General features: G+C 31.2%; 20 protein-coding genes across 26 annotated transcripts in view; 10 read left to right on the forward strand and 10 right to left on the reverse strand.

Annotated features, from left to right (window-relative positions):
• Positions 1–921, reverse strand: part of LOC127253586 (uncharacterized) — a 2,702-nt gene extending 1,781 nt beyond the window's left edge. The window contains exon 1 of the mRNA XM_051278240.1: positions 804–921. Coding sequence (XP_051134197.1) covers positions 804–861 — 58 coding nt within the window. The 5' untranslated portion in view covers positions 862–921. The remainder of the gene's footprint in view (positions 1–803) is intronic.
• A 4,076-nt stretch (positions 922–4,997) lies between these two features.
• LOC127253640 (cell division cycle protein 48 homolog) lies at positions 4,998–10,029 on the reverse strand. Of its 2 annotated transcripts, XM_051278307.1 has the most exons (9): positions 9,863–10,027; positions 9,573–9,738; positions 8,544–8,772; positions 7,690–8,456; positions 7,379–7,600; positions 7,199–7,270; positions 6,816–7,097; positions 6,282–6,641; positions 4,998–5,502 (listed from the first exon to the last, which is right to left on the reverse strand). In XM_051278307.1, exons 1-9 carry the CDS (start codon positions 9,889–9,891, stop codon positions 5,206–5,208), a joined length of 2,424 nt encoding a protein of 807 aa, XP_051134264.1. In that variant the 5' UTR covers positions 9,892–10,027; the 3' UTR covers positions 4,998–5,205. The 2 variants fall into 2 exon arrangements, with proteins under 2 accessions (XP_051134264.1, XP_051134263.1); XM_051278306.1 differs by having other exon boundaries at positions 7,690–8,772; positions 9,863–10,029.
• A 2,967-nt stretch (positions 10,030–12,996) lies between these two features.
• Positions 12,997–19,683, forward strand: LOC127253497 (ABC transporter G family member 3). Of its 2 annotated transcripts, none has more exons than XM_051278120.1 (12): positions 12,997–13,151; positions 13,629–14,151; positions 14,252–14,331; positions 14,613–14,899; positions 15,399–15,570; positions 15,781–15,894; positions 16,630–16,758; positions 16,895–17,086; positions 17,208–17,294; positions 18,115–18,387; positions 18,515–18,622; positions 19,211–19,683. In XM_051278120.1, exons 2-12 carry the CDS (start codon positions 13,677–13,679, stop codon positions 19,517–19,519), a joined length of 2,226 nt encoding a protein of 741 aa, XP_051134077.1. In that variant the 5' UTR covers positions 12,997–13,151; positions 13,629–13,676; the 3' UTR covers positions 19,520–19,683. The 2 variants fall into 2 exon arrangements, with proteins under 2 accessions (XP_051134077.1, XP_051134079.1); XM_051278122.1 differs by lacking the exon at positions 12,997–13,151 and adding an exon at positions 13,229–13,247.
• A 244-nt stretch (positions 19,684–19,927) lies between these two features.
• Positions 19,928–23,872, reverse strand: LOC127253498 (ABC transporter F family member 1). The gene is made up of 6 exons (XM_051278123.1): positions 23,735–23,872; positions 23,424–23,648; positions 22,549–22,622; positions 22,258–22,468; positions 21,944–22,178; positions 19,928–21,679 (listed from the first exon to the last, which is right to left on the reverse strand). The coding sequence occupies exons 2-6, from the start codon at positions 23,646–23,648 to the stop codon at positions 20,622–20,624; spliced, it is 1,803 nt and encodes a 600-aa protein (XP_051134080.1). The 5' UTR covers positions 23,735–23,872; the 3' UTR covers positions 19,928–20,621.
• A 2,873-nt stretch (positions 23,873–26,745) lies between these two features.
• LOC127253499 (uncharacterized) lies at positions 26,746–28,274 on the reverse strand. The gene is made up of 3 exons (XM_051278124.1): positions 28,165–28,274; positions 27,663–27,786; positions 26,746–27,517 (listed from the first exon to the last, which is right to left on the reverse strand). The coding sequence occupies exons 1-3, from the start codon at positions 28,224–28,226 to the stop codon at positions 27,323–27,325; spliced, it is 381 nt and encodes a 126-aa protein (XP_051134081.1). The 5' UTR covers positions 28,227–28,274; the 3' UTR covers positions 26,746–27,322.
• Positions 28,233–31,156, forward strand: LOC127253537 (UDP-glycosyltransferase 74E2-like). The gene is made up of 3 exons (XM_051278180.1): positions 28,233–28,779; positions 29,505–30,170; positions 31,085–31,156. Exons 1-3 carry the CDS (start codon positions 28,477–28,479, stop codon positions 31,154–31,156), a joined length of 1,041 nt encoding a protein of 346 aa, XP_051134137.1. The 5' UTR covers positions 28,233–28,476.
• LOC127253882 (protein BOLA4, chloroplastic/mitochondrial) lies at positions 31,127–34,793 on the forward strand. The gene is made up of 3 exons (XM_051278679.1): positions 31,127–31,486; positions 33,441–33,508; positions 34,383–34,793. Exons 1-3 carry the CDS (start codon positions 31,211–31,213, stop codon positions 34,531–34,533), a joined length of 495 nt encoding a protein of 164 aa, XP_051134636.1. The 5' UTR covers positions 31,127–31,210; the 3' UTR covers positions 34,534–34,793.
• Positions 34,794–35,637: 844 nt separating this feature from the next.
• LOC127253818 (probable CoA ligase CCL7) lies at positions 35,638–41,651 on the reverse strand. Its single transcript, XM_051278592.1, has 6 exons — positions 40,512–41,651; positions 37,191–37,380; positions 36,952–37,097; positions 36,539–36,606; positions 36,095–36,197; positions 35,638–35,995 (listed from the first exon to the last, which is right to left on the reverse strand). Exons 1-6 carry the CDS (start codon positions 41,523–41,525, stop codon positions 35,882–35,884), a joined length of 1,635 nt encoding a protein of 544 aa, XP_051134549.1. The 5' UTR covers positions 41,526–41,651; the 3' UTR covers positions 35,638–35,881.
• Positions 41,652–46,799: 5,148 nt separating this feature from the next.
• LOC127253649 (lactoylglutathione lyase) lies at positions 46,800–50,604 on the forward strand. Of its 2 annotated transcripts, none has more exons than XM_051278328.1 (9): positions 46,800–46,951; positions 47,304–47,432; positions 47,788–47,849; positions 48,607–48,667; positions 48,765–48,844; positions 48,936–49,006; positions 49,890–49,979; positions 50,151–50,276; positions 50,416–50,604. In XM_051278328.1, exons 2-8 carry the CDS (start codon positions 47,346–47,348, stop codon positions 50,252–50,254), a joined length of 555 nt encoding a protein of 184 aa, XP_051134285.1. In that variant the 5' UTR covers positions 46,800–46,951; positions 47,304–47,345; the 3' UTR covers positions 50,255–50,276; positions 50,416–50,604. The 2 variants fall into 2 exon arrangements, with proteins under 2 accessions (XP_051134285.1, XP_051134284.1); XM_051278327.1 differs by lacking the exon at positions 46,800–46,951 and adding an exon at positions 46,958–47,141.
• A 900-nt stretch (positions 50,605–51,504) lies between these two features.
• On the reverse strand, positions 51,505–56,409 carry LOC127253648 (serine carboxypeptidase-like). Its single transcript, XM_051278326.1, has 8 exons — positions 56,041–56,409; positions 55,196–55,364; positions 54,958–55,077; positions 54,710–54,853; positions 53,834–53,984; positions 53,212–53,300; positions 52,847–53,105; positions 51,505–52,029 (listed from the first exon to the last, which is right to left on the reverse strand). Exons 1-8 carry the CDS (start codon positions 56,352–56,354, stop codon positions 51,767–51,769), a joined length of 1,509 nt encoding a protein of 502 aa, XP_051134283.1. The 5' UTR covers positions 56,355–56,409; the 3' UTR covers positions 51,505–51,766.
• Positions 56,410–62,695: 6,286 nt separating this feature from the next.
• LOC127253883 (vacuolar protein sorting-associated protein 24 homolog 1) lies at positions 62,696–67,081 on the reverse strand. Its single transcript, XM_051278680.1, has 6 exons — positions 66,671–67,081; positions 66,494–66,570; positions 66,071–66,173; positions 65,099–65,220; positions 63,057–63,245; positions 62,696–62,962 (listed from the first exon to the last, which is right to left on the reverse strand). Exons 1-6 carry the CDS (start codon positions 66,780–66,782, stop codon positions 62,897–62,899), a joined length of 669 nt encoding a protein of 222 aa, XP_051134637.1. The 5' UTR covers positions 66,783–67,081; the 3' UTR covers positions 62,696–62,896.
• Positions 67,082–69,291: 2,210 nt separating this feature from the next.
• On the forward strand, positions 69,292–75,920 carry LOC127253772 (uncharacterized). Of its 3 annotated transcripts, XR_007839337.1 has the most exons (14): positions 69,292–69,462; positions 70,304–70,478; positions 70,558–70,620; positions 70,715–70,820; positions 71,015–71,119; positions 71,193–71,269; positions 71,364–71,493; positions 71,794–71,866; positions 72,197–72,388; positions 73,207–73,327; positions 73,861–74,085; positions 74,191–74,246; positions 74,393–74,480; positions 75,902–75,920. XR_007839337.1 is itself a non-coding variant. In XM_051278539.1 (13 exons), the coding sequence occupies exons 1-12, from the start codon at positions 69,386–69,388 to the stop codon at positions 74,236–74,238; spliced, it is 1,377 nt and encodes a 458-aa protein (XP_051134496.1). In that variant the 5' UTR covers positions 69,292–69,385; the 3' UTR covers positions 74,239–74,246; positions 74,393–74,701. The 3 variants fall into 3 exon arrangements, 2 of the variants coding, with proteins under 2 accessions (XP_051134496.1, XP_051134495.1); XM_051278539.1 differs by lacking the exon at positions 75,902–75,920 and having other exon boundaries at positions 71,809–71,866; positions 74,393–74,701; XM_051278538.1 differs by lacking the exon at positions 75,902–75,920 and having other exon boundaries at positions 74,393–74,700.
• On the reverse strand, positions 75,030–80,976 carry LOC127253773 (serine carboxypeptidase-like 51). The gene is made up of 13 exons (XM_051278540.1): positions 80,598–80,976; positions 80,412–80,506; positions 80,064–80,171; positions 78,625–78,865; positions 77,889–77,932; positions 77,738–77,805; positions 77,532–77,637; positions 77,230–77,429; positions 77,081–77,150; positions 76,385–76,435; positions 76,209–76,261; positions 75,972–76,104; positions 75,030–75,249 (listed from the first exon to the last, which is right to left on the reverse strand). The coding sequence occupies exons 1-13, from the start codon at positions 80,731–80,733 to the stop codon at positions 75,175–75,177; spliced, it is 1,380 nt and encodes a 459-aa protein (XP_051134497.1). The 5' UTR covers positions 80,734–80,976; the 3' UTR covers positions 75,030–75,174.
• Positions 80,977–83,923: 2,947 nt separating this feature from the next.
• On the forward strand, positions 83,924–84,583 carry LOC127253538 (NDR1/HIN1-like protein 26). The gene has a single exon (XM_051278181.1). It carries the CDS (start codon positions 83,924–83,926, stop codon positions 84,581–84,583), a length of 660 nt encoding a protein of 219 aa, XP_051134138.1.
• Positions 84,584–87,462: 2,879 nt separating this feature from the next.
• On the forward strand, positions 87,463–92,682 carry LOC127253759 (pheophorbide a oxygenase, chloroplastic). The gene is made up of 7 exons (XM_051278515.1): positions 87,463–87,963; positions 88,941–89,176; positions 89,775–89,901; positions 90,027–90,163; positions 90,886–91,045; positions 91,133–91,411; positions 92,267–92,682. Exons 1-7 carry the CDS (start codon positions 87,529–87,531, stop codon positions 92,525–92,527), a joined length of 1,635 nt encoding a protein of 544 aa, XP_051134472.1. The 5' UTR covers positions 87,463–87,528; the 3' UTR covers positions 92,528–92,682.
• Positions 92,683–93,735: 1,053 nt separating this feature from the next.
• On the forward strand, positions 93,736–95,164 carry LOC127253657 (cyclin-dependent kinases regulatory subunit 1). The gene is made up of 4 exons (XM_051278344.1): positions 93,736–93,865; positions 93,953–94,070; positions 94,169–94,229; positions 94,811–95,164. Exons 2-4 carry the CDS (start codon positions 94,018–94,020, stop codon positions 94,967–94,969), a joined length of 273 nt encoding a protein of 90 aa, XP_051134301.1. The 5' UTR covers positions 93,736–93,865; positions 93,953–94,017; the 3' UTR covers positions 94,970–95,164.
• A 3,067-nt stretch (positions 95,165–98,231) lies between these two features.
• Positions 98,232–100,744, forward strand: LOC127253656 (uncharacterized). Of its 2 annotated transcripts, none has more exons than XM_051278342.1 (3): positions 98,232–98,380; positions 100,169–100,274; positions 100,375–100,744. In XM_051278342.1, exons 1-3 carry the CDS (start codon positions 98,284–98,286, stop codon positions 100,505–100,507), a joined length of 336 nt encoding a protein of 111 aa, XP_051134299.1. In that variant the 5' UTR covers positions 98,232–98,283; the 3' UTR covers positions 100,508–100,744. The 2 variants fall into 2 exon arrangements, with proteins under 2 accessions (XP_051134299.1, XP_051134300.1); XM_051278343.1 differs by having other exon boundaries at positions 98,259–98,385.
• A 2,069-nt stretch (positions 100,745–102,813) lies between these two features.
• Positions 102,814–104,446, forward strand: LOC127253654 (zinc finger protein ZAT5). The gene has a single exon (XM_051278339.1). It carries the CDS (start codon positions 103,540–103,542, stop codon positions 104,251–104,253), a length of 714 nt encoding a protein of 237 aa, XP_051134296.1. The 5' UTR covers positions 102,814–103,539; the 3' UTR covers positions 104,254–104,446.
• A 564-nt stretch (positions 104,447–105,010) lies between these two features.
• On the reverse strand, positions 105,011–108,175 carry LOC127253655 (nudix hydrolase 26, chloroplastic-like). The gene is made up of 6 exons (XM_051278341.1): positions 107,912–108,175; positions 107,760–107,810; positions 106,201–106,293; positions 105,709–105,803; positions 105,482–105,596; positions 105,011–105,381 (listed from the first exon to the last, which is right to left on the reverse strand). The coding sequence occupies exons 1-6, from the start codon at positions 108,095–108,097 to the stop codon at positions 105,316–105,318; spliced, it is 606 nt and encodes a 201-aa protein (XP_051134298.1). The 5' UTR covers positions 108,098–108,175; the 3' UTR covers positions 105,011–105,315.
• A 1,374-nt stretch (positions 108,176–109,549) lies between these two features.
• Positions 109,550–114,580, reverse strand: LOC127253500 (cinnamoyl-CoA reductase 1-like). The gene is made up of 6 exons (XM_051278125.1): positions 114,387–114,580; positions 114,122–114,297; positions 113,838–114,023; positions 112,343–112,511; positions 111,531–111,714; positions 109,550–109,941 (listed from the first exon to the last, which is right to left on the reverse strand). The coding sequence occupies exons 1-6, from the start codon at positions 114,505–114,507 to the stop codon at positions 109,797–109,799; spliced, it is 981 nt and encodes a 326-aa protein (XP_051134082.1). The 5' UTR covers positions 114,508–114,580; the 3' UTR covers positions 109,550–109,796.
• Between the last annotated feature and the right edge of the window lie 4,008 nt (positions 114,581–118,588).

Below are 118,588 nucleotides of genomic sequence, written 5' to 3' on the forward strand. Positions count from 1 at the left end.
TATTTTGGTCTTTAGAGTTTATACATACCTGATTTTTTGTTTCAAAGTAGTTTTTGATTGAATATATAAAATTCCAATCATTGATTGACAATTATTCTTTGTTTTAGCTATCTCTATCCATAGATAGACAACAAACTTCATTTACCTTGTAATTGTTCTCATGACTAGAAGTATAAGGAAACATGTTCAAATAGCACCTAGAAACAATCAAAACTGATACCAAAAGCAAACCAGAAGCAACAAATTATACCATCCACATTAATGAGAACTGAATCCCTCACTCTTCCCATCTGCAACTAATAATTCTCACAACTATGAACATCAACTAATAAAAAATAAATTGCAGACTAAAATATAAACAAGCCATTGAAGAAATCCCTAAAATTTATTGCAGCTCACAGCCTACACTGCCCAACTCCACACAGCTGCCAATGCAAACAAATAATTCGTAATAAAGAAAACAGTTTCCAGTGAAAGAGAGAAGAATTAACTCACTGTCAATGGCGAATTTCAGTTAAAAGCTTCGTAGCGAAGCTAACCAAACAATAACTGGAAAATTGAATTCAATAACTACAAAAACGATGCATAAAGCAGAGCCAGAAGCCTTCAACAGCAATTATTTATTCACATTAATTGCCTAAATTAAAATCGCCCATCAAATTACTTCAATTCCAACCCTACATCGTTTCCCCAACCACCGAAACGATCCGACTCGCAGTAAACACAGCACGGGTAAATATTTATTTATGCAGAAATCTATAAAAAGTAGTAATGGCGGTAGAGAATGAACATCAACTACTTACAGTTACAGCGATGCGAGGAAGGCAGCAGAGGAATTGAAAGGTGCAAAGTTAGCGCCATTTCATGGACGGAGGTATCGATGAATTCTGTGAGCGCATTGATGGATGATTTCTATCCTCTAGAAGATGTGGGATTGATATTTATACTTTATAGTGACGTACGGTATATTGATATTTTTCAAACTGTGTGATTGTTTGCATGTTTAATTGTAAAATTTTTTAACTGATTTTATTGTTGGAACTTATTAGAAATTTAACAGTGTTGTAATAATTGAGATAAAAATAAAGCAATTAAATTTAACTTTATTCTGCCGTTGGATTCGGATAGGCAAATTAACGGATCATTTGTGTTATTCAAGCCGATGGCATAATAAAACAAAACAGTTAGGATTTCTGTGGGCCAGCATTTACTAAATACATTTTTAGCCCAAAAATAAATAGACCAAATAGTTACATTTAATTTTTAATCCAATATTAATATAAAGAAATTGTTTGATAAATTTATTTTTGTTATAAGTATAAAAATTGGTTTGATATTTTTTTAAAAGAATTAATATATAATAACAATTTATTAAAATCCTTCAAACTAAAATACAAGATCTTTAATGTGAATAAATTATATTCTCTTCGTCCCATCTAAAGTTATATTTATCTTTTACATTATTTTACTTAATATTAAAAATATTATTATTTTTGTATGATTTTTTTTTACAAATATCTCTCTATTAGTATTATAAGACACTAATAGAAGTACTTTTGCAAATTTTTTCATATTTTGATATAATAATTAATATTCAAATATCAATACGCAAAAGTAAGACTTTCGGAGCCGGACGAAGGTAGTATAATATCCTTTTTTATTATAAATATATAAAATAAATATTTATTTTTATTTATTAAGTAAAATTTCTGTTTAAATTTAAATATACACATAAATCATTCTTCGTAAATATGCCGTCTAATTATAAGTGTTATATAGTCTCGCAAGGTATGATTTTTTGATAAGTAGATTGACTCATGAACGTGAGGTTATGAATTCAAACTCCGACGCCTTCCGATTTTGTTTGCTTCACATGATTCGTTCATATAGCAGTTACGGATTTCCACGTTAAAAATATATATAGGTATATATAAGTATTATAAAAAATAAAATTAATGAAATATCTTCAATAAAAAAAATTCTTCATTTTAAGATTCTTAGATCCTAGCTTTTCTTTTTATTAATTGAACATTTTGTTTAGACTAGAGATTGTGAGAGTTTTGAAAATAGTAAAGGAAAAAAAATAGTATTATTTAATGATATTTTATTAGAATAAAATATATTTAATATAATAATTTTTTTTAAAAGTTGAATAGTGTCAAAGTTTTCAAAATTAGTATGTTTGTTTGGAGACTTTCCCAAATTTTCATTATTAATCTAATTTTTTTCAGTTAAAATATTAAATCAAACACTTATATTTTATTTTTTATATTATATTAAAAATTAATTTTATAATCAAAACATCACGTCACATTTCAACCTTGGGGTGTGTTTGTTTGGGGGATTGAATTAGATTTCTACTATTCATTTCATTTTTTTCTCCCAAAAACATCAAATCAAACACCTATTTTTTATTTTTTATATTATACTAAAAATCAATTTTACATTCAAAACATCACATCAACAACTATTTATATCACATCATACAACTATTCAAATTCAAAATTTTTACTATTCAAATCCCAACTCAAAATCCAAATCCCACGTAAACACAATTCACCCTAACCACAAGTAATTATTTGGGATATATATATATATTTATATATCAATATCATAAAAAAAATTTAACACAATTCACCCTAACCACAAGTAATTATTTGGGATATATATATATATATATATTTATATATATCAATATCATAAAAAAAATTTAATTAACTTGCTCCATAAATCCAATTAAAATATACACATGCAAATAATTAATATATATATATATATATATATTAAATTGGAGTTTGGTTGAGTAGCTACAACCATAGAATTAAAACAGTGTGGCTGAAATGAACAGCTACAAATTAAATTTAAATTAAATGCAAACTTTTATTTTATGGAGATCCAAAAAATTAATATATCTCTTTTAATTTTGACAGATACTCACGAGCTTCTTCACCCTCTCACCAAAATCAACCTCTTCACTTTATTACACCATACATACATATGCATATATTTATTTATTTATTTATTTCACATATATATATATATATATGTTAGGCATAAAAAGCCCTCAAAACAAAATAATATCAAGAAAAAAACAATTAAGACATCCTAAAAAACATGAAGAAATCTTTCTTCTTCTTCATCTTCTTGATGATATTTTTGAGTTCTCTTCAAGAATGTGCTATGGGGAGACACTATCCGATTTTGCCGAGCGCGCCGTCGACGGCATTGCCAAACATTGCGTCGTCTACGCGAGGCGACTACGTGACCATGAGGCCGTATAATTATTACAAGCAAAGATCGGTGTTCCATCGCGGGAGGGAAGTCAAGAATTGCATGCCTAAAGGATTGCCGCGCTCGTCGGCCCCTAGCCGGTTCGTCAATTACCATGCGCTCGGCTCGTCGAGGTGCTCTTCCGATCGTCGCCGCTCGCCGAACCCGAATTGATCATGGATCTAAGCTAAAAAAAAAAAAAAAAAAAAAAAAAAAAAAAAAAAAAAAAAAAAAAAAAAAATTATGGGGTTCTTGTACTTGGGCTTTCATGCAATTTTGGATGAAGATATAATATATATATATGTATGTGTATGTATGTATGAGATTATATGGTTTTTGTATTGTTCTTGTTTTTTGACCTTAGAAAAATGAAAAAGGTTGTTTGCTCATCAACCTTATTGAAGGGTTTTTTTGAGTTCAATAATTGTGAATCAAAGTTCATTTTGATTAAAAGAGTTTGAAGATAAGAATGACAATTTTTGGGTCTCTCGCTTGCGAATATATAACTTAACGATGCATTTCCTTAATTGATTGAGTTTTTAAATGAAACAATCATTTTGCGTATCCGACAGTAATGAGTCCGGTATGGATGAATTTAAGATTTTATCTGAATATATATTATTAGACATACTTTGAATTTTATATTGATCGGATCAAATCAGCATAGTGCTTATTTGATTCAATCGATATATATATATATAATAGCCAGCACAAACGTAACAGTATATGATAATACAATAGTCAACACAAAAATTTCTACATATAAATATACCTATAAATATTTTGTACTCGAAATATCTTTAAAGTTTTAATAAGAGTTCTTTTTGTTTTTTTAATTATTTTGTTTTAGGCTTCCAAAATGATATTCATTCGCACATTGTAATTCCATGATATTCAATGAACAAATTGTGGGAGTTATCATGTATTGCTCAAAATAATGTATAAAATCTTTATATTTAAAGTATGAATTTTGTGTAACCTTTTTGTGAACATAAAAAGTGTATAATGCCATCAAATTTTATATAAATGGTTTTATGTATTTATTTCAAAATATAGTACCCATGACATTGTTAAAATGAATTATGTAGTAGAGATGTGTGAAATTGATATAAATAAACATTTAATTTCTTACAAATAAATAATATTTTGCACAAAAAATAAATCATTAAAAGATCGAGTAATTTGTGTTTAAAGAACGCACCATGTATAGATGTTAAACGAACCGAGCCGTTCGTGAACACAGTTTGGTTCGGCTCGATTAGAACTCGCGAACGAGCCCGAATTCGCAAGTCCGAAACTTATTTGCAAACGTTCGTTAAAATAATAATATTATGTATCATCAAGATTTTTGAAGGTTTGCTTATAAATAGGTAAATTTAAAAATAAAAATAAAAAAAATAAATAAATAAAATTAAATTCAAAACACGTGCATTCTGCTTTTTATCTTAAAGTAGAATTCAATTCCACAAAAATGACAACGCAAACACTACCCATATTTTTGCATACTGAATTTCTTCTAATTCAAAATCACCACCAACAAGAGCAAATTAAAATCCTCACGTGACATGCACATGGTTAAGTAAAACACCATAACTCACTCATACGTTGCGCTCACAAACCATCCTTCCTGCAATGCATTCCTGACCTATTCGACAACGACGACACCCCGTGGTCGCCGCAGATCCATCGAAACCTCGCAAACATTAATAGACGAACAGAAAGAAAAAAAAAAAAAAAAAAACATTTGTTAAAACAGTGCTAGAAATACGATAAAAAGTATCAGTACGACAGGGCACCTGTCATAATACGGTGAAAGTTAAGTTGAGCCAAACCAACGACAAATTCTGCAAGTCAAAAGTATCGAAAGTTCTCGTAAAAGTTAGGGGGGTGGGGTGGGGTGGGGTGGGGAGGGTAGAACAAAGGAGTCTTCATCGTTTAACTGTATAAGTCGTCATCATCTGCTCCACCAGCCGGGGCAGCAAATGGGTCGGACCCAGATGCTCCTCCAGCTGACGTTGATTCCGGGAAACGGAATTCAGTTCCGAATCCGCGGGACTGCTGAAGAGTCTGAGCAAATGCCTGGTACTTGCGTATATCTGCATCGCTCACGCTTCTACGGGCGTATTTCATGGACTCCTCGAAATGTGCAGGTTTGATTTCTGCAACTTCATCATCAAGGTCTTCTTCCATGGAGTCAGGATTCTGCTCTCTTCTTTTTTCTCTTTCTATGTCCTGAAAACGAAGCACTTTGGTTATATCAGGCATCCGGTGATGTGAGAATATTAGGTTGAATAAAACAAAGTATACTATGGAATGATTGCATTCTAATTTCGATAATATCATCGATCCACATCGCCTATGGTTTCAGTATTATACACACATTTAAAATTTAATCGAATTAATATGAACATATGTATACAAGCACATACTAGCATTCAAAACATAACACCAAACACTAAAATCAGCAGTATATTCCGAAATATAAAGTCATTCGATGACCTAAATTACCAATCATACTGTCTGCCCAAATGATTTCTATCCAAGAAAATTCGTAGTTTTAACATGTCCCAAAAGCTACACCTACACTAGATCGCATCATTAAAAAAATCTATGGAATAAATATATATATTTCTAACAAAACAATCCAATTTGACCACCACAAAACCAAATATGCAAACATATATACATATAATCGAAAACAACAGAATCAACAATGAGCACCAAATTCTTACATTGTAGCAGAGAAGGCACACTATTTTACACACTTAAAAATTGTATCTATGTATATAGATTAGAAAAAAAGATAAAAACGGCGCATGCTACCAATACAATGCTCAAAAACACATAAAAGCTTTGACCAAGAATGTCAAAACCAGATAAAAGAAAAAGCACAAAGCAAAGAAAATCTAACCCTATATGGATCTTGACTTGTATATTGTTTTCATGGGAAGCGCAATGTATTGGGCAATATGGATATGATGCGATCAAAGGTACAAAGAACGAGATCATACCTTTTCAATGTTCTCTCGTATGGCGTATTTGCAAGCCCTCTGGCATATCTCTGTGATATCAGCTCCACTAAATCCTTGAGTATACTTAGCAAGAGCTCGGAGATCAACATCTTTGGATAGTGGTGATTTACGCATACAAGCTTTGAAGATCTGATGGCGTGAATCCTCATCTGGCAGAGGAATATAGATTAACTGATCAAGACGACCGGGACGTAAAAGTGCAGGATCGATTATATCAGGTCTGTTAGTAGCCCCAATTATAAAAACAGTCTTCTTGGCATTCATGCCATCCATTTCAGTGAGAAGCTGATTGAGAACTCGGTCGGCAGCACCACCAGCATCTCCTACACTGCTGCCTCTCTGCAACAATGAAAAGATGCATTAATCTAAGCTATCATTGTATTCAAGTGAATGTAAAAATGGCACAAGCTATCCAGCACGACATACGATTGTCGTATTGGTTCTTATTCCAATATAAACATGATAATAGGTACATTCTAGAATGTTATTTATTGTGTATATAAAGAGAATAACCTGTGTAGCAATGGAATCAAGCTCATCGAAGAAGAGGACGCACGGAGCAGATTGTCTAGCCTTGTCGAATATTTCACGGACATTAGCTTCGCTCTCTCCAAACCACATGGTGAGCAATTCAGGTCCTTTAACACTGATGAAATTGGCTTGGCACTCATTTGCAATTGCCTTCGCCAGTAGAGTTTTGCCACATCCAGGAGGACCATAGAACAGAACACCCTTTGAAGGTGACATACCAAATTTCTCGAACTTCTCTGGATGCTCCACTGGATATTGAACAGTCTACAAGAAACCAAGCAGTTAGCATCGATACTTTGATATACATATATATATATATGTATAGTAAATCAAGCATGTAGATTTGATCCTCTCAATCATATTACCTCCTGAAGTTCCCTCTTGACATTTTCAAGTCCGCCAATATCCTCCCAGGAGACATTGGGCACTTCAACAACCTGTTTATGAATTTTAAAAATAAAGGGAACGTAAATTCTTCTGCAGGTATAAAGATCATCGTAAAAGAATGCCTTATGCAGGATTTTTCAGGCTAGAGATTCACTTACAGTTTCTCGTAGCGCGGAGGGATTGCTTGTTCCAAGAGCAGTGTGGAAGTGCTCGTTTGTAACAGCCATTGAGTTCAGTATCTCTGCATCAATCGTATCATCTTCCAAGTCAATCACATCCATTTTCTCTCTGATACACTGCAGTGCAGCTTCAGTACAGAGAGCAGCAAGGTCAGCACCAACATAACCATGGGTGTCTTTCGCTATTCTCTCTAAATCAACCTGCAATACAACAGAATTGCCTCAGGAAACTTAATTTAGTAAAAGAACACAAACAGGATGAGCACTATAATAAGGATAAATAGCCATACATCATCAGAAAGTTTCATGTTCTTGGTATGAATCCGAAGAACTTCAAGGCGTCCAACTTCATCAGGAACACCAATATCTATTTCCCTGTCAAACCTACCAAACCTTCTAAGGGCTGGATCAATGCTGTTCGGGCGATTAGTTGCCCCCATAACAATGACATGCGAACGAGACTTCAACCCATCCATGAGAGTTAATAGCTGAGAAACAATCCTCCTTTCAACTTCACCATGTGTCTTCTCTCTCTTTGGTGCAATTGAATCAATTTCATCAATAAAAATAATAGATGGAGCATTCTTCTCAGCCTCTTCAAATGCCTTTCTTAAGTTGCTTTCACTCTCTCCAGCCAATTTGGACATAATTTCTGGCCCATTTATCAAAAAGAAGAAAGCACCAGTTTCATTAGCGACTGCTCTGGCAATCAAGGTCTTTCCAGAACCAGGAGGTCCATAAAGTAAGATTCCTTTCGGTGGTTTCACACCAATAGATTTGAAAAGCTGAGGATGCCTCAGAGGCAATTCCACCAACTCACGGATCTGTGCCATCTGCTTCCTAACACCACCGACATCATCATAGCCAACCTCATCCAGCTTATCTTCATCCTCTCTCCTCACAGGCTCTCCTTCACAAAAGATCTCTGTATCAGGAGCAACAACACAATACTCCCCTGGATCAGTCTCGACCACTTTAAATTCCACGCTCCTCATCCCACCTCTCACAAGAAAATGGTTTCCTTTCCTCACGGGACGATATGCTTCCATAAAGTAAGCTGCAGAAAAATAATCGATGAGTATAAGACAGGCAAATAGTTTAAGTGTTATACCGTTTGAACAATAAACATCCATTAAGGCCATACGTTTCAGGTATGCATCAAAAAGATCTCCAGTAAGGCCTTCAATAGTATCGTCCAAGGGCAATATGTGGACACGCTTTCCATATTTGACATCAGGACACTGGTGCACAGATACAACATCTCCAAGCCGAACCCTCAAGTTTGACCTGACAACCTTATTCATCCTAATCTTTGGCTCTTCACAGGCCTCATCAGCAAGGGCAATGCAAACAGTATCCTTTCGTTTCTTCCCCTGAAAACACCACAAACAGTACACACAAATCTTAGGCGATTTGTTAACATAGTGAGTTCCGTCTAGCTTCATTTTTCACTTCTGAATACAAATCACAAACTTCACCAAATGTCCTAAACACACTACAATATTCCCTCAATGAAGAAAAACCAAGCTTAACAACTTGTATTAACATTTATAGAATAGTAAACAATGTGCCGAAGGATTACACTGATAAATTGTAATAAGCTATTCCTAAGTGGAAACAATGATACAGGAGCCATTCCAGCTGCACCCAATTCCGAAGTAATACATCTTTATATCAATACCAAAATATCAATGAACCTTGTCCTAAAATAATGAAACAGCTTTAATAACATCAGTCAGAAGCAAAACTTCGCTACTGGGTCAGCATAGACTTAGACATCCTGACAAGTTCCCAAAAGAAAAAACCCTTTGAAAGATCCTAAGATAAGAAACTGTCTCCGGTAATGCATACTATATTGCAATGAAATATTCTATTGAAGTCTACAAATTTCAAGATAGATCATTGGAGAAAACTTAATGCGCTAAGAATCTCAAGTGAATCTATATTGCAAAAACCAGATTTAGTCAGCACAAAGCAATGGTTATTTCAAATTTTGTCTATAATACCCAATCAGAATCTTTAAAAGAAACTATGCCTCAACCATCAACTCAGAGATTCACCATCTATGATCACAAATCAACAGAACAGAGCAAAAACGTGTAAACCCTCCCCCTGTTTAGCCCGAAAAGAATAGAACACAAAATCACAACGCGGATCTCTAAAAGAATCCAACCTTTATCAAAATAGTGTCTCCACGGAAGAGCTGGAGCTTCTCCATAGTGTCGGGGTGAAGGGAGACGACCGAGCTGTCATCGTTGACTGCCTCATCGACGACGAGGCGATTCGCTGCCTTCTTCCTCTCCAAAATAGCCGTCGAGTAGTCCTTCTTCCCGCCCTTCCTGTTATAACACAAGAAGACCGTCCAATTTCCATAGATCAATCACTTCATCGAAAATTAGGGCAGGAAAGAATGCGATACGTATGAGCAAATGAAAAAAAGTGAAATTGGGATAGGTTACTTACGAATCAGACGATTCAGCTTGGTTAGTCATGGAGATTCAGGGACGGAGGGTTCCTGCGATTGCGCGACGATGAGGGAAGGATTTGCAGAAGATAAAAGTGGTTAGGTTGGGTATGAGTATGAGAGGTTTCTTCAGCTGCACCCTACTGCTTTTCTGCCTTGCTCTTGGATTTATATTTGGTTTACCAATTTGGATTAAACTTTGCTATAATACGCACTCGGATTTTATTTTTTTATTTGGATTTCTTAAGGTATGTATTTTTTTTATTATTATTTTTTTTTTTTTTTGGGTGGGGCGGGGGATTTGCGAGGATTTAAACTATTCATTAAAAAAAAAAAAAAAAATTCTAAAAATATTAAATTAAATAATTATTTTTTATTTTTTATATTATACTAAAAATTAATTTTATATTTAAAATATTATATCAATATTTATATCATATTATTTTAATTTAAAATTTTTATTATTTAAATTTTAACTCAAAATTTAATTAAAAAATTTTGTGTGAGGAATTTTGCAAAAAATTTACTGTTCATCCAAAAATTTCTCTCCAAAAATATCAAATCAAATACCTACTTTTAATTTTATATATTATTTTAAAAATTAATTTTTCATTCAAAACATCAAATCAACACCTATTTATATCACATCATAAAACTATTTTAATTCAAAATTTTTACTATTTAAATCCCAACTCAAAATTCAAAGTTACAAACAAACGCACCATTAATAAATTTTGCTATGATACGCATTCGGATTTTTTTTTTTTTTTTTTTAATTCGGATTTATTAATAAGCGTTTAATTACGGTTCCGTGGAAAAAGTAATTTATTTAAATAATAGTATGATATAATATGATTATTTAAAATTTTAAAAACACTTGTTTAAATATTTTAAAATTATAGTAGGATATAAGATTTATTCTGATTTTATATAAATATTCTTAAAAGAATATAATATACACTTCCTGTCCTCATTTTTTATTTTTAGTAAATTTTATATTTAATAAATATAAATTAATTTAATTAAATTTTTAATATTTATACTAACGGTGTGTTTGTTTGAAGGTTTGGATTTTAAGTTAGGATTTGAATAGTAAAAATTTTGAATTTGAATAGTTGTATGATGTGATATAAATAGGTATGGATGTGATGTTTTGAATGTAAAATTGATTTTTACAGTAATATCAAAAATAAAAATTAGGTGTTTAATTTAATATTTTTTGAAAAAAAATTGGATAAATAATGTAATTTTTTTTTCAAAATCCTTCAAACAAACCCATCCTTAGTAACCACCCAAGACTCATTTGTTTCTATGACCTAACAAATATTTTTATTTATATATTTTTTTTTATTTATAACATTATTTTAACATCTTAGACATATATTAACTTTTTTGAAAAATATAGTATTAATTTTTTTAAAGAAAAAAAAAACAAAAACAAACCCTTTTTCATAACTTAAATCAATCACAAAACCTTTTTTTTTTTTTTTTTGTTTCCATATGTAAGGTGTGTTTGTTTGCGGATTGGATTTTAAATACTCTTTTCATTTCATTTTTTTTCTCAAAAAATATCAAATCAAATATCTATTTTTTATTTTTTATATTATACTAAAAATTAATTTTACATTGAAAATATCACGTCAACGTCTATTTATATTACATCATACAACTATTCAAATTTAAAATTTTTACTTTTCAAATCTCAACTCAAAATTCAAATTCCTAACAAATACACCTATAAAATACTTATTTGTTTCAAGACAATGTACCATTTTTATTATTTTTGTTTATATCTCTATCAAAACTATTTATTTTTTATTTTAATAAAAGAAATATATTTGGACAAAAGTATCTTTAATTTTTAATTAAATATAAATTTGTTATTACACACAATTAGTTTGTATATAAAATTAAATGGCACAAATGTAAAAAAACCTCTTAGGATGTGTTTGTCTGTAGATTTTAGTTTTTGGGTTTGGATCTCTGAATAGTAAAAATTTGAATTTCAACAGTTGTTTGATAATTCTTCTGTCTCACATACCATGTCTACATTGCCGTTTGTGTCCGTCCCACATTCCATGTCACTTTCTTTTTTGGAAAATGATTACCCACTTTAATATATTTTAAACTTTTTAATTTATTTTTTTAAATTTTAATTAAAATTGTCTTAATCTTAATTTATAATTATTTATATTATAGGATAATTAATTTTACTAATACATTTTTAATTATCTACTAATTATACTCCTCCTAAAATACCCGTCTACAGTGTAGCAGAAACGGTACATGGGACGGAGGGAGTATAATATAAATAAAAATTTGATATGATGTTTCGAATGTAAAATAAATTTGTAATATAATATAAAAAATGAAAAATAAGTGTTTGATGTGGTATTTTTTTAAAAAAATCTCAAATAATAAAAACATTTAATAAAACTCACAAAAAAATACTGACATTAGACTTCGTTCTTTTAATAAAAAATTTCAACACATTTTCTGAAAAAAAATTAATATATTAAATATATTCTTTATTTTTATATTATCTATACAAATTTTCATTCATATATAAAAAAAAAAAAATTAAAATACAAAGCAAAAGACATCCTTATACACTTTCATTTAAAAAAAAAAAAAATACATTCTAATGAAAATGAAGGAATACTTTTTTATATTACAATTTTATTCATATCACATAAAAATAATTTTTATATATCAAAATATTAAACAAATAAATTCATATAGCATAAAAATAATTTTTATACACTATTCATTTTATTTTTTTTCCCAAAAATATCAAATTAAACACTTATTTTTTATTTTATATATTATACTAAAAAATAATTTTACATTCAAAATATCACATCAATATTTATTTATATCACATCATACATACAACTGTCTAAATTCACATTTTTACTGTTCAAATCTTAACTCAAAATCCAAATCCCCAAATAATCATTGAATTATTAAAAAATTAAAAATAAAAACACAACCTTAGCTTTACCGCGTATTATTCCAGAAAATCAGTCCCATTTTTTAATAATGAAAAACAAAAAGCTAATGACTATTCCAAACCCCAAAAACCTCTCTCTCACTAATTTAAGTGTAACTTTCACACTTGTCTGTTTCTTAAGCTTTTTTTACTCTACTGTGTTTTTCACTCCCATTCATGGCTGGCTCTGTTACCTCAATCTGATCTCACTCCAGCGCACGCACTGCTCACTCCCTCTTCATCTGCTGCAGAAAAAGTTCCCCAGATCCAATTCCATTTCCTCATCTCCATTCCAGGTATTCCAGATGTGCTGCTGCTGTTAATTTCTGTTCTTGTACCCTACGTCGTCGTTTCGAGTTTCAATTCGCGAGGTTGGGGGTATGGGTGAGGAGGTTCGCTGATGTTCTTGTGCTAAATGCTGCTAATTGTTTAGTTTGGACTGGAAGAACTGTTTTGGAATTAGTTTTTTCTGAAATGGAAACTTCTGAAGAAGTCCCTGTTGCTCGAATCCTTGAAGATGTTTCCTTTGTGTTTTTATGCTCTAGTTTGTGGTTTTTCATAAATAGTTGACAATGGTGGGTGTTGTATGCTGTTTTAATGCTTAGTTCTTCGAACATCGTTCAATTTGTTCTTCGAAATGGTTGGAATGTCTGTTTTTGAATGCACGAATTAACTCTACTTGAATTTCTCAAATGTTAAGAGATTGGTTTTCTTCAAGATTCGACAAGTTCTAAGTGCTCTGAAAATGTGTTGTTCTCTCTCCATTTCTGCAGATTGTGTATGATGCTTAAGGAATTTTAGAAGCATTTGGGATAGAAAACATGGAAGAAATACAATCACAATCAGATCATTATAGGTCATCCTCTTCGTCAGCAAGCAGCCCGGCAAGTAGGGTGCCTTCAAGCAATTTTTTCTACTTAAGAAAACCAGGAGCTTTAAGGCAACCTATTTCTTTCGAGGACTCGCCTGATTGGGATGATACAGATGTTGAAGTAAGGGTAGAGGAAGGGCGAGCTGACTCCATTAATACTGCTACCACCCCCGTTTCTCCGTCTCTTTCGAAGCTGAACAGTGGCTCTTTGCCTTCGCCTCCAATGCCAGAGGGTGGAACTGTTGCTAGAAAGATTGCGGGGGCTTCGATTGTGTGGAAGGATTTAACAATCACGATAAAGGGCAAAAGGAAGTACTCTGACAAGGTTGTCAAGAGTTCCAATGGCTATGCTTTGCCTGGAACAATGACAGTAATAATGGGTCCTTCTAAGTCCGGGAAATCGACACTCTTGAGAGCTCTTGCAGGTTTCTCTCCTTTGATCTTTTGAACTCTTAAATTATTATTGTGATAACTTGTGAATTTATCCCTGCGGCTGAATTTTTTGTTCTCGTTTCTCTAATTCAGGAAGGTTGCCTGATTCAGCTAGAATATATGGCGAGGTGTTTGTTAATGGTGTAAAATTAAGTATGCCATATGGAACATATGTAAGTTCTTGACAAGCTAATTTCTCAGACATTAATTCTGCCCTTTTGGTTTTCATATGGTTTTGGCAATTTATCATCCTAATATGCTAGTTTTAATATCATTAAGATAATTGTAGTTAATAGCTTAATGTAAGTAATGTGGTGTGGATAATTAATCAATCAAAGATTGAAATTCCAACGTGCAGTACGTCGCAGTTTGTAATTTTCTGTATCATCTGTGAGGAGTCGTTATATTTCTGTTTGATATACGATGTGTGTAATATTTGGTGCTCTTGTATTAGGGATATGTTGACCGAGAAACCACAATTATCGGATCCTTGACCGTGCGCGAGTACCTTTACTACTCAGCATTGCTTCAGCTGCCGGGGTTCATTTCTAAGAAGAGGAGTGCCGTAGAGGATGCCATTATTGCCATGTCATTGGGGGATTATGCTAATAAGCTTATAGGTGGCCACTGTTACATGAAGGGTCTTTCTAGTGGTGAGAGAAGACGAGTCGCCATTGCTAGGGAGCTCGTAATGAGACCCCATGTCCTATTTATTGACGAACCACTTTATCACCTAGACAGGTTCTTTCCAAAATTTATTGGTGAAGCTATTGTACTATCTTTGAATTTGTGGATATATATATACACACACACACACATATGAGCCAACAAAAGAACAAGTAATTTCTAAAAATCCTTTGTTAGGAACATTATATAATCCAGTAGGTTAGGAAAAAATTACCAATGACTTCAACTTTTATTTACGGTGCCTCGGTAAAAGCTTTAGGTAGTCCTTACCTCTAAGCAAGAGTCATGAATTTGGGCATAAGATGTTGTAGTAAATGAGCATTGTGTCTTTTGACACCATAAACGAACAGTAATACTTCTTTATTTCCCTTGTGCTGCAATGTGATGAATTAGTTGTATTTCATATGTTAATTGAATCGATGTAGTTGATTTTTATCTCAACATAAATTTGGGTAATAAGAAAATACAATTGATCAAACGTCTCACTCTGTTCCTTGTGGAATGCTGATTTATTTACTAATCTTGAATACCAACTCATCTGTTTCTGTCTCAGTGTTGCTGCGCTCCTGATGATGGTTACCCTTAAGAAGCTTGCAAGTACAGGATGCACTCTGATCTTCACCATTTACCAGAGCAGCACAGAAGTGTTTGGCCTTTTCGATAGAATTTGTCTTCTTTCGAATGGGAACACTTTGTTCTTTGGGGAAACACTTGCATGTTTGCAGGTAATATGTAGTTATGCATATGGATAAGAATTGTCTAAACTTGATTTACTTTTACTAGACTTTACATTTTCTTTTATCATGGGGGAGCATGTAGTCTTGTCAAATGTCTATCGAAGTTAGCGAATTCTTGAATGCTAGAAAAAGATATTGATCTTCTATTCAATTTTAAAATTGGGAAATGACTTTTTTTATTATTCATTTTTTATGCAGCATTTTTCAAATGCAGGATTTCCATGTCCGATCATGCAAAGCCCTTCCGATCACTTCTTGAGAGCAATAAATACAGATTTTGACCGGATCATTGCCATGTGTAAAAACTGGCAGGTATTTCTCTTATATTACTACTGTTCTTCCAATCCAATAGTAGACAAATATACCTTTTCTGTAAAATATTACTTTCCATTATGTGTGGGGCAACTTTTTGCTGATGTTTGAACTTGCTTGCGACTAAATTCTTCTTAATCATAGAAATCTAGCATCATCTTACTCCTTAACATGTAATCTATTACGATTTTTATGAAGATTGTATGTTACAGCCACACACATGATCTATTACTATATATATATATATATACATACCATATTTGGTTGGATAATAATCAATTATTTCAATTTATTGTGCTGGCAATGTCCGATTTAGTAAACATGTCATGTAATTTTACGAAAATATGCGAAATTAGTCTAAGTACTGCACCTTTAGGACTTATTGTATAATGGGATTGTAACCACTTGGTAATAATCTATGAGATTGTTTTTCACATCTATTATAGGGTAGCTTCATAAATTAGTAATGTAATATCGAGCTTAGTTTCGATCCATCAGTGAGCTTAGTATAGTAAACTAAACATGTAATTAGGATTTAGGGGGAATAAAATACTTTATCCACCCTAATCACTCATAACAAACATGACCTCAGTGGCTTCATTTTATTAGAAAACTAATCCTACAATGTTAGAATTTAAAGTACTTGTCACATATATTGACTTTCATGAAAAAAAATAATCTTGTTTTTCCAAAAACACATGTTTACACCTCTCAATTACTTCTACATTATAACAGGATGACAATGGAGAGCTTTCATCTGTTAATATGGACACAGCAGTGGCGATACGTACCCTAGAAGCCACGTATAAATCATCTCCGGATGCAGCTGCTGTTGAGACTATGATTTCAAAGCTTACCGAGAAGGTATTAATTAAAAATTTATTCTTCAATGCTGTCATTTTTCCCGGTCTCATAGTTAAAAAGTTCATTTTAAGATTGTTTGCTTGGGAGTAAATAATTTTGGCTATCTCTTGATTACACTGCTTAATTACGGCTGCAGGAAGGTCTACCCCTCAAAAGCAAAGGCAAGGCAAACTGTGCTGCCAAAATTGCAGTTCTGACTTGGCGCTCGTTGCTGATCATGTCCAGGGAGTGGAAATACTATTGGCTCCGGCTGACCATTTACATGTTCTTAGCCGTATGCATCGGTACAGTATTCTCTGGTTTGGGGCATTCTTTATCATCAATTGTGGTAAGTTAATGTAGCAAGTAGTCTCAATTCTTACCTACACCATCCACCTATCAGTACATTTGTTTCCTTTTTCGATCACTTCTCATTTTGTAATATATTGTGATTTTTTTCTCAACTTCAGACAAGAGTCGGAGCCATATTTGTATTTATATCGTTCACTTCCCTTTTAAGCATAGCCGTCGTCCCATCACACCTGAAAGAAATTAAGGTAACAAATTGTTTGGTTTTAGTTTGAAATTGAGATTTTGATTTGAGTTTTGGTTTAAATAGTATTTTTTATGGAATATTATGTGAGATGAAACAATTTGTTTTTATTAGGAACCATCCTAGCTAAATAGTTATGATTTGGATTTGAAATACAAACTAAACACACCCTAAATTTCCTCCCAAATTTCTTATTACATATAATGAATTAAGTTACTATGAATGTATTTGCGTAGTGCTTATAGTTTTAGGTGTCTTTACAGTGAGGTGCGAAGAACCGCAAAAGTATTATAGAAAATGATGTTTTGTGTGTTTTTGTTGATTTTTATCGTTACATTTATATACTACATCATCTGTCTCTAAGGGTTATATTTACATTTTGCGTCATTGTACTTAATATTAAAAATATCATTATATTTGTATAATTTTTTGTGCAAATATCATTATATTAGTATTATAAGACACTATAAGTATTTTTGTCTCTTTTCTTTGATTTGTACTACGTTTTTATATACTTCATCCGTCATGTAAATGTGTGCTCATATGACCGGACACGGATTTTAGTAAAAGTGAGTAATAATGGTTACTTTTTCCTTTTATAGTAAAAAAAAATACAAAAATATAATAATTTTTTACTTAAAAAAGAAACGAGAATATTTTTCAATGTCAACCCAAAAAAGGAAGTGAACATATATTTGAATGACGGAGGGAGTAATAATTAATATTCAAATGTGACCTTTAAAACAAGATGGAGGTAGTATTATATTTTTGAGAAATCATATATCGTTATTAAATGAGCATATTATGTTATTTTTTCTGTATAGATATATGCCTGTGAAGAAGCAAATCAGCATTCGGGGACCTTTGTATTTTTATTCGGGCAGCTCTTCGCCAGTATACTGTTCTTGTTTCTCCTGTCCATCTCGTCAAGTTTGGTGTTCTATTTCCTCGTCGGGCTGCACAATGAATTCAACTTGTTGGTATACTTCGAGCTGAATTTCTTCCTGTGCCTTCTAGTTAACGAGGGACTCGTTCTGCTCGTTGCTTCCATCTGCCAAAATGTCTTCTGGAGCATCATTGTACTGGTGAATGTACATGTAAGCCGGCATAGAGTTATATAATTCGATTTTTACATGCTATTCTTGGGAGTTTTGCTTGTTTTTTCTGCTTTCCTCGACATAATTGTTTGTATCTTGATCGACTAATGTTTGTTTCGCGGTTCAGATGGCAATGATGCTTTCGGCCGGCTACTTTAGGATTCGTAGTGACTTGCCTAAACCCGTGTGGATGTATCCGGTCTCCTACATTACATTCCATGTTTACTCTATTCAGGTAACTGATTCTATATACATACATATATATATATTCTATTTGCATATGCAGAAGTGTGTATATATATAATTTGCTTGTTTGAAAGTGCATTTAACTGAGGCATGATTCTGAGTGTGTTTGGATGTTGGTTTGAGAGTTTGAAATTGAAATAGTTATTAAATAAATATAAACTTAACTTTTTATGTTACGTAAATAATGAAAATTAAATATGTACTCTGATGTTTTTTTAGGGAGGGAATAATTAATGAAATAGTGGAGATTTTAAAGAAACTACAACATAAATATTGTTGTTTTGAATGTAAAATTACTATATATTGAGGAAATTTGCTATATATTGTTAAGAAGGGATCCGGACATCCAATCTAAAACCAATTGGTGATAGGTGGAGTGGCCCTTCATCCTTATATACTAGGGGAGATCCCACACATTTAGCAATGTACGATAATATTCAACATATATAACCGAACACTACATTCGAATCATTCTTGTAGCGATCAACAGTGTGAAAAGCATCAAGTGGTTATGGTTTTATTTCATTCCTCTATATATGATGATGTGTTTGTTGTATTTGTTTTGGGATGGATACAGGGAGTGTTGGAGAACGAGTATATAGGGAGCTCGTTTGCAGTGGGACAGGTGAGATCGCTAACGGGATACCAGGCGCTGCGCAACATCTACGACATATCGGCTGATGGCAACTCCAAGTGGGAGAATTTGCTAATATTGTTGCTCATGGCAGTCGGGTACCGGGTGCTTGTGTTTATTATACTCCAGTCATGTTGTAGTAAGAGTAGGAGTAGAAGTAGGGCAGCCCTGTCTCTTTGCTGCTCGACCGGGAGCCATCGCCGTCGCCGTCATCATCATCATCATCATCGAAGTGAGAGCAACTCAAGGTGATCAAGTTAAGAAGAGGGGAAGACAAAATGTAACTCGATGCTATTTATTTATTTTGTTCTAATTCTATCTTATATTATTAGATTTGTTGCTTTGTTTTGCGCATTCAAAGTTTCCAACCTATCTATTTATCCATCCATATATGCCAATTCAATTTTCTTGTGTTTACATTAAGTTATATGTTTTTTTTTTTTTTTTTTTTGAATTTATATCAATTTCATTTATAGCAAATAATTTTATTATTTTTATTTTAATTATTAATAATTAATTTATCACTATATTTTTTTTTTTTTTTAACTTATACTATCACTTGCATCCTAAAATAAGAACCTCATCATGGAAGTAACAAACAATTAAAGTCTATGAATTGATTCTTTCGCTTAATGATCATAATTGCATAACATAATGACATAGCAATAATTATTTTATTTTATTTTTAGAAATTGTTTTCATAGAGAGGTTTATAAAAAAAGCAAAATAAAATACCAAAGATTACACAACATGCATGCATGCATGCCAACTTCATATCCAACAATACAACCCACCCTCTTCCTCACTTATTCAAATCAAATAAACTATAACATAACATACTACTTATAACATTACTTACTAATGCTCTAACAAACAAAAATATAAAACGGCACAACATCAAAATAATACTCATGTTCATATAATCAAAAATATAATCATATATATATATATATAATCATAAAAGTAGACTCGAGAGACTAGATATAATAGTAATGTAATAGTAATAGTGATAATAATAATAATAGCAAGTAGTAATAAGATGGATCTCTCGCAAAATCGTATAAAACTATGGTCTAGTCTGGTCAGGTCTCACCGTTCTTCTTCTATCATCTATTTTCACCATAACAGCACAAAAATGCACACATCTATGTATATATAAGTAATGCAATGCAAATGAACTGTAATGAAATGTAAGTCTTACAGTTTCTTTCCCGCCGGAATCCACCCTCCCGAGCACGCGTCGAAAAAAATCCATCCGGGAAGGACCAGACAAAGAAACGAGACCACGACCACAACCACGACAACATTGCGTACATCCCCGACTCCAAAACCCAGTCCAATTTCAATCAATCAATCAATCGGACAAACCGGCCTTATCCTTCAAGTGCTGCTTAAAGTCCATAATATCGCCCTCCCAGCGCGACACCGTCTGATTCTCGCACACCCATATCTCGTGCGCCACCTGGTTTATAAGCCGGAAGTCGTGGCTAACCAGCACCAACCCCCCGTCCCACTCGTTCAACGCCTCCGCCAGCGAGTCGATCGTCTCGATATCCAAATGGTTAGTCGGCTCGTCCAGCAGCAGCATGTGCGGCTGCCTCCACGCCAGCCACGCGAAGATCACGCGGCTCCTCTGCCCGTCCGACAGGTTCCTCATCGGCATCACCTGCGCTTTCCCACTCAGCCCGAATTTCCCAACCGCCGCCCGCATCTTCTCCTCCTCGTTCCCTGGGTACTCCCTCATCATGTACTGCAACGCCGACATGTCGAGCTCGAGCTTCTCAGCCAAATGCTGATGGAACTGCGCAATCCTTAAATGGTTGTGTCGACGGACCATGCCGTCAAGGGGAACCAAATCGCCCGTCATCAGCTTCAAAAGGGTACTTTTCCCAGCACCGTTGGGACCCACCAAGGCGACCCTCGAGTCGAGGTCGACGCCGAAATCGAGGTCCTTGTAGAGGATGTGGTCAGGGGTGTAGCCGAATGAGACTTCGACGAACTGGAGAACAGGAGGCGGGAGCTTTCCGACGTCCTGAAATCGGAAAACGAGAATCTTGTCCTTGACGACCTTTTCAGTTAGCCCGCCTCGCTCCATCTTCGCTAAAGTTTTTTCCTTGCTCTGGGCTTGACGAGCGAGTTTAGCGGATCCATGGCCGAATCGGGCGATGTATTCCTTCATTGAGGCTATCTGCTCCTGCTCCCACTTGTATTGCTTCATTTGGTTTTCTTCGAGCTCGGAACGGGTTTGGACGTATTGGTCGTAGTTACCGGTATAGAGCTTTAGCTTCTTGTTTTGCATATGGATAATGTTGGTGCAGACTCCGTTTAGAAAGTCCTGGGAGTGTGACACCACCACGAGAATTCGATCGAACCTCTTCAACGTCTCTTCCAACCAAACACATGCCTCCAAGTCTACAAAAGGAATTTACAAAGAAGAGTTAAGAATAGCCGAGAGTCGAATAGAAAATATATATATATTAAAAACAGGTAATTCCCACGATCAAATCAAACAACTATTTTTATCTTTTAATACTAAAAGTTAATTTTACATTTAAAATATCACATCAATACCTATTTATATCAATCATACAACTATTCAAATTCAAATTTTTTATTATTCAAATCCCAAATCAAACAAACACACCCTTAAAGTAATCGAATGGGTGAAAATTTTACCAAGATGATTTGTTGGTTCATCGAGCAACAATATGGTTGGATTCATGAAAAGGGCTCTTGCTAAAGCAATCCTCATCCTCCATCCACCAGAAAAGTCTCTGGTTTTCTTGGCTTGCATATTCTTGTCAAATCCGAGCCCGAATAAAATTTCGGCGGCCCGTTTCTCAGCAGTTGCAGCATCCATTGCTTCCAAACGCTCATAAAGGCGTTCTAGTTGTTCACCACCACCATCATCCTATAATAGAAAACAGCAATTTGTTAGAATACAACGATGGTTAAGCTTGGAGGAAGTCTTTAGTAAATCATCGACATGCCTGTGCAGCCAATAGTTCCGCCTCCTTTTCCAATTTAAGCCTCTCTTCATCACAGTTAATGACAGCCTCGAGAGAAGACATGTCAGAAGCTTCGATTTCCCTTGTAAGGTGGTAGATATCCATGTGATCTGGTATTGGAAGCTCTCGGCAACCTATGGAAGCAAGAAGAGTGGACTTTCCACAGCCATTTAGCCCAAGCAAACCATAACGCCTGCAAAAATAAGACAATTCATTGTAATTCATACATATTTAGCATGTAAATAATTGTTGATCAATGGAGCTTCCACATACCTTCCATAATTGAGTTCCAGTTCAGTGTCCACTATCAGTTCGTGGCCATGGAAAGTTAGCGAAAGAGACTCTATCTGTGTAAACAAAAGGGAATGATTTATCAATTCATTACTTATTGTTGTCCATTAAAAAATGAAAAATAAAAACATCGAGCTTGTTATAACAGTTCCACAGAAAAAAAAAAAATGCATACAAAACAACTAATTTAAGATTCGATTTCATATTACTCAATTAACACAGGGGTATGATTTATCAATTTATTATTTATTGTAATCCATACAGCAAAATAAAATTGTCGATCTTGTTATAACGGTTTCACACAAGAAAAATTGTATGCAAAGAAGCAAAAACAACTAATTTAAGAATCGATTTCATATTTACTCAATTAACACTCATGTCCAATCTACTTAAGCACAAACTTAATTGGATTTAAATCAGTTGCAACTAGTAATCGAATCCAATGCCTTAGAACACTAAATTAACCTAATGAGTGATGCAACACATACTGAGGAGCATATGTTTAATAAAAGTAATTTTTCTACAATAATAGGAATTAAAAACAACTAATGTAAAAATAATTGCATACTGTTACTCAATTAACACTTAACTCTGATCTATTTCAGCACTGAATTTCTATGGTTCGTTAAAAGACCTAGAGGCTCAACAATTTCGTCAAAATAATTGGATTTAAATAAGTTACGCCTATACATGATACACAATGCATAGGGCAATCGAATCCAATGCCTTAGAACCACAAATTTGTAAAATCTCCTTAAACTAAAGAGTGATGCAACGAATACTGAGGAGCGTATGTTTAATAAAAGTACTTTTTCTACAATAATAGGAATCCATAAACAACAGATCGTAGCCCTCACCCGAATATCTCTGGACAAAGGATGCGAGCAGAGAACTCCGGTGCAGGTCCGATCGGACAATTGGATATCAGCGACCTTATTAGCCAAACCATCGGCTTTGCTACCGTTTTCCGCAGCAGCAGCGGCCTTCGACGAGGCGGCAGCCGCCGCAGCCTTTCCGCCTCGCTTGGCGGCAGCTGCAGCCTTCTTCTGAGCCGCCTTCTTCTTACTCGCATCGGAAACCATCTATCGAATCCGCAACAAACACGTGACGATGCAAATAAATCGAATGAAACACAGCACGAAATCGATAAATCGCAAAGCAATAATACCTTGAGTACGAAGGCGGATCTAGGGTTTGGGTTCTGCCGCTTTGCCTTTTTCCTCTGAAGCGCGGTCGTCTCGTGCAGCAGCGATTTGGTCTCCTAGAGACGTCCGATTGTGAGGGTTTGGGGAAGGGCCAAAGGGCTCTATTTATAGACGCGTGGGAGGGACGCGTGGCGAGGAATCAAGGGCGTTGGATGAAAATGGACGGTCAGGATGGATGGATGGATTTGAAAGAAAAGACGTATATCGGCAGCACTTTATGGCCTGGGAAGACCAGGTGTAAGTAAAATATGGGCTTTCGGTCCAGTAATACAAATAATTGTTTTTTTTTTTTATTAATTATTTGAACTAAATATTAGGTAGAACTGCTAAAAAATTATTTATTAATTTATTAATATATATTTCACAAACATATTCTAATAATAATATTTTATATTATTTTATGTTATTTTTTAATTAATAATTTTGATCTATTTTTTTTATTAAATTAGCTTAATTTTAATTATTAATAATTAATTTTGTTTAAATTTTAACAAGTATAATTTTAATATTTAATTCATGAACTTTTATTTAATTAATTACTAAGGTTGCGTTAGATATATAAAATGGATTGCAGATCAATGGTAGTAGAAAATATAATGACAGAGAAAAAAAATTCAATAGAGATTTAGATAATATAAAAATTAAATAATAGTAAAAAAATAAAAATAAAAAAACATAAATTAAATAGTAAAAAATAAATATAAAAAATTAAAATATATAAATATATAAACATCGTTCTTTTAATTTTATTTCTCTCCATTTCGAATGGGAATTGTTTCGAATCAATGTAGTTAAAGAAGCCTATAGATTCGTCAAATTTAAAGGTGTTTGGTTGTGCTACTATTTGCTTATATTCTAACCGATAAATTAGAATATATGAAAGAGAAATATATTTTTCTTGGTTATCTCGAATGTGTTAAGGCTATATTTTAAAATAGATGTAAGTAAACTTGAAATGTCTTATTAGGGGATGTGTTATATGTTTCAAATTCTAAAATCCTTAGTATTCAAAATAAACTGGAATTTGATGGTTTTTCATTAAAAAATTGATGAAAAATAAATGATTTTGAAAATTCATAATTCAAACTATTTTTAATTAACATAAAATAGTTTTTCAATCTGAAAATATAGATTTCAGTTCTAATTCTATTGTATTTAATAATCAATATGCTGATTTCCGACAAGAATTTGTGTGTGATTATTTAAGTGATCATTTGAATAAAAGTATTTGAAGACTTGAAAGAACTATTAAACAGCCTATTAAATTTAATGCTTTTTTAGTGTTTTTGATAATTCTTTATTATTTTTATTATCAATTCTTTAATAATTTTTTTCAATATTTCTTCTTCTATTCTAAATTAGTATTATAATACTTTTTATTTTTTTAAAAAATATTAATATTATATTAGTAAATAATAAAAAATATGAGCAAATTTTTATTTTTTTTTTGTTAAAATAGCAAAAAATCTATGTGGTTTTCGGAATTCGCTGAAAATTTCTCGTAGTTTTAAAATTCCAAAAATCTACATATGATTTCCAAAATATTGCACTCTCCCCAATTTCTAAATTTAACTAACGGACGTTAAATTTTATCAGATTTAACCATTATACCCTTATTTATATATGTTTTAACTTAGTTCTCTCTCTTATCTTCTCTTCTTTTCTTTCTTTTCTCTTCTCCCCAACAACACCAGATTCTTCAATCTTCTTTCTTCCCCAAATTTTTCTTCACACACACAGACTTGTTCCAAATTTTTTTTTCTTCTTCCCCAATTATTTTTCACACTACCGCAGTCCCACCCGATTCTTTCTTTTCTTCTTTTTTCCCAGATTTTTTTTGCTTTCTTCTTCGTCTCCAATGAAAAATGAAGAATTGGAAAATAACAAGAAGAGAAAGAAGACGACGGAATGAGAAAGAGAAGAAAGAAGAGAAAGAAAAAAATAAAATAAAATTTGGAATTTTTTTTTCTCTCAATTTTCTTTCTTCTTTATTTTTCCTCTCCAATTTTTTTTTCCTGGATTCTTCTTCTAAGACTAGCAGCACCAACTTTTTTCTCTTCTTTCTTACATTAATTTCAAATTTGGATGTTAAATTAATTTCTTATATTTTTTGGTTTGGTAAAACATAAGAAGAAATCAATACTGAGATTAAATTTTAAAAGTATGGAGAAAAAACAAGGAAAAAGAAGAATAAGGAAGAAGAAGCTTATAGTCACGAGGATATTTTAGTAATTTTATACATAAAGATATCAGTTTATGGACAAAAAATTGCATAGCAAGCGCCGTTAAATCCTAAAGGATGAGGGATTTTTTTGCAACATTTTGAAAACTACGATGAGGTTTTTTGGAATTTTAAAACCACAAGGGGTTTTCAACAAATTCAAGAAATCACTTGGGGTTTTTTTGCTATTTTACCTTTATTCTATCGTTGTTAATGTATTTAAATTCAAGTGAAAAAATAATAGTATTCACACGATAATAATAAAAAAAATAAAGAATTTTATAATAATACAATTATTTAAAAAAAAACCCTGAAAGTGTTTGTACGTTAGTGTGGTGTTTGAGTTTATAAATAGTAAAAAATTGAATTTGAATAATTATTAGTATTATATTGAGATGTATAATAAATAAAGGTAAAAGGATTAAACTATTCATATTAGTATTGCGTAATATAAAATATAAAGATAATGACATTTGTGTAATATATTGTAAATTAGAAAGATATTAAGATAATACAGTTACTAAAAACGAAATAGATACTTTGTTATTTGTTATAAGATGAACCAAAATGAAAAATAAATAGATTGTTAAGGGACAAAGGGAGTATAAGAAAAAAATAATTGTTTAATTTAATAATTTTTTTAAAAAATCAAATTTTTGATAGGACTAACAAATGTTAAAACTAAAAAAAAAAAAAAGAAAAAAGAAAGAAACACATACTAGGGGTTTGTTTAGATAGGAATTTTTGGAGGCTTGGAAGTTTGAAAAAAAAGTAAAAGTTAGTATTTTTTTTGTGATGATGTGAGAACCCGCGAACCTAATACCCTACAGGTATACCATTTGTAACGTGCTAGAAGCTGATAAGGCCGGCGCCCAGGCCCAAGCCCGCCGTCCCTTATGCGCAACAAGCCTTTGTATACCGAATAATGCGGGATAAATAAGGCGGGACGCGTACCTACACCAAAGAAATATGTCGTTGATTTGCCGTATAGGATCGGGGCTTGCACACATGGGACGGACTATGACCGAGAACCTGGGCAGAAATGTCAGTTCGTGACACTCTCCCCCACTCAAAGTCGCAAACACCCTCGTGCGACGCCACTTGAGTACACCGACATTTCTTGCATGTTGGGCTAGCGTCCAGGCGTCACTCCATTGACCTTTTCGCGCGTACCCCGTTGTGCTCACCAACCGCCAACGAGGTTTGCCATAGCCGACCCACAACTAGCCTACTCCGTCGCTCGTCTTCAACACCATACGGGACACCCAGACACCCATGTTGCGACTTCTCCATTCTTCGCCCGAGAATCGTCCTTGACGTGGTTCCGCTCTCACGAACAAAGCTCGCCCACCTTGGCGCACCGGCACTGTCGTACATACTCCTTCTCAAGGAGCACTCCACCCTGAAATGTCAGATATGCTCTTCCTTGTCGTGCCCTCAGCGTGCTCCTCCCTGAAGAACTGCTCACATGTCCACTCCTTCCCGTTCGTTGGCCTAGCGATTCTTCGACTCCTTCGAGAACTCGCTAGTACAGCATAGCAGTAAGAACATTATAAAATGCACTCGGAAAAATAGAGTGTTTTATTGACTCTTAAAACTGAAATGTGATACAAGTGAGGACTCCTTCGTCCTCTATTCTGCCACCTTCCTACTAGCTCCTTCGGTATTACCTGTTGGAATTCACACTCCCTTGTTCTTTTTTTCTCTAACCCTTCTTCACTATGAATGCTGTAATCACTATGCTTGAGGTGTCGGATGTTTGAATTCATGACCTCGCAGTCATACTTCCAACACCTACATCACCAGGCCATCCCAGAACAGTGAAAAATATATATATTTTTACAAGAAAATAAATATATTTAATATAATATTTTTTAAAAAATAAATAATGCCAATTGTGCGAAAGTTTTTATTAAACATATATTTTTCTTATTCCCTAGCGGAACTAAATTTACATAACTTTACAGGACGCCAAAAAAATAATATTTTTTCATGAAGTAAAGGAACAATTGTCAATCAAAGCCTACTAGTCAATCTTGGCTACCGCTAAAATACTCACACACACACTCTCTCTATTATATATATATGTATGTATCTGTTGTCAGTGCAGAGAAACTTGAAACTGAGAAAAAAATGGTGAAGGAAAAGGGGCACGTGTTAGTGGTGACATACCCGTCGCAGGGCCATATAAATCCCCTTTTGCAGTTCTGCAAAACCCTAACCTCCAAAGGCATCAAATCCACCTTCGCTACCACTCCCTACACCATCAATTCCATCCGCGCCGCCGCCGGAATCGACGTCGTCCCCTTCTCCGACGGCTTCGACGCCGCCGGATTCCACGACGCCGCCAGCCTCCAGGATTACATCGACACCTTCAAAACCGCCGGCTCCAAATCAGTCGCCGACCTCGTGCGCCGCCTCAACAGCCGCTCCTCCTCCTCCGCCGCCGCGGCGCCGCCGGTCACGTGCCTCGTCTACGACTCGATGCTCCCCTGGGGGCTCGAAGTGGCGCGGAGCCTAGGGATTTATTCGGCGGCGTTCCTGACGAATTCCGCCGCCGTGTGCTCGATTTTCCGGCAGGTGGATCGAGGGAGGATGAGGCTGCCGGTGGCGGCGGAGGAGTTGCCGGTGAGTCTGCCGGGGATTCCGCCGCTGGGGGCGGAGGAGATGCCGACCTTCCTGGTGCAGGCGTCGAATCCGTACTTGGAAGCGGTTATGGAAATGTTTGCTCTCATGGATCAAAACGACTTCATTTTTGCTAACAGTTTTGATATGCTCGAAAACGAGGTACTCCAACCTATATATTTTATTCTATTTATTGATTATATTTAAGAATTTTTATTATTTAATATAAAAATTAACATTTAATATAAAATATTTTATCATAAAATATGTAAAAAATTTTGACAGTTTTTTATATTTGTATATAATTATTTTTTTAAATAAAAAATATGTACTTGAAAATCAGGCAGAGATACATAGGGAGTATTAATTTTTATAGTAAATTAAGAAATAATAGTTTTTTATTAGTAAATGGAAATGTGTAAAAAAATTTGATATTTTTGTTTTTAACTTTATGTAAAATAAGTGTATGTATAACTTTATGTTTGTAATTTAAATAAAAGTTTATTTTTGTATTAATTTGTGATTACTTATATTAAAAAATAAAGAAATATTTCGGAATGATATATATAAAAATAGTAAAAAAATACTTTGAATTGAGACTAAATTATATTTTTGAAAAAATACATTATTTTTTCTTTTTTTCACTTAGCATTATAGTGTATTCTATTAATGCATGATAATTGTCTTTTTTTACCAAACAAAAACTTTATCATTTTTTTTTTCAATTTCATCATTGTACCAAACAATTCTAAAATATTCATAATATGCAATGTGAAAAGTTACTTAAATATATATATATATATATATAATTGTAAGTAAATCGACATGTTGAATTTAATCTCTCTATATTTACGTCGGTTGATATATAATTTTCCGTACAAATTAAGGTAGCGAAGGCCATGTTAGGACAGTGGCCAGTGAAGATGGTTGGTCCATCAGTCCCATCAGCTTTCCTCCACGACAATCTCAATTCTGACACCGATTACGGCAGCAGCCACGACCGTCTCCCCGAGGGCGACGCAGCCACCGCCGACTGGCTCAACGCTAAGTCCCCCAAATCCGTCGTCTACATTTCCTTCGGTAGCATGGCGCAAATCTCAGCCGTCCAGCTCGAGCAGATCGCCGACGGCCTGATCGAAAGTGGGTCCACCTTCCTCTGGGTGGTCCGGGAGCCTGAGCACCGGTTCCTCCTCCGAACCCGCCTGGACCGAGGCGCGGCGGAGGGGATGCTCGTCCCGTGGTGCAACCAAGTGGAGGTCCTAATGCACGAGTCGGTAGGATGTTTTTTGACGCACTGTGGGTGGAATTCGACACTGGAGGCTATTAGCTTTGGGGTTCCGGTGGTGGCGATGCCGCAGTGGAGCGATCAGCCGTTGAACGCGAAGTTCGTCGACGAGGTGTGGGGGGTTGGGGTGAGGGTGGGTAGGGGGAGGGGGGAGGGTGGGGTGGTGGGGAAGGAGGAAGTGAAGAGGTGTGTTGAGGAGGTGATGAAAGGGGAAGAGTATAGGAAGAATGCTTTGAAATGGAGGGATTTGGCTAAGGATGCTATGAGGGTTGGGGGAAGTTCTGAAAAAAATATTGATCAATTTGTTCAAAAATTGATGGCTAATTAATTATTGAGCTAAACCTAAGTTGAAATTAAATAAGAAAAAAAAAAACTATATTCTCTTTATTTTATTCGAATTTTTTTTTTTAGTGTCAATTCTGTTTTATTCCAATTATTTATTTTTTTATTTTAAGTAAAAATAATTGTACACTAATACCACTACAACCTTTCACTTTTACTATAAAAATAAAAAAACAAAAATATTAAAATGTCAAAATTTTTTGTATACTTTCACTTACAAGCTACTATCACCAAAATTTTTTACACATTTTCACTGAATGTTATTTGGAGTGGAACGAAGAGAATATATGTTATTTTATCACTTTTACTTGTACGATTAAAAATATTAATTTATAATTAAAAATTTAAAAAATATATTCAAAAGTAAATATTTTTGAATTAAATAGACAAAAATAATAAAAATAGTATTACGTTACAATCCCAATTCATAGTTGGGCTTTGCAGTAATATACTCCCTCCGTCCAGGAAATAAGTATACATTTACTTTTGGTCGCAGAGATTAAGGAATAATACTATTTTAATTATAGTTGATAGGTAAAAGTAGTGAAATGACATTTTTGCTTTTTACTTTTTTGGTATAAAAGTAATGATGTGAGGTAAAGTAAGGGTATTTGTGGAAAAAATGGGGTATTTAATGAAATAGTTACTTTGTAATTGGACGTCCCAAAATAAAAACATGTATACTTTCTCGCTGGACGGAGGGAGTATGTTACAGCAAATGGACATAATTTATTTAAAACATATTCAAATAGTAGAATTTATGTTACAGCAATGGGGGCTGGGCTTCTGTTAAAATTCCAATCCATATTTGGGCTTTCAGGCCCATACAAAAATACATAGAAAATAAAGAAAATGCTTGTGGCCATGGCTATGGCTGATCTGCTGCTTTCCTCAAACCTGACCCAAAGGTAATCAATCTATCAATCGAATAATCCATCGGTATTCTCCACCCATTTCTGCTGCATCATGACGGCGAAGGCGCTGCTCGTCCGGCCAAACATGGCGGCTCTGTGTTTCATCGGAAGCCGTTTCCCTGTTCGTTCATTTCTGCCAGGGGCGATGATGAAGGCGAAAACACACAGCAACCTCTCGATTGCTGCTCCGTCACTGCCAACGGCGAACCTTCGTTTCAGGAGCTTTCCATGGCCTATTAGTCGGAGTTTCTGCATCCGAGCATCGACTGAACCTGACAATTCGTCCTCCTCCGCTGTCTCTGCGTTCACTGAATCAATGGAGAAGAAGGTCGATCTCTGGCTCTATTTCGTATTTCCTTGTGTTAGTTGACTTCATATTTGCTTTATCGTCTTCTACTCGTTGCAGTAGCTACTTTTTCTATGTGGAATGGTTAAATTGCTATGCTGTTTAGTCTAAGCAGTCCAATAGTGATTTGATTCTGTGGTACGGAGATACAGTTGGTTCATGCTTTTTTTTTTTTTTTTTTGATAAATGTATAGAAATGATGGATAGAATATGTGCATTTTTGGTATATAGTAGTTTTTTTGTAGCATTTTTTAGATTTTAGAAACCATATATGCCTTATGTATATATATGTTATTTTCTGTATCAGCTTGGGGTATGTTTACATGAAGTGATTAGTTGAATTTTGTGTGTAATTTTACACACAAGGATTGATTGATCCATTGATGAGCATGCCATGGTCTAGAGCTTGAGCTAAATCTAGTGAGAAAAGAAAAAAATTAAGTAGTTTTTAAGGTGCGTTTGGCGTAGAAAAATAGAGACAAGGAAAATGAAAATATCTTACATTTGTCTTGCTTGTTTGAGTGAGAAAAATTAGATTTGAGAAATAAATAATTTCTAAGTTTTTGTGTTCGTTTATATTCACATAGAAATGAGGATAAAGGAAAATTTAGAAATGCATATGCTGTGCTCATTCGGTATTTTTCTTTTTTTTCTTTCTGTTTTTCGACTTTAACAATTTTATATAAAAATATTCAAATCAAAACTAAAAAAATTAAAAAAAGAAAAGATAACCAACTAAATAAATCATATTTCTCTGCAGATTTCCACTTCATTAAAACCCTCTCTTACTCCTCTCTATTTCACTCTACTAGATTCAATCTACTAGCACACAAATCTCCTCTGGATTGATCAACCATATTGCTCCATTTCTATATTACATTTCTCAGCTATTGAATTCTCTTTCCTTACAATTCTATTCTTTCCTATAATTTATCTAAAATTCTATTTTCGGTACCAAATTTAAGAGTTTATTGTAACTAATTTTTGAGTTTATCAAAGAAATGGCAATATGTTGGCTATGTGATTGGCAGTTTTCTTCCTGCATAATATTTTGGTTTCCTTAAAATTTGCTACATTTCGATGTATTAGGATTAAAAGAGTTGTCTCGAGTCACTTTTGTATGGAATTAGAACGGGAGAATGAAGAAGCACTTCTAAACTTGAGCTGATGGTATTATGGAATATTTAGGCATTTGCAAGTTGTAATGATGAGTTAAATTGAGGTTTGAAGTACTCGGTTTATCGAACAGAATTTGACTCAATTCCTCGCGGATGGATTATTTCCTAATGTGGGAAATGTTTACATAATTCTACCTTTCTCTTTCTCATCATTGACAAAATTATAGTGATTGAGATTTCGATCAGTGAAGATTTTACATTATAATCACATTTCTTGGAAATTAGTCACAATCTAATGTGTTTAGGAGTAAAATAATTCATGTCTCGAGTTTTATTTAGGACTAAAAGAATTCATTTCTACCTGGTCTATTTCCCATCATTAGCTACATTTTAATGTATTAGGACGAAAAGGGTGCTGAGAATAATGAAGAAGCACTAGTAAACTTAAGCAATCTATTTTGCAACATGCTAGGAAATATTTGAATTCTAATGTCTGATCGAGAGAACTTTGAAGCGCTCATCGTAACAAAATTTGAACTAATTCCACATTTACAAAGATGGTGATTGAAGTTTTCCATCTGTGATAAATCACATGCTAATAAATTTAAAGATGGAATTTACTCTTGCAATTGAATTAAGGAAGACTGATGGCAATAATTAGATTCTTAGGAACTTACAGCATTTCATTCTTTCTTTTACTTGCTGAAGAAAAGCTTTGAATTAGTAATTGTCGAAAGTTAACAGCTTTACTTTGGTATGTTATTCTATTCAACTATGAAACTTTGTTGCCTAACTAATGTCACAATGTGCTCGGTCAGATCAAAGAACGGTTAAGTGCAGATTCGGTTGTTGTTAAAGATGCTTCCGGTGACGGTCGCCATGTTTGGTGAGGACTCCCTCGTAGCATAGTAAATTACACAATTAAATAAGTTGAATAGAAGTTTGAAAATTTTTGAAAATAGTAAAAAATTGAATATTTGATGATGATTTTTTTGAGAAAAAGCTTTTGTTGATAAATAATGTCAATTTTTGTTTAGAACAATTTTGGAGAGTTTTGAGACTATTAAGAAGTTGTTATTCAATATGATACTGCCTCCGTCCGCTCTAAGGTTCTCATTTACTTTTTGCGATGTGATCTTTGAATATTAATTATTATATCAAAACGTAGTACAAATTACAAAAAAAAATTATAAAAATACTTCGATTAGTGTTTTCTAATACTAATATAAAGACATTTGTACAAAAATTTATACAAATATAAGAATATTTTTAATGTTAAGTACAATAACGTAAAAGGTAAATGTGACCCGCGGACGGATGGAATATTTTATAAAGTGGGATATTTAACCTAATATTTTAAATGAAAATTAGATATTTTAACTTTATATGGGTGTGTTTGTTTGAGAGATTGGATTTTGAGTTGGGATTTGAATAGTAAAAAAATTGAGTTGGAATAGTTATTTGATGTGAAGTAAATATGTTTTGATATGATGTTTTGAATGTAAAATTAATTTTTAGTATAATATAAAAAATAAAAAACAGGCATTTGATTTGATATTTTTTAGGGAAAAAATTTAGTGAATAGTAAAATTTGGAGTAAAACTTCCAAACGAAAACACCCTATTTTCTTTCTTTCGATTATTGTTGATGAATAGTATCGAAATTTTTAAGAATATGTATGTAAACAGAGTCTTCTATTTCGAATAACTTACCTACCTACCTACCTATAAATTAAAGTCGGGCATATGTTATGTTTGCAGCATTGAGGTAGTGTGTTCGGGGTTCGAGGGGCAATCAGCTGTGAATAGACAGAGGATGGTTTACAAGGCCATATGGGAAGAGCTTCAAGACAGAGTACACGCCGTTGATCAGATGACTACACGCACTCCCTCCGAAGCTTCGGCTAAGTAAGTGAGACAGAAAATCTTCCATATTGTGACTAATGGGTCATATAGACTTCCATATATTTTTAATGTGCCCGAAGCTAAGAAAGCCATTGTCGGGATATTAGAACTCCCGTTGTGTCCCGCCCGCCCCTACCCGTCCCGACAGCCTCCCTCTACTTTCTTTTATATGTTGAGAACTGAGATCTATACGTTAAAAGGAGAGCTTTATTAGGCTCTCGTTTGTTTGTATTAGCAAGTTCATCGGCTACTGTTTTCTTTGAATAACATTTTTCTAATGCAAATCTAACAATCTTTTATAAAAATTCTTCCCAAATATTAAATTGATAGATAAATATGAGACGGATGAAATATCATTTAGACATAAAGTCCAAGCAAAATAATTAGAAGTGATCGATATGGAATACCAAATATTATATCAAAATTTTCAGTATGATAAAAAATAATACTCTCTCCGTCCCATTAATAAGTATCCAATTACTTTTTACACGTAGTTTTAGATATATTAGTATTATATTAGAATATAGTATGAATAAAGTAGAAATGACTAAAATAATGTGCGATACAGGTATTTGTAATATTATATAGAAAGTACAGTTACTAAAAAAAAGGAAATGGATAATGGGACGGACTAAAATAGAAAAATAATACTTTGTTGTTACGGGACAGAGGGAGTATAACTGTACCAAAATTCTGATATAATATTTTTCTATTTTAGTCCGCAAAATTCTGATATAATATATATTATACTGATCTATCGAATACTAAAATATTAAAATAGTATTAAAAATATACAAAAATTTAAATAAAATATAATTAATATGTAATTTAAAAATATATTAATAAAATAATAATTATATACTAAAAATAATCATAAATTAAAATTAAAATTAAAATATCTAAGTAATTTAATTAAAATTAAAAAAATTATAAATTGTAAAATTTAAAATGTTATTAAAATACATAATTATATTTAAAGAAAATAACAGATTATGTAAGAGTAAAGAAAATGAAAAAAAAAAATGACATGCAATGAAGGAAGTAGCTTTCTTTATCCATCCAAATTATTAAAACCAATCTTTCAAGTAAATAGAGACAGAAACGTAATAGCTTTGACAACTACTTCTAGGCTATGTATTTCAATCAAAATTGAATTGGTATTATGCACAATCATCTTTTCATTCATCGTGTCACAACCCTTGTTTAATATTCCTTTCTTATTTCTATGTTATTTTTTCACACTTGAATTAAGCTGAAACGAACTGAATACGAACACGAGGAAGCAAAACTAAGTCCTCTTATTACAACATAAGCGAACATATATACGCAAAACCAATTCAAATGCATGCGTACCGTTACATTTTGGACCGGACCTTGTCGATGAGTTCTCTTCTGAGTATCTTCCCCGACGCTGATTTTGGCACGCTATTAACGAACGTAACTCTTCTCAATTTCTTAAATGGCGCAACCTACAGCATCAAGTGTCGGTATAACATTACTAATGTCAATCATTCAGACACTCGAAAACAATTATCACCCGGTCGCATTGATAGTACAATAAAATATACCTGATCGGCGACGAACTTCTTGACGGCATCTTCAGTGATCGAGCTATTAGGGGAGCGCACGACGTAGGCAATCGGGACTTCGCCAGCTTCAGCATCTGGCAATCTGAAAGCAACATAGTTAATTTTCATTTAAATTTATGTTCATTTTTCTTTTTAACGGTAATAATAATAATAATAATAATAAAAAAAAAAAGTAGAAAAAAATAAAATTACTTTTTTACTATGTTATATAAAGATAATGATATTTGTGTAATATACTGTAAGTTGTAATTTGAAAGAATATTTTTAATGTTAGTGGAAAGTACAATCATTAAAATAGAAAAATAGATAGATATATGGACTAATAATTATTACTCTATCTTATTAAAACTCGTGGCCAAATATATGAGCATACGTTTCAATGATAGAGAGATTATATGTTTTCAGATGTTATAGAATGCTTACGGGATGGCGACTGCATCGAGAATCTCCGGATGAGAGACGAGAATAGCTTCAAGCTCTGCCGGAGCAACCTGACAAGAAATCGAACGTTTTTGGCGGTAAGAAAAACCTGCTATACCTTCAAATCGAACATTTTAAATTTTAAGCAGCTAACGTTGCATACGATGAATGAACTAACTTATATTCGTTACCATCAAATATATTTTTATTCTCACCAAATATCATATCAAATATAATTTTTTATTATTCCCTAATCTTTGATCTTAACACTCCCTAAGTATCACGAATTACTCGAAACTACTTTGTGAAGTCCTTCAAGAATTATTCGAAACTCCGGCAATAAACTTAAGCAGAACCACGCATAAATGTATACAACGCTAAAACATCGAAACCTCAATTCGTACAAAACGACTTACCTGAAAACCTTTGTATTTGATCAATTCCTTAATCCGGTCGATAACAAACAGCTGACCCTGATCATCAAAGTGTCCAAGATCGCCGGTGTGCACCCATCCCTTGCTATCAATCGTGAGCTTCGTAGCCTCGGGGTTATTGAAATAACCTAAGACGAAAGAAACAAAAAGGCGATAAGACACAAAGATCGTGTTTTCCCAAAACAATACAAACATGCTTGAAATTCGAGGCGGGAGGACACCTTTCATCATATTGGGGCCTCGAACCCATATCTCCCCGAGTTCCCCGGGGGGAAGGGGCTTCATTGTATCAACACTAACGATTTGACATTCGATTCCTGGACTGAGCATTCCAGCTGCGCCAGAATGTCGAGGCCCTGCGTATGGACTCTCGACACAGATAATGGAACAGGTTTCGGTCATTCCATAGCCCTGAAATCGAACAAAACATTTCGTCACAATGGAAAGATTTCATGCTGCCATCCGAAGAAGTCGACCCGAGTTTGATAACTAACAAGCATTCTATCATATCCAAATATTTAGACAACTAAAGAAATTTCGACCTATTAGTAAATACTTGGGGTGCACTCTTTCAACAAAAAAATATATACATTTTTCCAAAAATATTAATACATTACACGCATTCATTATTTTTATATTCACTACCCAATTCCACATACCTCATATCGAAAAATACTCATTCAAATTATCTCACAAAACAAACACACATTTGATCTCCACTTTTTTTTTAACGTTAAAAATATACTCCATCGGTCCGCCTCTAAGGATCATATTTACCTTTTACGTCATTATATTTAATATAAAAAAATCTTCTTATATTTATATACATTTTTTTTTTAACAAATATCTTTCTATTAATATTATAAAATACTAGTTGAAGTATTTTTGCAATTTTTTCTTAATTTATACTACATTCTGATACAATAATTAATATTCAAATATCAACATGCAAAAAGTAAATGAAACTTTAGAGCCGTATGGAGACATCAATATTTTCCTTCACACAAAACGATCATATTAAATCACTAGCAAACACAAGACACGAACTTGCATGCCGAAAGCTAACCTTTTTAATTGACATTTGGATGTCGAAACATTCTAAGATTTGATAGGTTCCTTCGAATCTAAAAAGAATGTGGTTCTTAGAAATATGCACTCTGTTCCTACAAGGAGTTTTGGTTTTACCTATCAGCTTAAATGTGATAATTTTTTTAAAAAAACAATAATGTATTTTTACATGAAAATGTAAGAGTTATAAAAAGATCAATAAATAAAATAATCTAAGTAGAGAGACATATTATATTATGCTAGCTTTTGCATAGTTTTCCAATTTTTTGTTTGAATAACTATTTCTACGTGAATACTTTTGCCTGAACAGTGAAAGTTAAAAGTAGAATTTTGGAGAAAAGAATCACCAAACAAGGCTCTATTTAATTATATACTTACTCTTCATTTGATTTTTTCCAAAAACAAAAAAACAAAATAAAAAACCTAACTTTTATTATTCTCCAAATTCTTAAAAAATAACCAAACTTCAAAAACACAAACAATTTTCATACAAAATACCAATTTTTATAACTACTTTATCTAAATAATATTTAAAATATTTAAAAAAAGAAAAATATTTAAATATTTAAATTAATGTCATCACACAATATACGTAAGATGTCGGTCTATATTAAATACTCCACTATAGCCTAGGCGTCCTACATAACTATATTTATATTATATATATATATATATATATATTACTATGTCCTCTATGATTGCCAATAAATGCACCTTATACCATATTTAGCTTTTTATATAGTAAAGTAAAATAAAATTAATAAAATAATTTTTTTCAATTAAAATTATAAAATAAATATAATGGATTTGTTCACCCTATTTATTTTCTACTATACCATTTCTCATAAATATTTTTTTAAAAAATACAATATATATATATTTTATTTATCCAAAAAAAATTAAAAATTTAATAAAAACTATTGTTTTTTATATTACTCGACATGATTCTCTATAACTAGAAAACACATTAATTCAATATAAAAACATATTTTCTCTATATATATATTTAAAAAATTAACAATTCAATATAGAAATACTTATGTTTTTATATTATCAACACGATCATACAAAAGATTAAATAATTTTATAAATATATTAATAAATAATTAAATATATATGCTCAGTCTCTTAACAATTGATATTTTTTCTATTTTTTTTTTATATGTGACATAACAGTTGACATATCTTTATTTGGGATAAAACTTACTGAATCAAAATATACTTAAAAATATAAATTAATTTAACTAAGTACATAACATATAATATTATAAATAAGATAGACCCACTTAAAATTTCTTTATTTTTATATCTACTAAAAAAATAAATATTTTTATCTATATTTAAAACTCTACTTCTTTTATAAAATAGAATTAGTTTAGATTAATTATAAATAATTAAAAGTATTTTTTAATTTAAAAAATTTTGTTCTCTATAAAATAATATTCATATAACATATATTTTTGTTATATAATTTTTAAAATATTTAAATATATATTTTAATTTTTTAAACATATATATTAAATTTATTTTAAAATTATTAATATTATTAATTATATAAAAAAAACAAAATTATAATTTACTATTATTTACATTATTTTCTTGCATAAAGTATCACACCAAAAGTTTGTTCCTCAAATTTGAAGACTGATAACAGTTTTTGTTAAAAAAAAAATCACAAACAAGTGCATAATTTAAATTCAAATTTACCACGATAGTCTTGCTATTAAAAACAAAATACTAGGAGTGGGAAGAAAAACGGAACGAACCATCGAATTGAACTGAGTCGAATTTTCGGTTAAATTAGCAAATTCGATTCGAATACAAATATTATATATTTGATATTTGTTTTATTCGATTTCGATTTTTTATATATTTTTTTTTCGATTAATCGAACCGAATATATTTATACATTTATATTATTATATTTTAAAATTTATATTAATAATTATATTCAGGTCGGATATTTAAAATATTTGCAAATATTTTTTATTTAATTAAAAATTTAATTATTTTTTAATATTCCCTCTTTCAAATCAAATTAAAAGGTGGTCATTTTTTATTTTCGTTCATATACTACCCACTAACATAATAAATACCCTTCTAACTTAAACTATATTGCACAAATTTCATTACTTGAGTATTTTTATTTTTTTACTACAATCCAATATAATACTAATATTTAAAAATCTACTTGAAAAAGTAGACGTTAACCTTTTTACTAGACTGATGGAGTATATTTTTTCTTAATTCGATTCGGTTCGTGTTATTTGCAAATATTTTTGATTAATCAAAATTTTCGATTTGGATCGAATTATTTGCAAATAATGCAAATATTCTTGATTAACCAAAATTTTTTATTTGAATGTTGCTCGCAGTTTCAAGTATTTGTTAGCTTCAAATAATCAAATAACAGCATCTTTGCAAATAACCCACCCTTAATTATTAGTGCTAACTAAAGCAGTGAACAATCGTACCTGAAGAACAACAGCTTGGGGGAAATTCCTGGCACAATCCTGCATCAATTCCTTCCCCAATGGCGCAGCTCCCGATCCAATCTGCTTCAACGACGAAACGTTATACTTCTTCACCACACTGTTCTTCGCCAACCCCAAAACAATCGGCGGAACAATCCACAGATGCGTCACCGAATACTTCTCAATCGCCTTAAGAATCATCTCCAAATCGAACTTCGACATCGACACGACTGCGTTCCCGTGCTGCAGCTGCGCGTACAAGATCACCGAGAGTCCGAAAACGTGAAACATCGGAAGAACACACAGGAACACGCTGTTGAACTCCCCCGCCCATCGATTATCGGAAGTGATCATCGTCGCCGCCGCGATGAAGTTCCGGTGACTGAGAATCACTCCCTTGCTCGTCCCCGTGGTTCCTGACGAATACAGCAGCGCAGCAGTGTCGTCCTGCTTGATTCCGTACGGATTCCGATCCAGATCTACAGATCCGTTGTTGTTCACGAGCTCAGAGAACGAAGTGATTTTAGGAATTCTTCCGTTGAGTGAAGAAGTGTTCTCATCATCCAATAGAACAACAGGTAAACCAAAATCTCTAACCTTATGCAGCAAGCTTTCGACGGTGATTACGAGCTTACACGTCGAATCGTTGACCTGTTTGGAGAGCTCGGCGACGGTGTACGCCGGATTGACGGTGGTGGCGATGGCTCCGATGGCAGTGATACCGAGGAAACAGAGAGGAAACTGGATCGAATTTGGGGAGAATATGAGGACGACGTCGTTTTTTTGAATCCCTAATTTTATCAATCCATCGGCGACTTTGGAGACCATGGATTTGAACTGAGAAAAATTCAATGTCCGAGCGGTGTGCGCGTCGATGAGAGCTGGTTTGTCGTGGAAAGTGGAGGCGTTTCGGAAGAGGAAGGAGACCATGGAAAGGTTTGGGTCTTTTGGAAGATAGAGAGGCGGGCGGAGGGAGCGGTAGATGCCGTCGCGGCCATAGCCGGATTTCTCCATGGCGTGGTGTTCTCCGATGATCAAACAGTGTGGAATTTGAGAGGGAATGGGTGAAGAGTTACGGAAGGAAGAGGCGTGGGAGAGTAGGGGATGAATTGGTGAGATTGGATTGGAGGGAAGACGCAATGGATGGACTGGACCCAACCCTCATAAATGCAGGAAGGATGCAGTTGGTCAGTGATTGGGGTGTGGACCACGTGACAGAATCGTTTGGATTTTTATTTATTAGTATTTTTATTTTTTTTTTTAATGTAAAAACATACATAAAATATTCTAAATAATCAAAAAATTAAAATATTAATAAAAGTTATTACAATATAATACTCCATTCGTCTCAGCTAAAATATTTTATTTAGATACGAAATTTTAGATATTGTGTAATTAATAAGTAATTAATAAATATATTAGTGAAAATAATTATAAATTAAGATTAAAATACTAAATAGTTTAATTAAAATAAAAAAAAATTATTTCCTCCGTCATCCAATTGTATGCTCATTTGATCGGGTAAGAGTTTTAAAAAAAATAAGTTAAAGTAGAAATTTTCAATTTTTTCGATAAAAAAAAAGTAGAAAATTTGATATTTTCTTTCTAAAAAAAACAATAATAAATTTAGATAAACCAAAAAAGAAAAGTAAGAATATATTTGAATGGCGAAATGAGTATAAATTATAAATTTTAAAATGTGATTAAAGTATATAATTATATTTTTAAATAATTAAAAAAAGTATATAATTATATTTCTAAATAATTAAAAAAAACTAATTATATGTAACGGACGAAAATAAAAATAGTGGACAAATTAAGTGAGAAAGATTGAGTACTATTTTTTTTCTATTTGAAAAAGGTCTTTGGAGTTTAACAGATAAAAATAATAATAATATTTTATATTTGTTAGTAGAAATGTATAAATAAATTTAACATTTTTATCTTGTGATTTTATGTCAAAAGTAATTGTACGTGTAACAGTATGTTTATAATTTAAATAAAAATTTTACTAACACAAAATAAATAAACTATTCAATGAAACATACGAAAATGATAAAAAATACTTTAAATTAGGACGGAATGAGTTTCATATTAAATAATTTTAAATTAAATTAATTAATTAAATATAAAAAATAAAAATGTTAAAACATAACTAAAATGTATATTTTTTAATATAAAACAAATGAATAAAATATAGGATATAAATATCAAAAAAAAAATATGGGACTGAAGAGTATTACTTTACCATCATTTAAATACATACCTATTCTTTTTAATTGTCCTTAAAAAACATTAGTATTATTTTTTAAAGTAAAAATATGTACTTTCTTTATAAATAAATAAATAAATAAATAAAATTAACAATTATTATTTATTTTTATTAAAATTTGAATCGATCAAATGAGTATACAATTGCACGACAGAATGAGTTTTAAGGGTTTTTTTTTACGTTATTAGGTCATCTTCAACCCTGATTCAAAGTAATTTTACTACAATCATGAATTTTAATTTTTACTATAATTTTTTTTACTCCGAGCAAAAGGCTATGTTTGACTTTCTATTTTTCCCTTTTGTCGGCCTTGAGGCCGGATACGAATAAGTTTTTTCCTTCATTAATTTTGCGGTCAGGGCCTCTATTTCGGAAAATTCTTATTCGTCTAAAGCCGTCTCTACTTTTGCAAAGTCTTTTTTGTCTAAAGTTGTGGCTGCCGTCAGGGTTTTTGCTCCTGTAGGGTCCTCCAACAAAAAGTTTTGTCGGACTTTCTTTTCTTCTACCATTGTTGGATGTTACATCTGCTCTTTCCTCAACAACCCTTCAGGCAAAGCTTCTTTATCCTCAAAAGTCTATTTGTCTAAAATTAAATTTTCTGCCTACAAAATAGTACTAGACTTCTCTCTGAGCTTTTTTCTTGAAAATGATCTCCTAATGAAATACGCAAGAATGTTTGTATCTATGATAGGCATGGTTTTCTATTTATTCGGAGTCAGCGACTGCATCCCTGTTGTCTGTTGATGGAAGACTGACGGTTGTATGCTTACGGTCTGTCATCCTTGTCCTCACGTTTGGCAGGTCTCCATCCCTTTGGAGATTGGCTACATACGAACCTTAATATCTTCATGGAGGTGTCTATATATTCTAAATAGATTGTCCGCCAAATTACTTTGGTTGAAATTTATCAAAAGTTGGGAATCCACCTACCCTTGGTAGAGGCTTGACATTATTCCCCAAGTCTCCTGCGACCTGGGGCCCTGAGCTTGATCCTACCTACCCTTTTGGCGTTCGAGGCAGAATCGTAACATGGTCTTACTACAACTGCCCCGACCTTGGGGCATGAAGCCTATAAGAGGTTATGTGACAATTCCATAGCCTACTTCGGCAATGCAATTTTTGTTTGATGCCGAATTGCTACCATCTTGAAAGTATTCTACTGGCTTGATGCAACATTCAGGCGGTACAAATGGACTTCATGTAAGCCCTGATACCTTCACTAATTTTCCAACATGTAATCTCGAAAAATTTGTCTTTGCTCCCAATAAGCGTGCCAATTGTTGGAACTGAAATTTTGGATTTATGAAGCTTCAAGTTAGATTTTCCAAAAGGCTTCAAACGATGCGATCGACTCCCAATAGTACTCCACAAAGTCTGTCTATCATCAGATTCAAATGGCTTTAACGGCAGAGCCTTTACATAGTTTCGAGCCTTAACGACTGAATTTGAGGAAATTTGAATAAAATATACTAAAATTCGAACTAAATATACTAAAAAATTTGAATAAAATAGACTGAAAAATAAAGATAACCGGATGAACGGCTAAAAATCTAATTAATCGGATATAGTTTCCTGAAAAGAAGTAAAGATAATCTAGACAAAAGGATAGACTTAAACCTAAAACTAAGGATTAACTATAAAAAAAAGATAAAGGATAAATGGATCGTTTTTAGGATAAGTGTTATTGTGTGTTAATGTGTGCTTAAATTTGATTTATACTCCGTAAAACGATAAATAACCTCCACTTTCTCCTTCCTACTTTTTCGGAGTTAGTTTATTCGAACTCCATTTATGCGATTACAACTTCTCTTGTCATAGCTTCCAATTGCCTCTCCCACATTTTACGTTCTTTGACTATATTTGACCTTATCAAACTTCTCTTTGTGGCTGGAATACCTTGGCGGCATGACGCTCGGAGGACTGGAAAGCTTCGTATTCGAGAAGCTCTCGTTTCTTTTAAGGTCTTGGTCCTCATCTTACGAGCCTCTTTTATGTTTCTGCGAGGCTTGACTGATCGAAAGATTTTGCATTTGGAATGTTTTTATCGTCCGTGAGATTTTGGGATTTTTTAGAAGTAGAAGCCAAAAGTTCATTCCAAAGTCAATCCAAACAGTGTCTTAATGTTTTAAAGAAGAACAATTATGTGAATAGTATTTTTTATTTTTATTTTTTTTAAAAAAAAACTTAACCAAATCCACCATAAAATATATTTTTAATAAAAAATTAATCAAATTCAAATTTACAATCAAATAATTTTTTTTGAGTTTTTTTTTATATAAATAATATGAAAAAATTTTAAATGTTTTTTATATGTATATAAATACATTATATATTACTATAAAAGATTGAAATCTTTATTTAAATTAAAATATAAAATCAGATACACTATTTGTGACCGAATTAAATGAATTTAGTTATAATAGGCATGAACAAGTTGTTCAATGGGATCTAATATATTTTATCCGGTATCCCATTTAGCTGTGTGTTTAATATAATATAATTAATGCATAATAATTATTTTTATTTCATTGTATCATATGGTAAAAGGCATCACAAGATAGTGTGTCCCCCCTACTCTATTTGCAATAAATAGTTATTTAGTCAAATATAAGTATATAAAGACATGATATTTTAAATATAACATTAAAGTATAACATACTATAAATAAAAGAAAATTGAATAAATAATAAAAACTTGATCCTTAACTTACAAACAAACACATCATTGTATGATCCTAATCAATTATTTATTTATTTATTTTATTTAAAAATTTATTTAAAATATTCTATATTTTTTATTTGTATAAAACTTTTATAATTTAGGTCTTTATTTAGAATCAAATACCAATTTTATACAAAGATGGTGTTTAATAATTTTATATTAACACAAGTAGTTTCGCGCATTTTTACTAAAAACGCAAGAAAGTGTTACATAATTTACCAAAATTTATTGTTGATTGAACATAATATAAATATAAAAAACACAATATAAAAAGATATACATCGTATAAATTATATTAATATAATACATAACACATAATACAAAGTTATAAACTAACATTATATAAACAAAAAAACACATAAGTACAAAATTATATATATAAAAAAAAAGAACAAAACACATAAGTACAAATTCATCACATTATATAAAAATATACAACACATCATATAAAAACATACACCATATGAATTATATTAATATAATATACTATTTTTTATTTTTTATTGGATGACGTGAGAACCCACAGCCGCTACCCGAAAGTGCGCATTGGATAAACCACCGGACGAACCTAATACCCTGCAAATCAGGCCCGACGGGAAAGTCACACTAGGCAAACCATGTGTGGGGAGTGAACTTGTGACCGTGAGATCATGAGTTCAAACTCCAACACCTTCAGGTTCACCTGCCGCATATGATTTGTCCAGTGTGATTTGTCTTATGTGACCTACTTTGCAGGATATTAGGTTCGGCCAGAGTTTACCCATTGTGCACTTTTAAATAGCGGCGGCGGATTTCCACGTTAAATAAGCATAACAACTTATATAAATACAATATATATATATTTTTAGTTATTTTATTAAATGAAAATATACGTTGTTTAATTATTTTATACTGCTGATTGAATATTGCTTAGTCAACGCTACAACCAATTTTTGTATTCATCTAAATTTATTTATTAAAAAAAACCCGATAAAGTATTGGACCATCCAGCATGATTTCAAATCGAACCGGATTAGACCGGTTGCAATAGTGGGACTTGAGCCGACTCAAACTATTTTCCGTAATTTGAGCCTGGCCCAGGCCGGCCCATATAAAAGCGAATTCAATTAGGGCCTGCTAAAATAAGCCTGTATTAATCGGGTCTACCAGTTCGACCCGGACCGGCCCAACACGACCCACCCGATTCAAAATCTTTGCAGATTGGATTGAGTGGATCAGCCCTATAACCCAAAACTAAGAACTGTTAGCCTTCAAAATCCTCCTTCAATTTGGGCCGCCTTGCGTCGGAGCTTGATCGGCGGCCAGATTCGCTGCCCAACATGATCCAGAAGAGCAGTCAAATGTGCGAATCTCGTAAGATATCAGTACAAAATCCGGTGGATTTGGGGGTCCAGTTTCCTCGGCTGCTGCTGTTGCTGTTTCTGAGCTTCTCCATCGATCACACAAGGTATGCAATCAATCCGCCTGCTCCTCTGATCTCCATTTTCGCCGACTATCGGAATCACCGTATGCTTGCCATGGCGTTGATGGCTTCCTCTTCAATTGTAGCCTCCTTCTCCCGCCTTTCCCCCGCCCTTCGGACTCCATCATCGATTTTACCCTCAGTTCCTTCGCTCTTATTCATTTCCAAGCCTAAGGTCCGACTTAGAGAATCAAATCCCATCGTTTAATTTAGACCGTCTTGATTTTCTTCTCTGTGCTTCCGAGACCCTTGGTTATTGATATTATCAATTTAGGAATATTGTTATATGTTGTGTGCTACGTTGTGTAGAGGATTTACCTCATTGTTCTTCTTGCAGGTTTTTTATTGGCACAGAAGATTTGGATCGACAACTACTGTAATGGCGTCCAAAGAGTCCGCTGAGAATAACCCTGGACTTCAAACCACCTTGGATGAGGCCACCAAAGGCTATTTCTTGCAGCAAACCGTAATATTCCGAATGGCTTACCTTGTGCTCGTTTGGGGTTTTGGATTTTGAATTGAAATAGTTTATTGATTCGAATATAAACCATTTTGAACTAATATAACATAGAAACTGAAAAAGAGTGGTTTGATATGATCTTTTTGAAGGAATAATAGAAATTCTCCAAAATCCCTCTCGTAATTCAAATTTCCATGTTGATCAATGAATTAGTAGGGAATCAAATTAAGTAACTGATGTCAGAACCTAACAGTGATTATAATTTAGTATTTGTGTGTATGTGTATATATATATATGTGTGTATGTATAGTGCATTGAGATGATTGATACAAGTTTTCTGGTTTTGGTTATGTATGCTCAGATGCTTCGGGTGAAGGACCCTAAAGTCAGTCTTGACTTCTACTCCCGAATCCTGGGGATGTCGTAAGTGTTCATTAATTTGTTCAGAAACAATGGGTTTCATTTTCTTTGTTCTGCACTTTGCTTTATAATATGGTTTCATTGCTAGTTTTGACACCTTTTTTAATAAGCACGTCATTCTGTTGCCTTCCTAAACACATTTAAGATGTTGCAATAATTACTGCATAAGCTAAAGATAACTAGGGTGTTAATCTGTTAGTCTAACAAGTCTTTATTTTTTATTTTTTATTTTTAAAAAAAAAAACTCTAAAGGAATAAGAACCAAGTCTGTGCTGCTAGACATAGAAACCGTTGAATTCTATATGCAGCTTCATTCCCATAGTGTCCACGCATTCCACCACTGGGATATCTGAATACACTTCATTAATTCACTCTTAATTGATATCTACATCCATGATCCATTACGATCCATTAGATCGATATGCTGTAGTTATGGAGTGCTGATTCATTCGATTTGGTTTGGAAACAAGATAGGAGCTGTGTGACGATGGTAGGAAAGCTTCATTGTGTACTAAAAAGTTCACTGAAATCAAACCATGGTTTGCTGGCTGTTTGGAGAAGTTGAGACTGTTTGGACAAACACCCATTTTTGTACTTCTGCTTATACTGAAATTATTTGTATCTAATGTCGAGTGCCAAGATGTTGTTAATTGTTGATTTTCTATTTGTTTCTCAATAGTTTCCAGTTGAATAATTTTTAAATCCAGTACTATTCACAAGTTTATTGACTTATTCCTCCCAACTTCCCCATGGACTGCAGATTGCTCAAAAGATTGGATTTTCCCGAGATGAAATTTACCTTATACTTTTTGGGATATGAGGTGAAATTGTTAGTTATATGAGGCCTGCTAGCGTGTTGATACGTGTAGCTCGATAATCTTGCAAGGCCTTAATTCAATTTCTATATGGTTTGCTCAGGACACATCATCAGCTCCTAGTGATCCTAGCCAACGCACATCTTGGACTTTTGGGCAGAAAGGGACTCTTGAGCTTACACAGTAAGAGCTAAATTTGATTTACATCAATGTTATTGGAACTGCATTTTTTGTTTACAAACATTTACGATTCTACTGTTATCATTTGTCACAGCAATTGGGGTACTGAAACTGATCCTGAGTTCAAAGGCTATCACAATGGGAATTCAGATCCTCGTGGCTTTGGTATGTATGTGAAACAATTTTTCGAACATCTCCGTCCATCGTGTCCCTTTGCCAAACTTAATGTATTGATATGCACCAAACATTCAGTTTGCCACTTTTCTTTGCCAAATCATACTTGTTGTGAATACCATGAACATATTCCTTTTCCTTGGAAGAATATAGGTAGTTGATTGTATATATTTGCCATTCTTTTGAATTTCATATATACATTAATTTTGTGAATGATATCAGTGTTATAATTATATCTTTTGTATAATTTTGCATCAACCTTTGATGTGGCATTGTTTTCCATGACTGAATGAAAACCATTGACAGCTGTGGCTTATGTATAGTTACATAGAGCTACATGACATGGCCTTTCTTCGGTTTATTTATAATTACATAGAGCTACTTGGTCTTTTTGGTTCGTCAATTATGATTCGTAGATGTTATGATGATTGATGACCTGCAATGTTTTTATTAACTGAAATGATTCCAAAGCTGCTAGAAATCCTTTGCACTCTATGAGTTTGTTTGTTGATTTATGCACAAAAACAAATGCCATTCATTCTCGAACAACATACATACATTTTCTGTTTAGGTGAACTTAGGGGATTATGAAATGAACAAAGAATCTGTTGCTTTCGATGACGACACTTCCTTGATTGTAACATGAGACCTCGGGTTCTATTTTTATTCTGTATAATATGGTGTCAGATAAATATTTCTTTTCACTCTTTTGGCTATCATCTTCATTTTTTTGTTTATTTATTTTTATTAAGTATATTGGATCCTCTTTGCACCTTTTTTGGTTTATACTAATATGCACACCTGATGTCCAGAATATCGGGTGCTTCGCGCCTTCAGTTAGTTGGACGACTAACATGTAGTTGTCTTTTTGCAGGACACATAGGCATTACTGTTGATGATGTATACAAGGCCTGCAAGAGATTTGAAAGTTTGGGAGTGGAGTTTGTTAAAAAACCCGAGGATGGTAAATTCTCTTAAAATTTCTTTAACGTATTAAGCCGTCAGAAGAAAGTATTATGTGCCCTCAAAATGTGCCTATACTTCCCATGTAGATTCTCACAAAACTTGATCATTGGAAGAGATTAATTTGATTCAATTATCTGATACAAAATCTCGGGATGTGTGTAACATTCAGGTAAAATTAAGGATATAGCATTCATCAAGGACCCAGATGGCTACTGGATCGAAATCTTCGACACCACAACGATTGCCAAAACAACTGCTTCAGCTGCGGTTTGATCATACTCTGCATGTTTTTCAGGCAAGCGATGTTTTTGTTCGAAAGATACATTTTGCTCTAAAGAAAATTGTTATAAAGGAGGGAGCATAGATGCATTTGATTTATCTGCTTCATCTATTTTGTTTTGTTTTGTTTTGTTTTGTTTTTGGGGTCTATACAGAATATGCACGTCCGGTGAAACGCTCCATGAACATGTGCCAATCCCGACACTTGATGGAGATGATAAACACATGTTTGTGTTGTGAGAGTATCTTTCTGTGAACTTTTGAAAGTAATAATGTTAGTAGGGACCTAATTGTATGGCTTTGGTGATTTGGGAGGTTGGCCTAATGGATATTTTGCTTGGACTTGTGGTTGCTTGTTGTGGTTATGTGTATGTGTTATCTTTTGGAATTTGTTTTATTTTATTCTTTAATAGTTATTTGAATGTAATTTTTGGTAAGAGAAAACATGTTATATGCCAAGAAAATTGAAATCAAACTCTAAAGGAAAAAAAAAAAAAGAAGGAAAAACCAAGATTGGTTTAAGCAAATATTTCATAGATTGACTAATAAAAGAAAAGTGAATTCAATAAATAATACTCCCTCCTTTTATCCTGTGAAATTATGTAGATTTATCGAGACTGAGATAAATAAAAAATAAAGTATGATATTATAAGAAATTTATTAAATGAATGATAAAAGATACTGACAAATTAATCAAGGTAAAAATAATAAAATTACAGATAAATAAAATTATATATTGTTTTAAATGAAGTATGCATAAATTTGACTAACCTATTAAAAAAATAATAGTTTTATGAACCCCTTATCATTTTAGTTCGCAAATTAGTCCAAGTGGAAAATTTTCGTTGTTTGTAACGTGTCCGCCAGGTCTGCGAGACCTGGCAGACACGTGAATTTATTTTATTTTTTTCATTTTTTTTAAAATTGGAATAAAAAAATAAAAAAAATAAGTAAAAGAAAATTAAAAATAAGTTTTTTTTAAAAAAATAAATAAATAAATAGTCCACGTGTCCGCCTGTCGCTGACCTGGCGGACACGTCACCTCCGGCAAGCCACACAGGCATCTCCGGCGCCGGAGGACTAAAACAGCGAAAAGTTTTTACTTATGAGACTAGTTTGCGACAGGCTCCACTTACGAGACTAAAATGATAAATGAATCCAGTTACGGGACTAAAAAAAACAGTTTACCTTAGTATTAATAATTTTGGCAGCAGAAGATAGTAAAATGTATATATATATATATATACTTTGGTAATGGTAGTTATAGTATTTCTATAACATATAACGATTTAATTAAGTGCTCGGAAATAGTTGCATAAATCTATCCTATCCTATGTAGTAGCATATATCTTTTTACCATGTATAATAGTAATTGAAATTTTTTTGCAATAATCAATAATTCACAAGTCCAAACCTGGAATTGGTACTGAAGCTGTGAAGCGCAACGCCAATAACTATAATAATCCAATCCAATCCAATATTGAATTTCCTCTTCTTCTTTGTTGATCACATTGGAGCAAGATGGCCATCTCTCTCAACTTGTGTCAATGGTAGCTTCCCCTGCATCCATCTTCTCAGCATTTCCAGCGACGCTTTCGGCTGATCCATCGGCACCATGTGACCCGCGTCGTGCACCTTCAAGAAACTTAGAACTCCATACCCCTTCTGCAGCCCCGCCTCCACCCCGTCCACCGTGAAAGGCAATGTCCGGGCCGCCACAAATTGTTTCTGCCCCGACCATTCCATCGCATGAACCCACCTCGAATTCCCTGTCCATATACATATCCAACATTATTACTTTTATTATTATTTTGATGATGTAGGAATAATCGTTATTCTTCGAATACGTTTTGGGTAAAACTTTTCATGAACCTAATAACATGCAAATTAAGTCTGATAAAGTAAGTCAAATTAAACGAATTATGTGTGACTGATAAATTTGAAGGTATCCAGAGTTTGAATCTACGATCTCACCGTTACGAATTATTATTATTATTATTATAAGATGGGTATGTCTTGGGCATGGATCAGCGGCTGATCCGGTTAAGTCAGCATAGCGTTGATTTGACCGAATCAGCATATGCTAATAGGGTTGACCAACATATATTTATATGTATCTCAACATATTTATAATACAGTCCAAACATGATGCAACTTTTGTTTTCGGCCTCGCCGGGTAGTGTTAAATATGATAATTTGAAAATTAAGTGATATGATGATAGATAAAAGTGTATATTTACTTGAGTAATGCGATGAGATAAAATGTATATTTACTTAGAGTGATGTGATGATATAAAGTGTGAGGTAGAGACTAAATATATTTAATTATTTCATATTTTAGAAATATAGTAGGATGTTTGAAACTGATAAAAAATGAAATATTTCAGGGTGTTTTAGGACGAAAGAAGTATTATAACTAAGCATATGCTAAAATATGTATAAATATATGTTGGTCACCTCTATAGTATATGTTGATTCGATCGTATAAACATCATGCTGACTTGGTCGTATAAGTACCTTATCTTATATTTGAAAAAGAAAGCATAAGGTGGAGGTGGGTGGGGTTTGGGTTAGCTACATACGTACCTAGCCAGTTGCATATGAGATCGTATTCTCCAGCGTACACTAAAAGTTTGATTCCATCTTCCAGGAGCGTCGGAATTCCAACTTCGAGATTCCTCATCCAGTCACTCACCATAGCTTCGTACACTGTCGAGCTGCAAGACACGAAATCTATGTCCCCAACCCCAAGAGCTTCTCTTACCGTTTTCTCATTCAGAAACTTCTCCATCTCCGAGAAGTCGTAGCACAGATCACCCTCGCACTTCTTTCGTATATCGTAATACTGCAAATTAATATGCTTTCTACTGTTAGAATAGAAATCATATCATTTTTTGCTCTCCTGATCTGTTTGTTCTCTCAAAATAAAAATAATAGTATTTCTTACGTACATTTACACCTCCAGCAAGGGCCACAATACGGTTGAAGATGGTGTTGCAAACCATGTATGCAGCCACACAAGAAGATCCGCCGTCGGCTCCTGAAAAAATTATTCAAATTATTATTATTAGGCACCGGCTACCGTGCTAAAATTTAGCACTATAGTGAAAAATACATCATGTGCTCGTGCGTTATCTGGCAGTACACACCGGATTATTACAGACAAACACATTGGATAGATTAATACTAAAAACTCATATTATAGTCTCATATAGCACACATAACGTATGATTTTATCACACGACATATTCTTATACAGCACACATGTAATTATGAACAAATATGACAAGTCTTTATTACACAAAACATTGTATATAATAAAAAGTGCTATTTTATGAGTGTTGATTTGAATATTACATATAATTTCTTTTAAAATATTACATATAATTTCTTAAAAATAAATTTTGTGTAATATTTTGAAAACTCTCATACAATTTTTAACTCATAAGAGAGAATGATCCATGCTTTTCAAATCAAATGTGAATTATAAATATTTTTATCTTATTATTATTATTATTTGGAAAAGCCGGAATTGAAATGTTTTTGGGTTGGAGAGTGGAGTTAGGAATTTACCACAGAGCTTGATTGCCTGTTCGCAATCGGAAACAGTTTTGTTGATGCTGTTGTAGTCGGATTTTGTGATCAACTTCATGTCTAGAGCATAATCAGTGTATGCTTTATATTGTATTTCGGGGTTCGTAAGTCCGTTGCCAATTGCGAAGCCCTGACCCAATAAAACAAGCAATCAAATCATCAGGATCCCGGTTAAAGCATGTTACTTTTTATAAAATTTCGAGTTGTATCTTATTAATAATAAATGGTGATATTTGATTGATTCAAATAATTATAATTTAATCTAAAATATATAATTGAATATTGATTTGACATAAGTAATCATTGTTATTTTTTTAGAATAAAAAAAATACAAAATTTGACAATTCAAAAAAAAAAAAAAAATGAATGCATATTTGAACAACAGAAGAAAATAGTATTTAAAATAGTTGGAACATGTTCAAAAATTCAAGTGGTGTCTATAAATCAGCTTGAATGCTTAGAGAAATTAAAGATGTTGTAACTAGAGTTATCGAGCCTAATTCTATCAATGCCTAAAGTTGGAATGGAAATAAGGATCTCGATAAGGATCTCGACACCGTTGAAAAATGAAATAATACTATTTGGAAAGAGGATTCTCAAAGGCAATTAAAGTCGGAAGCATGAATCTAAATGAAATCAAGACAAACTGTGATGGTTGAACATAAGAAACTAAAAAATAAATTTGACAATAAATAAATTCGATCTATTAACAATAAATTTCACAGTTATATCTTATTAAAAAATAAATTATAAATATCTAAAATAATAACAATTTAATTAATTTAAAACATAAACCAAGTATCTATAATATATCAACAAAGGTTAATAAAATCAGTAATTCGCAAGCATGCATACCTTTAAGTTGATATGAAGCCCCTCTTTGTTCTTGTTGCCTTGATGAACCCGACCGGCGAAAGCAGGAATATAGTGGCCAGCGTATGATTCTCCCGTGATGTAGAAATCATTCTTTGCATATTGCGGATGCTCTTTGAAGAATGCCTAAAATTTAGAGCAAAGATCCTCTCTTATCACATAAGTAGACTGTGTTTTCGATTTAGTAGTATGTGTATTTTTACCAATTTTTTTCAAGTTCTGAAAAATACCTGCAAGAAGTCATACAGATCATTGCTAACACCCTCTTCATTGTGCCTAATATCATCGTCATCGGAACTGTAGCTAAAACCTGTCCCCGTTGGTTGATCGACATAGATAAGATTTGAAACCTGCATTTTTAGATCAGTAGTGAATATTGTGACTACAATGGATTAAAAGAAAGGGGGAATTATCTAAAATAAGATTTCCATAGGAAAATTATTAATGAGAGAGGAAGTAATGAATGACCTTATCCCATCCAAAATCATTCCATTCTAAGGATAGATTACTTGCAATGTGGAAAGGTCCATTTTCATAGAACAGGGCCAATTCACTACTGCAACCTGGTCCTCCAGTTAGCCAAATCACAACAGGATCAGCCTTGCTGTTCCTTGATTCGAAGAAAAAGTAAAACATCCTGCAAAAGTTATGGTGATCGAGTCATGCCGAAGCATCTTCAATTAGAAATGATCGAATAAATGTTCAATATCTTTAAAATAGAAAGCTAAAAATAGAAAGCTGAGCGTACTTGTAACGATATGTTGAGTATATAGTGATTAGAATTTAGATGTTTCGTGATTTCTGTTCAGAGGATTTTAATCGATGACTTGATTATTGACTCATTTGCTGGAATTTAATTTACTGTCAGCTCAGATTTTACTAGTGAAACAAACTTTGATCAAATCAATGTTCAATATCATCAAAACAGAGGACTGTGCGTACATATATTGAGACGTTTCATTCACACGTTTGTTTCATTTATTACAGTACAAAGTATAACTCCAAAAAGGTGGATTAGCAATTCCTTTTACCAGCAGAAATCAGGATGGAATTTCTGAAGCACCAATCGATTAAGGAGTTAGGGAAAAATAGATGGAAGTTTGATTCAGCAGTAAAATTCGAGCAGACAGTAGTAAATCAAATTCCCGAAAATGACTCAACAATCAAGTCATCTCCTAAAATCCTCTACAAACAGAAATCACGAAGCAACGAATCACAATAAACTCAATTCCTAATTCGAATTTGCTTCACTCAATCGAAAACAAATCATATTCATTCGCACGCGTACGTACTCAACTCAAACTCAAACATACCTGGCAGCTTTAGTGTGGGGAAGTTTGTAATACCCAGCATGGTGTCCCAAGTCCTGCACGGAAGCTCCTGAATCGCCGAGAGGATGAAAGTTCAGTCGCTTTTCAACAATTCTCGACTTATCAGAGCCGTACTCGTCTCCAAAATGATGATTAACTTCCTGCTGGGGAAACAGGTTGAGAGATCTGATGAGTTTCTGCGCCTGCGTCCTAGGGAACTTAAGATTGGAAAAATCGCCATAGCTGGATTCCGCCAACGAGAGCGTCAAGCAACAAAAGATGAAAACAAAGAGAATTCCGCAACGGATTGACGCCATTGATAAGATTTGATAAAGGAATGCCAACAACCGTTTCCTCGCAAGCTGCTTTTATATGCGCAGAGGACAACCGTTTTGCATGCGTGCTGGGGGCAGTAACGTCTTTTCACACGTCTTTTTCACTTTTTTAGCTTTTGTATATAAAAAGTTCACTGGGGAGTATTCTAATTTATAGCAAAATCCCTAACTACTTCGAAAATTCAAATTTTCGTCAAAAAAACTATTTGGACGAGCGGATAAAAGTAAGTTTGCCAAACACGCTAATTCAGTCATATGTGCAAGAAATTTATTATTTCCTCTGTCTAAGATTAAGATTAAGAATGAGTTAATAAAAATAATTATATATTAATATTAAAAAAATTAATTAATTAAATTAAAATTAAAAAAAATTAAATTAAATTAAAAATATATAATTTTTTTAAAAAATGAAAAGTGACAAAATAAAAAAAATAAATAAACATAGTAAATAGACAGAGAGAATATATTTTTTAACACTGAACATAAAAAATACTCTATCTGTTCACTATAATTGATACTATTTTTATTTTTGTCTAGCTTTCTATTTTTGGTAAAAATTATTAAATCAAAATATATTTAACAAATATAAATCAACTTAATTAACTACATAACATACAACATCATAAATAACGTATGATATACTTAAAACTCCTTTATTTCTACATCTCTCCTCAAAAAGATAAATATTTAAAACTATACATCTTTTGTAAAATTGATTTATGTTAATTATAAATATTTTTTTATTTACTTGTATTATAGAAAATTTTATTCTCTACAAAATGATATTTATATTGCATATATTTTTTAATTGCTATATAATTTTAAAATATTTAAACATATATTTTAATTTTTTTAATCGTATATATTAAATTTACTTTAAAAATATAAATATTAATTATTAAAAAAAATATAATAATATAACTAATTAATTAACTAATTAAATTTTTCCGCCTTAAATACCGTATCCTTAATCAAATGGTTCAATTTCGTGAGACTATATTGTTTACTATTATTTGAAAACTGTAATTCAAAAATAATATTGAAAAAATAAAATGATTATTTTTAGTTAGAAATTAATAAATATACAACATGTAGCTATTGTATCCACAAAGTAAAATAGACTCATCCCAGTAACAATAACAAATCTTGGGTCAAAACAAATACTATAATGGTTTGGAGTTTGAATTTTGATGTAATATTTTACATGGTAAACTGTATTTTTAGTCCCGCAACTGGACCCCTTATCATTTTAGTCCTGTAAGTGAGTCTGTCGCAAACTAGTCACGTCACCTCCGGTGAGCCACGCGGGCATCTCCGGCACCGGATGACTAAAATAGCGAAAATTTTTCACTTATGGGACTAGTTTGCGACATGCTCCACTTACAGAGCTAAAATGATGAGAGGTCCAGTTCGAAACTAAAAAAACAGTTGATCCTATTTTATAAGAAAATATATATATATTTTTGAATTGAAATTGAAAGAGTCTCTTTTATTGAGAAAAATAAGAAAAATAAAGAAATAGTTAAAAGTATTTTTAAAATTTTAATTAGTAATTGAAGTGAACAAAGAAATAATATAATAAAACTAGTGATATTTGTTGCAAATAAAAATAGATCAGATGATAATAATATTTAAATGTTGATTTTTTAAAAAACTTTGTCAAATTTAATAATAATGTAAATTTAACATGCAGACGAAGAAGAAAGACGAAAAAATTTGTAGGTCGAAGAGAATATAATTTTAGACTTGAAGTGCAAAACAAACACACCTCATATCCAATAATTAATTTTATTTAAAAATATAAATTTCGTAATAAAAATATAAATTTCGTAATAAAAATATTACAATGAAATCAATATAAAAGTAAACATACCTTAAAAGTAGGTTACAAGTCAAAAATTGAATCGAATTGTTTGAGTGTAATAATTGGAAAAAAATAATAATAATAATAATAATAAATAAATAAATAAATAAATAAATAAAATGATATAAATAGGAGAGAGATGAGCATAGGGAATAGCCAAAAGGAAACGGAAAGTGTTGAGAACGCAACACTTTGTTTGTTTTAAAGGGATTAATTCGGTTTTCTTTTTTTGTTTATTTGTTAGACCACAGAGAGACAAAAGAACAATACTTCCTCCGTCTCAAATACCATGTTCACGTTGTCGTTTTTATCCGTCCCATATACCATGTCACTTTTTTTTTTTGGAAAATGATTACACACTTTAATCTCATTTTAAATTTTTTAATTTTATTTTTTTTAATTTTAATTAAACTAATTAGTTATATAATCTTAATTTATAATTATTTATATTATAAGATAATTATTTTCATTAATATATTCTTAATTATCTACTAATTACACCCCTCTTAAAATAGCGTGTCTACAATGTAGCAGACACGGTATCTAGAACGGAGGGAGTAACAATTAAATATTAAAATATTTTAGTGTTTTATTGTATCTGGACTCCAAAGTTTGAGCTCGCAGATAAATCCAAAAAAGGGGTGGATTTTCACACATCCATTAAGGGAACTTTTCAATCAGTCGGTAGTATGTCTGGTCGGTTGGTCAGTCTGTAGCTTGTCTGGTCAGTTGGTAGTTTGTCTGGTCGGCTGGTAGCATTAAAATAGTCAGTAAAGATGCAACTGCAAAACGGTTCTTCAGGCAGTTGCAACCATGAGATGGTTTTCTGATAATTCGGCACACACGATCCGATAACCGACTTGGAGGACATATAACAAACACCTCGCATCCGGTAAAAAACATCTTCAATCAGCATCAATTTCAGAGAAATTCGCTTTGGCGATCATCCTTTTTATCTTTCAATATTTGTTCCTTTTATTTTTCTCATATTGTGTACAATATCTAAAGATTTACAATTTCATATATTATTGTAGTCAAATTCGAAATTAATTTTTTCGAATTTTACTTTTTTTTAAAAAAAAAATAGTATCAACAACAATAAAATAAATAATAATAATAATTTGATGCAAAGGCAATTATGTTTGTTTGATTTTGATTTAAAATTGAGATTTTGATTTAATTTTTATTTAAATAATATTTTAATATATATTTTTATTAAAAAATTATGTAATTTACTAACTAATTACGATTTAACTTTGAAATCCAGAGCAAACACATCCACGTGTGTTTTTTAGAGTTTAAATTTGAATTTTAAATTTAGAAATAGTAAAAATTTAAATAAAATAATTTAATATGGTAACTTTTAAAATGTACTTATAATTTAATAAAAAAAATTACAAATTTAAATAAAATCCTAAAGGGCATTTGATACAGAGAATCAAATTGTATATAAATGAGAATAGATAATAAAATTGCATATAAATGAGAGTAGAGAATGAAATTGGAGATAAATAAAATTAAATAGAGAACGAGAATTAATTTTCTTGTTTGATAAAACAAAGAATTCAGCTAAGAAATATATAAAAAATGCAGATATATGAATGATGAAATAAGAATAAATGATTAACCGGATAAAAAGAAAGTTTTAACGAATGAGAATACATGAAAAATATTTTTGGTAATTTTTTTTAAAAAAATTATAAATTATATACGATATTTTTTAAGATTATATTTTAGTACAATTTCTTAAAAGATCGTAAAAATTAAATACTTTAAAAATAAATTAAGTTTGTTTTTTATACCATTGGAATAATATAATTTTAAAAAAATTATAAAAATTAAATAGTATAAAAAAAATTTAAAAATTAAAAAAAAAACATATACTACAGCATCATTTCTCTCAATTTCTCTATATACGGAGAAATGATACATTTTCTATTTCTCTGGCTTCATTTATCTGTACCAAACACAACCTAAAAGAAATAGAGATATAGGGTTCAATTAATACTATAATAAAAATATAATATCTACACGTCACACATGGTTCGTTTAGTATACTTGTTTTGTCGGGCATGTACTAGATTTGGACGGAGGTTTACCCAATACGCACTTTCGGGTAACTGCGGTTCCATCGTTATAAAATATATATATATATATATAATATCTACACTCACATAAAAAAATAATAATAAATTAAATAATTTAATAAAAAAAAGTATTTTTTTATTATCATAATCAGAAATATCTCAAATTAGAAATACTAAATATAAACGCTGTTTATTGTTGCTTTAAAGCCAAAAATACCTCACCATAATCATACTTTCATTTAATTATCAAAAGTATTATTATTATTATTATTATTATTATTATTATTGTAGTAACCGTAAAGCAATGGTCTCTGTTCGACTGTTCCTTTCTCCACGGCTCCACCTGTAATGATCTTCCTTCCATGTGCCTTTATTTTATGTTTCCATATTTAAAGTAATATCTTTATTATATGCTCCTATTGTTTTTTACAAATCCATTATTTCTCTCTTCAAATCCAAGTATTTATTTATTTTTAATAAAATAAAAAATATACTCTCTCTGTCCCACATACCATATCCACGTTGACGTTTATGTCCGTCCCACATACCATGTCACTTTTTTTTAAAAAAAAAAATGATTACACACTTTAATCTCATTTTAAATTTTTAATTTTTTTTTTAATTTTAATTAAAATAATTAGTTATCTTAATCTTAATCTTAATTTATAATTATTTATATTATAGGATAATTATTTTCACTAATACATTCTTAATTATCTACTAATTACATCCCTCCTAAAATATCGTGTCTACAGTGTAGCAGACACGGTATCTGAAACGGAGGGGGAGTAATATTTTATTAATTAGTAAAAATAATTTTGATATTTTTTTAAATATAAAAAATAAATAATTTTATAAAAAATTAAAACTATTTTAATATTTATATATAAATTATTTTTATTCTAATAAATAATTGATATTTTTTAATAGGACACAAAAAAAAAAAAAAAAAAAACTACTGATATATTGAACTGATAGGTAAAGAGCTTTTAGAATTGTCTTTGCATAAACCGTTCATTTTTATTAATACTTTATATGATAAAAAAATTCAATTACTAGTTTATTTTTTATTCAAATATCACCATACATCTCACTTTTAACCCACTAATATTAGATAGTACCTCCGGCTACAGTCAATCTGTCTATCCATTTGTATTTGGTGTCATTATTTTTAACATTAAAAATATTCTTATATTTGTATAATTTTTTGTACAAATGTCATTACATTCGTATTATAAAACACCAATAAAAATATTTTTTGTCATTTTTTCTTAATTTGTACTACGATTCGATTATTATTTTCTCTTTTATGGAAAGGAGTTTTCGGATGCGTTTGATTTTACATTTTAAGTTTGAATTTTTATATGAATATAACATTGTGTTAAAGAAAATGGAGTATCATATTTATGTAGAAACATAACCGGAAAAAATAGAAAAAAAGAAAAAAAAGTACTCCCAAGACTACTGTTAAAATACTATATGATATCATTAAACATAACTAAATATTTCTTTTATCTCAACTCAAACTATTTTCTTTATTATTTTTATTTATTTCACTTCAAAATATTCTTTTACTATTTTAATAAAAATAATTATACACTAAAATCAAAATATCTTTAATTTTTACTTAAATTAGATAGAACTGGCAATGAATCAATTCGTGTCGGGTTGAACCCGTTTATTATCGTGTCGAATTCGTGTTAACCCGTTTATTATCGTGTCGGATTCGTATTGACCCGTATACATAATTAAGTCGAATTTCTTGATTCAAATTAAATAATTTTTTTGTTGTATTGTCGTGTTAATTTTTATTGGTTTGAACATAAATTAGATTGAATTATTTAAAATTAAATTTATTTTAAATTAATTTATGAGAAAATTAATAAATTATGATTATTTTACATATATATAACAAATATATTAATCAATATTAATATATTATAATCGGGTTCTCGTGTCGAATTCGAGTTGAGAGTCTCAACTCTAACCCGACCCATTTATTATCATGTCGGGTTCGTATCAACCCGTATACATAATTAGGTTGAAATCTTTGACCCAACCCAATTATTTCATGTCAGGTCGCGTAGGGTCAGTTTTAGCTAGCTCTAAAATTAGGTATGCAATTACTTTATACAATCAGTGTATAACATTACATTATTCATCAATCAACGGTAATTTTTATTTCTTTTTTTCAAAAATATCATCCAAAATTTTCTCCCATTGAACATAACATCAAACATAACTTCTTACCCTTCCCAAATTTTTTCCTAATTGTATATGGAGCCATAATTTCAATAGGTACTTACATCACATTTAACATATTTTTATTAAACTTTTTACTATTTCCAAAACAGCATAACACTTGCAAAACATATCTAAACGCAGCCTAAGTCTCTCCTCATCGAGCAGCCACACACCAAATCTATACGATACGATCATCAAACATTTAATAATACAATTATCTCAACAACATGTCACGACCACATCGATTCAAAGATTATGCATTTTTGTGTACGATGCATAAATTTGTCGTAATAATAGCATTGTAGATTGGTTGGCAACAAAGGAGTAAATTAAGATCGAACCTTGGCAAGACGGGCTCGTATTGCTTCCATCTCTTCCTCATCGTCGACATTTTCCTGAAGTTTCCAAACAAGTAAAACCAGCAATGTCTAAACTAGGAAGAGGTAATAATAAAAGGTGCACATCAAAAGAATGGGATGGATTATGTACCTCGACTTCTTCGGCTGTAGCCGGCTGCTTTAGTTTCTCATTCCTTCTAGCTTCTGGAAGCTGTGCAGCAGTCTCTCCGGCAATAGCTGTCAGTACCTTGTCGATTTCTTCCTCTGTTTCCTCTTCAATGTCTTCTGAATCGAGCGCGTCATCTACAGCATCATTCACCATCTCTTCAATCACACCGGCCTGCAGTGCCATAAGGGTATTTTACGAGATAAGTTTGGCAAAAATGTGTACTTTTTATGTTAGATCGAACTTGTGTTATGCTAGATTATGAGTTTATTCGGTATATCATAGTAGTAGTTTACTCCCTCAGTACCAGATATAATGTCACAGTTATACACGGAAATTTAGAAATGGTATAATTAATAGATAATTAAAAATGTATTAGTAAAAATAATTCCAATATAATTAAAACTTTAAATTTTAAATTTTAAAATGTAATTAAAGTGTAATATTTTTCCCAAAAAAAATAAAAGTAGTACAAGATTTGGGACGAATAGAAACGAAAACTGTGACATGATACGTAGGACGGAGGGAGTACATTATTTGAAAGTAAACAAGATGTCAAGAACTTCGACAACCTCATGATGCATTAATGAGCTACAGGAGAAGCCAAAATGTCCAGACAGCAGATCACAAGGTCATGATCCTGCTGCCTCATAATTGGGCAATGTTTCGAGTAGAGATTTTTTCCCTTTTTTTCGGTTTGAACCGGATGCTAAAAGAACTAAGAAAGTCTTTTTTTTTTCTCTTGAAGAAGGGGTAGCCTTAGCTTCAAGTTCACAAGCTCAGGCTTGAAAAAGAAAGGTGGCGAAGAATCGTTGAATACTTCAACTCAGACACTATGTCTAGAAGGCTTCACTGACATTTTACACCAGTTCATTTACATCTTAATATTTGACATTCTCCTCAAACAAAAGTTATGTCCGCACTATTCATAAAAATTCTCTATAAAACACATCCAAGTACAAAACTATTTTGCATTTGAAATATAAAAGCAAAAACGTATTTTCTACTCAAAACATCAAAGCCTACATCTATTTTCTATTTAACCTTTTACTATTTATAAACCAACCGAAAACGCCAAAACACTTCCAAGATATATCTAAATGCAACCTTTTTGGTTTTCTCCAATATGTGTCCAGCTAACCTATTCTCACCAAGCACTTGGACTCCCTTTTCTATTCGACATTGGGAGGTTTAAAGATAAAGGAGGTAACTAAAAAACCATATTTATACTTTGCACAGCATTGGTAAAGAATTGTACTACAAGATTCAGCAAATTTGGTGCATCGGAGAATCTGGAAGCAGATTTTCAGAAGATGCAACCACAGAAATAGAAAACTGTTTCCTCTCTAATCTGGCCCTATAGCTATTAAAATATAGTATATGATCCAGCATCTGTAATTGATCAAGATATAGAAAAAGACAACTAGGAGCCAACTATTAGCAATAGAAGGAGAAATTAATCAACTTGTTGCAATAAAATCCAATATTGTGCTTGGAATAATCAGCTTACCCAAAATCTCATCATTTCATTATACTCATATTAATTCCTTTTGATAGGAGGGAACACAATCAATTAATTGAGTGCAAGAATTTCAAAAGAAAATTGAAACAGCGACGAAAATAGCAGATGAGATTATCATTTTGAGCCAGAGTCACTTTATGCCAAAATAGTGATGGTACCATATTACATTCAAGATAACCCGAAGGTCTAAAATTAAGGGTGGTTTAACAGGTAAAGAAGCATGTAATGAGAGTTTTACCAACCACTATGCAGTACGCATAATGATGACAATTAAGATTAAGACATGCTTAGATGATTCTGCTAAACAAGCATATACAGCTTTTACGATGTTATAAAGAGGATGAGATTTTGCACTACTTTCAGAAATTCATACAGAATGAAACAAACCAGAAGATACTCAACCCAAGAAGTAACATTATTTAAGGAAGGCTCTACAGAGTAAAAATTAACCACCAATCTCAGACAACCAGATTAGAAAATTGCTGTGGCAGGAATGAAATTTTACCTTGGTCATTTCTTTACTGAATTCTTGCATAGTCACAGCTATTTGTGGAGCTTTCATAAGATTATTGACAAGCTTCATGACTTCAGCACTTTTCGAGAGATGTCCAACAGTTCGAGCAACCGCTAATTATTTAATAAATCAAAGATAGAAAGGAAAAAAGAAAGTTTCAGGATAGAGAAAAGGAGCAGCACAAAATTATACAAGATAAAACAGATAACAGATCTTCCACCCTACATCTGCAAGCAAAGCCATATTGTGAGGAAAGAGAATAAAACAGATGTAAAAGTAAATTGCAAGCCTCGCCTTGCAAGCCCCATTCCAGGAAATATTCTTTCTTACAACTAATCAGTTCCAGCTTCCGTAAGACGATTGGTTTTTTAATATACTTAAAAGCAACAACAATCAAATCTAAACTTTTTATTTGCACATATTATGAACATATGACAATCAAATTTGCTTCAATCCTAGAGTTTAAAGGCAGAAAGAAGCAGAAATATTGGAACGAAGTATCAAAATCAAGAAAGCCATCTTGTTCACAAATGTCAAAGTGTACATCTTGGCATTATCCAATACATTATGTTCACGCGTGTAAAGGAAATGTAACTTAGAATAACTAAGCACTTCATATATGCATTTGTAAATTCATAAATATAGTTCATAGAGTACCATGACTCAAAACTACACAACCTATCAGAAGGATGATGATTACCCAAACAAGTCTGCACATGTTCATATAGTATATTAATACATGAAGAAAAGAAAATGCAGCTGTTACACCAACTTCAAATGTGATTGTCAACTGCTACTTTATTAGGTTCTTAGAAAGTAGTATCGACTATTGAGCAATTGGATTAGCTTAATTCACTACCCATAAAATGGCTGCTGTAGCTAATGATCAAACCCCTAACAGACGAAACAGCCAATATAAAGTCCATACAACTAGAAGAAATAAGTTATCAAACTGGCTTATACCTACACTTTCTCCAAGATGCATTGAAATCGAATTCAACTGTGCTTTGTTTTCATGGAGACGATTAACAGTTTTTCTAGAACGCACAAGTTCTTTAGCAAGTGCCTGTAATAAGAAACCACCGATCAGCATAAAAGCCATACAAAAGCCGCATATCTTTCTTAGACATTACATCATATAAAAGCTTCTCCTCCATTCTAATGAATACATAACTGCGTAGCCATAGAGGCCAATAAAATCACTAATCAAATGATGAGATTTTTATATGCAAAATGATCACTTGAGTAAACAATGGTATATTAATTAGTAATAATTGAAAACAAAAAGGCAATCAGTGGCAACAATAAACTTACAACATCATTCATTGCAATTCAAGATTCGGAAAGAAGTAAGAAAAATACAAAAACAGATCAAGAAATGCGGACCTTAGCAGAACCCATGTCGTTTCTTTTGGCGGCCTCCTTGATGGCTTTCTGTACATTCTTCTCTTCTCTTTCGATATCTAATACGACCGAGAACAAATTAACACTTCAAAATTCGAACATATAATCAAAATAGACATAAAACCTCATATAACCACATCAAGAAATATAAACAATGACCTCGGATTTGGCGCTCTACATTGCGGCACTCCTGACGGAGGCGACGCTGCCAATCTCTCAACAACTGCTGCGGATTGGGTTTGGGCTTCAAGATATTCATCACTTTCTCCATTTTTATAGCTGTAGCACAAATAGATTCTCCTTGATCACGCCAACCCTAAAATTTCCTGTCCTTTCACCCTGTTGATCAACAAGTACAAAGTCGCGTGTTTCTTGTGAGAAGAAATTGAAGAAAGTGGACTCGCATAAATGGAGAAGATGAGGAAAGAATATATGCCCTTTAAACCAGTAAGATCTAAAGCGGTATGACGATTAAAATTGGGAATTTAGAAAGGAATAAAAAATTAGGGTTTATGATCAGAGTGAGGAGAAAATTTGCTTAATGCAACGTTTTCCCAGCATCAACGATCATAACTATATATCGCACAATCGCATATACAGGGTGTCTTAGGGTTAAGTGTGTGTTCTTTATCAAATTTATTCGAATTTTTATTATTCATTAATTTTTTATTATTTTATCAGGTTAAATATATGTTTTTATTTTTTTATTATAATAAAATAATTTTATATTTAAAATTGTGTTAAACATAAATTTATATTATATTATACAATTATTTTAATGAAAACATTTTACTAAATCGAATAGTTATCATTCAACGCATTCAATAATGTTCATTTTCTAATTATCATTAAAAGAAATAATTCTATTTTCTTATCTTTTAATAAAATACAAAAAGATAAAAAAAAAATTAGAAACTCGTGTTCGATTCAATTAATACAATTTTTATGACAAATAGAGTAAAAAACACCTTCAATATTTTTATAATATTTTAAAAATAAAAATAATTAATTATATTTTATTTCATCGCATCATTTAAATATAACAAATAAATATATATTTTTTTATCACATTATCTAATTTTTATTTTTATTCTATTTAATTCTATCTATTTAAATTTTTATGTTGAAACCAAATATAGATGTTAAACAAGTGTAAGTGATTTTAGCATTTTTACTAAAAGTAATTAAATATATAATAATATAAATTTAGATAGGTCAAAAATATTTTTATACTAGTGTATTATTTTTACTAAAATAAAAATAAAATATTTTTTAATCATAAACAAAAAAAGAAATAATAATAGTAATAATACTTTGACTATGGATAGGGTATAGCTAGTCGAGACTCTGTCCAAATGTATATTAGTAGACCCGACATCTTATTTGAATCTAAGGGTGTGTTTGTTTGGGGGTTTGGATTTTGAGTTGGGATTTAAATAGTAAAAATTTTGAATTTGAATAATTATATAATGTGATATAAATAGGTGATGATGTGATGTTTTGAATATAAAATTGATTTTTAGTATAATACAAAAAATAAAAAATAGATGTTTGATTTGATGTTTTTAGGGAAAAAATTTTGGATGAATAGTAGAATTTTGTCCAAATCCATCAAACGAACACACCCTAATAGAGTCTTGGTCCGAATCAAATAGGATTTACTTTTAAACTTTAGATCTCACACGATTTTAAAAAATTATTAAAAACTCGACACATACCAATCCAATATCTGTATAAATAGACCTATTTCAAATATTTATTTATTTTTTAAGACTTTCAAAATTACAACATAAAGGATGCTATGCTGAATTACAAAATTCAGTATAGCTGAATTTCATTTATACCTTTAATTATTAATTTATTGATTTAATTAAAATAATTAAATTTAAAATTGCTGAATACATAATACTACATTTGTCCCAAACATTATGAAAGTATGTCAAAACACTCTGTAATATTTTTAAAATAAAAAATAATTAATTATACTTAATTTATACCTCACATTTTATTTATCATTTTGTTTGAGACGGAGAGAGTACATAATAGTATATGATATATTCCTAAATTCAGAAGGAATTTTTTTCAAAAGAGGTCTAAAACTATATCTTACTTTTTCCGTTATCAAAATGTATATCCAATTGATCGGACAAATATTTTAAAATAATAGCTAAAATGAAATAAATTTAAATTACAAAGGAAAAAATTATTTTTAGTCTCAATGTAACTAAAATTTATCAATTTTTGTCAAAATATAAAAATTTTATCAATTTTGGTCCAAATATAACCAAAATTCATCATTTTTTGTCATAATATAACCAAAACTCATCATTTTTTGTCCAAATATAAATTTTTTATCAATTTTAGTCTCAATATAACAAAATCTCATATTTTTAGTCCCAATATAATCAAACTTTATTTTTTTTCCACTGTCAACAAACAGACGGAAAATGTTGACGTGAAAAGAAATCAAACCTTATATTTATATTCGAAGAAATTGCACAATCTTGCAAGTCCACGTGAGCATTTTCCGTCGGTGGTTTATTGACGGTGAAACAAAAAAAATAAAATTTGATTATATTGGGATAAAAAATGATGAATTTTTGTTATATTGAGACCAAAATTGATAAAATTTTTATATTAACACCAAAATTGATAAATTTTGATTATATTTCCAAATTTCAATTAAAAAAATTATATGAATAAATTTGAATGATAATGAAATTTTTTTGTATAGTCAAAAACACCGAGCCCAGTCTTGTTTATAACATCTTTGAGAGACAGCATAGTTGGCGCCCACCCACAAAATTGAACTCCATTCACCGAACTGTCGCGAGAAGAAGACAGGAATTGCTGTCCGCGCGACGGATAAAGAAGATGGTGGACGCGGACGATCGACTAGACTTCGAGTTCGAAGATCCCATTCCAGTTGCGCCACCTATCACCAAAAGAAAGTATACCCTTTCGTTGCCTCGTTTTTTCATTCAAGTTTCTTGCTGTATTTGCTGTTCTTGTTAGTTTGCAGAACTCCCCTGCTTGTTTTTGTTTTCTTTTTTTACATTTCAATTCGTTCTCATGGAAACCTTGCCCAGGATATTGTCGTCGCTTCATTTTCCCTAATCTGCTTACTCGATTTTTCCAATTTTACCCTAGTTGATACTTGATTCTGTAAGTCACTAATGAGAATTTCAATGTTAGATTATGGTTTGGGGTATTTGTTAGAATGTTAATGTTGAAAATTAGTTTCTGCTCTTCGTGAGAAAGCAATACCTAATTTGTTTAACGTTTCTTGACGACTATACAGTGTTTTGCTGCTTTAACATTTCCTGTCCTTTTAAGGGTATGATCTTGAGGCTTCATCGGTTGTCCTGTTCCAATAGTTGCAAAGTTTTGATCATAATAGTGAACTCCTGAAAATGTATAATTTTTTATGAGCATACAGATGGATGTTTTTAGCATTGATGATCAATTAGATTGTGGTTTTTTTGTTTGCATATACAACTTCGATGACATTTATAACTTCTGATTGTCTGTGTAGTGATGCCCGGAGTTTTGCTTGCAAGATGCAATTTAATCCGCTTATCACTTATTGCTTCGAAATATGAGTTAGTTTTAAATATTTTTTATAGTATGAAATGGTTTCTGAGTATTTTTGGTGTTATCATTTTTTTATTTTATATTTTTACTTTCCATTTCCTAAAGGTGTATGGTCTGATAAATTACGAAGGGTTGTGATTATTTTACTGAACATCTATGTAGCTTACAGACATAATATTCTCATGTGTGTCATTTTAGGAAGAAGGTCATTGATTTGGATGATCTATTAGAGGCTCACAAGAAAGAGCAAAAAAAGATCAATGAGAAAATATCTAAACAGCGAAAAATTCGAAAGGTTTATGATATGGAGGATGAGGCTGATGATGCTGCTGAAGCACGGCTTTCAGAATGTGTTGACAAGTGCCAAAAAGAGGCATGGCTTAATCTCTTGTATTCATGGAATCTCTGCCTCTTTTATTTACTTCTAACACTTTTTTTTTTGTTTTCCATAGATAAATCAAATAAATGGTGACGAGGAACTGCGCCTATGGGGCATTCGAGTTTTTGGGGAAAATGTTATATTTTCAGAAAATTTGTTTCTAGCTTTAATTCAATGATCATGGCTGGGATATGCACATGTTTTTTACATTTTTCCCCGGTGACTTGCAGGAAAATCTGCCACAGCAGGATTACCCAGAGTTAAAAACTTCACACCTCCTGCAATCCTTAACGAATCAAAAGATCAGTTCTCTGGTGGAGCTGAACATTGAGGAAGGTCTTTGGTTGCAACCTCTTGTATTGTATTGTGTACTTTGATCCAAATTATTTCTGTGGATAAGATGTTAGATAGTATTGGCCTTTTGATTTAATGTTGTTTTATTTTTATCTTTTCCTGAAGTAGTTCAACATGAAGTAGGATACCTCATAATAGAACCTTTAGGTTCACATCTAATTTTGGTGCTATTGCAGGGGAAACTTTTCTGGATGGATTGTTGGTGGATGGCTGGCTATTGCACCTTGTATATACATCTGGTTGTGTCGAAAAAATCATTGCGACTTGGACGTTCAACTTAAGTGAGTACAATGACATGTAACCTTGTTCGCCATTTATTTTATTGGGTAATTTTATTTCCTAATGACTTTTCAGTGTTGTATTCCCCTAAGGTATTGCTGATGGAAGCTGCCTGTGAATTCTGGTGTGCAATTCTCTCACGTACAAACAAGGTTCTCACATGGTGTATTCTAATCTCATACGCCATGAAATGTACTTTCACTTTCTAATTGTACAAACTTTTTGCATGTCAATGGTTTTTATCAGGATGATTTGTCTAGCATCAGGATTGAATGGTTGCCTAGATATTCAGATCTAAAAACGGCCCTTCTTTCTTATGGTTACCTTCTGGATTCACCTGCTAAAGTTTCAACAGATATTGATATGATTCAATCTGGTAAGTATTTGAGAAGAATAATAATTTCACGTTTTTGCATGTAAGAGGCCACTTCTTCATTTCATCTCTTTGAAATAATTAGCTCAAATGAGTCAGATCTGAGGACAGCTGTAGTAACAGTCACACAAGTATATTGTTGTTATATTACTCTTCGAGATAATGAAACAATCAAGATTTAAATTGTGATAGAATTGATTCATCCAGTCATATTTGTATTTTGCTATTATATAGATGATATCTTTTCATTCTTATAATTGCATAGTTCAATGTTCATCTTTTTATCTCTTTTCAATGTGTTAGATTCTGAAACAACAGGCCCCCCACAAAATATTCGATCATGGATGAAGTGTGCAGCTTCTTGTTGCCAAATAAGGTAACATTACGAGAACATTAGGCTTGCTTCTTGATTGGTTTGGTCAATGTGAGAATTTCTGAATATAGCTTGTCCTCGTCTGGTTAAATAGTAATAGCATGGTTGGCATGTGTAAATAGAGAGAATATGAGGGAATGAGATTTATTTAGGATTGACTGCAAATGGGAATGAAATTGGATTTGATACAATCAATTTCATGGAGTGGCTGCTCTGAACAAGTAACGAGGGGAAGAATGGATTTTTTTCTTTTCTTCTCTAGTTTTTATACTAGGTCAATTTCAATGTTTTTGTTGGTTTTGTAACACTTACAACACAGTTTTTCATTTTCAGGAATCATACTCGACTTTTCTCAGTTAGAGAAGCAGAGGAATTGCTGGCAGTATTCATTTCTTTTGTTTTAGATCGACAGCTTCTTGGCCTCTCTATAGTAATGCATGAGGCCATGCTTTCGGTGATTAGATTCTTTAGGGATGAGGAATGGCTTGACAGCTGTAAGAAAGTATCTAAGTCTCTTGCTTACAGGTTATTATCTGATGTTGACTTTTCATGTCTAACCTTAATGTACTGTGTTACATATCAATCTTGTAGCCTAAAATGAAAACAAGTTGAATGAGGTTTACCGTAATATTGAGACACATGTCTATCCTTTTTTAACTTTTTCCATGGTATCTTTTTATCACTGAAAGTGGTAGTACATTAGTAGTTATGAATGAGACTGATCATTAATAAATCCTGTTCATCCATTAATAGATATCATGTGAAGTTTCTGGTGGAGTTCTTCGCACTTTTGAATTACTTGATTCTGAAAATGGTTATTTCCGAATTAATAATCTGAACATTTAGAAGGATAGTGAAAGAACAGTTCTATTTGTTTGTGGGTTTTGGATTTTTGAATAGTAAAAATTGAATTTGAATTGTTGTTTTGATGCCATGTTTTGAATGTAAAATAAATTTATAGTGTAGTATAAGAAAGAAAACTAATTGTTTGATTCAATATTTTTGGAGGAAAAAAAAAAATTAATAGTAAAAATATGTGTAAAACTTACAAAAGAACACAACCTAAGAGTTCTTACATCACTATTTTAGTCAAGGGAGCTGTTTATGCCAGGATATTTGTTTTTGAGAATTGAACTTAGTTTGGGACATTTTGAGTTACTTAGGAACAATGGATCTTCAGAGGTAGTCTTTTATGCCAGGATTTTGATATACTTTGGTCTCATTTCTACACATGAAGTAACATGATGGATAAATAATTACATTAAGTAAACAATGGCTTTAATGGTTTAATCTTTCTTAATTTATCGGCTTTTGTCACTGAACTTGTAAATTTCTTAATGAAGGTTGCCTTGCGATATCAATTGCTTGAGGGTGGTGGAGAGCATTACGGGTACTGAAGGACGATGTAAGCAGCTTAGAAGTGCACTAGCATTCCAATTTCTGTTGACATGTTTAAACAAGAAGGTAATATTGAACTCTTACCTTTTCAATTTATTGTAATTTGACTTTCCGAACATCCTTATACCAATTGCTCCTCCACTAGCAGTTGATCAGTTGATTTCTGCTTTTGGCTCTCGGGAAAAAATTGGCACTTGCAGTAGCATGTATGTTAGCATGTATGTATTTCATCACAACTAAGTGAGGAGCTTTGCTGCAAAAATTGGAGGGCTGTTACTTTTCTTATTTTATTTAATAATAAAGGGTGGAAAATTAAAGATTGACTCCTTATTAAGAACCCCCCAAAACCCACCTTCTTATGAATTCGAAAATTACCAAAAAATTAAAAAACTCGTTTGTTCAGAGGTAAATTGTATGGTTGTAATAAACAGGAGGGTGCATTTAGTGGCATTTTGGTATGAGGAGTTCTGAACATTTGTTATCTCACAGGAAGGCTCTTTAGGTTCCCGAATTAAAATGGGAGACGACTATTTGTCTCTCTTTTTACTTGGGTGCAAACAGCCATATGCAGTTTCAGATCTAAGTTCCTTTTTTTGCAGGTGTGTGATCCGGAGGAGATTCTACAAATGCTAATTTCGATAAATGTAAAAGACAAGACCTGTGATCTTTTCAAGATATACATATACTTGAATTTGGTGGAGAATTGGTTGTCATTTGACGAGACGTTAAAAGATAAGTCTGTTCTACATGAATTGTGGGGTGTTTGTCTCCGAAATTTCTCTTGTGGTGTAACCATAACCGATTTAAGGCCTTATGCATCCAATGTAAGCATGCATATCTTCATCCCCCACTCTTGTTCATAAATAGCCTTTCTCGATGATCCTTGTTTGCCTTTTATCTTGCTAAAAAATGTCCATCCGACTCTACAGGTACGTAGCAAAGCTTCATATCTCCTCCAGGGCAGCATGAGAAAGTGATTCTGCAGGTATACCTACATACATTCGCGATTATCTTAATCCAGCCTATGAAACTTAAAATTTCAAACTTTCACGGCTTGAATGATGATGAAATACAAAATGTAATGTCTTGATTACTTGCTCGGTATTTCCTAAAATGTGTTGTAACTTGCAGTGATGAATAGGTTCTTGCAGCTAATATATCCTTTTGAACATGAATCTGGAAAACAAGATCGATCGCTGGAAAACCCGGCGCTCTGTCGGTAAGTGTTTTGCCAGTTCTAATTTTGGAAAAAAACTGGGTTGTTTTTATCTTGCTCTATGTGGTCTATATATATATATATATATATATATATATGTGCATACATACAGATGCTTTTCACTCTGATGGTTTTTGATGTGCATGGAAGTAGAAATCCACCTTTGGATATAAACAGTATTTGATAGAATATTTTTAATGATCCCATCATAATTAAAGTGTAACTTTAAACATTTATTTTAAATAATAATAATAATAATTTTTTTATATAATAAAACGCAAAAAAAAAAAAGGTAATACTCCTTTATCACACCAGAAGTGTCCATATTATTATTGAATTTAGATAAAAATAATTAAAATATGTATTAATAATAATTATTATAGATTTAGATAATTAAATAATTTAATTAAAATTTAAAAATGTAATTAAACGTATAATTATACCTTTTTTTTAATAGAAAATTACATGGGAGGAATAGCGGGAGTGTAGTTCTTTACTAAAAGAATAAGAGTATTTTTTTATTAAACTAAAAAAAAAAACCATAAATTTAAATAATAATAATAATAATAATTGGTGCAAATTATGCACCAATTATGACTAATTTTCTTTGATTTATTATTTTAATTGGAGTCCAGCAATCAGTTTTTTTTTTTAATATATAAATGACATAAATAAGCATATTTATATATTTATTTATCTACTTGGTAGCAATAGGGGAGTGTGTTATGCTGCCAATCATGCTGAGTGCCACACACGGTTGATCAACAGGTACCTACACCATTTAAAAATATATAAATAAATAGATAAATCCAAAATCAAGAACCGTGATTTCAACTATTTATTAACAAACAAATAAATAAATCAAAATTAGATCTAAAAGGTAATTCCATTAAAATATTAACTTCAAAATATATTCTCTATTCAATCATATTTTAGACATCATCAAATCGAAGCTTATTTTTCAATATCAAAGATCATATCAAATAAAGGTTTTAGTTAAAAAAATATATATCAAAATGAAATGCACATAAGAAATGGTGATCAATTGTAGAGTTTTGAATGAAAAATGGGATGTAAAAATATTTCTTGGTGTATTATTTTTATATAAAAAATTGATATACTTGTATTATTATTATTATTATTATTATTATTATTTATTATATATATATATCGTGGGTTTCCCATAACGACTATTATTCAAATGTGTTGGTTAAATATCAAACTAGTCAGATAAGCTACACTAGACAAGTTATTTATGACAGTAGGTGTGGCCGGTGAACTTATAATCCTGAAGTTATAGGTTCAAAATATGTTGTCGCAATCTTGATTTTGTTGGCTAAACATGACTTTGTCCAGTGTGTCTTATCTTACTAGTATAGTTTACGTTCGAAAGATAATTTACTCAGTGTATACTCAAAAATCAGCCGTTACAGATTGCGACGTTATTTTAAGAAAATGAGAGCTAATAATTGAATCGAAAGAGAAGAGACTTACAAAGTGTCCAGCTCCAAGAATCCAAAAGAAATGGAGGTTTCTGTAGGATTTGGTGAACCCTTTTGTCTCTTTTCCTTCCCCACAATAAATTGGTGTTCTATCCATGCTAAAGAATGCTTTCATGCCATCCCACCTGAATCCCGACATCATTCATTCAAATCATTACATCAAAACGAGCTTGCGAGAAAAAAAGAATTAAATTTGACTTAGTAAGAAAAAGGATCAGTCAAGGGTTACTTGAGCTTCTCGACCCACACTTCGGTCCCTTTCGTGGAGCATATGACATCAAGCTGTAAATGACAAAGGTTCGTTTGGTTCTTCTAAGAAGCAATATCCGGCAAAAATGGCGATATATATATATGATCGAAGATATTTAGTTTTGTAACGAAGAAAAAGAGAGAAAGAGAATGTACTTGGCCACTATATATAGTGATATTGACTCCTTTTGCAAGCAATTGATCGACCTGCACCACGTCACGAGAAAGCTTGATCGATATATTTTCAAATAACTTTTGACACTATTAATCAATAGTTCCGTTTTCGAAAAATATAACATCAAATACATGTCTTTTATTTAAAATATTACAATAAAATCAACTATTTGCATCACATCAAGTACCTTCTTTTTTTTTTTTTTTGTTTAATTTTTTACTATTTCCAAAACTAAACATTTCTAGAACCTATCTAAACACAAAAGTTTATAACAATCTATATAGCTATATAGCCTTTTGTTGGGAAGCCGAAGAGGTTATGCAATGTTAAATTGCATAAGATACACTATTTCTTTTTACAAAATATCACATTTAATCTATTGTTTACACCAACGATGGAATCATGCGATGAATGGCGCTATCAAGCATTGTTGAAATTTCTCGTATATATTTTGCTAAGAATGTAAGTAAAGATGGATTGCGACTAGTTTGTTTTATATTTCTATTCGTTGTTTCTACAAATATTATAGTTTTTAACATAAAAAAATATTTATGATTCGACATATATTCACACATATCTCAAGTCTATTAATATACTCAAATCTACGATTCAACATATTCAATACGTAGTTCAACAAATTCAATCGACAATCCAACAAATCTAACATTTTTAATTACCTCGTCGATCCTTGGCCTCATAAAATCCCCTTCTAAGGCAGTAAAAACAAGATCAGATTGCCCTCCCCACCTTCAAACACAAGAACAAACCTCATCAATTCAACAAAAAAAAAAAGAAGCTAAACTTCAGTATGGAATAATAAACATACGTAACGTTGCTTGGTATTATCCGTAGCTTCTTCTTGACAACACCGTTCATTAGGCTATCTAGATCACCATCACCACCGGGTGTAGCTCTTAATGAATTCAAATACCTCGAGTATCGTCTTAGTGAAAATTTTTCTGATAGCTCAGAATTTGTTAATGATATAGGGTCCATATTCGAATCTAATAGAAAATTGTAGAAATCCTACAAAATAAAAGCAAACAAATCTTGTAAGAATCCCACAAACTCTAAGACAGCGCAAGAAAAATAAAAACAAAGATCATAGGTAATAAGTCGAGAATTTACCACATTATTGCTAGATGAGCTGATGTCATCTTCGAGCTTGCTCCATGAAGAGGTTGCCTCAACAAACTTGCCCTCTTGAATTTGCTCCCGTATTTTCTCTGCCCAACTGGTTACAGAAAATCGATTCATTAGCTATTACAAACATTTACCAAACTGTCATAAATGTCTCGCCTCAGGACAATTAAAAAAAGAAAAGAAATGTAGACCTGTTCGACTTAGCGAAGCCATTGTTGTCTAGTCTCGAAACATCTTTTAATAACGGACCCCATGAAAACTGCAAAAATCATTCACAAGAATCAAGACAGAGCAAGCGTGCCGTGCTACATACTAGCTCTCGAAAGAATTTGAGATTCTTACAACAAAATCTTCGGGTGAAATCCAAGTATCCCCCAATGCGATCCCTGTCCAAATTTTTGGTAAGTATTATTGTATTGTATTGTTTGAGATCGATGATATATATACAATAGACACATTTTGTCATTTAGGACATCTACAATAATCATCACATTGTCTTATTTGGTAATTCTAGATCCTACAATATTAATAAAATATCGTATCATTTTACATAAAAGATCCAAAATACCCCTTTCAACACACATCTTTATCGGACGTGGCCTTACAATCTTAAGATATTTTAGACTTTACACACTTACACAATATCAATCAAATATTTAGATTTTACGATTTTCGTTTATCTAAACACAAAGTTTACATTTTCCTTTTCAATAAATTTGACCACACTATACTTTATAAGTATAGTCAAAAGTAAATATTAACCTTATACTTCGATGAAGCGAGCATTATTCATTAATCAATGTAAACAGTAAGGGTGTCTTTGTTTGAAGAATTTTGATGAATTTCTACTATTCATACAAAACTTTTCCGCCAGAATTTCCATTTTTTATATTATTCTAAAAATAAATTTTACATTCATAATATCACATCAATACTTATTTATATCATATCATACAACTATTTAAATTCAATTTTTTTTACTATTCAAATCTCAACTCAAAATCCAAACCCCCAACACAAACACATATATTTATACTAAATCGACAGAGGGATTATATATGAATGAATATATCGGTACCTCCGAGCTTGAGCTTGAGCTTGCCTTGGTCTATTGCTTTGAGAGCCGAGAGGGCAAGAGTGACGGCATACTTTCCTCCATAAGACTCTGCAACTATATAGAGAGGACTCTTTTGAAGGGTCTCATTTCTGTTGAAAACTTCAATCAAAAGTGTCGTCAGATCACTGCCTGCCTCTTCATCACTCTTCACCAACAACTTTGGATCTTCCACAAAACTGTAACCAGTTCCCACTGGATTATCCTACCAATCCAATCCAATTAATGCTCAAAAATACGAGTAATTATATATATATATACAAGCAAATCATATACATTTTATATTTGGGCTGTTGAACCTATCGTTTTTCCTCTAAAATCATCACATTCTCCACAAAGTTTTCTATTTAGAACCCCACATCCAACAACTATTATCACCTAAAACTTTAAGAATGTGTTTTCTGAGATTTTTTTATTTTTTTCAAATTCTTTACTGTAAAATTCACACTATTACTTCTAAAAGTAAACATCACGTCGAACCACTATTTATAGTTTTACACACAAAACACAAACATATAAAATGTATATAAATGTGCGTGTTTTGAGATCTCGCAAGCTATAACCGAAACATTATATCGAACATTTCTTTTTCATTTGAAGCATCACAAACAATCTAGTTTTCATTAAAAAAAAAAGTCAAAGTCCAAAACACCAAAACAATTCTTTTGCTGTTTTTATTTGTTTAGTTTTGGTTTAAAGTGTATTTTGGTGTAATATTTTATAAGATAAAATAAGATATATATATATATATTTTTTAATAAGTAATGATGGTTTTGGTTTGAAACTGGGTTGTATTTTTTCCTCCAAAAATATCACATCAAAATAATTATTTTTTTATATTATAATATAAATTTATTTTATATTCAAAACATCACATCAACTTCTATTTACATTAAATCAAACAACTATTCAAATTCAACAATTTACTATTTAAAAATCCAAACCCAAAAACTAAAACCCATAAACAAACACACCCAAAAATTTATTTATGTTTTGCATATTTTGTTTTTTAAGTTACTGAATGTGATGTTTTTTAAGACACAATAGGCTCTATTCTTTTAGCAACTCTGTTATATTTCAATACCATTAAATCTCCATGCTCTTCAAGCAAAATACATGGGAAATTCTATTTGGTGCAACATCACTATACCATTTAAACAAAAAAATTTCAAATCTAACAAATTTTTTCAAATCAATTTCAAATCTTTAAATGGAAAGGTACATGGGAAATGCTATTTACTATATATAAATTAAATGCGGTACACATAAAATCATGAACAGGAAAGAAAATTAAAATAAAATAAAATCTATTTCCCACTCAACAACTGAATTTTTTTATTTTTTTTACCAAAAAAAAAAAGTGGAGGGATCAACAAAGGGCATCATGAATTCAGAGTTCTCACCACAAACAAAAGATCAGCTTTCTGCAGCCATGTTGTGTTTCTTGGCTTCAAAAAAGTGTCCAATGGCCCCACTTCTTCAAAATTCCCAATCCCCACTCCAGACCCACCCTGCAATTTTATTCAATTGTTTTTTTTGTTTTTGGATTCAAAGGATCACATTCATCAACATTAAATACTTCTAAAAAAATAATTCAGCTCTAGCAAGAACCCCTAATTACTTTTCCCCAATAATGCACATAGCAACCAATTGCTGAAAATAGGTAATAATCTTGTTCCAGATTTGGATTGATTGAGCCCTAGAACATAAAATGAAATAATAAATAAATAAAGATGGGAATAGGTACTGACAGGTCCTCCTTGAAGCCAAAGAATGATTGGCCATGGCTTCCTTGGATCTTCACTTCTGTGTGGGCTTCTGTAATACCACCAGAACATGTGTGCTTCTGCATTTGCAGTTTGTATTGTATGCATATTTTTAACAGATGAAATTTCATTTTCAAGAAGAGAGAGAGAGAGAGAGAGAATGTGGCTTACTGGGCCTGACTTCGACATAGCCCCAAGCTTCTGATCCATCTTCAGTTCCTGCAGCTTTGGCTGTTGATCCTCCATTGGAAAGAACAGTGCACACAAGAAGAAGAAGACAAGGAACAACCAAATGGGATTTCACCATTGCTTTTTTTTATTATTATTTAAAATTTGGAAATCAGAAAAAACATATGAAAAGAAAAAAAAAATTCTATGGTTATGAGAATTTGAATGGGAAATTGACGGATTTAATGAGGAAAGGAAGGAGTGAAGGGAAAGAATTAAGAAGAATAGTGGGAGGAGGTGTGAAGTTCTTTTCTCTCTCTCTCTCTCTATTTCTCTCTCACTCTAACAAACTGGACTCTGCTCTTTCTTTCTCTCTCTGTGAATTGACTGCCAGTAGTCTTGTAGAAGCAGATGATGATATGATTTGATAGGATTTTTATTTTTATTATTTTGAATTTTAAAAATGAATGTGTGTGTGAGTACAGTTGGATGTGACGGATTTACCGGGACGATGACGATCATAATGATGATTGATGATTCATTTCCTTTCCCATATATAAGTCAAGCCTGTAAACTATAATTAATAATTCAGTTTCCTTTCGGATAGACTTTCTGCATTCCTAATATACCTTTTGCTCACATTTTATTTGTTTACGGAGTGTATATATATATATATTACTCCCTTCATCCCACGTACGTATCTTCGTCATCTCATATTTTATATCATTCTTTTTAAAAAAATAGTTATTCATCTTAATTATATTTTAAATTTTTTAATTTTTATTTTTTTTATTTTAATTAAATTAATTAATTATCTTCATTTTAATATATAATGATTTATATTATAAATTAATTATTTTCACTAATATACTTTTAATTATCTACTAATTATAATTATCCTAAATTTTTGTGCCTACAACCAAGACACCAACGTGGAAATGAGGTAGTATTTTTCTTTTTAATCCGTCTCTTAAATTTATTACATTAACAAATCAATATTTAATTACTATTTTTCATTCAATATTTATTTAAAATAAATATCACCAATTTTATTATATCTTTTTATTTACTTTTATTTTTAATTAAATTTTTTAAAAAAAACCCTTAACTACTACCTATCACTTTTTTTAAAAAATAAATTAATTAAAAATTTAAAATAAAATTAAAGTGTGTAATCATTTAAAAAAAAAAAAAGTGACATAGAATATAGAACGAACAAAAACGGCAAGATGAACATGATATGTTGGACAGATAAAATATTTATTTATTATTATTATTATTATTTTACCGCGACGTTGTCCTCAAAATAAGTATGGCGGTAATCTTGTGATAATTACTGTTACTAAAAATTCATGGTTTGCCAAGGACTTTTATATATATATATACACACACTGCAGCGGTCCATCCGTCTCACATAATTTATTTTTATTTTTTATTTTTGTTCGTCATACGTAATTTATTCTTTTTATTTTTAAAAATATAATTATGCACCTTAATCATATTTTAAATTTAAATTTTTAAAATTTTCTTAATTTTAATTAAACTATTTATTTATTTTCATATTAATTTATAATTATTTTTACTAATAGACTTCTTAATTACCTATTGATTATACTTTACGTAAGTCTAAAATATGTGAGACAGATGGAGTATTTTTTTTAAGATGTGGAAATCCGCGCTACTCAAAAGTATACATCGGGTAAATCTTCAGCCGAATTTAATGTTTTGCAAACTAGGTCTGACAGTCAAACCATATGTGGCAGATAACATGAAGCGTCGAAAGTTTGAACCCATGACCTCATGGTCACATATCCAATCCCCACACCACCAAGCGTCGGGGGTTTGATTATCTTGCAGGGTCAGATCAGGTCGACCTTGAGTATGGACAAAAGGTTGCTCAAAACCCAATATAAATGAAGGTCCGCAAGTATTTATGTTATACTCTCTCCGTCTGTCTTTACGGGTCATATTTATCTTTTGTGTCATTGTATTTAATATTAAAAATATTTTTATATTTTTATAATTCTTTTATAAAAAATGTTTTTATTAATATATTTTGATATAATAATTAATATTTAAAAATCAACCTTGAAAAAAAAAGTATGATTATTATATATAAAATTTATTATATTTATTTGAAATTGAAAGAAATGTTATTTTAGTGGTGGGGTTATTTTATAAGGGTGAATTTATGGATTTTAATTTATAGGATTATAAACTTCTGAAATATTTTTAATACTTTTTATTCATCTAAAAATTTAGGAAAAAGTTTATATAATATTAAAATGTTTATTATAAATAAAAATAGTACTTAAATATATATTTATAGACTCCTATTTTTATTTTGCTTCAAACTTAGAGCTGTTAATTATTCGAGTCGTATCAAATTTTAAGTGTTTGTTAATGTTTGCGAACAATGTTCGTGTTTGTTCGTTAAGCTTTCGAGCTTGTTCGTAGTGTTCAAGCTCGGCTCGTTAAGAATTTTTGTTGTTTAAATTCATGTTCGTGTTCGACTCATTTAAGCTCGAGCTCGTTTGTCTCATTTTTTAAATTTATATATAAATTAAAAAGAAAATTTAAAATTATTTTATTTATATATTTAAAATTAATATTTTATTTATTTATAGATTATAATTTTATTGTATATTTCTTTTGCTCAAAACCTCCTATTTTTAATATTTGAACTCTGCGTTTTTAAAAAAAAATATATTTTTTTTCTCTCTGCAAAACATTTTATCATACATTATTTTTTCAAACCCATCTAAAGAAACATACCCACGGGGTCGAACGTTTGCGAACAAAGTTCGAGCTCGTTTGTTAACTAAATGAGTTTGTTTATGTTGTTCGGCTCGGCTTGTTAATATTCGCGAACGAGCTTTAACTAAGTTGAATCGAGCCAAACTGAACCAAGTTCACGAACGATTCAGCTTGTTTAACAGCTCTATCCGAACCCTTTTAACATTCAAATCAATCTTAGATCAGACATAACCAAAAAAATTTTGAATAGGCGAATCATAATTTTTTCATACCGAATTTGAATCGAATCTTTGTACTGTGCCTCTTTTTTTACGTGTTTGTTTGGGAGATTGGATTTTAAATATACTATCGTATCATACAACTATTCAAATTCAAAATTTTTACTATTCAAATTCCAACTCAAAATCCAAACCCAACAAACGGACAGTAACTCTAACAATAAATCGATCCCCTCCTTAGACAAGCAAAACCTCCGTTTCAAGCAAGACACATTATTCAATATTCCATTAATTAATATTTCTTGAGTTCCATTCAAGAAATTCCATTCCATTCATCACTTTTCACCAAAGAAGATGAACAACAACATTATTCCTACTTCACCCAAATCCGCCGACGGCGGCCAACTTCCGCCAGACTCTAAGCAGTTACAGCGCCTCAAAGCGCCCTACCGTTTTCCAGACGTGATTTTGTGGAAGCTCTTCGTTATTCTCTTCTTCGTAATATTCGCCGTCCTTCTACTCCTCATGTTCTGGCTCTCCGCGCAGCCGAAGAAGCTCCGATTCTCCGTCGTCCGCGCCACAATCGACGGCGGCGGCGGAGGCGGTTACAATCTCACCGGCGGCGGCGACCGCCTCAGCACCGGCGACCTCCGCCTCGTCCTCCGCGCGGAGAATCCCAACCGCCTCGTCTCCTTCTACTACGATAAAATCAATGCGACGATTTGCTACGGGAACGAGACGCTCTCCGGCGGCAAAAACCTTCCGCCGTTCCGGCAGCAGCGGCGGAACGTTACGGATCTGGAATTGAGGTCGGCGGCGAGGGATTTGAGGGTGGAGAAGGCGCCGGGAGATGCGGTCTTCGATGTGAAGCTGTTCGCCGGAATCCGGTGGAAGATTGGGCCGTTCAAGCTCCGGCGGTCCTGCCGGATACGGTGCTTGTCGGTTAGGGTTCCGTTTGGGTCCTCCAAAAAGAGCTTCAATGAGGTTCATTGTCATGTATATACTGATGACTAAATATAAATACATATATATATATGTTAGGTGTATTTTGTGGTATAATTTTTAATTGTATGTATTTGGATTTCAATAAGGGTAAATTTTATGATCGGTGTATTTTGTGAATATTTTAGTTTAACAAAAATAAATAAATAAATAAAATTTACAGTAAATAAAATAAATATTATATTATTTTCGTCTCATAAGTAAATATTTTTTTGTACGGAGTTGTTGAATCGTAATATTTGGAGGTTTCAAAATAGTTCGTTTGATTCGTCGGTGTGGGTTTCGAAAGTACTTCAAAGAGCCTGTCCGTCGTCGGATTTGGGGCAGCTCCTTTGGTGGAGCCTGCACGGCTTCGATCTTAAACGAGGCTTCGAGCCTAAACGACCGATTTAAATGGATTTAAACTAACATCTACTAAAATTTTTACTTCCTCCGTCCAGATACCTTGTCTGCTACACTGTAGATGCGGTAGGTGTAATTAGCAGATAATTAAGAATATATCAGTGAAAATAATTATTCTATAATATAAATAATTATAAATTAATATTAAAATAATTAATTAATTTAATTAAAATTTAAAATGAGATTGAAATGTGTAATTATTTTTAAAAAAAGGAAAGTAATATAGTATATGGACAGACAAAAACGACAATATAAATATGGTATATGGACGGATGGAGTATCGTTTACTTCATAGGGACTCCCAATCATATAAACATAACACATAGTAGCATTACGTCACTTTTACGATGTTATTTTCTCTGGCAAAGCTCAGTCAACAAGGCTTGGCTTTTAGCCTTTTATCCAAATCCATACAAATCACGCAAATAATCAATAATGTACTGCAGTTTCGTCTTCATTGTCATGTTAGAAAAAAATTCAGTCTTTGATTGGTAAAATAATTTAAATGAGTATTTTTATTTTATTTTATTTTATTTATGTGAGACATAATAAATTGTATAGAAATATAAAATATTAATTGTATGTGATAAATTTTTGGGGAAATATATAAAAGAAAAAATTTTTTTTAAAAAAAAAATTAAATATTAAACATTTGTATGTTTTATGATATTAAAAAATATATATACTAATGTCAGTACATAAAAAAAAATGTGTATTTAAACAAATTCTTTTACATGTATGTTTTGATTATTGACACAGGGTCTGTTGAATTTGTATTATTGGATAAATATATTTGCATTTCATTATAAATTGTTGAGATATTTTAGATATTCAGTTTTAGATTGAGTAGATTTATATCTAGATTTGATATTATTTATGGATTAAATTATTTATATTTGAGTTTATCGAGTCTGTTTTGTATCGTAGGCTCCTTATTTTGACAATGTCGTTATTTTCCCCCAAGATTTCTAACATGGTATCAAAGCCTATTTTTGTCATGCTGTAGATACAGCCTATCAACCTGTGTTTTTCCGGGTACATTCAACCTAGATTGTACCCGGAGGTCTTGTGATTTTGAGTAAATGCCTTTGCAAGTTGTCTTTTTGTAAATCTGTCTCGTCTCGTCTCCGATCTGCCATACGTCCGCTGCTTGTCTGTTGCCTGTGTGCAATCTGAAATCTTCGCTGTTGCTTGCGAGTGATTTGAAACGATTTGCCATATGTCCGTTGTTGTCTGTTGCTGCGTGCGATTTGCAATTTGTGGTTGTTTGTCATTGCGATCTGCCATCTTTCGTTGCTTATTTGTTGCCGGAAATATGTCTATGATCTGTCATCTGTCCGTTGTTTGTCTGTTGCCTGATCTGCCCGATCTTTGCGATTTGTTCGTTTTCGGCTCCGGTGGAGTCATCTCGTTTTTTGCTCCGGTGGAGAGTATCTCGTTTTCGACTCCGGTGGAGAGTCCTCTCGTTTTTTGCTCCAATAGGTGGAGAGTCAACTGCTAATTTTATTTATGTTTTCTTTTTGCGTTTATATTCAAATTTCTAATCAAACTTAAGTTAATTTCTGTTATACCACTTGAATTTGAGGGGATGTTGAGATATTTTAGATATTCAGTTTTAGATTTAGTAGATTTATCTAGTCTGTTTTGTATTGCCTGTATATAGCTCCATGATCAATAAGACAATCTCGTTATTTCCCCCTACGATTTTTAACATAAATGTATTAAATATTATACTTCGTTCAGAGCTAAAAATAATATACATTTATTTTTGTGATAAATTTTAAAAAATAATAATATTTTAATTATAGTTGATAATTAAAAGTAATGTAAAGACAATTTTGCTTTTATTTTTTTGACGTAAAATTAATTATATGATGGTAAAAGATGAGTATTTGTACAAAAAGTTGAGATAATTTTGAAATAATTATTTTGTAATTAAACAATTCAAAATAAAAATATATATACTTTGTAACTTAGTAAAAATAATATATTTTATTTATCATGTAAAATTTTTATTTGTTATATTAAAATAAACACAACACATTTTTTCTATCAAAGTGTTGATATTATTTGTAAATAGGCACCCTAATTATGCATGCGCTGCGCAAATAAATTTGGTAAATATATTAAATATTATTCATTGAATAAAAAAAATGATTCACATTTTATTTCACAATTTATAAAAATTAAATATTTTACAAAAATATATAATAAAGTACATATTTATTGTTAAAAAAAAATAATAATTGTACAAACACACCAAATTCTCTTTTTCCATCATTCACATTGGACCGATCATTCTGGAAAACATTAGGCAACCAAAGGAATACCAGCCTTGCACGCAAAACCTTCTTCCTCTTGGACCCATTCCCTCCGACCCGACCCGTATATACGCAACCCGACCCGACCCTACCACGTGTTCTTTTCCGAACCTAACTAAAGAAAAAAAAAACGCCTCCCAAATTATCTCTCTATTAAATTAATTAAATAAAATTAATAATAGCAGAATTGGAGTTAGAAAGCACAACTGTTTCTCCGACCGACCTTCCCTAACTATGGCGGTTACATTTCCTCCGGCCATGGCGGTGCTCGCCGCGCCGGCCACCGGAACCAGCAGTAGCCGGGGAATCTTTCCCCTTTCACCGCGCTTCACTCGCCGACCAAATTTTCGACGGAAAATTCTCCAGAAACATCCGGCGCTGCGTGTGGCGACTCCTTCCTCGTCGATTCCGGCCGCCGACGTCTCCGAGGAAGTTTCTTCTTCTAGTATTGAGAGCTCCATCGATTTTGAAGAAATCCGGCCGCCGTCCGACGAGAAGTTCTCGTGGAGAGATCATTGGTACCCCGTATCGCTTGTGGAGGACCTCGATCCGCGGTATCCGACGCCGTTTCAGCTGCTTAATCGAGATTTGGTTCTGTGGTTTGATAAGAATGCTTCGGAATGGGTTGCTTTTGATGATCAGTGTCCCCACCGACTCGCTCCTTTATCGGTAATTAAACGAATCTCTTTCCATTTTCGTTTCGGTTTTCAGTTTTCTCGCGATTACTCTTTGGCTTTGCTTGCTGTTCGTGCTGAGATGTTGCTGATTTTTCACTAACTGTGCTTGATTCTGACCATTGCTTAATTGTTTGTGCTTCTTAATCAACTTTGTGTTTGTTTTGTGTTATTAGATGATGTATTTCTTGTTATGTCAGTTAGCATGATAACAGTGTTGTTAATATAAAAAATTTTGGATTTGTTTACTCAACTTCTTTAGTAGATGATTCTCGAGTGATACTACTAAAAGAATACTAGGTGGTTTAAATTTATGCTCACTTTCATTTTAATTGTTATAAACAAAATTCTCAGTGTGTTTTTTTTTAAAAAAAAATATACTAACAATTATTACTCACTTTTATTAAAATTCGTGTTTTGTCGAATGAGCACACTTGCATGAGGGAGGGAGTATAGTAGTATTAAAGATAATTTTGTTCTTATTTTTTTTTGGTAAAACAATGATTTGATGTTAAAATATGAATATTTAATTTTTATTTAAATAATATTTTAATATTATAATTGGATTTATCCCTGAATTGAACTGGTCATTTACTATCCATTTGTGTTAGACGAGGTAAATGACCATTTCACCTAAAAGTGAGGCTATCAAATTATACTTGTCCGTTTTATTTAAGTTTAAGTGGTTAAGGATATATTATTTATTTATCTACAAACGGGAATCAAATAACAATATGAATTCAAATTAAATTTGATAAGCTTGTCAAAAGTTTTTTATGGACATCTCAATAACAAATTCAAAATGTTGCAGTTGATGAATTCTTAGACAAAAAGCAGGTGAAAAAGATTTTGTCGATCCAATGTAAAATTCAAAACTCAAGCAATCAGTACATGCTACAAATTCAAATTACCAAAATTCATCGTTACTAATTTTAAATTTGGAGGCTGACCCTGGTTCTATAACTGTGGTAGGAAGGGAGACTTGATGAAAATGGGCATTTGCAGTGTTCATATCATGGATGGTCTTTCGATGGATGTGGGTCATGCACTCGGATCCCTCAAGCAGCATCGGAAGGGCCTGAGGCCCGTGCTGTTAAGTCTCCGAGAGCATGTGCTAAGAGGTTCCCGGCCATGGTCTCACAGGGTCTGCTCTTTGTTTGGCCTGATGAGAATGGCTGGGAAAGAGCTCAAGCCACTAAGCCACCAAGGTATATATAGATGTAGGGATAAATATGCTTATTAATATTTAATCGAAACATACTATTATTATTGGGAGGAGTTACTGTGCTGATTGGGAGAAATCATCATAAATAGGCATACAACACATTGTTTCAATTGATGCAGCAAATGCTGAGATAGTTGAAACCATGTGTTGAACGTTATATATATATATATATATGTGGTGTGTTGTATAAATATATTTTATGCGCTGAAATCAATGAGAGTATGTATAATTGTCACGTGTTGTTCATGTGCTACATTTAGTGGTGGATGCAATTGCCTTCAATTGTTTTGTTTTTTAGTATAAAAAATATATATATTTTGCATAATTATATTAAATTATCCTTTGATCGAAGATGTGTTGGATCAGCGTTCAGCACCCAGAATTCGGGGGCTGATTCAGTCATCGATTATATTTATATTATATTAACATAAATGATGTGTTGTCTTTGTTATATATTGTATTATACAGTAACTACAACCATTATTATTTTACTAGTGATTACATTATCAAAATAAAAAACTTAATAGTTTGAGAAAAAAGTAATAAGTTGCTAATTATTATCTTTATGGGAAATTATTCAGGTTGCCGGAAGATTTTGATAAGCCAGAGTTTTCTTCAGTGACGATTCAGCGTGATTTGTATTACGGCTACGATACTCTCATGGAGAATGTATCAGATCCATCCCACATCGATTTTGCACACCACAAGGTAAAAAGCCCATCCGTGATCGTTTTTATTCCATTCATAATTTGATTGAACGAGGAAATGTATGGAGCCATGTTATGCTACTTGGAAATTTTGCCTGTCTTTTGAGATGTGAGAATTACTTACAGGTTACTGGCAGGAGAGAGAGAGCAAAGCCTTTACCGTTCAAGATGGAGTCGAGTGGACATTGGGGCTTTGCTGGTGCAAACGAAGGCAATCCTAAAATCAGCGCGGAGTTTGTTGCCCCTTGCTACTATATGAACAAGTAAGTTGATTGTTGCCCCATTGCGTGGTTCTAAGGAAATCGTTCACCTTGGTACATATTTTAAGCAGTACTGTAGGCAACTGCAAGTGTTGGATGATTAGTAACTAGTAAGTATTTCGTCATCATCGCCATAATGTAATAAGATATCATTTACTTGGTGATTCAAGGTTTCATATCTTTTCCAGCTACTGTTTCTGTGATTTTGGGATTGTAAAATTTTAAATTGAAAAAATGTGTTTAATGTGACATTTTAAATGAAAATGGATTTTTGGATGACTTTACATAATATTATGTATTAGAATTGTAAATGGATGAAGTATATATATATATTATGTTAGAATGTATATATTGTATTTTGTTTAGTAATATTCATCGAGAATTATATATATATATAGTTTGAACGCATGTAAAAATGAATTTGAGAACATAATTGGTAGATGTACGTTTTTCTCAATTCTCATGCATTTACGCCTACACTAGTCTCGTAGAAGCATTACTCGGTGATTTGTTGATGGTCTTTTATTTTGATTTTTCGTTTAAATATTGAGTTGAATGTTATGTTTTATGATAAAAAATAATATATTTCTACAAAAATCGTGAGAATTGCGCAGTAAACAAATTGAGGGGAAAGAAAATAAAAAGAAAAAAACATGAAGTAACCGAATATATATGATTCTTCGTACTTAATAGCTTTTTTATGTTGTGGCTTTGATCACTTCCAGGATTGAGATCGATACAAAGCTTCCGTTTGTAGGCGACCAAAAATGGGTCATATGGATTTGTTCCTTCAACATCCCAATGGCCCCGGGGAAGACACGCTCAATTGTTTGCAGCGCCCGGAACTTCTTCCAGTTCACCATGCCGGGTCCTGCGTGGTGGCAGGTAATATCCACGGGGCATTCTTGAAGTCGTCTACTGTTCCTTTTTTCCATTCCATTCATAGTGTCGATTTGCAAAAAAACCCAACAGGTGATTCCTCGATGGCACGAGCATTGGACATCCAACAAAGTATACGACGGGGACATGATAGTCCTCCAAGGCCAGGAGAAGATATTCCTTTCCCAGTCCCAGGACGGCTCCGGCGACATCAACAAGGATTACACCAAAATAACCTTCACACCCACACAAGCCGATCGCTTCGTCCTAGCATTCCGAAACTGGCTGAGGCGACACGGAAACAGCCAGCCTGAATGGTTCGGTAACACCGGCCAACAACCTTTGCCGTCCACCGTACTCTCCAAACGACAGGTAAATACATCCATCCATTCATCCATAATAGAGCTGTTAAATGAATCGAATAGCTCACGAGCTAGACTCAACTCAACTCGTTTATAGAGATAAACGAGTCGAGCTCAAGGCTCGCGGACAGCTTGATTGAGCTCGTTAGTAATGTTATATTTATATTATTTTATATGTTAATATATATATATTTATGTCAAAACTTATATATTAAATATATATAATATGAAATTCGGGTTGAACTCGTGTCGTGATCGATTCCGAATTTGATTTTGAAATCAAGCCGAGCTCAAGTTACAATTTTTAAGGGTGAAAAAAATATCGAAATTCGAAAATCAGCAGACTTTTTGGATTTTTAGATTGGTTTGGATTGAATATATTATAAATTTCGAATTTTCGGATTGGTTCGAATCAATATACTAAAAATCCGAACAAATTCGAAATCCGAAATATAATATTCTAATATATATTTTTTATTATATATATTTACTATTTTAATAAAAATAAGACCTAAAAATTATTAATTATATTTTAGTATAGAAAAAATATATATTTTTTAAAAAATAACAAACAATACAGAATTTCAGATTATTCAATTTGATTTGGATTTCGGATCGGTTCGAATTGGTTTTTGCCAAAAATTTGGATTTTCGGATAGGTTCAAATTTAGCGAAATTTGAATCGAAAATCGGAATGCTCGCTCCTAACAATTTTAGTTCGATCAAGCCTATTCCGATAGCATGTTCGAGTCCGGCTCGAACAACAGATATTCGAGTTTAATAGCTCTAATCTATAACAAAATATATTTTTAACCATGCAATCGAATTGAATCTATCATTGTGTGTGTGTGTACTACTTCTTCAGATGCTGGACAGATACGAGCAGCACACGCTCAAGTGCTCGTCGTGCAGAAATGCTCACGGCGCGTTCGAAACGGCGCAGAAGGCCCTAATCGGTGCGGCGGTAGCGTGCGTGGCGGCTGCAGGTATTCCTCCTGAATCAATGCTGCAGCTAAGAGTTGTTCTTGGGGCTGCAGCAATACTCAGTGCTGCATTTGCCTATCTTCTCAATCAGTTGCAAAAGAACTTTGTTTTTGTTGATTATGTCCACGCTGATATTGATTGATTCACATTTCCCAAATATTTTCTACAAAAATTGGGTGATTACAGTAAAATAGGATAGTGTTTGTATCAATTATTGTCAATTTTTACTGTAGATTTATTCCTATCTTGATATGCATTTTGTTGGCATAATGGACTTTGGACTATTATTGCTGTATACTCATAAGTCTTTATTATTATTATTATTATTATTATTATTGCTATGACGGGAGAATCTGTCGAGCACCGAGTAAATCATGGCCGAATCTAATACATTTCTTCCTTAGGTGAGTTTTTGTGCAATTATATCTATATTTTTGTTTTTATTTTTTATTTATTTGTAATTGTGAATTAATTAATTAAATGATAAGTACACATCTCTCAATGTAACTTGACGCTGAAGTGTTAAAGTACAAGAAAAAGAAAGAAATTCAAATGGGTGTCTTCTACTACTCTTTTGGCTCACTTAATTTATCTTTTTTTTTTTTTCCACATAATTTGGTATTTTTATTTTTGAAGATACAGCTATACAGTTTAATTAAATTTATAATTTATATTTTTTTTAAATTTTAATTAAACTATTTAGTCGTCTACTACTAAATACGGATATATAAGTTTTGTAAATTAACAAAAAGAAAAATAGAAAATACTAACGGTGTGTTTGTTTGGGGGATTGGATTGGATTTACATTATTCATCCAATTTTTTCTCCTCCAAAAAATCAAATCAAATACCTATTTTTTATTTTTTATATTATACTAAAAATCAATTTTACATTCAAAACATCACATCAACACCTATTTATATCACATCATACAACTATTCAAATTTAAAATTTTTGTTATTCAAATCCCAATTCAAAATCCAAACTTCCAAACAAACACACCCTTAAATTTGAATAGTTGTATGATGTGATATAAATAGATGTTTGATGTGTAAAATTGATTTTTAGTATAAAATAGATATTTAATTTAATATTTTTAGGAAAAAAAATTGGATGAATAATGTATTTGGATAAAAAATCCCCAAAAAAAACACAAGCTAACTTTGTTGCGGAGTATAATACTCCACAACGGGAAAATCCCTCCCCTAATTACTATAAATAATTGATACATTAATCAGTCAAAACACAACGGGAAAATCCCACCCCTAATTTAATAACAGTAATTTTTTTTTATTGAACTATTAAGCGGGAAATGTATTCAAATTTGAAATTCAAATTTAAGGTTAATTAAATATAAATACGAAAATAGCCCTACAGAAAATCAAAAGGACATTTCACACTTAATATATTTCCCTTTACTTTTTTCCCTTGTCCACCACAGTGCACACCGCCGTCCATTCTTTTTGGTTCTCTCTAGAAGGTACGTGCGATTCCAGTCATGGCTGAAATGGTTCTATCTTAGCTAATATCCTTTCGGATTTACAGATTTCGCCGTTTTTTTCTTCAGGTCGAGGATTGTGTAATCGCCGTATTGTAATTATCGTCGAGAAAGTAGTGTTTTGGAGTCGGGAAATGGGCCAGATCCAGTATTCCGAGAAGTACTTCGATGATACTCACGAGTACAGGTGATAGTGCGTGTTTTTACAGAGAATTGATGAGAGGATGTTTGATTTTGATTCGTTTGATTGATTTCTTTTGGATTTTTGTGGATGTGTTCGTTCAGGCATGTTGTTCTTCCTCCAGAGGTTGCAAAACTGCTTCCGAAGAATCGGCTTCTCTCCGAGGTAAGTTACTGTTCGTAGAGGTTTTTAGAAGTTTTCTTGCACAGGAATGGTTTGGGCTTCGTGATGCGTTGGTGATTCGATTGAGTTATGCACCTTTTGTTAGTCGATTGATTGGTTAGGGTTTCTGCTATGTTCATTAACTTTTTGTCCCCAATATTGAAATTCAATGAAACCATGGACTCTGGATTATCCACATAACTATGGATTTGGTAGAATCAGAAATATTTCATGGATTGATATTCTACTTTCTCCGATTGAGACTTTTACAATTTCAAATAAATGCGCCATATTCATATTCTGTTGTTGGCTCTAAATTTCATCTTTTTTGTTGCTCAAAAATGCCTCCATCGCCTTATTCTTTCAGTTTATTCTGGATATTGTAACTATGGATTAGCTAGAATCACAAATCTTTCATGGTTAGTTCCATTGATATTCTACTTTCTCCGATTGGGACTTTTACATAGATCAAATGTATACACCATATTCATACTCTGTTGTCAGATCTAAATTCCATTTTTTCATTGAACAAGAAAATTTTTTTAGTGATGGTATAAATTGACAATATGAATTTGTGTTGTTAGAACGAATGGCGCGCGATTGGGGTTCAACAGAGCCGTGGTTGGGAGCACTACGCTATCCACCGACCCGAGCCACACATTATGCTGTTCAGGAGGCGATTGAACTATCAGCAGCAGCAAGACAACAACAATCAAGGTCAGCAAAACATACTTGCCAAGTGAAGTGAAGTGAAGTGTTCTTCGAGTTTCTGGTATTAATCCTACTTTTCTTCGGTTTCTTTCAAGTAGGAAAGGTTTGGTATCATTTCTCCTGGAAATGTGCTTTATATATCTTGCTTATGCTTTGTGAAAATTAGAGTGGTTTGATGAGACACTATGAACTCTTTTTGTTGTGGGGTGGGGTGGGGTGGGGAGGGGAGGGGAGGATTTCAAACTTGAATATCTATCTCATTTAGAATGGATGTTATGTTGTGTGCCCATGATCACCTCTGGTTTGTGTATTGCTGTTATATTCCATTTGCTTAATGAATAAATGAATGAATGATCTACAGTGTGTTTTGAATTTCAGAAAAATTTAAATAAATGGAGAACTTGGGATTTGGCTTATGTTTCAGAATGGTAAAAAGTTTTGAATTGAAATTTTTTAATTTTACATAAAAAAAAAAAGGAAAAAAAAAATGAACACTTGTGGTTCGGTCAAATAATTATATGTTTTTATTTTGAAATATTTAATTACAAAGTAATTATTTTGTTAAATATTTTATTTTATTTTTATTTTTACAAATATTCATATTCTAGTATCATATAATTGTTTTTACATAAAAAAATAAAAGTAAAATTGTCTTTATATTATTTTAACCGTTCACAAAAAATAGGGAATATTTTTTAATCTTCGGTTTAAAAAGAAGTAATTGTATATTTATTGCTTGGATAGAAGAAGTATTTTATAAAAAAAATGTGGCAATCGAATAATAAAAAGATTCAAAATGTAATAATAATTATTATTTTTAAAAAATATCAAATTAAAACTCTCTAGTCTTAGTAAAGATGAACAATTACATTTCCATTAAATATTTTTAAAATTATATTTCAATAAAACATACTCCCATTCTTATAACAAAGTATCTATTTTTCTATTTTAGTCCGTACTGTCTACCTAATATTACAAATACCCTTACAACTTATAATATATTACACTTATTTTAATCATTTATACTTTATTTCGAATATATTCTAATATAATACTAATATTTTTTAAATTACGTGCAAAAAGTTAATGGATACTTCTTTATGGGACGAAGGGAGTATGTAATATGAATATAGTTTGTAGATAATAAAAATTTATATAATACAATAAATAAAAAATATATATTTATAATTAATTTATAAAAAAATAAAAGTTTTAATTAAAAATAAATAAAAATATTTATCTACTGAAGAGTGAAATATAAGTAAAGGGATTAATAAATTTAGTAGAAAATTCATCTTTTATAAAACTAAAAGAAAAAAATCATTTGTTACGAAACGAACAAAAAAATAAAAAAAAGATTATCAGTGGCTAGCCGGAAAGGAATATTATCTTTTGTATTTATAGTAAGATTTTCATTTCAAAACATATCAAACAATCAAATTATTTTGGTTATTGGATTAAATCAACGTATAAAGGCGTGTTTGTTTGAAGGAATTTTAAAGATTTCTAGTATTCATATAATTTATTTTATTTTTTCAAAAATATCAAATGAAATATCTATTTTTTATTTTTAATATTATATAAAAAAAATATTTTTACACTAAAAATATCATATTAATATTTATTTATATCATATTATATAATTATTTTAATTCAAATCTCAACAATAATTTTTTCTATAAGACAATTTGAATATATTTTCAATTCACTTCCAACACACTATTTATCCAATAATTTCTCTTTGGTAAGTTCAGACTCAAATACATTAATGTAAAATTAAATTAAATTAAATTAAATAATATTATCTCATATAATGAACTAATTCTAATTTTTTCTTCTATATAAAATACTCTCTTGTCTCAAAAGAAGTGTTTTATTCAGAGTTGATACGGAAATTAAGAAATAATAGTATTCAATTGAAAGTAGGTATAAAGTAGAATATAGTATGTTAGAGTAATAATTAAAGATAGTATAGAAAAAATAAGAATAATCTTATTATAAAATGGGGACTACGGCTACTAAATAAGGAAACAAGACAATTGTTTTGAGACGAACGAAAATGAAAAAAATAAGACAAATCTTTTGGGACAGAGGGAGTATATTGTAGCAAATATTTATTTATATAACACCAAAATGTATCCGTAAAACTAAATTTGGTGTATAATCTAACTCATCAAACAGAGAAGACAACTCACACACAAAATTTATTTTTAATATTTATGAAAATAAAAAATACAATTGCTTATAGGCCAAATAATAATAATAATCAGTAAAGAATTTGGAAAAAAAAATTAAATTAACAATAATTAGCTCTTAATGAAGGTTTTTTGTTTGGTAATAACTTTTATCATTTTCGACCGTCCAACTTCATAGTATCCCTTTACTGTTTAAAAAAAATAATTATGTATTAATATCAAAATATCATTAATTTTTACTTAAATTATAAACATATTATTACATATATAATTTTTATATATATAAAATTAAATGACAAAAATATCAAAATATTATTATTTTTTAATTTATTGCAAAAACCTAAATTTCAGTTGAGTCGGAATGGGAGGAACACATTTTTTTATTACTTTAGTTTAATAAAAATATAAGTTTTTTATTTGAGTTTTTAATTTAACTAATATTTCGTCACTTAACAATTTATTTATTTTTTTCGTTTTGATCCGTCCTATATAACAAAGTATCTATTTTTTTTTTATTTTAGTAATTGTACCATTTAACTAACGTTACAAATGCCCTTCCAATTTACAATATATTACACAAATGTCATTATCTTTATATCATACCATACTAACAAGGGTAATTTAGTTTTTTTTACCTTTATTTCTACTTTATCTCAATACAATACTAATATTTCTAAAACTCGCAAAAAACAAATGGATATATAGATATGAGACGGAGCGCGTATTATAATATATATATCTTACAATACAATAATTTATTTTTATAAAACTCGAATAGAATAATACTCCCTCCGTTCAAGCAAAAAGTATACATTTACTTTTGATGCGAAATTTAAGAAATAATAGTATTTTAATTATAGTAGGTAGATAAAAATAGTGTAATTACATTTTTGCTCTTACTTTTTTGGTATAAAATTAATGATGTGATATAAATTATGGTTATTTGTAAAAAAAAATAGAATATTTTACTTTGTAATTTGACGTTTCAAAATAGAAATATGTATACTTTTTAGTTGGACGGAGGGAGTATTAATTTGTGGTTGAAATAAAAGAGAAAAACACATATACTATCTAACATTTATTATATATATAAAATAAAAACAAAATGGCCTTTGAAATCACGAGGCCCAAAGCATTGCGTAGGCCCAATTATGGCGGAAGACATGAGGCGGCTATTTCCAATCCAGCTCAGGCGTAGTTATTCCGGCGGCGGCGGGGAGCAGAGAGGCGATCGTGAATCTTTAAACGGTGAGGTTAATTTCGTTCAATATTTTATTAGAAGCTTAATGTTTCTTTTATGCTACAATTTTTTCTGTGCTTGCAAATTAATCGAGGCCGAAAATCTACGAAACTGTTTCGCGCTGTAGGTGTTAATTCAGTTCCTTTAATTTATAAGCAAATTGATTCCTTTATATGCTGCTGCTTCTTCCTGTATGTATTGTTACCGAAGTTATTGAGATTGATTGTTCATTATTGCTCGCAGAGAGAGATTTTTGCTTAATGTAAGATTGTTTGTGTTTGTGTTCATCTTCTGCGTACAGTTTCATGTTTTTCTTACTTGTCGTGATTGTCCATATGTTTGCAACAATATTCCTGTAAAATATGCTGGAAGATCTTATTGACATCAGAATTCGGAAATTTAGGAAGTTAATGGCATGGAAAGGAGTGTAGATGAAAAAATGGAGTTAAGTTATATAGAAGATTGCTTACAGTGACTTTGAAGATGGATAAGAAACACAAACAAGCAACTTTAGGTAGAATAGGTGTTTTTGATTGGAGGTTTGGATTTTGAGTCGAGATTTGAATAGTAAAGATGTTGATGTTGAATTTGAATAGTTCTGCTATATAAATAGCTAATTGATGTGATATTTTCAATGTAAAATTAATTTTTAGTATAATATAAAAAACGAAAAATAGATTTTGACTTGACTGTTTTTTTTGGAGGAAAAAGATTTGGTGAATAGTAGAAAACAATGGAAATGTGCCAAACGAACACACGTGCTTTTGGTGATTTGAATACTTTGGTGTACTTGTTTGAGGATTTGAATTTCGGGTTTGAGTTTTTGAATAGTAAATTTTTAAATTTGAATAGTTATTTGATGTTATATAGATAATGATTTTATGTGATATTTTGAGTATAAAATTATTTTTTATTATAATAAAAAATAAATAATAAATATTTGATTTGATAATTTTAGAAAAAAGAAATTAATTGAATAGTAAAAAACTTTGAAAATTCTACAAAAAAAATAAATAAAACACAACCTAGTGATTTTAGTCGAGCTTGCTATGATTTTATTTTTTGCCAGAGTGCTTGGTTTAGAAGTTGACAACCCGGATAGCCTTCCGAATTCTATGTGTGTCCTTACCCATTTTTTATTTTTTTATTTTTTTTCTCACTACCATCAAATACTGATCATGATAACACCAATGACATCTTTGTGCCATTAAAAATTATGTTAGATAGATTAACTTCTGATTTTTGAAAGCTTCCCAATGGTGCAAGAGTTGAATATATGGTTCATGAAATAGGTAGTCTTATTTAGAGTGGTTGTCCTTGATTTCATGATCAATATGTACACAATTCTTTGTTTTTCGGATATTGTGGATGTCAGTAATCTCTTGGATAATGCATGTATTCAATCCTATATTTCCTTGAATATCGTACAGCTGCTTGTGGATAGGAGAGATATGTACATCCCAATTTGTTTTAATGAATTTCTCCGTTGTTTATGATGGTGTTGTTTTAATGAATTTATCAGTTAGACAAAAATAGCCCTTTACATTTCATTTCTACTGTCTTCTTAGTTAGTAATTAACTAACCATAGGACCACAAAATTAACATGAAAAATGTGACATAATATGATTACTGTTATTAAAACTTTTCAATACAATCATTTGAATGATCTACGATGCCTCAACCGTTCAAACTTCTAACTGAGCTATCAGTGTTTCAAACATTTAATTCATTTATAAACATGACAATTATACAAACTTTGTACATCACTATTTCTGTTTGACCCCTTCGATTTCAGATAATCCTTTCACAGCCATCTTGATGTCCCGCAAGCGCAATGCCATTGTTGCCATAGGCTTATTGGCTTTTGCATCTGCAGGCTTGGCTTTTCCATTTTACATGGCGTAGGTGGATGTGTAGTTGAATAAATGTCGTAAAATTAGTACTTAAAGTTACATTAATTGTCATTCTTCATTCTGTATTTCTCGTGTTGTTTCTTTCCAGGACCAAATCTTCCAAGAGTCCTATCATAGATTCATCAAAGCCACTGTCTCCTCAGGCGACTTTCCGAGGACCTTATATTAACACTGGTTCTCGTGATATTGGACCTGATAATCAAACCTATCCAAAGAAATAACTCATTTATCGGAGCACAAACTACTTACGGGCTCCATGTATTTGCTGCTGACTTGCATTGCATGAAATAAAGGTATGGAGTGCTTTCATGGTGGATAATGTCTGTTATTATATGTCGATATTAGTTTGAAATTTGAATTTGAAACTTTGTGACCAAATTGAATATTGAAATAACCTTGTTTATGGAGAAATGAAAATAGACTAGAACTTCTAAGACAAATATTGCTTCTTCTTTTCTCGTTTTTTTTTTTAAAAAATTATTTTTGATTTCGAAAATATTGAAGTGAAAATGGCTGTCGGACGACTTGATATGATCTTTTGAATATAAAATAAGCATATAATGTATTGCTTTTAGTAAAAATGAAAATGAATTGTGGATTGAATATTGTGAAAATAAAAACAAGAATATCTTTGTGTCAAAGTGAAATATTGGATCAAGAAAATCATATTGAGAAAGGTGCTGTTGGGAATTCTTGTGCTACCTATGTTCTTGGTGTTGCTTAAATTTTATTGCACAAGATATCTTTGTGTTAAAAGTGAAATATGCTAATAAGTTATGTTCTCTCACTTCATTCTAAATGTATTCGTTTACTTTTGCATAGAGTATAATACACGTTGTCTTTTAATAGTATTTTAGATATAAAAATTATTTTGCTCGTGATGTGTAAATTATGCTAATAGTATTGATGTAATATAAGTTTTGAGGGATTTGTCATATGTAATTGGATCTATACTTATTCAAAAGTGAAGTAAATTAGACAATAGAAAATAGCAAAACGGATACCTCTAGAGCAAATTATATATTATGTGACATCTACAATATATATATATATATCCTTAATTTTAAAATTATTGTAACAAGACAAATGGAAATTTCTTGGAGCACTTAACAAATGACTCACTATATTCATGTATCGTCCCGGAATCTTGCTACCTAACCTGACATTATGAAATTATGGATTTAATAAATGTATTATATTTGGTAAGATCCGGAGGTATCGGAGTTTGAATTTATAATCTCACTGTCACAAGTTTACCTATACACTACCCCGTAATCCTTTCCGAGACTATGTTAATTTTCATTTTTAAGTCTATATTGTAGATTATGTACTATATTCTTTTAGATAAAATCATAGTAGTTATAAACATAAGTTTAAGTGAACACTTTTTAGTTTAGTTTAAAATTCAAATCACTTTTTTTTTTTTTTTTTATTGTTCAATTTTCAGTAAAAATATATTTATGTACTTAAATTTTACGTCAAATATTATTTAAATTAAAAATTCAATTGACAATATATTTCTGAAAATGTGAATGAAGAACTATTTATAACCGAGAATTAATTAATAAATACGTAAAGAATAAAACAAATGGTGACAGATACTTATATGGTGCACAATTTTGCACACTTTTCTATCATATTTCTACAAAAAAACCCATTTTCAATGTCTTTTTTAAATAAATAAATAATAAAGCTTTACATTATTTATACCAACTGACCCTCAACAACACTATTTTAAAATACTTTTATTTAAATTAGAGGTGTAGATTTAGTAGCTTGGATATGCATGAATTATTATTATTATTATTAAATAATTTTAAAGGGAGTGAGGTTTGCTTGGAAGGCAACCTAATATTGTTGCCCTTTTTCTGTTTTTTTCTTAGTCCTTTCGTCCACGTACAAAGTAAATATTTATTTTTAGACGCAGTATTTAAAAAATAATAGTATTTTAATTATAGTGGATAGTTAAAAATAGTGTAATGACATTTTTGCTTTTATTTTTTTGGTATAAAAGTAACAATGTGATGTAAAGTAAAGATATTTGTGAAAAAAAATAACGTATTTAATTGGACGTCCCAAAATAAAAATATGTATACTTTGGCGAATGAAGTAATTGATTAACTTTTGAATTTGTTAGACATGAGATGAGAGAAGGCACAGTAATTATTAAAAAGTTAGCTATTAATTTGATTTTTTTTTTTTTTTTAAAAAGATATATTTGTTGTGATTTGTTTTTTAATAATTATAGATGAGTAATATCATCTTTTAAAATAAATGTATTTGTGAAAATAAAAAATAGACTTTTGTTTTTATATTTTTCTTATTTAAAATTATCAAAAATTTTATTAAGAATATAATCCTCTCTTACAAAATAATATATTAAATATTATTTAAGTATAAAATACAACACTTTTATTATTTTGGATTATTCTTAATATCATACGAATATATAATAATATAATATTTTAGAAAAAAAACAATAATTTCAAATATTAATATAAAATTAATATTTATATATAAAAAAAATAGCAATAATTGTGTGTTGGAAACAGAAAGAAGCATATAGAGTGAGTGAGGTGGAACAGGCTTTCAATTAACGTGCAATCCTCTTTTGCTGCCTTCATTCGTGACTTTCCCTGCCAACAACAATAACATTATTTATTTATTTTGAATGATGCGAGAATATGCAACTGTGTACGAATACAATTTAGGTCCGATAAAACAAATCACAATAAGTGAATCATTGTGCAGCAGGTGGAGTAGAAGTGTTTTATTAGGCTGTATTTTATGTAAAAGTTATAATTTGGTATTAATACATAATTATTTTACTATAAATAGTACTTGGTTGACAAGGACAAACGAGAGGTTATATTAGAATATTTATTATATCAAAACATAGTAAAAATTAAAAAAAAATTACAAAAATACTTCAATTAGTATTTTATACATACCTTATTGAGTATAACTAAAAACTTTAAAAAAAAAGGAAAAAAGCCCTAAAAAGAATAGTGGTGGCTGGAAAGGCAGTGCTTATGTAACTGCTCACGAGGAAGCCTCTTCACACCATACACTACTAATTCCCTGCGCTGCTGTAATATGTTGTACTCTACACTTATTTATTTATTTATACTTATACGTATACGTCTATACATATACCGTATACTTATACGTATACATATTCATCACTTCCACCTGAATCCGTTCCTGGAAAAAAAAACAATCGTTTCTACTCATCTTTGGGGATCCATTTTTCATGGAGGAGGAATTTTCCGGCGCCAATTATCCGGCGGCGGCGATTGCCAAGGCGAAGAGGAGCAAGCGCCTCCGGCCGCCGCCGTCGTCCTCCACATCCTCAACCAGCGGCGGTGGGGAGATTATTAGCCCTTATTCGCTCGTTTCGTCGAGCACTAATGAAGAAGACGAGGACATGGCTAACTGCTTGATTCTTCTGGCTCATGGCGCAGGCGGTCGGAGTTCGCCGGCCGGCGGAGGTCATGTTCAATTACGAACCAGTGAAATTTCCGACGGCAGTTATGAGTGCAAAAGCTGCAGTAGAAGTTTCCTTTCGTTTCAAGCATTAGGCGGCCACCGGAATTTCCATAAGAAGCCTAAGTCGCCGCTGTCTGCTCCTCCTCCTCTGCCGCCGTCGCCGGAAAAATTCGGCGCGGTTGTTGGATCGCGATTGATGAAAAACAGATCTAAAATTCACGAGTGCAGTCTCTGTGGATCGAAATTTGGCTCTGGCCAGGCGTTGGGCGGCCATATGAGAAGGCACAGGTCGGAAACTACGGTGGCGGCGAAGAAGGATTCTCCGGAGAAGAAGACCGGCGCGGTATTGGAATTGGATCTGAACCTGCCAGCGCCGCCGGCGGAAGATCGCCGGGATGAGGAATCCGATCAGTTGTCGTCGAACGAGCGGCGGCGGCTGGTTTTCTCTGCGGCGTCGCTGGTGGATTGCCGCTACTGAGCCGGGAGGGAAGGGATGTCGGCAGTTTAAGATAATACTACCAAATATTATATTAAAAAAAAAATCTTATTATTTTTTAATACGAATTCTTTGTTAGTATTTTAAATAATTTTTGTTGTAAGATATAAGTATTATATAGAATAAGATTTTATACTCCTCTAGAGTGTTAACCGAAAACAAAAACAATAATTGAAATATTTGAATTCGGTTATAATGATTTAAAATATAATATTACTTCAGTAGTAGAGTGTCCATACAAAAATTTAGGCACATTATAATTAATAAATAATTAAAAATTATATTAGTAAAAATAATTATAATATTTTCAAACCTTTTTTAAAATTAAGAATAAAATTTAAATGTATAATATTTTTTTAAAAAAAAAAATAAAATAAAAATGACAAATTAAGTAGGATATATTGAAATGTAAAAAACTGTAGGGACAGTTGTTATATCAAAATAAAGTAAAAATCAAAGATAAAATAATAAAAATATCTCTATATATTGAAATAGACTGAAAAAATAATGCATGGCCGTAGGTGAAAACCTAAATCCGGCCGAACCTAATACCTTGCAATCCTGCAAACCAGGCCCGACGGGAAAGTCACACTAGGCGAACAATCATATGTGGCAGGTGACCTGAGGCGTCGGAGGTTTGAACCCATGACCTCACGGTCACAAATCCAACCCCTACACCACCAGGTCATCCCTTACGGGACTACCTTTACATTTTAATTTGATATAATGGCACGATGCAGAGTACAAAGTATTTCTTTTTTCGATCGGATACAAAGTATTGGTATTATGTAAGGAAATTTACACTTCCTATTCCAACAGACAAAATTAGCAAAATGTATATTTTTAGGATGGACTTAAGAATATCTTTTTCTTAATCTCGAAGCTCCAACTTACAAACATAATTCCACCATAAACTGCAAGCTTAAAACTCAAACTCATCATAGTACCTTATGCTTATTACCATTGAGAATCAAACCTTAACCCTATAAATAAATTCAAATTGTCATAGAAGATCTGACCTGATCTGATCCAATTTGATTCGATCTATACAAGATATGGAGAGAAGAACTTCAAAACTTCCTCGTATACGGGTTTCTTGAAATCGACTGCCTGCAAAGCAAGGACAAGAGGGCATTCAATTCAAAATTTTCGTTGTAATAAAAAACGACAAAACAAACAAATTTTTGGGTATTTTAAGAATTAGACCGACCCGATTCACTATTTCTTGAGGTGAAATCCATGACCAGCTTCCAAACTCGGGTTTTTCATTCCCATCACCCGAGAGATTGATCTCTTCGTCATTCCCAATGAATTTTAAAAGAAACCTCGAGTCGCAAAAAATATATGAAAAATATACACTACTGTTAGGCAAAACTGATCAAATATCAGACAGAAGACACACACTACCCAATTCTTGTATCATTTCATTTCTCTCACCATTTTTGGGCTTGACCCTTCCAGTCGGAACCCCATTGCACGTTGAGTTTTTCCCTTACATCGGGAGGAAAATCGTAGGTCAACCAAAATGGTGCCTGCAGGAGGGAAAAAATTACCTTAAAAACGAAAAAAGTGCATTTTTTGTTTTGCATCAATATGCAGAATCAAGCAAGAAAATTGTTATTCTTCAATAGCTCTAGTTATTTGCACTGTTTAAAAATTGCCTTCTAATCAGTTATAAACATTATAATAACGATAAATACAGTCAAGCGCACTTATAAACATTATAAGATACACACATTACTACCAAATTGACATCAATGCAATAATTTGATACTGATGTGCATAAAAAGCATTTCCAGAAGCTTGGATTATATATTTTGTTCGATATTACATCACAAAGTGATTACCAATAATTTGTTTGAATGAAAAGTGCATCTAAATTATTCTGAAAAACAAATCAATAGGATAGGAGTCGCTATAAATTCATACCTCAGCAATAATATCAGCAGAAGTAACTCCAGTTTCTTCTTTCAACTCTCTGAGGGCAGCATTCTTCGGATCCTCATTTTCGTCTATCCCGCCCTACACCAAAATATAAGTAGCAACAAAAATCCAATTATTTCTAAAATGCAGAAAAAACACTCATATTTTTAAAACATTCAAAACATAATTCAAATTTATTTTTAATCAAATATACTTCATCCATCCCAAATCAAATACCATTTTTACCGTTTCCATATGTTCCAATTCAAAGTATCTATTTTCTACTTTAAAAAAAATAATCATAACTAATACCAAAATACTCTTAAATTTTACTTATATTACAAACATACCATTACACATACAATTACTTTATACATAAAGGCAAAGGACAAAAATTTCAAAAACTCTTACACGTTTACACTAAATAATAAAATACTATTATTTCTTAATTTATTACAAAAATCCAAAGGGTTCCTTTGATTTGGGATGGAGGAAGTATATTACGTTGCAATCTTACAATCAAACAACATCTCGTTACTTAATAGTAAAGCCGAACTTCCAACTAGACCTCTTAACTTGTAACTAATAGCACTTACTTTTCCGCCTAGACTCCTTCAGAAGATATTTAGCTCACCTCACTTTTCTATGAATGATGTCTGAAAATAATAGCTAAAAAAAGAAAAACATTCCGGGACTCATAGGAAGAATAAATGCAGATATCATACAAGTCTATGGTATGATTGTTAAGAAGGATCCGCGGTTCCAAATTAAAACCAATTGATATTAAATGGGTAGCCCTCAGTAATAGGGAGTTCCCACATTTTTCCTATATGGGGGCAATATTCAGCACTACCCTCGAGATGATAATCTAAAAATAAAAACATAATCAATACCTATTACGGCCCCTATGCCTCTAATACCATATTAAAAAGGATCTAAGGTTCCAACTTAAAACCAATTAGTGTTAAATGGAGTAGTCCTTCACCCTTATAAATAATAGGGAGTTCCCACATTTTTACTATGTTGGACAATATTCAACTTTCTCCACTCGAGATGATATCTCAAAATTCAAACAAGATCAACCCATTACGGGCACTCTAGTTCGGATACTAAGTTAAGAAGGGATGTGAAGTTTCAATTTAAAACCAAGTGATATTAAGTGGAGTAGCCTTCACCCTTATAAGTAATTACACATGTGAAAAAATATTCAACAATGAATACTGCAATAATCCTTGTAATTTTTACTACACTAATACACTATAGGAAAATTTGATGTTCATATATCAAACTCACCTCTGTTTTAAAACTTTTGCTACTATTAATCTATCGTACTTTTTGTTAAAACATTACATCAAATTTTGCTGTTATCAAAATTTTCCAAGCACTCTGAAACTTAGGTGTGTTTATTTGGAGGATTTTGCAAAACTTTTACTATGCGTCCAAATTTTTGCACTCAAACATAACATTTACATACAAAACATAGCATCGATTCCTATTTCAGGTCAAATAACTATTTCGAATTACAATTAAAAATACTATAAATCCAATTTATAAGTGTAACCTACCTGCGGCATTTGCCAAGCATCTGGAACATCAAGCCTGGAAGCAGCAAAAACCTATCATCATTCACATGTACGGACATAAAATCGTAAAAATCCAACAACATTACAACAATGAAACAAACAAGTGATTGATAAGGAGGGAGGGAGGCACCTACCTGTTTGGAAGGGTTTATAAGACAGATTCCGACGTTTCTTCGATAACCTTGGGGTGGGTGGTTTTCCATGGACGAGGATCGCGAATAAATTAGGTTTGGAAGAATAGCATTAGCAGCAGCCGCAGTAGCTTTACGAGGAGGAAGGCGAGGAGGGCTCAAATGGATGAACATTCGGCACAGAGCCATTAATCGGAAGTCGGAACATATGCGCCCCCCAACCCTACCCTAGCTACCACCAAATCTTGCTGCCTCACCTTAACAAAATACCAAGAACAAAATTACAAATAAATAAATAAAATACCAAGGACACCCTCCTTATTTCTAATGTAGTATATTTTTTTTTAGGAAAAAAATTAATTTTGGTAGTACTATAATTCAAACTAATCAATTTTGATTCTAATATAAAATAAAATTCTTAATTTTGATCTCAATATAAATTATTTAAATCAATTTTAGTGTCATTATTTAAAAATTTTAAAAAAAAAATTTGTTAAAATTGATATAACGTGGATGCTAATTTGAAAAGATTTAAAAAAATTGTTGAAGTAGACACATCCTTGATGCTAATATGGTAAGGCCTTGTAGAACATTGTTGTAGTCACACATGTAAATACTATATTCGTAAAAATAATTTATGTGTAACATTTTAACAGAGGCATCAGAATAAAAAAATATTTTTATAATGTAATATTTTTCTTTATTCTGTTTTGTTCTTACAGTCAAATAAAATTATATTAAAACTTAAAAAAAATTGTATCACATGAAGTGCAATTGATACAATTAATTAATTAATTAATTATAAAATTATAGATATTTTCTTTAAGATTTTAATCTTCTTGTGTTTGTTTGAGGGATTTGTTTAGATTTCAACTATTCATTCTATTTTTTTTCCCCAAAAACATCAAATTAAACGCCTATTTTTTATATTATACTAAAAATCAATTTTACATTCAAAATATCACATCAATACCTATTTATATCACATCATACAACTATTCAAATTCAAAATTTTTACTATTCAAATCCCAACTCAAAATTCAAACCCTCAAACAAACACACCCTTAGTATAAATTTTATACAATTGGAGACTCCGTTTGCAAGTATATAATTAATAACTGTTTTTCTAACTATATTTTTTATACAATTCGCCGTAGTATCCTGTACAAAAAATCAATCTTGGTGCCAAATGTAAAATTTAATTTGTTAACTTATAATAATATTATATAATATAAATATTTATAGGTTATAGCTTAACATAGTACTATATTATTATATTTTAATAGTTATTCAATTTTCATTCATGAATTACTAAACATATTTCTCTAAAATAAAAGTGTATACATAAAATTAATGTTAATACTTTAATAAATGTGTAGGATTGAAAAATTGATATTTAGTGTGATATATATATATATATATTCATTTTATTTTGTTCTTACTGTATAATAATATTGTATTAGAACTTTTACAAAAAAATTATTTATCACCTGCAAAGAAACAATATAGTTAATTATTAAATTATAAATATTTTATTTAAATTTTTAATATTTTTTAACCATTACATAATTCTCAATATTTTTTTAGTGATAATATATGTACTCCATTTATGGTTCTAATGATAAGAGAAATGCATCAAAAAATAAAATAAAATAAATAATTAAATAAAAATTCATGGAATATATTGTTATAAAGAAGAGGGTAAGCTAAGTGTGAAAACAATATTTATTATTACAACAATATCATCAATATAATTTAACTATATTACAAGACATTCATGAGATAAATTGTGTATTTATCCCTTTATTGTAGTGTATATATAAAATATTAATATTCTGAAATTTTAAAGTATATAATAATATTTATAAATTTATGTAGTAAGTATTAGCTAAGAAAGACAACCTTTGGTCCTAAGACTTTGAACACAATCTTGAACAATGTGATCAAGTGAGGCAAATTTCATCCCCAAGTCTATGAGCTTCTTTGATGCCTCCTTCATATTTGATACTTTTGGCAAACAATCATCACTAACCCTACAATTAAAAACATACAATACAATATTTAACCATTTTTTTTGTTTTTTTGTAAAAGTTTGAAAAAAATTAGTTTGGTTTCGGTATTGGTATTAAAATAACGTTGGATAGAATATTATGTGAAAAGAAAATATGTATTATATACTCTCTCCGTCCCAAAAGTATAGTCTTATTGTGTTTGACACAAGATTTAAAAAATATTGATATTATATTGGTAGTAAGTAAAAAGTGAAGATAAATGACTTTTTTGCGCTTGTGAGTATATTAGTGTAAAAAATAGTGACAATTGTGTAATAATAATGAAAAAGTAGGGATAATTTTATGGTGATATGGTTATTTATGGAAATGAGACTATTGTTTTTGGACGGAAAAAAATGATAAACAAAACTATTGTATTGGGACGAAGGAAGTATTTGTTTAAAAAATAGAGTCCAAATAAAAGATTTTAAAATTTTATTTACAAATAAACACACTCAATTTTTTTACCAAATTAAAAAAACAATATATATATATATATATATAATATATTCCACTGATCTTGTAAAAGTGTACTTACTTTACAAAATTTTAGTAAGTTTATCAAGAAAATTGCTCATATTATATTTAGTAAAAAAGTACAATTATTTTTCAAAACTATTTCTACTATTTTATTTTATTATATATATTTGTATCTATTTACACAAATGTCCTTGATGAATACACATTTTTTACACTCATTACTTTAATCCAAAAATTATATTATTAATTTTATAAAAATTCATTATAAAAAAGTACACAAATAATATTAAAATATTAATTTTCTTAAGGTAAGTGCCAAAAAATTTTGAGCATAATTTTGTAAAACAAAGGGAGTAAGTTTTCAAACAAACAATTGATATTCAATAATTACTTTTCAAAAAATTCGGTGAACAAATTCTTATGTTCTCTTTGATTTTTTTTTCCTATGCAACACTCGCAATTTTTCCCAAAAAAATATATTGTTCCCTTTCACCAAGTATCATATCCAATTACTATTTAAACTTAAAAAATAAATATAAAATCATACATAAATTAAACATAATCTGTGTATGTAATACAAATAAGTGTTTGCAACATAGAAAACAATCTCTTTATGTAATAACATGAATTTCTTTTTAGTAAGAAAAATCTTAATGAATAGTACAAAAATAACATTTAAAAACATAAATAATCAGAGCTTTGGTATTTTGAAATTTTTTTAAATTTGAACGTAAAACAAGTTTTAAACACAGAAAAAGTAAAAATAAACTTATCACGAATAATATGAAAAATATATTTGAAAACACAAGTAACCAAACCTTAAATACTATGTTCTAAAAACATGATATAATAATGCTTAGTTTCAATAAATATTTATCATACTACACTTGACTACACTTAAATATTTTTTACTCTCCTAATATTCTATTAAAATATTTTATTTTTTTTTATAAAATATCATATTAAAAATACTATTTAAATTCAGACTCAAACATAAAATTTAGTGCAAAAAAAAAAAAAAACACTATATATTATGTGAGTGAGATTTCAAAATCTTAAATAAATTCGTAAATATTGTAGGAATTTCATACCTCGGCATCTTATATTCTGGATAGAGTTCAGCCATCTTCGCAGCAAAGTCATTGTAATGAGTCGCAGCTTCGACGCAGAGGTACCTTCCGGCTGCCGATGGATTTTCATAAAGTAGGATATGCGCGAGAGCCACATCTTTAACATGAACGAATCCCATAAAATGATCGACAGGGACATCCGGAACTACACCCAAAGTTCGAACCATAAGTATATGTTCATGTACAATATGATGATGAGATCTGATCACAGATAGGGAAAAAAAGAAAAAATCTTTTGAGCTATAGTTTTTCTGATTAATGCGAGTAACTTCTTAGGAAGAAAAGAAAAAATCTTTTAAGCTATAATTTTTCTGATTAATGCAAGTAACTTCTATGTTTAGCCGTGTTTTCAAATACATAATTTTACTGTTCAATAAAATAATTTTTTTGAGTGAAAAAACATTATATCATAAATTTGTGTTTATTTAATTTATTATATACAATAGTTATTTTTTATTCAAAAAATCACATTAAATATCTATTTATATGAAACACATATAAACAATTTGGAGTTTAGCTTAATTTTTTTTATTTTAAAAATTTTAAATAATAGTTTGGATATATATTTGTAAGAAAAAATTATGTGTACAGTAGTAAAAAAAAATAAAAAAGAATTAAAAGTATATTGTTAAAAGAACAAACTCTTTGTTCTTTTTTATTTCTTTCTCTTAAACTATTTCGTTGTTATTAGACTATCTTTTTTCACAAAATATTATATTCAACTATTCTTTAAATATTAGACACAAATAAAAAAAAAAAATATGACATCTTACTCTTTCCTTGAATAACGAAAAGAGTCACCAACATGCTTGCATTTACGGATGGAGGAATCATCGGGCCGAGCACAATTCCGGGATTCACCACCACAATGTCGAGACCTTCCTCTTTTGCGAATTTCCATGCCGCCTTTTCAGCAATAGTTTTCGAAAGAGGATACCAAAGCTTCAAGAAAAAGAGAAATCTCGAAGATAAAATACCAATGAGCAATCGAAAGATTGAATGAACAAGCTAAAGAAAACAATAAGCGTGTATATTGTACAAAATAAATGAACATTATTTGAACTCAACAAATATACGATCAAGGTTGTATTTGTATGGAAATTTTTTGAGACTTTTTTTTTTTTTTGTTTATTAAAAATTTTTCGTTCCAAAATATTAAATTTAATATTTATTTTTTATTATATTAAAAAATAATGTTACATTTTAAATATCAAATATCAATTCATAGCTTATTTATATTAAACCAATCAATTGTTTTACTCCAAAATTTTATTATTCAAAAATCAAATTCCCAAACAAACACCCCCAACAAATGTAGGCTGTAAATCAATTAACGATATCAAAATGAAGAAAAATCCTATAGATTTTGTGTTCTTTTTGTCAAAATTCTTTAGTACATTTTTTCAAAAAAATTACTATCTCAGTCCCCACTTAAATTGTCTCATTTGTTTAAGTAAGAAATTTTAGGTATTGTCTAATTAGTAAATAATTAAAAAGTGTATTAGTAAAAATAATTATAATTTAATAAAAATAATTATAAATTAAAATTAAGATGACTAAATAGTTTAATTTAAAATATAATTATAAATTTTAAAATGTAATTAAAGTGTATAATATATTTCCAAAAAATAAAAAGACAAATTAAGTGAACAGACGAAAATAGAAAGAATGGACAAATTAAATGAGAACGAGGAAGGAGGGGGTAATATATTACACACAATCACTATTTTTATATTATATACACAATTTTCTATATTTCAGAAGAAAAAATTTCTATGCAAACCAAAACACAAACAAATTCTATATTATTTTTTTCATATTTAAAACAATATAAAAGGAATATTGTTTTTTACATTGTAGTGCTATATTTGTAATATAGTGTAAATTTAAGGGCAGTTTAATATTTGGTAGGGTATTAGAGTTACTAAAAATAAAATAAATATTTTAGTTTGGGACGGATCAAAATAGAAAAAATAGATAGATTATCAAGATATAGAGAATATATTTATACTCCCATCAAAATAGAAAAAATAAATAGACATGAAGCTTTAGGTATAATATAATTAGTAAATAATTAAAAAATAATATTATTAATAAAAATAATTATAAATTATGAATTTTAAAATATTATAAAAGTTTATCATAACATAACGTTTAAATAAAAAAAAAAATGAAAAAATAAATTATGTGATAAAAATAAAAAATCAATATACCAACGTCCAAACATTCCCTAAACGAACAGAGCAATAGCGAGTGATAGATGCTAACCTCTTTGCTTCTGCAGTAGTCCTCGTCGGACCAGCAGTTCTCATCCCCGACGGCTTCGGGCAGCCCGCTCACGCGCGGGGTCATAGCCGATATCGACGACGTGATCACCACGCGCCGGATCCCATTCTCCTTCGCCGCCTTCAGCACATTCACAGTCCCTTCCCTCGCCGGATTCAACAACTCTCTCTAACAACTCATCAATCCAATTTTCAAATTCAAACAAACACTAAACCAAAAATTCGCTGTCAAATCAAATCAAAATCACACAATTACGATTTACGAACCTCCGGATCGCGGGAGAAGTCGATAGTGCAGGGCGACGCCACGTGGATGACGCCGGAAGCGCCGGCGACGGCGGCGACGATGGAGTCGTAGTCGAGCAAGTCTATCTGGAAGAGGCGGAGCCGAGATTCGTCGGCTCCTTCCATGGATTCCAAGTGCTTCGTTTCCTTCTCATCCTCTGTTTCGTAGCGGAATGAATTAATCAATCGATTGAAGAAACCCTAGGCCAAAAATTAGAGAGGATATATGAAGCGAAGAGAAGCGTACGGATATCCTTTACGGTGGCGCGGACGGCGTAGCCGCGGCGGAGGAGAAAGTAGACGATCCATGAGCCGATGAAACCGCTGGCGCCGGTTACGCACATCACTTTCCGATCTTCGCTCGCCATTATTCCCCCGCCGGCCGGTGTTTAATTTACCTTCAGCTGCTGCGTTAGAATCAAATCGAATAAATAGGCGAATGGTCAAATTCTCCCTTTATAGGGTACGTTATTTTGATAAGTTTGAAAAAATTTTAGTTTGAATTTGATATTAAAACAATATATAATGTGATATTTTATGAAGAAAAAAAAAAATTTAGTACAAAGTCCAAATAGTAAAAATATAGGATTTGATTGACTAAAGAAACATATCATAAAACTCAAATTACGAACGGGGGACAACTGTGCTTTCAAATGTATTTAACTTTTAAAATTAACTAAAAATATTGGTTAAAAATACATATGGTCACACAAAATTGCGCCTACTTTTAAAACTGTGTCAACTTTTTTTTGTGGTTTTATAAACTATGCGTTCAATATCTCGGCGGTCAGTATTTGAGTAAATGCGTCTAAACTGCGAATAAATTTTAAAATTTTAATTTTAAACTTTTAAAATTACAAATATATTTATTTTTTATATATATATTTACTATTTTTTTAGACTAAATATAAGCAAAAATGAATATATTTGTAATTTTAAGAGTTTAAAAATTGAGATTCTAAAATTTATTCTCAGTTTGGGTGCATTTATGTCAAATACGGTTAAATAAGGACTGTTGAATGAGTTAGACACAGAGTTTATGAAACCACGATAGAGTTTGATGCAGGTTTAAAAGTATAGAAGATTATGCGCAATTTTGTGAAACAATCGCTAGATTTTATGCAATTTAGCCAAAAATATTTGCACAATGTATAAATATACTAAATTAAACCAAATTTCGGTTAGCAATAAAACATTTCCAAATATACCAAGGGTGTGTTTGTTTGGGGGTTTGAATTTTGAGTTGGAATTTAAATAGTAAAAATTTTGAATTTGAATAGTTGTATGATGTGATATAAATAGATGTTTATGCGATGTTTTGAATGTAAAATTGATTTTTAGTATTATATAAAAAATAAAAAATAAGTGTTTGATTTGATATTTTTAGGGGGAAAATTTTGGATGAATAGTAAAATTTTGTCTAAATCCTACAAACGAACACACCTCAAATTTAAATTTGTTTCTTGAAGACGTTTGTTATTGTGTTTAATTTTATAATTTATCACCTGATTTATTATAGCATATCATATACTACATAAAAATGTAGCTACAGACAAACATGACTTATATTAACATAATATAAATATAATACACGAACTAATACCTCATAACATAGTCTCAAACTGTGCATATATTATCATTAATTTAAATACAATAAATATATTTATACAACACATGTAAGTATGAATTGAACAATACATTTTTATTTAATATATATTATATGTCTGTATTAAATAAAGAAATGTCATGTATATAGATGACGATTAAATCAACACCGTATTTCTTTAAATAACATTGACCAGGAATTTTGAAAGCACCGATAAAAAAATCTAGATAGCACATCATTTATATTAATATTTTATAAATACAATACCAAAACTAAAAATATATGACATACTTCTGTAGAATACATTACATATTCTTTTAAAACACATGACACCGTAATAATTTTGTCAAATAAACACCAATTTTTAATCAATATTTTCTGAAATCTCAAACTGTGTTGTGAAAATCGGCACAGTATTAATTTCCTCAAATCAGCACTGTAATTGCCTCGCTGCCTATATTGTATGTGTGGATAATCAGCACCATAAGGCACATTCCGATTTCTTGAGATATATTTATTTTTTATTTTTTCAAAAAAAAAATATTTTAATATCTATTTTTTATCCAAAATATTGGTTTGTTTGTATTTAAAGAATTTTTTTTTTTTAATTTGAGATAAAAGAAATTTTGTTGGTAATATAAAAAATATTATTTTTATATTAAATATTTATTTTTATAAAAATATAAAATATATATATTGAAAATCATATAAAAAATATGTATCTGCAAACAAACTATATATGATTTTTGACATACCTATTTTAAATGTTTAGACACTTTTTGTCAACAATTTCTTTTTAAAAAGAAATATATTACACTATTTTTTTATAAACATTATATTAAATAGTATCTAACTTTTTAATTTTTTTTTCCTAAAAAAAGTTATTATAACCCAAGACTCCAAAATTCTATACCTAAATGCAATCCATATTAGTTTCACTTATTTTTTTAAAAAATTAAAATTGGAACTATATTAAAAAGAGTAACACTGCCACCTACCATTGTTCTTATTTAAATATTTCCAATGGTCTTTATTTGAACTACAATTTTTTATGATATAAAATATTATTCATTATCTTATAATTTTTTTATCTAAAATTTTGAAATGATTCCAAAATACTCCCTCTGTCCTATAACAAGGTATCCATTTATCTTCTGCGTCATTGTACTTAACGTTAAAATTATTTTTATATTTGTATAATTTTTTATACAAATATTATTATATTAGTATTATAAGACACTAATATAAATATTTTTGCAATTTTTTTTTTAATTTGTAATACATTTTGATATAATAATTAATATCCAAAAAATAACACGCAACAAGTAAATAAATACTTAGTTATGGGACGGAGGAAATAGATATTTTGCAGTTTTGGCTTGTTTGAGGAATAGTAAAATTATATAAAAAAAAAAAATCTTTAACTTATAATGTTTTAAAATAAGTAAGTAATATAAAAATAAAAGTATGTTATTTTTTATATTCAAACTATTTTAATTTTTATACATATATGTTAAATTTAATATTTATTTTTACATAAAACATTACCCAAATAATTACTTATTATTTAAAAAATAAAAACATAAATTAAGGCACCCAAAATTGAAAACACAAGATAGAAGAACGTGACCAGTACCAAACCCACTCCACAACTTGCATGTGCACTTGTTGCATCTATTATTATATTGGACGTTTCGATATTTTTCACTTTTATTTCCAATATTTTATTATACTCATATAAAAATTATAATTTATTGGAATATATCAAAAATATTTTCAATTTTTATTTTATTAAAAAATTAAAATAAAATATAAAGAGTGTGGTTGTTTAGGGTGTTTTTGTATTAAATACGAATTAAAAAGTATTAAAGTGTTTGTATTAATGTATTAAATAAAAATGTGATGTTCAATTCATATTTATATATATATATATGCTGTATAAATATATATTTATTATATTTAAATTAATGATAATATATGCACGGTCGACCGTTTGAGACTATGTTATGAGGTATTAGTTCGTGTAGTATATTTATATTATATTAATATAAATCTACAATTTTATGTAAAATATGATATGTTATCAATCATGTGATAAATTATAAAATTAACCACAATTACGACCACCCCACCCTCAAGAAACAAACTTAAATTTGGCATATATTTGAAAATATTTTTTTTGTTAATCGAAATTTGGTTCGATTTAGTATATTTATACGTTGTACAAATATTTTTAATTAACTTTTTAAGTTAAATACATTTGAAAGCGGTTCAAATCAAACACCCGTAATATATATAAACAACACACAATCTTATTATACACAACAAGCATGTGTTGTTATTTTATAATTATAAATGTGCTGAAATCAACTATTATTTGTGATGCATAAAATTATAGCATGTGATGTTTGTTAGTTCATATATTATATTTGTATTGTTGATTCATAACTATGCTTAATAACAGTATGTAATATGCTAAAATCAACTTTGCCACATGACCCATCTAGAAACTATGTAAAATAATAAATTGTTATATATTTGATAATTAATTTATTCAATAATTTTAAATTTATTGAATAATTTTTAATTATTTGAACAATAGTTATTTTAAATATTTGCTAAATTATTATTTTTTTTAAAAAAAAAACGTTTATTGAGCTATAAAAAATAATTTATAGAATGCTACCTTTTCATATGAAATTTCATTTCTTTTTTATTTATACTCCCTCCGTCCCGTATATTATGGACGATATGGTAATTTAGGTAAAATATGATTAGTAAATAATTAAGAAGTATATTAGTAAAAATAATTATGTATAATAAAAATAATTGTGAATTAAGAT

This window comes from Andrographis paniculata, unplaced genomic scaffold (assembly GCF_009805555.1).
Source record: "Andrographis paniculata isolate CXL003 unplaced genomic scaffold, ASM980555v1 Contig51END, whole genome shotgun sequence".
In the NCBI taxonomy this organism is placed as follows: domain Eukaryota; kingdom Viridiplantae; phylum Streptophyta; class Magnoliopsida; order Lamiales; family Acanthaceae; genus Andrographis; species Andrographis paniculata.

What these genes read in the sequence shown, in the direction of transcription:
- LOC127253640 (XM_051278306.1), bottom strand. Translation starts at nt 9,891, where the DNA reads ATGACTAACCAAGCTGAATCGTCTGATTC. An exon ending in CCTCCGCGCTACGAGAAACT is followed by an intron (nt 7,271 to 7,378) that starts GTAAGTGAATCT and finishes ATTCATAAACAG; the next exon opens with GTTGTTGAAGTGCCCAATGT. An exon ending in TCAAGAGGGAACTTCAGGAG is followed by an intron (nt 7,098 to 7,198) that starts GTAATATGATTG and finishes GGTTTCTTGTAG; the next exon opens with ACTGTTCAATATCCAGTGGA.
- LOC127253497 (XM_051278120.1), top strand. Translation starts at nt 13,677, where the DNA reads ATGGAAGAAATACAATCACAATCAGATCATTATAGGTCATCCTCTTCG. An exon ending in ACTCTTGAGAGCTCTTGCAG is followed by an intron (nt 14,152 to 14,251) that starts GTTTCTCTCCTT and finishes TCTCTAATTCAG; the next exon opens with GAAGGTTGCCTGATTCAGCT. An exon ending in AAACACTTGCATGTTTGCAG is followed by an intron (nt 15,571 to 15,780) that starts GTAATATGTAGT and finishes TTTTTTATGCAG; the next exon opens with CATTTTTCAAATGCAGGATT.
- LOC127253498 (XM_051278123.1), bottom strand. Translation starts at nt 23,648, where the DNA reads ATGGTTTCCGATGCGAGTAAGAAGAAGGCGGCTCAGAAGAAGGCTGCA. An exon ending in CTTTGTCCAGAGATATTCGG is followed by an intron (nt 22,623 to 23,423) that starts GTGAGGGCTACG and finishes TTGTTTACACAG; the next exon opens with ATAGAGTCTCTTTCGCTAAC. An exon ending in TGAACCAACAAATCATCTTG is followed by an intron (nt 21,680 to 21,943) that starts GTAAAATTTTCA and finishes TTCCTTTTGTAG; the next exon opens with ACTTGGAGGCATGTGTTTGG.
- LOC127253499 (XM_051278124.1), bottom strand. Translation starts at nt 28,226, where the DNA reads ATGCCTTTGGAGGTTAGGGTTTTGCAGAACTGCAAAAGGGGATTTATA. An exon ending in TTTATATGGCCCTGCGACGG is followed by an intron (nt 27,787 to 28,164) that starts GTATGTCACCAC and finishes CTGGTGATGTAG; the next exon opens with GTGTTGGAAGTATGACTGCG. An exon ending in GGGAGTGTGAATTCCAACAG is followed by an intron (nt 27,518 to 27,662) that starts GTAATACCGAAG and finishes ATGCTGTACTAG; the next exon opens with CGAGTTCTCGAAGGAGTCGA.
- LOC127253537 (XM_051278180.1), top strand. Translation starts at nt 28,477, where the DNA reads ATGCTCCCCTGGGGGCTCGAAGTGGCGCGGAGCCTAGGGATTTATTCG. An exon ending in TTGATATGCTCGAAAACGAG is followed by an intron (nt 28,780 to 29,504) that starts GTACTCCAACCT and finishes GTACAAATTAAG; the next exon opens with GTAGCGAAGGCCATGTTAGG. An exon ending in TGGCTAAGGATGCTATGAGG is followed by an intron (nt 30,171 to 31,084) that starts GTTGGGGGAAGT and finishes AAAAATACATAG; the next exon opens with AAAATAAAGAAAATGCTTGT.
- LOC127253882 (XM_051278679.1), top strand. Translation starts at nt 31,211, where the DNA reads ATGACGGCGAAGGCGCTGCTCGTCCGGCCAAACATGGCGGCTCTGTGT. An exon ending in CTGAATCAATGGAGAAGAAG is followed by an intron (nt 31,487 to 33,440) that starts GTCGATCTCTGG and finishes GTGCTCGGTCAG; the next exon opens with ATCAAAGAACGGTTAAGTGC. An exon ending in GGTGACGGTCGCCATGTTTG is followed by an intron (nt 33,509 to 34,382) that starts GTGAGGACTCCC and finishes TTATGTTTGCAG; the next exon opens with CATTGAGGTAGTGTGTTCGG.
- LOC127253818 (XM_051278592.1), bottom strand. Translation starts at nt 41,525, where the DNA reads ATGGAGAAATCCGGCTATGGCCGCGACGGCATCTACCGCTCCCTCCGC. An exon ending in AGGCCCCAATATGATGAAAG is followed by an intron (nt 37,098 to 37,190) that starts GTGTCCTCCCGC and finishes CTTTCGTCTTAG; the next exon opens with GTTATTTCAATAACCCCGAG. An exon ending in AGAAGTTCGTCGCCGATCAG is followed by an intron (nt 35,996 to 36,094) that starts GTATATTTTATT and finishes TTGATGCTGTAG; the next exon opens with GTTGCGCCATTTAAGAAATT.
- LOC127253649 (XM_051278327.1), top strand. Translation starts at nt 47,013, where the DNA reads ATGCTTGCCATGGCGTTGATGGCTTCCTCTTCAATTGTAGCCTCCTTC. An exon ending in TATACTTTTTGGGATATGAG is followed by an intron (nt 48,668 to 48,764) that starts GTGAAATTGTTA and finishes TGGTTTGCTCAG; the next exon opens with GACACATCATCAGCTCCTAG. An exon ending in GGGACTCTTGAGCTTACACA is followed by an intron (nt 48,845 to 48,935) that starts GTAAGAGCTAAA and finishes CATTTGTCACAG; the next exon opens with CAATTGGGGTACTGAAACTG.
- LOC127253648 (XM_051278326.1), bottom strand. Translation starts at nt 56,354, where the DNA reads ATGGCGTCAATCCGTTGCGGAATTCTCTTTGTTTTCATCTTTTGTTGC. An exon ending in ATCTGTATGACTTCTTGCAG is followed by an intron (nt 54,854 to 54,957) that starts GTATTTTTCAGA and finishes TCTAAATTTTAG; the next exon opens with GCATTCTTCAAAGAGCATCC. An exon ending in CCCTTGCTGGAGGTGTAAAT is followed by an intron (nt 53,106 to 53,211) that starts GTACGTAAGAAA and finishes ATTAATTTGCAG; the next exon opens with TATTACGATATACGAAAGAA.
- LOC127253883 (XM_051278680.1), bottom strand. Translation starts at nt 66,782, where the DNA reads ATGGAGAAAGTGATGAATATCTTGAAGCCCAAACCCAATCCGCAGCAG. An exon ending in ACGACATGGGTTCTGCTAAG is followed by an intron (nt 66,174 to 66,493) that starts GTCCGCATTTCT and finishes TTCTTATTACAG; the next exon opens with GCACTTGCTAAAGAACTTGT. An exon ending in GCATCTTGGAGAAAGTGTAG is followed by an intron (nt 65,221 to 66,070) that starts GTATAAGCCAGT and finishes TTAAATAATTAG; the next exon opens with CGGTTGCTCGAACTGTTGGA.
- LOC127253772 (XM_051278538.1), top strand. Translation starts at nt 69,386, where the DNA reads ATGGTGGACGCGGACGATCGACTAGACTTCGAGTTCGAAGATCCCATT. An exon ending in TTCGAGTTTTTGGGGAAAAT is followed by an intron (nt 70,621 to 70,714) that starts GTTATATTTTCA and finishes GGTGACTTGCAG; the next exon opens with GAAAATCTGCCACAGCAGGA. An exon ending in TCTAAGTCTCTTGCTTACAG is followed by an intron (nt 72,389 to 73,206) that starts GTTATTATCTGA and finishes TTCTTAATGAAG; the next exon opens with GTTGCCTTGCGATATCAATT.
- LOC127253773 (XM_051278540.1), bottom strand. Translation starts at nt 80,733, where the DNA reads ATGGTGAAATCCCATTTGGTTGTTCCTTGTCTTCTTCTTCTTGTGTGC. An exon ending in GGCTTCGCTAAGTCGAACAG is followed by an intron (nt 77,638 to 77,737) that starts GTCTACATTTCT and finishes TTCTGTAACCAG; the next exon opens with TTGGGCAGAGAAAATACGGG. An exon ending in ATAATACCAAGCAACGTTAC is followed by an intron (nt 77,151 to 77,229) that starts GTATGTTTATTA and finishes TTGTGTTTGAAG; the next exon opens with GTGGGGAGGGCAATCTGATC.
- LOC127253538 (XM_051278181.1), top strand. Translation starts at nt 83,924, where the DNA reads ATGAACAACAACATTATTCCTACTTCACCCAAATCCGCCGACGGCGGC.
- LOC127253759 (XM_051278515.1), top strand. Translation starts at nt 87,529, where the DNA reads ATGGCGGTTACATTTCCTCCGGCCATGGCGGTGCTCGCCGCGCCGGCC. An exon ending in CAAGCCACTAAGCCACCAAG is followed by an intron (nt 89,177 to 89,774) that starts GTATATATAGAT and finishes GAAATTATTCAG; the next exon opens with GTTGCCGGAAGATTTTGATA. An exon ending in TCGATTTTGCACACCACAAG is followed by an intron (nt 89,902 to 90,026) that starts GTAAAAAGCCCA and finishes AATTACTTACAG; the next exon opens with GTTACTGGCAGGAGAGAGAG.
- LOC127253657 (XM_051278344.1), top strand. Translation starts at nt 94,018, where the DNA reads ATGGGCCAGATCCAGTATTCCGAGAAGTACTTCGATGATACTCACGAG. An exon ending in GATGATACTCACGAGTACAG is followed by an intron (nt 94,071 to 94,168) that starts GTGATAGTGCGT and finishes GTGTTCGTTCAG; the next exon opens with GCATGTTGTTCTTCCTCCAG. An exon ending in AGAATCGGCTTCTCTCCGAG is followed by an intron (nt 94,230 to 94,810) that starts GTAAGTTACTGT and finishes TTGTGTTGTTAG; the next exon opens with AACGAATGGCGCGCGATTGG.
- LOC127253656 (XM_051278342.1), top strand. Translation starts at nt 98,284, where the DNA reads ATGGCGGAAGACATGAGGCGGCTATTTCCAATCCAGCTCAGGCGTAGT. An exon ending in CGATCGTGAATCTTTAAACG is followed by an intron (nt 98,381 to 100,168) that starts GTGAGGTTAATT and finishes CTTCGATTTCAG; the next exon opens with ATAATCCTTTCACAGCCATC. An exon ending in GCTTTTCCATTTTACATGGC is followed by an intron (nt 100,275 to 100,374) that starts GTAGGTGGATGT and finishes GTTTCTTTCCAG; the next exon opens with GACCAAATCTTCCAAGAGTC.
- LOC127253654 (XM_051278339.1), top strand. Translation starts at nt 103,540, where the DNA reads ATGGAGGAGGAATTTTCCGGCGCCAATTATCCGGCGGCGGCGATTGCC.
- LOC127253655 (XM_051278341.1), bottom strand. Translation starts at nt 108,097, where the DNA reads ATGGCTCTGTGCCGAATGTTCATCCATTTGAGCCCTCCTCGCCTTCCT. An exon ending in TTATAAACCCTTCCAAACAG is followed by an intron (nt 107,811 to 107,911) that starts GTAGGTGCCTCC and finishes GAATGATGATAG; the next exon opens with GTTTTTGCTGCTTCCAGGCT. An exon ending in AAGGGTCAAGCCCAAAAATG is followed by an intron (nt 105,597 to 105,708) that starts GTGAGAGAAATG and finishes TTGCGACTCGAG; the next exon opens with GTTTCTTTTAAAATTCATTG.
- LOC127253500 (XM_051278125.1), bottom strand. Translation starts at nt 114,507, where the DNA reads ATGGCGAGCGAAGATCGGAAAGTGATGTGCGTAACCGGCGCCAGCGGT. An exon ending in ACTTCTCCCGCGATCCGGAG is followed by an intron (nt 114,024 to 114,121) that starts GTTCGTAAATCG and finishes ATGAGTTGTTAG; the next exon opens with AGAGAGTTGTTGAATCCGGC. An exon ending in CCAGAATATAAGATGCCGAG is followed by an intron (nt 109,942 to 111,530) that starts GTATGAAATTCC and finishes TTTTAATTGTAG; the next exon opens with GGTTAGTGATGATTGTTTGC.